This window comes from Brachyhypopomus gauderio, chromosome 14 (genome assembly GCF_052324685.1).
Source record: "Brachyhypopomus gauderio isolate BG-103 chromosome 14, BGAUD_0.2, whole genome shotgun sequence".
In the NCBI taxonomy this organism is placed as follows: domain Eukaryota; kingdom Metazoa; phylum Chordata; class Actinopteri; order Gymnotiformes; family Hypopomidae; genus Brachyhypopomus; species Brachyhypopomus gauderio.
In genome coordinates, this window is record NC_135224.1 from 16560598 (window position 1) to 16693242 (window position 132645).

The 132645-nt window shown below is 40.5% G+C and overlaps 4 protein-coding genes across 16 annotated transcripts in view; 1 reads left to right on the forward strand and 3 right to left on the reverse strand.

Moving 5' to 3' along the window:
- Nucleotides 1-24664, reverse strand: part of camk2d1 (calcium/calmodulin-dependent protein kinase (CaM kinase) II delta 1) — a 51082-nt gene extending 26418 nt beyond the window's left edge. For 4 of the 11 annotated variants that reach the window (XM_076973564.1, XM_076973558.1, XM_076973559.1 and 1 more), the window contains exons 1-4: nucleotides 24316-24663; nucleotides 23032-23126; nucleotides 2512-2571; nucleotides 1048-1102 (exon numbers count right to left, since the gene is read on the reverse strand). In XM_076973564.1, coding sequence (XP_076829679.1) covers nucleotides 1048-1102; nucleotides 2512-2571; nucleotides 23032-23126; nucleotides 24316-24377 — 272 coding nt within the window. In that variant the 5' untranslated portion in view covers nucleotides 24378-24663. Of the gene's footprint in view, nucleotides 1-1047; nucleotides 1103-2511; nucleotides 2572-23031; nucleotides 23127-24315 lie in introns of all 11 variants that reach the window. The other 7 variants (XM_076973563.1, XM_076973562.1, XM_076973561.1 and 4 more) reach the window with 3 other exon arrangements.
- Nucleotides 24665-32826: 8162 nt separating this feature from the next.
- On the reverse strand, nucleotides 32827-42759 carry arsj (arylsulfatase family, member J). The gene is made up of 2 exons (XM_076973268.1): nucleotides 41778-42759; nucleotides 32827-34801 (listed from the first exon to the last, which is right to left on the reverse strand). Exons 1-2 carry the CDS (start codon nucleotides 42080-42082, stop codon nucleotides 33418-33420), a joined length of 1689 nt encoding a protein of 562 aa, XP_076829383.1. The 5' UTR covers nucleotides 42083-42759; the 3' UTR covers nucleotides 32827-33417.
- Nucleotides 42760-59097: 16338 nt separating this feature from the next.
- mad2l1 (MAD2 mitotic arrest deficient-like 1 (yeast)) lies at nucleotides 59098-61717 on the forward strand. The gene is made up of 5 exons (XM_076972776.1): nucleotides 59098-59288; nucleotides 59963-60109; nucleotides 60342-60462; nucleotides 60675-60778; nucleotides 61416-61717. The coding sequence occupies exons 1-5, from the start codon at nucleotides 59225-59227 to the stop codon at nucleotides 61586-61588; spliced, it is 609 nt and encodes a 202-aa protein (XP_076828891.1). The 5' UTR covers nucleotides 59098-59224; the 3' UTR covers nucleotides 61589-61717.
- A 4441-nt stretch (nucleotides 61718-66158) lies between these two features.
- pde5ab (phosphodiesterase 5A, cGMP-specific, b) lies at nucleotides 66159-113783 on the reverse strand. 3 transcript variants are annotated; one of them, XM_076973051.1, is made up of 21 exons: nucleotides 88901-89159; nucleotides 85588-86227; nucleotides 84325-84414; nucleotides 84138-84209; nucleotides 83840-83929; nucleotides 83612-83749; nucleotides 80847-80914; nucleotides 78751-78859; nucleotides 78320-78395; nucleotides 77526-77701; nucleotides 76822-76872; nucleotides 75799-75945; nucleotides 74225-74350; nucleotides 70585-70679; nucleotides 70308-70395; nucleotides 69568-69668; nucleotides 69181-69258; nucleotides 68965-69028; nucleotides 67852-67926; nucleotides 67679-67762; nucleotides 66159-67457 (listed from the first exon to the last, which is right to left on the reverse strand). In XM_076973051.1, exons 1-21 carry the CDS (start codon nucleotides 88993-88995, stop codon nucleotides 67335-67337), a joined length of 2586 nt encoding a protein of 861 aa, XP_076829166.1. In that variant the 5' UTR covers nucleotides 88996-89159; the 3' UTR covers nucleotides 66159-67334. The 3 variants fall into 3 exon arrangements, with proteins under 3 accessions (XP_076829166.1, XP_076829165.1, XP_076829167.1); XM_076973050.1 differs by having other exon boundaries at nucleotides 76813-76872; XM_076973052.1 differs by lacking the exon at nucleotides 88901-89159 and adding an exon at nucleotides 113577-113783 and having other exon boundaries at nucleotides 66160-67457; nucleotides 76813-76872.
- Between the last annotated feature and the right edge of the window lie 18862 nt (nucleotides 113784-132645).

Here is a 132645-nt window from a genome sequence, read left to right on the forward strand (position 1 = left end):
GCATAGTTATATTAGACAGGCACTGCAAAAAAAAACCTAATGATTTTTTTTTTTATTGCACTTGAGTGCAAGTCCACGAGGGAGCGTTTGTTGAAGTCCCAACACGCTCATCACTCCTGAGACGATGTGAGATTTCAAACAGAGGGAGCCCATATGCCTGCTCTACCTGGACTCTCTTCTGGAGACACGCAAAGGGTAGAGGATGCACACTACTTAAATGAGGCCAGGAAGCACCTCATTCAGGACAGTAAGGACCCATAATGAGGCCGGAGCACATTGGCTCTAGGGGGCTGATCTGGCTGATGAATTTCTACCTCAACAAAACATACTTTGGAGCATAAATGTTTAGCATACATTGTTCATGCATACAAAAAATATTTGGCTCTACAAAGTTGGTCAGTGTGCAGGTTACAAGGATACTGATTTTGGCTCCTGGGTACAATTAGATGACTATTTAACTACACAAGCTGACAACCAAGTTGACCAGGCATAGAACACACAGTATTCAGGAATGTGGTGTAACACAGATACAGACACGTAACACAGTAGTGAACGGAACAGCATACAATGATTTGTTTGAAGACTCTTTTCTTCTACATTAACCAGAAACAGGCGAAAGCGATACAAATAGGCAGCATGACTAAGTGAGGGACCATGTGACTGCTGGCAGCACTGTGAGGGGTTCACAGTTTGGGTTTTAATGGGCAAGCAGACGGGGCTTCACGGAGGAGCAGCACTCTACTACAAACACACAAAGTCCTTTCAGGTGAAGCGGTGCTGGAAAAGGATTCGACTAACACAGGCTAATTATCTCAGTTTCCAACCCAGGAAGGAAGCGTGCATGCATGCACACACACGCCCGCCCGCGCACAGACGTGCAGCCAATTAGTGTGGGTTCACCAGGGCAGTGCACATTAGCAAACTGCTGGTACTGTAATTTTGGTTATATTTGGTCAGGGGAGGGGCTGAGCAGGGGACGCATGACTGTGCTTTGTGTGTTCGGCTGTAAGAGTCACTGAGACATGCATGAGCCCTCAGATTACTTACAAATCGAAGACAAGGTAGTGGAATCCCTCCTCAGATATGCTGTCATGGAGCCTAACTGTGGGGGAAAGGGAGACAGAGACAGCAAAAGGTGGTGTTAGACTGCATATGTATGTGTACGAGAAACGCATGTTAATTCATTTAGTCTCCCATGTATTTGTAAGTTCCAAATGCAGATGTCTACAAAAAGGACCAATTTCAGCTTCCACAGAATGTCCTCATCCTTCTGGTTTCACTTTAAGGCTAAATAAATATCACATGAATTTGTCTGACAGATAAATTAATACACATGTTTACACACTGTACATTTTCCTCACAAGTAATATTACCTCAAACTGTAAATGTCACCCCATAAATGCTTTCAAGGGCTTTCAGATTTTCTTTCAATCCCTGCATTAAAATGACGGTCGTGGCTTAGAAAACAAAAGACGTCCCTTTAACGTTCCAGACTATGTTTATGTTCAACTACAGATCAACAAGGGTCTCTGCCCCCCTTACAGAACGACAGAGTGAGTCATCATAACTGAGCTGGAGGGATCACTACAGACATGATGAAGTGTGTATGTGAGGAAAAAAAACCTGCCTAAATAAATCAGAGGAATGAGATGGCTTGACTTTTTTGTCTGCAAGACCACATTAAGGGTGGAATAACCCGATAAGGGAGTGAGGAATCGAGGAATGAGGAATCCCCTTTGCATCCGCATCTCAGACATCTTCTCTCAATAGTGGTTCACCATGTCTCCCCTCTTGTTTCCATAGCAACCACAGGAGACAGGCTTTCCCAGCAATGGTTGCCAAGGGGATAAAAAATAAATAAAAATTAAAAAAAAGGGAGCACCTGCTACATTTCGGGAGACTCCGTGCAAATAGAGACACTTGCCATAATGAATTTGCATCTACTTTCTCAAGTACATCAATAATCGTGCAATAATAAGATAACCAAAGTCATCTGCTGTTCCACAATAAATCCAAACCTAAAATCACCTCACAAAATCCTATTCTCTCCAAAGCATCATGTCAGCCATATTCTCCATAACAGCTGCATGTCTACCGTAATTACTATGACAACAGACATCAAACGAAACCACTAATCAGTTCCACCTCCACACTCATTTGCTTGTATGACACAGGTCTAAAAACGCAGCAGCCTGCTTGGGAGCTTGGAGGGAAGCCAGAGGCTGGGTGACCTCGGCCGCTCCCGAGACCCTGGACCACGTTTCACGGCTGACACTCTGCCAAGGTAGCTCTTCACCCCTTTGATTCTACAGCAACATCCACATGTCCCAATTAAGCGATGGTTTATTACAGAGCTTCTTACTAACGAGAAGCACCGGAGGACAAACAGCGATTCAACGGGTCACAAATCCACTGAGGTCTCACGAAACTGTCAATTAGCGGTGAGGAAAAGGTAAACGTATGATGGAGTCTGTTTAGGTCTAGAAGCCGACTGCGTGTCTGGTTGCTCACCGATGTTGGAGTGCTTCAGGAGACGGCAGATGCGGGCCTCTCGCTCCAGCTTTTGGTGATCTGCAGAGACAGAAATTGGGACATTACAATAACATCCAGAAGCCAAAGGCAGCTATCAACCACGTTTTGATACATGCGTTGGTTCTAAAAACGCCGCCTTTACCACAGGTGCCACGGTGCACTGATCTCAGCTGTGCCCTGTGGCAGGAAAGGTCAGACATTGTGTCAGAGGCCTACAGGAGCTCACCACAGCTTCATCTGGGGTTGATCCCTAGTACATTACAGTTTCTGAAACTGGACCATCCATTCTGCATACCTGCACCAATGCACTATATTTCCCAGTGCGCACCTGGGGGTCCTCGTGCTCATCACATACGTTTTTCTGAATCCCATACATGGCACAAGTACTCAATACTTCATCAAGTTTTTAATTAAGCTGGCTGAGGTGTTGTCGATGGCTGAAGAAAAACAAACAATGTGCGGGGACCTCACGAGTGAGCCTGGGAATTGCACTGCTGAATCAATGTATAATGTAAAGCCAGAGCATTGCAGTTAAAAACAGGTCCACAAGCTTTACATGTATTTGTACTGTAAATGTACCAGAGTACAGCCACTTTCCAGTGCTTGGAGGCAGGCGTAGAATCAGTATTACTGCTTTCCAAATTAACTAAGTGGGCTGCTATTCGGTCCTCTGGTGATGCAATCTGGTACTGTTTAATAACTGTAATCAGTGTATTAGACATGCTTTGAGGTGACCCACATATTGGCTGGCAGTGACCAGAGGCAGAGGAAAAGGGCAGTGATGGAGAAAATGGCTTTGTGCCTCCACAGAGAGATTCTGTACAAAGTAAGCATAGCTATTCATTTGAATACGGCCTCAAGAACTGCTTAAAACTAGCGTGTCACTGCACATTAACTTGCCAAGTGCAATATAAACAAAGCACAGGAATTGCAAACTTTACTTTAAAAACAGATTTATAGCCTAAGCAGTCAAGATCCAGCCACAAGCACAGCTGAAAACATTGAACACCAAAACTCATGTCAGACATTTATTCAAAACAGTAATCTAACATGCAAGTGTAAAAGATTTACTGCAGATTTGTGAAAAAAGTTCAGAATACAGAATCAGACACCTACTGTTAAACTGTAGGGTAATATAACGGGAAAACACAAGTGGAATATTATCACCACTAAGGAGCAACAAGTTCCCTGCATTATTTTTTTCGACATCTGTGGACCAGACAGATATACTGTCCTTCAGGGGATTCCTGGCCATTGTAGTCAAAGTCAGCTCAGAGGGACCAATCACAGGATTACAACTTTGTTAATGAAATTTTTGAGACTAATTAGAAACATGCTTTTATAGGTGTGCCCTAAGCAGTCATCTGCTTCACTCTGGGTAATCTGAGAATAGGTAATCTGAGGCACCTGCATTACTGTACTACACATTCCTGAATTCCTGTCATTACACAGTACCATTAGAGCAGGCAATATGTCAACCCTTGGACACACAGAAAGAGAGATACAGAGAGACAGTAAAATGTCCCAGTGAAGGGGACATAGATCATCATTAGAAGGTGATCTGTTCTGCTACTGTTTTGATATGAAAGAAAATATCTTTGTCTCAACTGGCACACCTCCTGATACTATTAAAGTTTTGAAATGTCAATGCTTTAAGTAGTCGTTCTTGATGCCGAGAGCGTCACTCAATCTTAGATCTAGATCTTCCATGTATTAAAAGTGCTGGTTTGACCCAGTTCACCAACATCCCAAAGGATAGACTGGAATGCGGGAAATTGGGGTGTCTATTTTCAATGAAGTGCAAGACACAGGTGCCCATACCAAGTTTCAAGCTACAAACTAAAAACATCCATTGTAAACAAATAATTGTTTTTATAAAGTGTTAACAGGAAAAACAAAACACTCTTGGACTAAGAATATGCCTCTCTTCTGAAGTGCTCAGGATACAATTCAAAATGCCAAAAAACATGTTACTTCCTGTTTTGATTAAAGAAAGAGTGTTCAAGCGTCTTTTCACCACTAAAAAAAGACACTCTGGCAAATCCTGGACTAGCAAGCTATATCAGCAGCATTACCAAAGAAAAAAAAAAAGCTACAAAGTCACCCGCCATAATTTGCGGTCATTTCATCCTAATAGTGTCATGACACATCGTAATGTCTACAAAAAAACGGTCACTTGATAAATGTGTCAATATTTCAAGTTGACAAGTTTGACAGTTTATGCTTATTGAAACAAGTCTTTGTAAATACTTATGAACATTTTAATCATTTGTAGGAATCAGATCACGGAGCCTTTTAATTGAGTCCTTCAGTAGTGTCACCAATATTTTGACTTTTAGTATATATATATATATATATATATATATATATATATATATATATATATATATATATATATATACACACACATATATATATATATATATACACATACACACACACATATATATATATATTATATTTAGTAAGGTGTGCATAATTCTGCAATTGGGAAATTATATTGATGTTGATGCATCTTACAGTCCAACAACAGACATTTTTACAGATAAGACCTCTATGTGCTCATTAATAGAGTGTGAAGCATATAACTAAGATGGACTTCCTTTTCAGCTGTAACTGAACTGAAACAAAGGCAATCACCAGTGCTGACAGTCAAGATGAAGAAGTCGTCTCAAATCCAAGGGTCCATGGCTCCAGACATCACTACTCAAATGTAGTGATAAAACAGGGAGCTCACCAGCTGGTTCAAGATTTATCTTTAAATGTGACATTATAGATATGACGGAGAAAGCTACGAACATCTGTCACCAGACCCTCAACCTCACCGTAAAAGAGATGTGTGGACAATACATTAACTTTGATCACATGGGTAATGATACAAAGGTTAAAAAAGACCGAGCTGGGAGAAACGAATAAATAAAATGTAATAAAATGTTTATTGGTGACAACAAGAGAGCTGATGACTATTTGTTCCTCGGAGACTCAAACATGGCAACTACCTTGTGAAGCGGTACTACCGTATCTTTGGCAATGCAGGGTACCAGGCTTCCCCAATAGACTATTTCTGCATTTGAAATAAGTACCAATGTACAACAACAATAGCTATCCATCTCGCACCTTACCTCCAGCCTGGGTACTAAGGACTGCATTGTGTTGCGTCTGCGAGATAAACAAATTTAAATTACTTTGGGATATTTTTCCCTTGCATGCAGTTTAAAGCGTTCAAGCAAATTAGAAGCCCACCAGTTGGAAGCAGCAGACTCTACACGCTTTTGGCAATTTCCCCAGACCAAAAACACCTGATTCGCCTAATTGCTCCATTTTCTAGGAGCTGGTTCAGGTGTGCCTGTCTAAGGTGGAGAAGCTCCCAGATACGCATAGCATGAGGACTGAAAGAAATGCGATTCTCTTTCAACTTTAGCCTTGCGGTTTAACTGCTAGATGGTGTTACACATTATTAATTACAGAAGGCCAAATTAAATGCTGAGATGTGTTCTTATGAATGTGTGAATTATGAATATGAATGTAATTTTCTTTAATTTAGATAACTAAATATTTCCATGTTTACGTGTCACTCATCATTCTAAGCTCAATTGATCATAGGGAGAGTGTGTGTGTGTGTGTGTGTGTGTGTGTGTGTGTGTGTGTGTGTGTGTGTGTGTGTATAAACGCAACAGCTGTACAAACATTTATGCGGTTTACTCATTTACAATATAACTACACAGAGCAAATCACAAAACTGAAAAAGCCATACTGTGTTTATATATAGATTTAATTGGAATTTTTTGTAGCAAGACTGTCACAGAAAACCATTCACACAGATTGCAAGATTTGTCTGCATTCAGAGAACACAGGGGCTTGAGTGCAGTGCTGTATGCATTCGTAAGAAAAGCTTGTGAGTCACCCCTCAGGTTGGTGAAATAATTGTTAGACATACAGACAGCACTCAACTTCAGCCAGATTCAGTGGTAAGCTGGGAGCTTTAAATGCCATTCAAGAAGGCCCACACACCAGCACAATGCACAGAAGACCATCCTGTTTTCATCTATGACACAAAATGCTCTTGACATAATGCAAGATCATTCATTTATTCAAATGTAATGGTAATACAAGGCATAAATGCAAATTTTGAGAGGCTTCTAGCAGTAATAAGACAGGTGTACACATTTGCATGGCAAATCAGTGGAAAAGAGGAAAGAAGAAAGGAAAAATTGTTTAAAATGTTAAGAGAATGAGTGCGGAAGAAATATGAGAACCATGTTTCTATTTATAGAATCATGTGGCATAGATGTGTATGCATGTGTTAGATCGGCAAAACCCTGCAATGTGAATCTAATGTGTAACTGACTTTTTCAAAGTCTAAGAAGCTATCTGGTGTCAAAGCGCGCGCGCACACACACACACAGGCGCGCACACACACTGCGTAAGCAGTGACTAATGTAGTGTGTTGCCTTGGCACCCGCAGGCGAAAGAGGTAGCGAGCGTCTAAACCTCAAGGCCGGTCCAACAAATGCGGAATGTCGGCGGCGACACGCAGACGGCTGGGCGCGCTGACCAGGAGAGCATCACGCAGACAGGGCGGGCGCGGAGGGCGTGGGAACGCCAGAGCGGGAGGGCGGCAGGAAAGCGCAGCGCCTGCGAACGCGATACGAGCTGAAAATAGCTCCATTCAGAAGGCGAGCTTGCTGGAGCATGAGCAGAAGGGAGGAAGAGGGAGTGAGAGGGTAATTATTAACAGATCAGAAAACACAACGTCCAGAGCTGAGGTATAGCTGGTGCAGAGAACGCACAGCAGATATCGGAATTACTAAATCCTTATCACACACACACACACACACACACACACACACACACACACACACACACCACACTTAGCGAATATATAAACACACACCACGATCAAAAACAGCAACACCAGACAAGTGTTCAAAAACAAGGGTAAAATTAGCTCCCGTATACAGGCACATGCATATAAAAGGCACATGCACTGGTTTATACCTTCCTACAGTCGCCACACTACAGTGAACATGCAGTTGCAGCTCACAGACATGCACATGACATGTTTTGCTAAATGGAATCTTGTTGCACAGCTGTACAACAGAAAAAATATTCTTACACAATGTGATTTGAATATCCCCACTCAGATTAAACATTTATGTATTGTTTATGTGCTTATGAAGCAATATATTTATGTACAAACAAACTTTTCCACTGTGACACATCTGATAGAATTCACAGACAAATTAACTATGTCTAGAATTATCCAAACTAGAAGCAGAAATAGTTTCAAAATTGACACTGTACATGGTGTAATAGCAAAATGACTGCAGGCTATAATTAGGCCACATAAAACAGAAAAGAGGTGATGAAAATACCCATTTTCCCCTCACAGGCCTGATCATACTGGAATGAACTGCAGTGGCCAGGCATTTGTATAGTGCCGTTAAATTATTTAGGCCTTACAACACTACGACCTCTGCATTATGAAGTAACTGTGAAGCACGCCACTGATTCGTGTGATGAGTAACTGTTACAGTGTTAAGGATCAAAGCGCCGCCATTCAACACGCCACTGCACACATGCGTACACTGGTCTTATTTCAAACATTGACTGTCCAACTTTACTATCTTACATGCAGTACCAGCGGTGCGAGGTGATGGATGGTAGGCGTCTGCTTCAAATAAAGTTTTATTGAAATCTGGTGTCTTGCGACGTTCCTATTTTTCACCTGTCTTTTTTTACCCATCTGATTTTGCCTTTGTGTCTTTTGTATGTCCCTCTGGGTAGTATTGATCTGTCTCTGCTGCCGTTTGCATATCTATCGCTTTGCCGATCTCTTTTCTCATCTTTTTACCTCTCTGTCTGGTTGTGTTCCAGGGGCTCGAACAGGGTCTCTGAAGTACTGTTATTCCATGAGCAAAGCTTCTGACTCCTATTTACGGTTGTATAGAGTATTTTGTTTCTTTGTTTGTCTATTTGTTTTCCTCCTCCAATTGTGGCTACCGCCCCCGCATCTCAATATGCAAATGTGCATCTGATAACACTGGTGCTATTCAAATGAGCACGAGGCACAGACAGCGGATTGTTTTTTGCCACAAGCAAGCAAGTTCACCTGAGAAGCAGCATGACGAGTTGTGGTTTGTGCTGAACTCAAAGAGGTGATAGGAGATAGGAGGAAAGAGAGGAAGTGAAAAAAAAAATGAAAGAGGAGGATGGGGGAGGGGAAGGGGAATGATAGAGATAGAGAGAGAGATAGAGATAGATAGAGAGAGAGAGAGAGAGACTTGAGCAAGACTTGTGCAGTCTTGCCCTTCGAAGCCATATGGTTTGACAGATGCTTTGATAAAATAAATAAAATAAAACATGTTGAGTGAATATCTGATATGTAGCCATGATCCCTGACAGCTGTGCAACTCCATGCATCACATGTTTAGAGAGCTGTAATGGTGAGTGCCCTTTTAAAACAAATTGTTTTTTAAACAGCAAAAATGTCATGATCAGATGAAGTTCCATCTCCTATACTTCACTAGACAAGTCTATACATTTTGTTCCCCCTCTCTTCCTCTCTCTGGGTGAAAGGACCGTCTGGCAGACAAACAAGATAAATGAGAGGGCACAAGTTGAATATGATGCAATATTATTCCAGAACAGTTAAATGTTTGCATCTTATAATGATAGAGATGCTTACGTAAACAATTATGCTGTATTTCTTTTATTAAAATTACATAAATTAAATGGATGGAAATTAAATGGAACATGCATCAAGTTAGTCACACATGCTGTTGTCACCTTACAGTATGAAATTTTTTGATCATATCAAAGTTATGATATCCATCTGCCCTGAGGCATCTCTCTAAAATATCTTTTAACATTAGCATTTTTATTTTAGCGTGTTTTATTTTAAGTGTCATTTCAAAACACATCTGTACAGATCTTTGTATTTAACAGAAAAGCAAATGAAAAGGTAGGGCACAAGCTGTGCACATAAACTGTGCTAGTCAGCCAGTCTCGTGGTACCCTTCACATTACAGTGACTGTACGTGCTCAGCGAAAGCAGAGTCATGAAGTGCCACACTCCAGCACATATAGACGGGCAAGTCAAGAACTCCATGCTGTGATCAGACTAGTGTGTGTGTGTGTGTGTGTGTGTGTGTGTGTGTATGGTGTCATGCATGTCAGGTATGTCTGTGAGTGTTGGGTGATGAAAAACTGCGATTACGTAATGTAACCCACCATAGGGACACTCAGCTGTCTCCATAGCAACATATCCTCTTGGATATTCCGGACTACCATCTCCCACGGTCCACTTTCAAAGCTCTTCCTCTCGCTGCACACACCTGCATGTCCATGTGGCTGCGTGTGTGTGCGCAGCTGGAGTGGATGGGGGCGTGTGTCCTGTGGGGCAGGTGAGAGTTCAAACACTACCCTCAGGCTTTGGAATGGGTGAAGCAACTGCTCGGCTTGGAACGAGCTTAGATGAGTCTGGAGGACGGTGCTGCACGCATGAAGGAGATGACAGCGTGTCAGAAACGTAGCATCCAAAAATAGATGACAGGTGCCATATTTGATTGTAAAAGGAACCTGATCCATGGTAATGTTATTGTATTAACCACATTAAACCAATTTGCTCCCACAACGGGACCGAGTGCTTCAATACAAGTTTTAAGACAGCCTATAAAACAATACTACAGCTGGAGGTCGCCCAAGCCATGAGCTGAAGAAAAACAGCAGAGTGCAGAGGCCGCACAGCTGTTTCTCCTTCACCCGTAATAAACATCAGCAGGCAAATGTGCAGTAAAAGGTCAGGAACCCAGAAAGGGTTGGACCTGGGCCCAGAACCAACAGGACCTGGGCCCAGACCCTACAGGTCCTTGCTTTAAACTAACTCGTCATGTACGATGGCCCATTTCTGCAAGGTTTGTGATGTAGAGGGACAGGTTAATGACGTGAGCACCTTGGTTCCACACAAGCCTACACCTGCCCTTGACGCAGTCTGGTATGCACACGGGAGAAGATGATGGGAAGGGAGCTTAAGTGCGTGGCTCTTTAAGGCTCCCACACGCTGGGTCCGTCAACCCAACCAGAAAAGACAAGAAAAGAAACAAAACAAAATGGATGAGAAGAACCCACAAGTGCACCGATGTGATCCAGCAAACATCACTGCTTATACTGCCATCATTACAACCATCACATGGCAGTCTGCATTACAGCTTAGGTCAGAGAAATCCGTGTTTAACTCAGCTGCTGACCACCAGAGAAATGGTGGGTTTCCTTTTGAATGTAATCCAAACTTCCAAACAAAGGACAGTTTCCAAACCAGTTTTCCAATACTCCTCCACCCCCTTTATGTTTCTTTGGTATCCAACATTCTGGAGCAGAATGTCTGTTTCTCCTGTGTATTGCTGTGGGGATCTCATTAGATGTTTCTTATTTTTCCATGCAGATGAAGTGTGAGACCTCTTGACACGAACAAGGCATTTATTAAGATCACTTAGAATCTCACTTAGCAAACACTGTTTCCCTTGGGAACCATATTGCTCACTCTCTCTCTCTCTGTGCGTTTGTACATACATGTGCACACAGAAAATAAATGACAAACGTGTAATCAATGCAGGAGATTGTGAGTGTGTGCAGGGCCACAGAGTGGTCATAAAGGATCTCCCAGGAGGCAGAAGTGTACGGTGTGAGTGTGTGTCTGTATGAAGAAAGGACACAGAGGGGATAGAAGTGCATATGCCTGCTTCTGTGTGGGTCTGTCTACCCAGAGGGGAAGCTCAAAAGGGCAGATGCATGTGTGTGTGTGTGTGTGTGTGTGTGCGTGTGTGTGTGTGTGTCACAAAGAGCAAAAGCTGGCAAGATCTGAAGAATGTACTGAAAGGGAAGGCTGGTGGGGGTTGCTTTGTAGGGCAGTCTCAGAGTGCGCATATGTGCGCATTTGCGTTGGCAGTCTGACTCATAAATACCATGGAGTCGTGTTTGTTCTATTAGTCAAGCTGTTCATATTCCTGTGCTGAACACAGCAGGAGCATTGACGATTCGACTCAAACCACTCTACAAGTAGATCCAGCCAGCGGCAGAATGTGTGGGAGTGTGTGCGAGAACCGTTGTTAGACCAGAAGCACATCTGAGGCACTCTTGGTGCGGTCAGCTTGGTGTATGATACTATGCAGTGTGTCACAACCACTGAATTAGCATGGGACCACATTATGAGGTAGGATCTCATTATATCCAGTACTTGGATGGAATTCCTTACACACACACACACACACACACACACACACACAAAGTGATCAAATTCAGATTAAAAAGAAAGGAAAAACGACAAAAATTTGCCTTTTCCTCTCCACTGAGGATGAGCAGGAACAAGGGAATACTATATGTAGCAGATAGGATAGAAAAGCAGGTAGGCCCAAAATAAAGGTTTTGCAGCCAAAGCAGTTCAGTAGAGGTTGAAAAGTTGTATGGACACATTAGTCTAGTACTAATCACATTAAACTTTTTACTACTAACAGCTGGACACACAGGTGGCGTTTCAGAGATGGCAGCAAAGTAAAGGGCTCACCTGGGCTGTATGATGCCCTGATGATAGAGGTCCCCGTCTCGCTGACCTGATCTCACCAACCTTTGGAGTACTTTGATGTTTATGTGTAGTAAATGCAATGTCAAGACACGGTGCCGCTTTGGAAAAGCTTTGAAAGGTTCTGGAGGACACTCTGGCTCTTAGGACCTCTTAGGGAGCGGATACACCGTCCTCCTTCACTACAAACATGGTGATTTGTTGACCAGACACACACAAGTAATTGAAGCTGCAACACAGTACATCTACAGATGTAAAAGGACAACAATTTCTACACTTTCTTCTACAGCTGTTAAAATACACTTCAGAGTGTTTTACTCTGCAAATAGAATGAGTTAATTGAACTAATTAATCTGTGACTGGTGAAGACCATGAAATCAATGAAGAGTTTTGTTATGCACCTCACCTTCCCCAGGTGATTATAACCCAAATAATTATATTAATAAATGGAATTTACAAATACATCCAATGAAAGAATTTGCATGAACATGCAAATTTGTGAGACAAACATTGAAATCTTCCAGAGGTAGAGTTCTATACATGAACACAAACACTTTTGTTGCCTCCTACCATAAAAACCTCAGGAATTCATCAAGTCATACTGAAACTAGAGCTGCTTCACTTCAGTCATGTGGTGTGGTTTGAACAGTTTGAATCAACCCTGGTTAGAAGTTCCACTTTTACTGTGAAATGGACCTGCTGTTGTTTGACAATCTGCTGTTGGGCATGAAGCCAATTATTAAAGAGCCAATCTGAGTCATTAAAGAACTATAACACAGAATGCTGGACTAGTTTGTCATACCAAGATTAAGATTATATTGTACTTTCAATTTCTAATGTTTACTCAACCATCTTTTTAGTCTATGCTACTTTGAGTTTCTCAGATTCAGTTTCTTTGCTTTTGAATGCTAAAGGACCCATAGGCTAATTGTCATTCACTTTTGGTGACTGAGCTCTGTTTTTGTAAATGAAATCTTATAGCACATGCTATGCTAAGGATCCTTACGCTAAGGATTTGCTTTCTCAAAATAACTTTCTTTTTCTCAAGGAGTGAAACATCTTTAAAGAATACTGGCCAGCAATATTCCTTTGGTCTCTATATTCAAAGTTTAGATTTCCATTTATGTAAAACATCTTAAACCAAATTTAAATAAGCAATTTGCATATAGGACAAGGTGCTGATTTAATGTGATAAGCATAAATAATCTGACCTTTTTCAATGTCACAAAATAATGGTTGACTTTAAAAAGTCAGTGTCCAGTGATGCAGACTTCAAAGTGCTTCTGTGTCCCAGTCTGTCCCAAAGCCTAGTGAGCCGTCTACATAGACAGCGTTTGACGTCATAGTGTGTGGACTCCTGATACACAGGCAATTCATAGGTGCCTTAAATATGCTGCCTACTGAGATACCTTAATCTGGTTTAATTAAGTCATCATCCAATGGGTTGCTCAGCTGATAAGGTAACCCCATGTTTCACGGCAAACTCCTGGCAAAGTCATTTTCAAATGTGCTATGTTGTTTCTAGAATTTTCAAGAAACATTCAAAAAATATATTAATATAAAACCATATAGCCTTTATTTTACCTTTTAAGTTAGTTTGTGTCCAAAGCTACTGTAGTGAATAGCCAGCTTGTTAGCCAACAAACGTCTTGGCACAACAAGTAGCTTATCAATTGCGATAAATAAAATTGTGATAAAAATGGGAAGAGAAGAATCAATCATGTTAAAACACAGAGGCAATGCTAGAAACTGAGGTAAATACAAACATGGTTGCAAACATTGGGCGAGAACAAGCAGTGATGAAATTACTCTCCAACTGAAGCATCTCAATAACCCACCTAACGAGGATAGATGTCGGTTAGAATGCTACCTACTTAAACAGCTGTCTACGTAATCAGTGAATACTTAGGCAGTTCTCTAGGCTTTGGGAAAGACCCATAGACTATATCGCATAAAAATATATCAATATTTCTTAAAAAACAATCACCCATTCAGAGTCCATCGTGAACTAATCCACAAGTGAAAACCTCAGTATCAAGGTACATGGAGTCACCATGAAGAAAAATATGTACATTATGGAAAAAATATGTTGAACACAGATGAGTGAGATGCTCCGAATGAGATGCTCCAGCCTCATCTTAATGCAATTTGAAATGTAAAATGTGCAGCCTATCAAAAACAACTCCAACATTTCCAGACATACGAGAAACACTCCCAATATACTTGGGGCCACCTGCATTAAACTTAGAATCACGAACAATACAATCAATCGGGTTGATGGAATAAATAGCTGGCTTCATAATTTTTGGTGAAGAGTTTATACAATGTCAAGCTCCGGTTGCCATCTGCCTCCCCCCATTGTACCAGGTCTCTAGTCCCTTTGACTTTAATTAGCCCCAGCAAAGTGGAAAGAAAATTTGAAGCAGTACACTGAGCCAAAAACAGGGACAGTGAAGATTTCATGATGGGTTCTTCTGTTCTGGCCAACATAAAATATCTTTAGCATGAACAACATATTTTCTGAACTCTAAAAAAGGACACTAGTTTGTAAACCTAATTGCGCTCTTTTGGCTAAAAGGCCCACTGACTGCTAAGAAGACAGTTCCATCTCAACAAGTAGGCTAGGGAATTATTCTGTTCAGCATCACGCAAATTTGACAAATACTGGTCCCATCAACCATCTGTGATTCTTTTATTCATTTAGCATTCAATATGTAAACTACATATCAGTGATTTGAGAATAAATTAAATACCAAAACCCACCTGCTACATCATAGCCATGTAGCCAAGTGTTCAGAGAGTACAAACACTCCAACTATCCAACTTGACTTTTCAGCCCAAGCCAGCAAGCAGAGTGGTTCAGTTAAACCACCCACGGATATAAAAGCATAACTTACTTTTTGGGCCTGGATTTTTACACTTCTGTACCAAAACACTCCCACTACCACTGTGACATTTTATTTAGTCTTTAAATACTTCTGTAGAATAGTATTCGATACGAATGTCACCAAAGCATAAAAAAAAACCAAACAAAAAAAAGATACTGTAGTTTAATGTTTGCCATTTCTCCTCATACAGAGTTCATTGTAACATATACAACTGTTCAAGAATAGCGCGAATGAACAGTTTTAGAATGCTAAGCTCATTAAGAAAAAAAAGAGATCAATACAAAAAGTGCTTACACACATGCACACACTGCTAGGAACTAATGAATGTCAGTAAGGCAGACCTGGGCAAACTATGGCCCGCGGGCCACATCCGGCCCATTGTGCGTCCCTGTCCGGCCCGCGAGAGGCCAATCATAAATTTAACAAATATCAATGTCGTGCGTGCAATACAACTGTGACACTTTTATTTTGAAAGCTACGTTTTTGTTAATTCCGTGTGGATGTACGTGCTTGTGTGTGAGCTACGCAAGAAACACTGTAGGTGATCAGCGACAAGTTAAGGCAAAATTTATACTTTCGCGAGTGAACGTAGCATGCGACTCCGCACCCCTCGCATGAACCTCCGCGAATGGCGGAACATTTACGTGACAAATTATAATTGTGAATTGTGTTCCAGGTTTGAAAAGTGCTGGAATGTTGGCTAAAGTACTTGAAAATGCTTGAAATTGTAAGTGTATTTCGATTCACAACAAATAGCTGACTGAACAGGGGGTATTCCAGAAAGCGGATTCAGTGATTAAACCGGGTAAGTAAACTCAGAGTTAACAAAAACTCAGGGTTTTCCATTCCAGAAACCGAGCTTAGAGAGAACCTGAGTCAGCTGGGAAATATTGAAATGGACCTTGAAAGTGCCGTAGAAGTGCTTTAAAGCTAGGTTTAAGCCGACGCGGCGCGAAGATCGCGGGGGTCCGCATGGCGAAAATGATGTAATCGCGGTGGCTCTGCCCGTGCGCGAGGGCCTCGCGCGCTGTTGATTCGCGAGGTCGTGCACCTCTCAAATTTTGTAACTTTGTGCGCACGCCGTGCCTCAACGCGATGGACAAAGTCATGTTTGCAGGGTTCATACACCTTTACAAGGTGGAATTAAAGCATTTGTACGTCACTTTCTAGGTCCATTTCAATATTTCCCAGCACGTTAAACTTAATTAAGGTAAATATTTATACATATACTCGAAATTATTCAAAATAATTCGCTTTTTTGTCACATTATTCAATGGTTGTTTAAAGTCTTCACATTCTCCCATGTTTCGTCCTGGAATTACAAGAGGCTCGTATTTGTTAATGTAATACAAGAAAACTGTTCATTCAGATGGCTATTTGTTGTGAAACGAAGTAGTTACAATTTCAAACATTTTCAAGTATTTAGCCTAAATTCCAGCACTTTTCAAATCTGAAACAAAAAGCAACATTAAAATTGGTCAGGTAAATGTTCCTTCCATTGTTTTTGAGGGGTGTTTCTTTATACTAACACACATTGTTTCGGAGAACACTACACAGAATGTGAAGCGGCAAGTATAAACGCCTCCACCGTTTGCAGAAGTTCGTGCGAGGTGGGCGGGGCCACCGTAATGACGTCATTTTTATTTGTGTGGCCCTCTGACACAATTCAGGTTTCTCATGTGGCCCCTTGTAAAAATTAATTGCCCACCCCTGCAGTAAGGTGAGGGCCTTCATCCATGCGTATACGTGAGGTCATTGACACCACAGCTTGTAAAACTAAGCCATCAGGGGAGATACAGACACACATACACACTCAACCCACAAGTCAGAATGTGCCAGATCCCCAAAGATTCATTTTCTATTTGCTTTGTCCCCATTGATTTACAGTCTTGCCCATTATTTTGGTTCCATTCCCTTCAACAAAAAAATCAACAGTTTACTATAGTACACAACAAAAGAGTCATTTCAAAACATTTTGTTGTAATGTGCTTTAATCTTTTGGCATTTGCATCAATTATGCCTGACAGCTTCATTTCTAGGTCTAGACTAAATTAACTGAAGTCTAGAGGGTTACTAAGAAAGGTAAGTGGGTCTGTACTATTTAATCATTATGCACAGTATAGACCCGACCAATGGGCCATAACAGTCAAAGAATGTGGTGCAAAGGATAATTAAGATCTAAAATGTAATTTTTGCTGTTTTAAGACAACCAGAACATATAAAAACATTGAAAAAGCACATTTGATTGACTGAAACCACAAATACAGACATACCACATGCCACTGTCAGCTAGCAGGTCCCACACAGGTATTTTCTGTGGGTTGTGATATGGGTGATTGCTAATGTCAGTATTAGAAAATAACAAAAGAGGTAACAGCTCTATAGGCCAAATTCAAGAAAAAAAAATCAAAGGCAACAATCACAAGCCTTATAAGTCATTTTACTGACCTGATTCTTAAAGCCAATCCTCATCAAATCACAGGACACAAACACTATAACTAGCAAACTGAGAAAAATGTTCCATTGCTGGGTACAAAAGAAAAAAAAAATCAAACATACTGTCTGCTAAAATGGATGTAAAAGAAAAGTAGGAAGATGAAGAAAAAGCAAGACTTAAACCAGATTGAAAGATTGCATAGAGGGGAGGAAGTGGAAAGACTAAATAAGTCGAGAAGTTGACCCCTTGCCTCTAGATCTGGTCATACACCATCTAATGTTACAGCCATCTAATGGCCGTTATTAACATAATAGCCCAAGACGCATGTCCCAGAGACTTGAGATCCAAGACAAAGTTTCTTTGTTGTAAAAGACATTGGCTGAAAGTTTGGGATTAAGGAAGCAATACAGTCTTGGCCATTTTACTTCAAATGGCTGGTTAAACTCATGGCACATGATAATGAATCTGCCTAAAATGTTTAGGTCCCCCCACCACAATGAAGAGAGTGATGCATGTCAACACACCTGGATGGCATGGCTTAACCTTTAAACATTACCTTCGCTAATATCTTGCTAAGGAGCAGAAACCCACTGTGGAAGAGCACTGCTGGTTTTCCATAGATGGATGCGCTCTCAGAGACAAAGAGGCCCTAATTAATTGAAGCTAAACTGTCCTACAAGCCACTGGCCTACTTGGGTAAATTAGGATGTTGACTGAAGACTCCCGAGGCCAATCCACATTTCCCCTCTCCTATTTGAAATTGAAATAAACTGATCAGGAAAAATAGAACTCAATTGTGCATGAGTGGATGGAGGGGATGGTTATATCAAGCCACAACCATCTGAAAAGTCTTACTTTGAGACATTTAAAGTCTTGTTTATGCCATCCAGGCAGTTCACCTGACATACATCCTGTTGATCTATCCGGTCTGAAAACATGGGAACCCATTGGAATTGTAGGCTGCAAGAAATCATTCATGAAGTGTCCATTAGCATGGGTGCAGGCACATGTCATTGTTAGGGGAAAAAGGGCTGCAATGTGATGTTAAAGTAATGAGGACACCTGATACAGCATTTGTGACGCTGTTTGGTTTTGTTAATTTGGTAGTTCCCCAGCCCTTCCCAGATCCGTATGTTCCACAGCCAGCATTACATCTGCACTGCAGTTACACACTAGTTAGATGTTGGACTCGGCACATGGCCGCATTTTACCCTCTTAGTAACAGACAAGTGAAAGAGAGAGATAAGAAAAAGAGCAATTAGCTGACTGATTTCTGGCAAGGTATGACAGGACTCCTGCAATCAAAGCACTGGTCATGTCTAGTAGTTTGTCAAAAGAGGAACTTCCTTGTCACATAATATCAGTGCATGCTATTCTAATCCTCTCTATGACAATATTTTTGTCTTCACAAATATATTTAATCTCAACATAAACTAAATGTTAAATTGCAGAAGTTGATTTTTTCATTCAGTAGGAACAATAGCCAAGTGAAGCAGAAACTGCATTTGTCCGTAGAAAGCTGAGAACATGTTCTGGTTCATGTGCTGGTTCTGTGAATGGGAGAGATCTCTGATTATATAACACACTTCTATCCAACTGCCTCTCGTATGGCAGACCGTGAAAGGCACACTCCATGGACTCGGCCACCACAAATAGAAAACAGAAAAATCTAAATGTTCTCCACTACACCTAATCATCAATTTATGAAATCATGAAGAAAGTAAGAAAAATTTTAAAAGTGAAAATTCTAGAGTGCACATGACAGTGAAACATTTTTTGTCTTTACTTTCCATCTCAAATATCTAAATATTCAATTTCCAGGAAATTCTTTAAGATGAGATTTACAGAACACAAAGGCACGTTTGAGAGGAAGCTTGCCATACAGCTGTCCCTGTTCCAGGGGCCTCTTATCACCACAGATTAATCAGTCGCTCCGACAGATCGGATCTGGGGCTGATGACAGCAGCAGGAGCCTGAGTGACTCTAATGAGTGAATGAAGGATTCCTTACCAAGACATTCCTGACAGATGCAGGGCTCTGCATGAGAGACTTTCCTTCCCCCCACCCCACTCCACTCCAGTCACTCGCATGCACGTACACACGCACTCTCCATCCTCAAACAAGCTATTTTTAGCAAGCCCATGCAGCGCACAGTCAGGGGGCCCTTAAGGTGGCTCGAACGTCTGTAAACTCGCAATGTTTTACCAACGACACCCAAGCGGTCCAGGGATGCTGCAACTAGCGGCATCAACCTAGCACCACAGCACAAGGACACCCTTGGTGCTGCGCTCCACGTGATTCTTCTCTGATGGGTTAATCAAAGGCTAAGTGGAGTATTACCTATGGGTGTAAGGGTGGGTGTCTAACTGAGCAGTGGGTGCGTATGCTTTTGTTTGTCTTCAGACTGCAACAGAGATGTGTTTTCATTATATTTTTCACGTGTGACTGTTCATGTGGATCATGATGCATTAAATCACAGTCTGGTTTTGTACATATGTGCTTTAGTGTATGTGCAAGACAAAGACATGGAGGTTTATACTGGTCTTCTTACAATGCTAACAAGCCCTGAAAGGCTCTCAAAAGTCCCAACATGCAATCTGAAAAACAAAGACCTGAATGCAATTGAGACAACCAGTACATGCACATTTGACAGCAAGCATTAAACTGCCTTCATTTGTGTTTGGTTTGGGTGAAATAAATTGTGATAAAGCAAGGACAAAGAACCTTGCTGCCCGTGACCCACATTACCCTTTACCCCAAGCATTGCTGCCAGTAGGTCACTATGCCTAGATACATGCATTTGGGTATCGAACACACAACAGTTGAAATGCAGAAATGCATTTAAAGTTTTAAGCTTTAAAAAATAAAAAAAATAAAAAAACACAGGCAGTCGTTACAGGATTTTGTTGACCTCAGACAGGCACAATGGCTCTGCTGGTTGACCCAAGTTCACAAAGTGTGTTTCGTGATTTCAGAAAATATGTTCAGTTTTAGAGAACCTGAAAGAGAAACTGAGAGACAGGAGAAATAAGACACTGAAAAAGTGCGGACATAAAAAAGCTGGGTCTGTCCATCTGTTTAGATGTGCTCAGTCTTGATTCCAGAAGTCATAAGCTCCAAGAGGCCATCTGGAAATAAGGCAATCTGGCCCTAAAGCAGAGCACAAACTGACATGAGAATCCAGTTCAGGGTGACTTAACTGATGGGAGCATTTCCACCATTTGCTGGGACACAACAATGGGGATTTGAAATGGGCTTCTCCTCCCTGGAAGCCAAACCAGGGCATCATAAATTTTGACAAGCAAAATTTATACATAGCATTGTATACATACACAAGTACTATTCAACCATGCATGCACACTACTTCCCATCTACTGTACTTGGAGGCTAAGGTTCCTATGGCTGCCATGCTAGATGGAGGGGCCAAAGTAGTCAAACACCACCTTGGTAAGTTTGAATCCAACTGCACAACATCTACAGGATAAAGTAATTAAGTAAATGCTGCCCCATTACATGTTTAAATTATTTTATTGTTTTGGAATCCATGCTAACTTTAAGCTCCATCCATATTCCATTATAGGAAATACGAACCCCTGAAGATTGAAGTTAAACCAGACATTCAAGTTCTATATTTTGTAACACATTTTTTAAGTGACCTCACTGTTCATTTTAGGTCAGAGTTTCCCTTAGAGGTCTTAGATTTGCCCTGACTTAATTTCCCCAGAGTCACAAATACTCACATTTCCAGTCTAGATAAACCTAAAGAAGCTCCGTGGAATCACTACTTGCTTACCGATCTGAACCTCACTAATCTTGATGGTCAGAGTGCAGAGAAGAAAGTGATGTGGTTCCGAAGTTACACCAGAGAACCCAAAAGGAGTCCAGGTTAGCAATTCTGCTTAGCCTGAAGGCTAACACAAATGATTACAGCTGCTCTCAATTCAAGTCACCATTCTCAGGTGATGACCCAAATTGAGGTCCCTGAGGACAAAAGAAATGTCCTTGAATTCCAATGTTTCATAACTGTTTAGAACTTTTAGAAGTGTTGAAGACATAAAATATAATGAGGAAACTTTATATAGACCTATCTGTAACTTGATGTGTTCCTAATATAAAAAATATTAAGATCACTTTAAATATCAATAAAGATTCTTAACAGAATCCAAGTTGTTTTGTCTTTAAAGCAGATCTTTTCAACATCTATTAAGACAAACAGGCCTTGTAAAAAACATGGTGTCACTTTCTTAAATTCTTCTTGGGTAAGGAGGGCACTGAAATTCAAATATTCATTTGAGGATGGAAGGCTGCTTTCAAGTGAGCTGCCAATTTAAATGAGCTATTAGATATTTTTACTGTCTATTATCCTCTTAAATTATATCCGTTAATAAATTCCAAACATTACAATTTTGATTAAAATGATGGTTCAAATCACAATTTTATTAATCTAATCAAAGTGTTCCAAAAATAAACTACTCTTAACTAAACTAAGTTTCTCAAACACACGGGATGCATTTCTATGTAGAACACATAGAAAATTAGTTGATCAACCAAGGGAATCCCTGGTCAGAGGACCTTGAATTGGCGACAGGATTTTACTTCTTATGCCCCTTATACACACACCTTTCTGAAGTGTTCTAGTCCCAGTAGAACTGACTAATACATCATATAAATCCATAAAATCAACAAATCAATAAAGCACACTTGCAGGCTCTTCGCTGGTTGTTTGCACACCGAGCTGCTCACCCCCCTCCCCAGTGACCAGTGATACTCCTCCCCATCCTTCTCCACCTCTCACCCGCCACTCTCTCTCTCGCCCGTCTCCACCTTTCGCACTCTCTTCACCTCTCACCGGTCCATTATGGATTCACCGTTAGTCAATACTGAGCCACCGAAGCCATTCCGCACTCCCACTTAGCAAACAGCTGCCAATGAAAGCCCAGCTAGACATGACAGGACGTGCCAATTCGGTCCCATTCTATCCATTTTCCTACTGACAGAATGAACCTAGGTGGTGAGGCTAAGCAACCACATGGACACAAGACATATTTTGGGCTATGGCCCAGTACCTAGCAGAAAGATTTACATCCACGTTTATTGAGATCTTTGAATGCTCTCCATCTTGAAATGGAGAATGTTTGTACTATAGGCTGCCTTGATTATCATCAGGCCTCAACTGTATCATAAGCATGAGTGGTTTGAGGTTCACTTCACACAGTAAACAGAATGCCAAGCCACTGCACTCAGATGTGCTCAAATGTTTCCTTGTGTATAAAGAAGCAGAACTGATTATTTTCAGCGCTTGTGTGCGAATATTAGAAGACATGGAGATGCCCAGTGAAATTAGCAAGAACTGTTAGCAACTGTGTAATTCAGTGCTCTACTAGAGCATGCTGGGCCAATCTCTAATAAGTTTTTTTAGATTGTCATATATTGGTTAGGCTTTGTAAGAGTGAAAGAAACTCACCACCAGGTACTAAACTCTGGTTAGTACCCTGCTTAACTGTGTGCTACACCAGTTATACAAAAAGCTCAGAAACACAGATAATATTGCACCATTTTATGATGTGTTCCAGCAGCCATCAGATGTGAGTGCTTACCCCTGGCAGAGAGCTTCTTGGTGTTGATAATTTTGGCAGCATACTCTTGTCCCGTGGAAATTTTCATGCATCTTCTCACCACTGAGAAGGCCCCTCTGAAAGATAAAGTGTCAATCTTGCTTATTGCTATCGTCTTTTCTCATGGGAAAATAGTTATTTAAAAGGAACACCATAACCATTTTTTTTAAGTTATATAAAAGGGTACTCCTTGTGACAAGGTACTCTGAGGAGTTCAACCAGCATTCATCACATCCCTGTTGATTCAACTCGGATGACCAAGGGTTACGATAAAGTCACCAAACTCATATAGCAGTACAGCTTACTCAGGCTTCAGAATGAGGAACCACATGGGGCCTGCAGACAAAGCTAATGGCTATACCAGCTGAGTAGTTATGAAAAAGTTCTGAAAATGTTCTTAACTAAAATAGTCATGAAAAAAAACTAGTTATTGTGAAAATATCCAGTAGCCTACTATCTGCCAAGTCACACTGTAAAATAACAGAACTTTCTGTATATTTCCACTGCAAACACAGTGTCCAGGTCTGTAGTGGAGTGCAATGGAATAGGCTCATTTGGGGGTAAAAAGATATTTGGAAACCTTAAATGGGAACAATAAATTTGAAAACAGACAAACAATAACTATGTTTTAAAAGCTAACCCTTGCATATTCTATAAGAGTTTGTCATTCATCAACAGCTCACTCTGAGTAGTGCATTTTTCCTCTCAGCACCGTTTTGTTTATCCGACAAAGGAACAAGCGTCTGTGTCAAATGCCAGTTTCATCTCTGGTGTCAAAACCCCACAGTTTAAAAATGTAACACTGGATATTTCTAGAAACAGACCTTTGTCAAGTCCTAAGAACATTTCCAAGTAGCTTATAAGCTTTAAAACGCGGACAACGAAGAACCAACGAAGGTAATTCGCCGGTGTTTGGAATTCACCCCACAAATACCCCTAATACAAATCTACAGCCAGTCTACTCAGGTTTGACTGATTAACCTTAGGGGAATCCCACAGTTTCTGACTAATGCACTGCCAGGTTTATAGTCCAGTAGTTGTTTAGCGTATCACAAGAGAAAGCAAAGTGCGAACTTGCAGGTGCAAAGTACCGTAAGCTAAGTGGTTCATTAGATGTTGAAAGTAGTACGGCTGCAGAACAGGTAAAAGGTGATAGGCAAAACAGTGGGCAATATATTTACTACTAGACAAGGGGTCTGTAGCGCTTCAGAGTAGCCTAATATACAATGCTGCCTTCACTGTGTTCAGGGTGTGCGCATAACTTACTTTCCCAGTTCTTCATAAAGCTGATATTCGTCGGTAAACCTTGTACAGGTTGCTGAAGTCATGGTGAGGGAAACGGGAAGGAAAATCTGAGCAAAAGTCAAGTCTTCTGCTGCAACCTCTTCCTCACCCGTGCGTCAGTATCTTCAAACACAAAATAAAATGTTTAAATTGTCAGAAGAAAGGAAAAGTCCACTCTATCAGCTACAAATCCACGTCCCTTGTCAGGTGGTGGCTCTAATAGTGTTCGGACACTGAACGTTGGTACGAGAAGTTAAGACCATCAACACCGCGCCTGTTCTGCAGCCTCGGTTTAGATGCGACCTCCTTTCACTGCTTCCTGCTTGTGAAGCCACGGTTGATTTTACCGCTATACAACGCTTCCCCCTGGTGATCGAGAAGAACAGTGTCGCTATAATTGTGTAGTGTTTTCTTATTTGAATTCAGTTTGAAAACATCCACCAGGGACATTCACGCATTTAGCCATCAGTTTCGATTTAGAAAACAATAATAATCTGGCTTTATAAAAAGTAAGTTTACATAATATTCTGGAAATTTAAAAATTCCTTCTGGCAAAACCTCTGGCAATGGCTGAATCCCAAATTGCACCTACAGTAATCTACTGAGACAATAATGTATAATTTGTCATGTACGGACCAAATAATTGGACCTTCTACAGAAGACACAAAGTGGTGGCTTTCCTGCCAATTTACATATTGTCACACGTGAACGTGATCTTTGATCTTCTGGCTTAGATCTTCTGACCGTGCACTCTCACGTCACATAGCCTATATCTAGTTGCCAGCTTGGGTTCGGTAGATCAGCAGTTCTCATGTTAAGGAGATTAACGACACCATTTAAATGTACATTTAATGTCACAAGAAAGCAATCGAATTTCTTTGAAAAGTAAAAAGTGGGAGATGATAGAAAGCACCACACGGTGACAACGTTACATGTGTGAAAACTGTCAGCGGTCTGGCTGACGACCTGTCTCAATGTGCACTCGTAAAAAAATTATACATTTGAGAACACAAATGTTGTTTATTCGGCTGGGTCAAAACCTGGTCTGTTGGTTTCACAGTGAAGAATCGACCTCTTTAGCTTTTCGTAATGAGTAATAACAGGCAATATAATTATTATGAAGCCTGAATAAAGGATTTTGCCAAACATGTGCAAAGACCCATTTACAAATCTATACCTGTTCATCGATATCAAATATATAAAAAAATATTTCCTGCAATTGGTGATGAGTTCTAAAATACGAGCACCCCTTCATGTTTGTACGTAGCCTACTGTAAGTCTGCGGTTTGTGTCGAAATGCCCTCTCCTGGTTACACTGTTTATTGCATGCTCAGGCCATATGCTTAGTTCAGTAGCTAAATGGAAATCAAAACATGATACTGTACAACTGATGTACAGCATCATTTATAAAGAACTGCTCAAACATATATGAGTTAACATATAAAGATCTAATGATCAGTTATGGATGTTTTCAGTTATGTATTACCCAGTCCTAAATAAAGTTCAAATGCCTAACCATTTCATTGCCTAATGTTATTGCATAAAAATATATATAAAGAATCATGGAACATAGTCCTATGCCAATTCTGAGCAATTATTCATAAAACAAGTAAATACACTGATGGAAAAATAACAAATTTTGTCTTGACAATATACCAAAGAATATACCAAAGAATAAATGTATTTATTTTTATTCATTTTTGTAACATACCATTTTAGGAGCTATATGTACATTGCAATGTGTAATTTATATATATATAGTTTTTTTTTCATCTTGCTTCAGAGGCACATTTGGGCTTTACATAATGCACATGAAACTCCTCCATCTGTTTCGGTGAGCATGCTGATGGTAGTCCCAGAGGGCTCAGAAGGGAGTGAGCATTTAAAGGTTTTCTCATTCTGTTGAAAAGAGACTGGTGAAATGAAGGTTCAATCGCAGACGGAGAAGAAAGGTGTCTTATCAATAGTGTCAGCCAACATGCTGCTCTTTTTAAACAATGAGTGTATTGGAAGTATCGATCAAAAAGCAGAGAGCTGGCGCACCCATGAAATGACTGTAAGGAGGGTCAAGAGGAAAGGGTTGTGTGTTCTCTACTTGTGCTGCCTGTGCTGTTAATGTCTTTGGAAAGATGCCACTCCTACACTCTCTTCTCTGGGAGTTTCAGCTGGAGGAAACTCAGCATGCCAAAAGCAACAGTGTCATACTGGAGGCCATTTCTGAGTGGTGCTCATTCTTAACGGAGGAGGTACCGAAGAGGTGGTCTGTTCTCTTCTCTTTTCTCTTCTGTCCTATTCTCCCTTCTCTTCTTCCTGCCTGCCTTAAGTCAACTGTTACACATTCTTCCTTATATTCATAATGAACCATATTGATTTATTGACTTAATGCTAATGTCATTAATATGTGCCTGAAACATACATAAATTGATGACAGTTATAAACAAGGTCAGTTTGAGGTTGTGCCATCTTTTCCTATACTTCTGAAAAACCACTGTGCTGATGTAGCATTATTTCTTTTAATATTTTTTGTATGCTGCAAAGTACATTCTGTCATCATAAACCACACATTTGAAATGTCACCATAAGCAACAAATGTTTTGATTTAGTTCCACTTATCATACAATAAAGCTGGAACAGCTGACAAGAGACCACAAAAGTCCCTGAAATCTGACCTTCTATAAGGATGTCGTCATCCCACAAGATACCCAGTGTCTCCTGACAACCTTTCACAGTATTGTTGATGAATGTGATTTAACCACAAAAATCAACAGCAGGGCAGATCCTCTCCTTTGGTCTGAATCATGTTTTCCATTAAACATTTCCCACACTAAGGGAGGTAGACGTAAGTATGACTGGTTTATTCAGACATACACCTAACAATTAACACCCAATAGTCATTGGGCCAGTTCACCAGACCCAGATTAAACTAAAGCCTACAATTCATGTTCATCTTCATCAGTGCACATTGCAGTGCCCATTAAAATTGAATATTTTTTTATGGCCAGTAATTTAGAACAGAGCAAATCTTAACCCTTGTCTGTGATACTGATCTCATATGTCTCTATGTATATGTATATTGTGTATATGGCATGGAATTTGTCTCACCCTTCAAAACTTTCACTCATCCTTCTGAATTCATCACTGCATCTGGCACACATGGTATGTCGGAAGAGATCAGCTTTCTTTGCCTAATCAACAGAAAATTCTGCATGCTGCATAAAACAGAACACTCAACTCTATCCTTGGCTAGCAAGAATTGAAGTTACAAGCTCATGCACATGAACATATACTATGTAATTCATTTAGCTTGAATTGGTTGAGAAAAGATGTTTGGCACATGATGGCTACGGATATGTGAAAACGGTCTCAGATGTAGGGAGGGAGAAAGAACGTCAGTGCTGAGGCAGCTTAGGGGATGTGCCAAGAGGTTCACTGTGGAAGAGTGAATGTGTGTGTTGGGAAGGGGTGGGGGCAGGGGGTGAATCCAGCAATCTGGCACGCTCGGGTGGTGAGAGTTTCAGCTGGGCGCAGATCTACCGTTCCTCACAGTGGGGAGAGAGTGAGATGGAAACAGGGTGGAAGAAGAGAGGGAGAGAGAAGGAGGAGAGGAGTGTAGTGGGAGAGGGGAGAGTGCCAGTTTAGAGGAGGAGAGTGAGAGAGGAACAAAAGTGAGAGAGAAATGAGAGAGAGAGAGAGAGAGAGAGAGACGGAGGGAGAGACAGAATGAGACAGGAATGAGACAGAAAATTAAAAGTGAAAAGGAGGGAAGAGCAAGATGAAAAGAGAACAAGGGAGAATGAGCAATACATCATGAGAAAAGGGAGAAAGGGAAAGAGGGAAGAAAAAAAAGAAAAAATGGACATTACCAAGATGGGTTACACTTGAGTTTGGGTGAAATTGCACAACATGGGATCTCCCCATGTCTTAGTGTCCTTGGAGCAGGAACATGGGTAAACTAGTGAAATGACTGCATATCAATTTGGCTCTGCGTGAATGAGCAACCTGTTCCCTCCCTTACGCAAGTGCAGAGAGAAGTGAGCACAGGCACACAATCATGCATACACACAAACAACTCTTGCATACCTTTTCAGTGGAGACCGTAGCACTTGTTACTGATTTTGTTGTCCTAAATGGTGCTACACTGTGGGAGGTGTAATCGTAACATTCCTGCTAATGTTTCATCCACAAGTGTATGTGAAAAATATGACATTTGCACTGCAGCCAAGTAGCAACAGACGTCTCACTAGATGTAACATCCTGGATCCATCAATCACTAACCCCCAGGGCAACCTCGTATGCTGAACATCCAATGACAACACAGACATGCGTGAAGTGAGCAATTACCATGTAAAGTCTGCCATGCTACCTCATACCTAAGGAATGCAGTGACGTTATCAAGAGATCAAGGACTACAGAAAGCCCAGAGGCACATTCACATACATAGCCAATAGTGTGCCAATTAGCACGATTTCATACATTAAATCTGAGAAGCTGCACATACCAGCTTTGCTTCACATTAAAGCTTATGTGTTAGATACACCTGTGGTGGATTACAGAGAAATGCTCACGTTGCAGATTCCACACATTTAGACATATGCAAAAACACATATAAAGGTATACATCATAATAAAGGTATACATGATAATGGAGGTATGCGTCATAATGGCAGTATGCATCATAATGAGGACGGCCAATAGCATGTAAACAAGTAATGATCCTGAAGATTTGTGCACAGGCACACTGTACCTTTCTTCATGAAGAAAACCCCCATATTTCTGAGTAATAAAGGAGGTTCAATGATCAGGTGACAGAAGAGGCTATGAAATGCATTTCTATTCATCATACTGATAGTGAAACCATTCTACAAATAGCAGTGCATTACAGGGGCATTATCATCTTGGAACACAACAACATAAGGACTTTAAAGAGAACTCTGTTAACAGCCAAGTGTGCACCGGGTACTTGTAAAATGGCTTAATATTCCTTGGCTGCATAAGCCCATGCAGAGCAATCACTGAATGCCCACATGGTTGTTTGTTTCGTCATCCAATTGGCAACAAACATAATTGGTCAAAAGTATCCAGTGATTTCTTAAAATGTAAACACATTTATGAAGGGAAAAGGAAAGAATATCATACTTTTCTCCTTTGCTCAAGGATCCAAGGTTTTTACTTTGTCCCAAGGTAAGTGCTTTCAGAACAGCATCCCTGCTGGACATTCCAGCTTTGTGAAGCACAGGACAGATGTTTTTAGGCTGGGCCACAGAGGTGCTGATAACTATGAATAGAGTCATTTTTAAGGCTGTAGTGTTGTGCAGCAACTAGCCACTTTCTTGACTTGCAGCTACAATTGTTTTTTTTTGTGACACATTTTGTCTTTATTTGGCCTTTTTTGTGTGTGAGTTTTTAGATGGCTTTCCCTAACACAATGACACAGTAGGTTTTCTTTTTTTGAAAGAATGTAAGTGGTAATAGTCAGAACCCTTGTAGGTGACATACACCCACTGGTCACTTTATTAGGTACACCTTGCTAGTACCGGGTTGGAGCCCCCTTTGGCTTCAGAACTGCCTTAATCCTTTGTGGCATAGATCCAACAAGGTACTGGAAACATTCCTCAGAGAGTCTGGTCCATGATCCATGAGTATGTTGACATGATCTCATCACACAGTTGCTGCAGATTTGTTGGCTGCACATCCATGATGTGAATCTCTCATACCACCACATCCCATAGGTGCTTTATTGGATTGAGAACTGATGAATGTGGAGGCCATTCAAGTACAGTGTCTCGTTGTCGTGTTCAAGAAACCAGCCTTTATGACATGGCGCGTTATTCTGCTGGAAGGAGCCATCAAAAGATGGGTTCACTGTGGTTATACAGGGATGGACAGCAACAATATTCAGGTAGGCTGTGACGTTGACACGATGCTCAATAGGTACTAATTGGCCCAAAGTGTGCCAGGAAAATATCCCCCACACCACTGCACCACCACCACCACAAGCCTGAATCGTTGACACAAGGCAAGAAGGATCCATGCTTTCATATTGTTGACACCAAATTCTGACTCTACAAGAATTGTCGCAGCAGCATTCGAGACTCATCGGACCAGGCAACGTTTCTTCTATTGTCCAATTTTGGTGAGCCTGTTTCCTGTTCTTAGCTGACAGGAGTGGTACACAGTATGGTCTTTTGCTGCTGTAGCCCGTATGCCTCGAGGTTCGATGTGTTGTGCATTCAGAGATGCTCTTCTGCATGCCTCAGTTGCAATGAGTAATGAGTAATGTAATGACAAATATAAATAATGCTATTTGAGATACTGTTGCCGTTCTATCAGCTCATACCAGCCTGGCCATTCTCCTCTGACCTCTGGCATCAACAAGGCATTTGTGCCCACAGAACTGCCACTCATTGGATATTTTCTCTTTTTCAGACCAATCTCTGTAAACCCTAGAGATGGTTGTGCATGAAAATCCCAGTAGATCATCAGTTTCTGAAATACACAGACCAGCCCATCTGGCACCACCAACCACGCCATGTTCACTTAAATCACCTTTCTTCCCCATTCTGATGCTTGGTTAGAACTGCACCAGATCGTCTTGGCCATGTCTACATTCCTAAATGCATTGAATTGCTACCATGTGATTAGCTGATTCTACATTTGCATTAATGAGCAGTTGGACATGTGTACCAAATAAGGTGGCTGGTGAGTGTATATTGCTAATTGTTCAACCTGAAATTACTTACCTTATAGATGGGTGTGTGAAATATGTGGTTACTTACAGTGTGATATTTTTGATATTTGTGTACACTTTATCTACATTTTCTGCATGAAACAGGGATATGAGCGAATAAAAACTTTATTATTGAATATAAAATAGCTTTTTTTAAAGAAAAAAAATCCTTTTCTTTTTGGCTATGTTTTATTTGTATTCGAATCCTGTCTGTGCTTTCAAACAGACATGTTTTAAGGGTATGATTAAAGCAATTTATTAAATCTAGGCTGTTTTCATTGTGTGGAGGCTTCAGGGAGGGGTCATTTTGGAGTGGGGTACAGTAATATTTATGACTTGGACGTCAATGTTAATAAGACATTTTAACTATGTCTATGAGTGTTCTATGGGGCCTATATTCCTCTGCCCTCTTTAAAGCCTTTACAATATTATTAAATGTATTTAAAACATGATGATGGGATTTTATGTTAAAATGCCAATATTTTGTGCATCCCTGATAAAACAACCCAATAAAACAACCTCCTTTTAATGTAAAACTTGGGCATACTGTGTCTTAGTAATCAAGATAATAATTCTAATATGGTGGAGTGGGCACATTATTCCAAAACATTCCATCATAAAAATGTATTCTAAAAGCATTCAATAGACAGGAATATTACCACATTTCTCTTTGTGTATTCTGCAGCCAACACCCACATATGTAACGTCATGATGATTTTCGCTCTGAAAGTTTGACTTCACCTCCCATGCAATGGGTGATTTATGTGGTACCCCAGGGATCCTGATGGGCTTAACCCAAGAGGTTTTATAGCTTCTTTTCCCACTTGAATGGAACATCCTAAGGACTAACTCACCAATAGCTGCTACAAGACAGAAATGTGACTGCATGCCAGCAGACTTCATTTGTGTTTATTTACAGGCAGGAGAACTATGTGGCAAAGAAATCTGTCACAAGGTCAATGTACATGAACAATGATTCAACAAAGCACTGGGAATCACAAACCTAGCAGGACTATTTCCTGCACAGCAAAACTACAAGGCTAGACATGCTATCTATAGGCTAATAAGCTCATTTACATATCCCAGGATTTATACATAATCTTGTAATTTGTCTTAAGTATGATAATTCAGTGAGTATTTTGTGCAGAATAGACAGAATGGCTATTCTGCATAAATACATCAATTATTGTATTTAGGAAACTATGCTAATTTACAAAATCTGCCAAATTATTACATTGAAGTGTCTCATGTACTTTTATTGTGGACTACTAGATTGGGAACTTTTAGGTTTGTCATCTCTATCATGGAATCTGGGAGAAAAGATGGGAAAGAATCAGTCCTGAATAAATTTTTTTTTAATTCTAACGAAATTATCAGTGTTGCGAAATCGAATAGACGGAATATCTGATCGTTCACGGAGAAACTTACACTAGCTGTTGTAATGTTGGGCTGCAATCAAACTACTATAAAACAGTCATTGTTATGAAAGAAACTTCATGGTTCATTTCAGAGAACAGACAAGCTTTTTGTTCGCATCTGTTGCGCAAGGGAAGTCCTCTAAATCTCTATTTGACTTTGAGAAGCACTTATCGTGCATTGCTCTGTTAAATGTTTAAGTTGTAAACTTCCACATGCCGGCTTCATATAAGCAGGAAGTTGAACCAGATGGTGTAGCCTGAAGGAAGGGAATGAGCTTATGAAGCAGTGATCAAGGGCAGAAAGCAAGATAGATGAAAGAGGTCAAGAGTTCACATTTATGTTTTATTTGTTTACATTCAAGTCTAACTGGTACTGGACCACACAAAGCAAAATTAAAATTACAAAAGACAAATGTCAAAATATCTAAAATCTGTCATGTCATGAAAACTAAACAAATCGTATTCCACTGACATTTGCTTGAAATTGGTGTTTTATTTAATGTTTATTCTATATTTGTAACTAAATTTCTTATGAATATACAATTTTCAATTTAGTAGACACTTTAACTTCTATAAAATGCTTTTATTACCCATCATTAAAATTCAAAACCCATGTGAAAACAAAAAGGTTACACATGCAATAAAGTGTACAAAAATAAATATACTTTTCAGCTCTGACCAAACACTGTTCAGAGTCTTAGCTTAGCACAGCAGTGTTTAAAGTGGGTTACTTCCTAAGAACAAAATGCACAATGGCAATCTGCTGGTTCCTTTTCATTTATACATAACATATCCATCTAGAGGTAAAACTAAATATAAAACTCTATCAGTGATAATGACCATGCGAACAGATCGAGTCTGCCTGTCAGTCCCTGAGTTGGTGGGTCTTTAAAGGTGTAAAACTAAAGACAAAAAAAAACACATGAACAACAAAGAAACCTTAGGCCTTTCTTTTAAACTTCCCTTTCCGTTTCACATTCTTCTTGCGTTTCATCTTCCCTAAATGATTGAAAAGAACGTTGTCACTTTCATTCTCCTCTTTGTCATCATCTGAGTGCCACGGTCCCCAGACTCCACCGTTGTATTGAGGATTCGAGCGGTAGTCCTTGGGCGGGTAGCGGCATGGCACAGCCGTCTTGTTGTACTGCAGAAGTCGGAGGAGCATTCGTTTCACTACGTGTGGGTACCGCCTCGACAGGTCCACGCGTTCAAAAGGGTCTGCTGTTATGTTGAAGAGCCATACAGACTTCCCTCTGTCCCAGCGCACACGCTCATTGTGCCACCGGTTAGGTAGCTGGAGCTTAGAGAACGTCTGGGGTGGGACCCAGTCGCTGTAGCCTGGAACACCTGTTAGGAGCTTCCAGTCACCAACGCGAAGGGCAGCCTGGATAGCTGTGTTCCAGATGCCATAACCTGCTTTCCAGGAGCCATTCTTGGCTTTGGCATAGATGGGGTCGATGTTGTGGAGAATATCCTGCCTTGGTGAGGGAAGTCCTTCACTGATGGACTCCCAGACGTCGTAGCCATCCAGGCTCTGGTCCTCGTTCAGTGTACCTTCCCCAAGTGTCACGAGCGTTGGGTACCAGTCAGTGATGTGGATCAAGGCCCGGCAGCGAGTTCCCCTGTTTGTCAGCAAGGGACTGTGCACAAACCCCACTGCCCGTATTCCTCCCTCCCAGTAGGTCCCTTTGATACCCCTCAGCGGCCAGTTGCTGCCCCCTGCCAGAGGCTGGCCCCCGTTGTCTGAAGAGTACACCATGATCATGTTGTCGTAGTAGCCGTAGCGCTTGAGGGCGAGGGTTAAGTTGCGCATGGCCTCATCCAAGCAGCTGACCATGGCAGCGTACTTGCGGCGGTGCTGGTTTGGAATGGACTTGTACCGCTCCAGATAGCGGGCAGGGACCTGCAGGGGGGAATGTACCGCCTGGAATGCCAGGTATAGGAATATGGGCCGTTTGGGGTCGTGAGAGGCGAGGACACTCACCGCCTTCTGAGTGTACATGTGGGTGGAGTACATGCCTTGGTCTTGCTCCCAGGCTGCCTCCTCACCTTCATGCAGGTCATAGCCACACATGCCAGGACTGTCGCATTTATAATGGCTGTAGTAGTCGCCACTGCCGAGCAGAGAGCCGAAGAAGGTGTCAAAGCCGCGTTGTGTGGGCATGCAACTGCGTTTGTAGAAGCCAAGGTGCCACTTGCCCACCATGTGAGTGGCGTAGCCTGCACTCTTCAGCTTTTGGGGTAGGGTGATGTTCTCCACAGGGAGGCAGTTGGGTTGGGTGGGCCGGATGATGGAGTGCTGGAGTCCAGTGTGGATCTGGTACCTGTGGAGCAACCAAATACATTTACATAATTGGAAAAACAAATGCCATCAATCTAGTCCGAAAATGACTCATGCATGCAGTGTTTATGTGCTTCCTTATAACTTTAATAGAAAGTGAACACCACAGACATGGTGCATGTATGTCTGAATCATAAGTGGTTTTTGCTTTCGAGCTATTTGAATTTGCTTTGATTAAGCTCTCCCCTTTGAAGCTCATACCAAAACAATTTTGTTTTGTCTGGTAGACATTGTATTGTTTACACTGTGAACTGGCTGATTAATCTCATTGCAGATCCCAGCAGACAAAACATGGAGATATAAATCATACCTTATTCCTCTGCAGGTGTTATCCCTAACCCATTCTTACTTTCAAGTTAATACATACAACCTAAAACTAGGCATTTTATGGATTAAGGTCATTCCTATATAAAAATGAATACATCACTGGACAACACAAGGTGCTCTCAAAATAACCTGACATAATTCTGATTCAATGGTCTGCAGTGGGAGCCCAGTCATCTTACATTCAGAACTAGGGATGCACCGAAATGAAAATTCCTAGCCGAAACCGAAAACCGAAAATGAGGAAACCAAGGCCGAAAGCCGAAAACCGAAACACCAAAATACATTATGCCAATTATTAGTAACATTGGATTTATGGCTAACCTCACTAAAATCAAGGCATTGCTATTCAAAGAATAAATCAACTACAAAATTTGATTTGAAAATATTTATTTAGCACTGACATTACAGTAATGCATATTATAAAATAAAATTTGTGGTGGGCCGTTAACGGCGATACCGCTGACAACGGCCGACCACTAATTAAATTTAACTCGCTTGCAGACCGTTTTTATCTGAGAGGATAAATATATGTATTTTATACGAGTTAAATTTAATTATAACTGACTGGCCTGAAAGATAAATATAAATTCTCTCATAAAAACGTGACGTGAGTTGCAACAACATTAAACAGCTCAGGTAAACACACTTCTGAGAAATGTCGTCTGCTCGGCAAAACATAACGGGGCTCAATGTGCTCTATTAGCCTACGAAATCCCTACGACAGAGAACGGCTGATCGTCTAAGGCAACGAGTTCCATAATTTTTGGTGTAATGTCCTTTGCCTCGGCGCCATCACTGGAAAACTTTTTTGCTAGCTTTATCCAAATAAGCGCGTGCAGGTGGCGATTTTTGCTTGCGTCATCACAGCACATTGTTTCGGCCGTGTTGTTTCGGTGATGAAAGTATTTCGGCCGAAAACCGAAAATGCAAATTTAAGCCATGTCGGCCGAAAATTTTCGGTGGCCGAATTTTCGGTGCATCCCTATTCAGAACGTCAACAAAATGGTAAAGATGTGCTAGCGGTGATGATTAAGCAGACTGCTAGGTCCAGGTCACCAAAAACATGAAGGTAGGCTCTTCCTGAAGACTGGCATAACTTCTGACATAGTGGATCTTTGAATTAATGTAACTTAACACGAGACTATAATTATTTTCAGTCAGTATGCATGATAACAATTCTCTCTCTAGCAAATTGTTTTCTCACCAGGAAAGCAAGAGCAGTCTTTTTAGTCTGCTGGTACCTGATGCTGACAACAGAACCAGCCTCAAAATTACCACACCAATTTTATTGCTTTCTTCTGGAACAAACTGAGAAAAGGTATTGGTGCCACTGACTTCATAGCTGACTGGCTCACCGAGTGCCCAGACAGCCAGACTCCCCTCATCCCTCTCTTAGTCTCCCTCCTTTTCCACTCCTTTTTTACCCCTCCTCTCTTGGGAGCCCAAGCGCACAGGCTGCCCCTCATCAGGCCAGCAGAGAAATGAGAGCTTCATTTGTTCTTGGAGAAATTGCAAGTTGCAGCATAGCATGTACAGATAAACATGTTCCTTCAATGTTCTACTGTCCATGCAGGTGCACATGGGTTAGCACACACACACACACACACACACACACACAAACTATTTAACCCACCCACAAGCAAATATGCTGTTTTGCCATCTTTTACCACAGCATTAAGAGCAGCGGGGTGTTCTCACACTCTGCAAACATTACTTTCGCTGTGCTCACACCAAGACATACATGCACACTCACACACACATACACACACACACACACACACACACACACACACACACAGCATGCAAAATGAAGCAGCGGTATTGGCAAACATCTTACTATGCTGGTAATTTGTAAGTTCCCCGAGTCTTGGCCCCTGAGCAGAACATGTGGGCACCGCATTGCGAAGCTGTGTCTCTAAACTGTAACATCTGACTTTAGAGAACAAGCACTTGATTATTGCAAACACAGAGTATTTGTAAAGCAGTTTCAAAGATTTCTTATTAAAATGATTTTCTGATTTAGGTCATAGACATCAGCTTTATGGCTTTCACAAAAGACATGACCTAAGACAAGATATTATGACAGAGAATATGTCCATGCTTGTATGTCTAATGGCTGGCAGAGTTTTCTTGGAACTATGCAGCTGAGGCATATGTGACTAAACTTTGGTTGCTACAACAATTCTGATAATACAGTGGGCTGATGTGCTACAAATTGCTACAAGACTGTAAATACATACAAGCTTTATTGTAAATACATACAAAGACAACCTCAAAACAAACTACCAAATGCGTTTGGTAAATAATGTTTGAACACTGACTTTAAATTACCTGGACTGATTTCCATAAATGAGAAATTTCACAGCACACCTACATGACATGGTGAAGCAGTGGAATCATGACATAGGATGACCTTTCACATTCACTGTGGTTCTGCACTGGTGGTCTCTGCAACAAACCTTCCAGAGATAGTGACTGCATTGTTGAACTGACTCCCCCACAACAGATTGATTGCATACAGGAAACTGTGAATCACATGCTTTTATCCTCTGTGGTGGCTCAGCCCATGCTTGAATGTATACTGTCCATTAACAACACAAAAATCAAATGAAGTCCCATGTTGCCATTTTCATGAGTTATTTAAGCTTTAGTTTAATCTTACCAAACTATGTTTGGACATAAATATTGTTTCCAGAGCCTGCCTCAGCCTTTAATCCATTAACAATTTTTTTTTTGGCAAACTTGTGACAGTTTGTGTAGGCTATATTCCTGCACAGATTGTTCTTTTTTACTTAATAGCTTATTAGCTTATTTTCACAGTTCCCATGAATCACTATAGTGCTCGGTAATAAATACTTGCCAATATGTACATACTTAAAAATTATGTACGAGTTTAATCTTTTTGTACAACTTAATATGGCCACATCTTATTTCCAAGACTAGCTGGTCTCTACATTTCCCTTAACGCACGTCTTCTAAGAGGCACGTAATAGGCCTAGAGATCCTGCACAAATACATCATCCATACAAGGATCTCAACAATGCATGGCATGTGCATGTACATGTGGAATTCTACAACATCCTGGAATTTCTGTACAAGTGAATGACTGTACAAAGTTAGGGGCTGCAACGATGAAGGGCTTAGAAAAAAATTATCTCCTTATGGAACTAACTGAAATAATTAACACCACAGCAATGTACAGAATCTTAGGATGATATGCTTTGATTTGCTCAGTATTTAAAACATATAGCTGTAGCAAAAATAAATATTTTCCAAAATGTGTTAAATGTGCCATATTTGTCAATTGTGATTTTCACCCCAATCGAAATTTGTCAGTCACTGCAAACTTGTTAGGCATAGTAAGAAAAAGATCTGGCAAATGTCACTTAAGTGAACAAATTTAATAGCATAAGAGGAAAACAAATATACCAAAGCAAACATGGATATATTTTACCACTGTCGTAGCTGTTAAAGCACATTTTTCTAAATTAAATTTTACAAGATCTGATGCTGAAAGATGATTTCAGAGTCCCACATTCATCTCCAATCATGTTACGTAGTTTGGCTTACATAATTACATAATGCAGCATATCTCCAGATCATCACACACATAATTAACATAAATCCCTGCCTGTATGCAGTATGAATATACCACAAAACATATGTTTTTGGCCATTAAAACCACTGGTATCTGCCAAACCCACACCAATCTCTGCTGAAAGCCCAGCCAACTTACATACTAATCATTTACTTCAATGTCCCTCCTACATCTGGTCTGCATAAACGCATTTCACTCCACTTTACGGCTAATGACATTCAGACCCCACAACATTAAAACATGTTGCTTCAGTCTTTCCCTCTATCCTATTCAAGCTTCAGACCACAGCTAGAGGATTCCCTCTCATGAGATCTGTCTATCTCATTCCTCTTACTAATGCCAAAACTGGAACAATTGCAATTTGTGAATTTTTTGTGAAATAAGCTACAATATCATGCATGTACTGATTTGGCCCCAAATCATTATACTGTCTGCAGTATGCAACCAACGTTCATTTTTTCAGTTTGGAAAAGAAATCCAGATGATATACTACTCTGGCCAAATGTTCCAGTACATGACCAGTGCTATCTTCATGTTGTTTTCATGCCATCATGCAATAGTGGTGGAAAATCTTTCAGATGTGGGTGGTACCTTCATACATTCGTAAGACTCTGTATTATGGTTTGCCACATTTGTCACATTCTGCACACTATGCTTTAAACCATTACAGAGTATGCACCAAGTGCAGTAGGCAGTATTGACAACATAGTACCTACATTATTGCAAACACAGCCATTCAGTGACATCAGCATGACTTTCTGTGCCTGGCATAATTAAATGAAATATGAAAAATGGGAAGGAGCAGACATCTTTTTTTGCTATTTAAAGGTCATATAATACCAGAAGTAAATTATTTTTCCAGGTCAACAGAAGTTGATATTAGACATAAATGTGCATGAAATTGTTTGATATGGCTTTTGAATTGATTCTGTAAATAAAATATGTGTTTTACAGATGAAAGAAGGCTGCACTGAGCCTATCCATCATATCTATGCATGTGATCTACATTTTAAGGAATGAAGCATATACATGTGGGAATTTATTGTTGTTTCCAAGTTTCAGTTTGGCCAAGATTCACTTGGATTTGGATTTATCTTGTTTGGCAGTTTGTCAAGTGGCCCAAGAAGAAAAACCCTCAGGAGATAGCCAGATAAGGCTGTCTAATTTGCTCTGACATTTGCACAAACTGGACACAACAAGTCTTGATGAAATATTTTATTGATGTAGAGAGAGAAACCCAGCCCTCTTATCAGGTTACAGGTCAGTCACTTTAAACATCACACCCACAGATGACAAAGGAATTCAGTGTCTGTCTGGGCAGGTTTAAAGTGACTGTTTCTGGTCTATCATCAGCTGATTCTCAACACCCTCTACCTTGCACCCTCCAGCACTTTTACAAACAAAGAAGGCAAAAAACGTCTGACCAATTCAGTGGCATTTTGCTGACATATTCCACATTACTTCAGTGCTTGTGTGTGAAGTCCCCTTATACCCTTTATTATGGAGCTTCTCCCCCTGCTGGAGATGATTCGAAAAATTCTCCAGTATAAGTCTGCCTGTTGAGGTCATTCAGGGGCCATTCTGTGTAAATCTGCGAGGTTTATGCAGTTGAACTCTGTGGCCGTGTTAACAAAACCCCACCAAGTTTTGTACTTACTGGCCCTAGAACAATATTTCATTTTCTAATTCCAGGAACTTACAAATCCAATTCCAGCCCTATCAAAATCTAAGTACTTTGCTGACTAAACCAACTAGGAGACAAAAACGATCATTCTTCTGGCACTTGGCAACAAGAAGGCTTAACTATTGAGACATGCCTCAGATTTCTACTCTAGTCAGAGAGGAACTGTCAACACTTAGATGTGGAAACATTTTATGAGCATTTATGCTCTGCACATAGGCCCATTTTCTTACAGGCACAGACTGAAAAGACCAACTATTCTATTGAGAAAGTTACAGAAGTGTGGGCAATTCCTCTCTTTTAATATGTAGTGTCAAAGTCCAGGTGGACTTGCCCTTTCAAATCAGAGGGTACAAACAGACCCTCTGGTTAATTTAACACAGGTGATTTGGATGGTCATCTTGGATCCCCAGAGTCAGACCATTCATGGGAACTATGTGGTTAATTCTGAGGTGAATTCAAATCCAAGGGCTTTTCTAAAATGTCAAAACAGCTAACTAAACAATCACTCTACACCAGCTCCTTAAATGCAAATAGCCTTCAACCGTCTTCAAACCATTTGGTTTAGCTACCATGCTAGGATATTCTCTTCAAATACTCATGATGGGTATTTAGGTACATAGGTACTTAAGTGTGTTCTACTTTTAAAAATGATCCTTGTCCCAAGCCATACCTGACCATTCCATTGTGACATGCCATGTATAAAGGAGCTGGAAAAGTTATTTGGACTCTGACAAACTTTCTGTTTGGGTGTTACCATTTATTTTGTTGTTCTTTAAGGTGGTGATAATAGGGCCATTTTTTTATTATTACTTTCAAAGCAGGCAGTCAAAGAAAGGTGGACGGTAAGCTTCCAGCATCCTGAGGGGTGGACCAGATGTTTCACCACAGGATAAGCCAGTGGAGAGCTTTAAAGAATTCAACTCAGCTATGTTGTTTTGCTATTTTAAATAAACACATTGCTCAAATTGAAAAATGTTAGTATACTTAGACACATCGATGTCATATATTACATATGTGGTCAAATATTTAGTTTAACACGATTACACAATGACATATTGGTTAAAATGTCACTGACAGTCACCATGAAGTCATCAGTGATCTGTCAGCAGAGTTAATCAAATTCTCATCACTGCGGGTAGAATTGGCTGTGTTTTAGCAACATGAAAGTCATTAATGTTGCACAAGCAACTCGCTCTTTTACCGTGCCTGCCCCGTACTACTAAACACGTGCACAATAACCCAGCGTATAATAACCCGTATGTGCCCTGGCCCATTATTTTTAACACATTTGAGTGCAGAAAAATGCATGGTAGAGGAAAACAGCGTCTACAGACAATGAATAAATCTCACCTGCCGGTCATAAGCTGACTCCGGGAAGGACTGCACAGGGGCTGCACATAGTAGTTTTCCAGTTTGACTCCTGTTGCAGCGAGCCAATCCAGTGTCGGCGTCTTGATTTCGGACCCGTGATATCCCACGTCTCGAAAGCCTTGGTCATCGACCATGATAAAAATTATATGCGGCTGGGAAGAGGGTTTGTCCACTTCATTCGCGCGATTTGGTGAATTCGCATAGACGCTATTTAACCATCTACTGTTGGTAGTGGTTGCTATGCTGCAGAGACAAAATCCAGTAAAAACCCCGAGAATAAACATCGTCGCCTCAGAGCTAGTGCTTCAGCAGTCAGACCATTCGCTTTACTCGTTTGCTAAACTATCGAGAAAATCAAAGTTGGTACTGAAACTGCACACTGTTGCTTCTTTTACGGCTCGGTGGTACATTGTGTCTGCATGTCATGGTCAGACCGTGTGCTCTCAGTCCGAGGCGGTGCAGGCGAGCGGGTGTAGCAGAAGCGCTTGGAAATTGGGTTCACATTGTCTTCATTACCATCATTAGAGGAGCTGCAGCTTTGGGACAGTCTTGGAAAATATATGTACGAAGTACAGCAGAAAACGGTATTTTCAAGTCTTTTTCGATGCTTTAGCTCTAGAAGAGGATAAAACTAAAATGTCCTAATCTCTCCCTGATATCTAGATTAATATCTAGACCGCTCCTTTCGTGGAACAGCCAACGTTTACCCAATATTCTCATTCATACCGGGCACTTCTGTTTGACCGCAAATCTTACATAAAAACAGACCAAGTATACATTATTTTCTTCACGATGTTCAGAGGGTTAACGTACGAAGGCTCTACCCTCTCTTTCACTTGGTCTTCAGTTTGTCTTCGTATGCTTTTACGTCTCTGCACCGCTACTTTATATAGACTGACACGACCCATATGCCTTGGGTTCGTCTGTACAGTGGCAAATGTAGAACCGTCACGGTCCTCCCAAGACTCCTCCCTGCTTCAAGCAGATAGCGCTCTACAACTAAATGGCCAGATCGGTTAATGGATTGTTTCTTTTGTCCATCAGTGGACACAAGTGCCATTTTAATCTGTTAGTCTAAAAAAGATTATGTTAACATAATCTTACATAAGTGGCATACGCTCTCGTTTGAGGACTATTATTAAGTAACAAATTAATTAAATAACTTAAGGAAAAACTATCCGTTATCGATTTCCTTAGGAACAACTTTTAGCTTCACCTTCCACGTGTTTTCTAGCTCTTTCTTTCAGCCATTGAGATTTCTCAAACTTTTCGTGTTACTTCAGGAACAAATATCACAAAAAAAGTAATGTAATGAAACACAGAAGGTTTACAGAGACTCTGGAGGTTTTGGACAGACGCTGAATGTTACAGGACTAGTTATTTGAGTCTGAATGGTAATTTTTCACTCAGGACAGACAGATGCTGAAGGTTACAGTACCAGTTATTTGAATCTGAATGGTAATTTTTCACTCAATTAAATTACACGATGAACATGTCTCAGGATGATGATTTGTATTGTCTGTAGCAGACTAGTGGAAGACCCTTAAAATGGTTTTGGACTGTGTGTCATCCTGGAGGATTCTGAAGTGTTTTAAGTATGATAATATTAACCACTGTTTTATAGGATGGGGAGTCAGCACCAAAGAAGTTCTTGTTGCCTTAACAGTAAATTGATGCAGCCACATCCCAGTGTGCATCAAGATTTTGATCACTTGGTATTTAAAGTCCGTGGATCCAAACGATTCCCAGGGCACTTGAAGGAAGAGCAACCTTACAACTTCACGGATCCATTCAGGAGTTCATTTTTGTGGTTTGGCAACAGGAGAGTTGGCATGGAGTTGGCATTTAATTGGAATTTTCAAGACCAGGTGACATTTATCCAGCTCTGTGTTCTCAAACTACTGTCCTCACTATTATTTTTTGAGGCAAATTGATCCCTTTGTTGTTTTAGTCTTCTTAATTTCACTAATAGTAGAGGTCAAGTATATTTCCTGATTTATGAACTTAAAACCTCATTTCAGTCGTGTTTCATTTGAGTTGTTTATTACTTGATCTTTCCCAAATGGCTAAATAAGTAAAGGCATCTATCTTGTGTTTCACCTCATATTTCAATCTCCAGTGAAACGGAAACCTATGGGTGGCTTCTAAAAAGTCTTAAAAGACTCAGGTCTCCAAAGTGCTGAAGTACTAACGTGCTAAAGGGAGCACTATGAAGGCAGACTCCAACTGTTATGAAAATCTAAAGGATATAATGCCTTTCATATACCCCAGTCTGATTTTGGCTCTCAACCTGAGTTATATGACCTACTATGTAGCCTATTTAAATGTAGGCTCAGGTACAAAGCAAAATCACTGAGGGTGCCCCGCTAATAAATGTGTCCACACTTTGACATACCATGTTTTTCAAACAGGCAAACAAACACATAAAAACATAGTTTACCCCTCCTGAAACACACACACACACACACACACCTTTTCCCTCCAAAGAGGTGAATATAAGCTAGTTCTGGCATTTTCTTTTTATAAATAACTTTACCAACAAGGTGATCAGCCTGCTCATTATAATGCAAGCGGTGAGGAAAATAGGAAATCCATAAATGATTAAATAAGGCAGTGTGGTTTAACAAGGCAAGCAGGGAGGCACACACGCACACTAGGCAGTTGTGTTGCTTATGCCAGTGACTGCAGGAGAGTTTTCAGAGATAACACAAATGCTTGGGGCATTCCAGATGCATGCTGTGCAGTTTAATTAGTCCTCATCCCGCACTTACTACTTTACTGAATCAGCACCTTATTTTGCAGAGACCTGGGCCTGCTTAAAGAATTTATTTGATAGAAGCTGAAATCAGTTGGAATAATTTTTTAATTTTTGGAGTGTTATCTATCAATGTCTTTCTTTGACACTAGTGACAGGTCATTAGTCATTCTGTACCTAGCCCTGACACAATCTTTCTCTGACAGCAAAACGGGTCCACACCTATTTCTAGTTTAGTTCCCTTGTTAGTCTTGTGCTTACATACACTGAGTTTGTGTTATTAGGTATTGGATATTGTTGATTTTGGAATGCTATGCTGATCTTGGTTGTTGTGTTTCGTGTTTTTCCTGCTGGTTCTCATTTTTGGTATTTGGTCTTTTCTAGTCATGGTTATTGTTCTCATCTTATATCAGAGTTTCATTTAATCTTTAGTTTTGTTTGTACTACGCTTGTCTAGTTATGTCTGGCCCTAGTTTACACATCAGCTATGTTTCTGTTTCGGACTGCTCTACCGTTATGACTCTGAGCCGTTCGTATGACTTGGATTTGCCCGTAATAAACCTCACTCCTCTCAGCAAACACCTCATTTTTGCTCCACGCCCAGGGTGTTCCAGTGAGAACAGGTAACATAGATCTGCTTATTTTAACCTTTCTCAGGATACCCTAGAAGTAACAGAAGCTTGACATTTAGCATACAGACAGCTAAAAGTGAGCTAAAAACAGGATTAAGGTATTAAAAAGGTGTTGCCACACGGTATAGTGGTATCAGACTACCGTGATTAGTAAATGAAACCCTTGACATTAAGACCAGATTTTTTTTAAGCTTTATCAACTGGATCCAGGTTTCTCACTCCTGTAGAGACAATGCCTTTGTCTTTTAAAAGCATTTTTTTCAAAGCCTAATTTTAAAGATTCACATGTATATTACACATAAAGTGCTTTATTGGGTCATTGATTTAACCCAAATACTGACCAATACAGTATCTCTTTTGTAGATCCCACTAAACTGTGCAGATACCACAGAGCCATCAACACTAAAACAACAAAATTCCTTAAGGCCTCACCTGTCTCCCTCTTCCATCCACCTATGACATAATGAGACTTCTGCATGGCCAATTGAACACATTTCTCATTTGTGCATTGGCCACCATCCAGGTTTCCCCATATCTGCCATCTCTGTAATCTGCACTTGATGTGAAGGAAAGTGTCACACTGAGCTACACTCACTGCAACTTGCTTTATAAGCAATCATTTCTACCTCTATTCCTAGACTCAGATTGTAACCTGCAATTTGCCAGAGGAATACTGAGTGCACTCTTGCAGGGCAATTCTGCTGCTCCAAAGTGCTTGAGATGAGCAATACTGAACGTGTTTCACCAGCACAGCATCACCCTGAGTGGTGCTTCACCACAGACCTCTCACAACAATGACACTTAGTACCCACACTTAAAAGTCAAGTACGGGCTCTATAGCTGTGAGTAAACCTTCTGCAGACACTGGTTGTTTTATTTTGTGAGAATGATTTATCTGGAACTTCGCTTATTTGAGGATTTATATATACATGTGACCAAATGCCTGTGTATGTTTCCTTCTTTGTTGAAGCTTCAGAAAGGTCTAGATATGCAAAAGAATTTGAAGTCAGTTTAAACATCCCCAACTAGCAATAGCTTGCAACAATTTCTTTATACCACATTTTTACATTCGCTTTAATATAGATGATCCGTGACATTGCAGTCTATTCTCATGCAGTCTTTTCCTTGTAGCAGATGAGATGTGCATGTCCAACATGCCTGGACATGATGCACTTTTTCCTTAGAAGCTTAACAAAATGTTTTGTTTGCATGTACTCAAAAGGCGTCTGACATGCAGTTCCTTGATAGAATCTTTGTGTCAGACCTTACAATGTTGTTAAATATGCCAGTTAAGGAATCTGAATGTGAGCATATGTATGTGTAATAAAATTTTTGCCTGAAATGTTCCAGCATAGAGTTAGTTTTAAAGAAGTTTTACAATATTTAAAATGGGCCCCACAGTGGTATTATGTTGGATACTATCAGACTCCTAATCTCCCTTTATGCATGTTCACTAAGCAGCAAAATGGTGCAAGGCAGGTGATATCTTGAACAAGACAATGTGTGCAATTCACAAAGGTATATATATTTTATTGTTACATAAACATTCATATTTTCTGTGAATAGCATTTGACTGAACAGCTTTTCAGCTGACTCTACAGGTTTAATCTGCCAGTTCATTGACTATCATCTACTAGAACAGGGATGTCAAAGTCAAATACACCGAGGGCCAAAAAAACAAATTTGCTACAAGCCGAGGGCCGGACTGGTTCAATGTTTATTAAAACATATTAAAATGATTGCACATAACCTATTGAACCAAGACCTAACACAGTGTATATTATTTAATGCTTAAATGAATAAAGCAATATTTTCTTATTTTCAAGTGAAAATATTTTTCAACAAGCAAACATGAATAAAGTAAAGGTTTGAAAAGTGCTGGAATTTAAGCTAAAGTACTTGAAAATGCTTGAAATTGTAACTACTTCGTTTCACAACAAATAACTATCTGACTGAACAGTTCTCTTGTATCTTGTAATTCCAGGACGAAACATGAGAGAACGTTAAGACGTTAATATTGGGCGTTTTGAAAATAAACAACCATTAAATAATGTGAATAAAAAGCGAATTATTTCGAATCATTTCGAATATATGTATAAATATTTAACTTAATTACGTTTAACGTGCTGGGAAATATTGAAATGAACCTTGAAAGTGACGTACAAGTGCTTTAATTCCACCTTATAAAGATGTATGAACCCTGCAAACATGACTGTTCATTGCGCTGAGGCGCGGCGCGCGCAAAGTACAAAATTCGAGAGACGCACGACCTCGCGAATCGACAGCGCGCGAGACGCTCGCGAGACGCTCGCGAGACGCTCGCGCACGAGCTGAGCCACTGCGATTACGTTATTTTTGCCGCGCTGACCTTCGCCGCTTGTGCGCGCTGCAGTGACTTCGCGGGCTACCGTTGCATTGTGGGGAATGTAGTGTTTGTGCATGCAAAACACCAGCGGGCGGCTGTGGCCTGCGGGCCGGTTCTAATAGTAATTAAATGTCATCCAGGGGGCCATAGATAATCAATTCGCGGGCCGGATCTGGCCCTCGGGCCTTGACTTTGACATATGTGTACTAGAACATCTCAGGGGATATAATCTAACATAATTTGAAAGATAAGTGCATAATGATATGAAGATAATGTGAAAAATGACTGGATACATCTGTTTCTACCACACAGATAGATCACCTATATCCCCCGAGGACTCATTTCACTCATGCTATGCAAAATCAACTAGGGTTTGTTCACATTTTTCACTGTGGTTTTGTGAAAGTCAAGTGCACATCTGGACGAGACTCTCTCTCGACCTGGTACACTACAGCTGCTTTAATGCTTTCTCCAGTTGGCCTGAATGACTTGATTAAACAACAGTGTGTTTTTGTTGCATGACCCCTTAATTAACGGAGACCCCTAGCATAACCATTTATCTGAGAAGGCAGCAAGTTGATGCAGAGTTCCATAGACAGTTTTTGAGATGATGTGTGTTGGTTATAGTCAGCAGTTTTGTTCCAGAAATATGAGGAGATCACCAGAGTGACCATAAAGTAATCTAAAGTGACAACATGGGACTAGAGTCCAGGATTATAACTGGATTCACCAAGCAACCTTCTCAACTTGTCTCAACTTGTAGATATTTACACATATTTACTTTTACATCATTTGCCAGATGCTCAAAGTGACTTCTAGAAGTGCGTGCTATCTCCGTGGAAAACTTATCTAACTAGAACAAATAGGCTAGAATTTAACGACTCTACTATAGTGAGAAAAACTGCGGAGACTGAATATACGACATGCAGCTGCATTCTGGATTAGTTGCCAAGATCGAATTACACATACAGGGAACACCAGCCAGGAACTTGTTGCGGTAGTCCAGTCTCGACATGACCAGACCAGTGGCCTCCCAGGAGAGAAATGGAGGACTTCTCATGACATTGCAGTGGGCTGCCATCCATGCTGGGATGCTTGCCAAGCATGCCAGGACAAAGAATAAGACCAAGTATTGAGCTCTTTAGAACAACGGTGGAAAATTTACATGGAGCTTATGTGTACCCTCTCCATGTCACGTGATATGAACTGCCATCATGCTGAGCCAATGAGGGCACACAAGACAAGAGAATGGTGTGGTCGTTATTGTTGAGAGTTCACAGACCTCTATGATGATCATGACTGGCAGTTCAATGTTTAATTGCATGAAGCTTCTCAGTGATCAATCACGAGAGATCTTTCTGTGGTGTGACTGTTTTGCAGCCAGACTGGTTGAGATCCTGGAGTCCATTGGGGGTGAGAAGGAGAGAAAGTATTCTAGGTAGAGAAAGTATTAGTTACTAAATTTATTACATTTCAGTGCAGAATTAACCATGATCCTAGTTTACAAATGTAGTACTGGTCTTTAAAATCTTAAATGGCTTAGCGGCGCCAGTGCTAGACGAATGTGTGCATAGAGCCACAAATAGGTCGACAAGGTGTAGCACAAGAGGTGACTGCTATTCCATTAAGGAAAAGTGTTTTTGGTCAGACTGTTTTTACTTTTCGTGCTTCACATGACTGGAATTCTCTCCAACCTGAGATAAAAGGGTTAACAGCTGTTGGTCTGTTTTACAGACGACTGAAAGTCTGGTTATTGAGTACACAGACGTGTAAGCATAAAGGTTGATTTGTTTTATGCTGTATTTTTGTATAATTTTTTTTTCACTTCTTTTTTAATTATTAATACTGTGTATTGTGTAAGACAATGTTGTGTAAGTCTCCTTCAGAACATCAACCTGCCCAGGGACAGCAGATGAAAATTAGCCATTTGGCTAAATCTGGCGCATTTACATCATGAAATAATGATGTTGATTAGTGTGTATTGCCCCTGTTTAAATAAAATAAATACAAATACAAATACAATGATAGACAAACTACAACAAACAAAAGCATAGTACACAATTGTGAGGTATGCCTATTATAACTATGCCTACCATAACAATACCATAATATGCTATTACATTCCACTATACAGCCACTATGTTTTTGCGTATTCATATTCATTTTGCATATTCATATGACACACATTAAGGCCTAAAAATAATAAAATATTTGAATACAGCAAAATACATTTCATTTTATGATATAGTTATTGTAAATAAAATACATTAACAACTTTTTTATGTATTTTGTATGTCATTTCCTGTGTGAGGTCATTATTTAATGTGTTGCATAAAAAGATGCAGAAACATCTTGCTTAAGGGTTAAACATGCAAAAGTGATTATATGGATGGAAAGTATCATATATCATCATGACATGACAGCCTTTTGTTCTTTCTCATTCACATCATTGTTTTTTTTTCTTTATTTTAATTAGTATAGCTACTAGTATCACAGTATTCTGTCATAGCATCTCCTGCAATATAATTATTCTAAAATTGCTATAATTTACCATTAGTGTTGTTCTGACATGTGAACCATTATTCTCAATAGAGTAAAAAATCCATCAGAATAATAACACTATAGGCTCTGGAATAATGTAAGGTTTTGGCTGTGTAAGGTTTCGGTGTGCACACCCCGTTCTCATTCAGCCAGTGTGACTTTGAGAATGACCAAACCCATCAAGAAGAAATCCTTTTCTCCCTTTCACTCCTTTAAACATTTTCCATTCCAGCTACACAGAAAATCTACCGTGTTCTTAAAAAAAAAGAAAATGAAGAAGAAAAAAAAAAACGAAAATTGGAGCTGATGGGCTGATGTGATTGTGGGTACACGAGGGTGCAACAAGAAACTAAAGTCCAGAGCTCGATTACAGCCGAGTCTTTAGGGAACCATGTACATTTCCATGTCTTGTCGTTTAGCATGATGACTGACACATTTCAATGACGTAAAGAACTGTGTAGTAACTGTGCTCTAACCTGGCACATGGCCTGTCAGAGACAGGTCCTCATTTCCAATCAGCTCCCCGCTGGTTGTAGGTGCATGCACAGACAAAGTCAACTTAGTTATGTATGTGCTATTTATAGTGCTGGGTCATGGCTAGCATTGGCCCACTGAGTAAGCTCAGTAATCAGTGGGCCTTGGCCATACACCTCTGACATCAGATGAATGAACAGCATTTAAGCTGCACACTACCACTCTTTCACCATACATAAGGTTAGTGAAAAGATCCTTTACTCCTGTCTCACCACTCGTTGAACGCTGGATTATAGACTCTATGAAAGGCCTGGTTTGAAAGTGTGACTGAAGACTATAATCATTCTAGAGAGAATGGGAGAGAAAAGATATATGGGATAAATATATTGTCATGGAGATGATTATGGGTGGAACTTCCATAAAATATAGAGACCTGTCTTTTAGACTATGGCTCAGATAAGCTCAAAAATCATTTGGTTTGGAACAGAAGATAATAGCTTGTATATGTGCTGCTTTTTCTCAAGCCCTTTTTCCTACAACATTGCTATGGACATTAGAGACATTTCTAGAGCTGTTCCATTGCATCTTTCAAAACAGTCAAATCTTTCCAAATATTCAAACACTTCTACAGCTTTCACACTAAATTCTAATCTTTATAGCTTGTGCTTGTTTTGGGTGTTGATAAGTGTCCCTGCTGAAGAGAGACAGCTGAAAACTATTATTTCCCTTTCATTATAAAGGGATTGAAGGGCCCAGATGGCATAGATGAGGAAAAAATCCCCTGAGGAACCCTTCGTTTCTATCTCAAGAGCACAGCAGATGTGTATTGTAAAAACCATTAGTATTTTATTACATCGTCTTTCAGCTCCTATGAGGAGTAATAGAAAGCCATAAAGCAGGATTCTGACTTCTGACGTTCCAATTTTCTAATGATAGTGTGTACGCAACATACACTGTGTACATTGATTCAGATTGTGTGCTTCCCTCTTGCTTTGTATGCAGTTAGTAATAAAATCACTGGAATAGTAATAAACAAAAGCAAACGTCAGGTTTTCCAATAGTATCTGTAATGTCTGTAATTCAAAGAAACTTTATAGTAGGTCTGTTGTGGCTACTTTTAGGCTATAGGCTGTAGAAAAGTAGCCTGCTGCAAAAACTGAACCAAAGCTAAAATGTGCATGTGTGAGTTATAGTGGCACCATCCAGATGCACATCAACTTGACTTTAATGATAATACAGCTGTGTGGCCGTGACAGTCAAGGTCGATACTGAGAGCAGCCAGATGACGTGGAACCTTTGGGCTCCAGATGAACGGGGTCGTGTTTCAGGGGGGAGTTTAAGCGGGAGCATGTGCATCCTGCTATAAGTGTGATGCAATGAGTACTGGGTGGTAAGGCGCTATGTTTGAAATGGCCTACTACATACTGTATACTGCATACTGCACTCAGTATATAATGGATACTGCATACTTGTCCTCGTAGTAATATGCAGTACAGTATCCAGTATGCAACAAAAGCAGACCATACTACGGGGTCACGCGAACACCAAAGATTCTTTTGAAATCCCAAAATATCAGACTGTTTATCAGTTTTGAAAAGAAACGAGGAGAGAAGGTGGAGAAGAAATGCTGAAAGGCCGTTCAGAACAGCGACAGTTATGGCTTTCATTTTGGAATAGAAAGTTTAATGAGATTTTAAAGATTTTTAGAGATTTAAAGGTGTGCAGAGCTACAAGGGAGAGCGACTGAGAGAGTGTTCTTGGGTAAAAAGCAAAGATCTTAATAATATTATCATTAGATCTTGATAATTCAACAGAAAACTTATTTAAAAACTTGTATTTAAAAGAAACAACTATTGCCCACAATAGCCTGGCTATGACAAATGTGCACATCCACACAAAATAATAAAAGGTGATCCTTACCATCAGTGGTCAATACAAATTAAAAGGTCATGTCTAAGCAATTACATTAAAATAAACTCATATGTGAAACAAATGCCAATGGCTGACACATGATGTAACATATGCAGGAATGAGTAGACAAACATAGAACAGTAAACACTTTAATGGGCAACCGGGAGACTGGTTGGTATACACAGATAGAATACAATAAACATACCAAACCCGAGAATCAAACTCTAACAAAAAAGATCGAGATCAGAAAGGCTAGAGAACAATATACCACTCTATATGCTACTAGATAGAGTCAGCAATACCTTGCAAAAAGGGAATAAAAGACACAGCCTTAAATATGCAATAATCAATCACTCATAGGTGAGAATGATTAGTACTCAGTACTGAGTGTCGTAATGAACAGAACATGATTGGGAATCAATGTGTATGTCAGAGGCATCCTGGGAGTTGGAGTGCTTGTGCAAGTTGGATGGAGTCAGCACTACACGTGGACTTGGTTATGATTAAGGTAAATATTAAAGTAAAATATTAAAGTAAAAAGCATTTTCCATGATGATCTGTATCTAAAATGAATTATTCTACAAATATTTTTGGCAAATGCTCATCTGACCCCAATGTTATAACTAATACTTCAAAGCTTGCTATATACTTTATATTCAACATTACTTTGTATAATTACTGCAATCATGTTGGAATTATTGTGAAGCTCGAACAGCCACAGTGTTGTACATTTCAGTGTGTGGTATTATAGGGTTTTCACTTTTAAAGAATTAAAAACATGAAAACTAAAGCTTTAAATGCATTGTGCGCTACATGGGTTAGGGTTACCTTGCCCACTCGATCAGTCCCTAAAGCCTGTTCAGGTATGATATGTTTAAATAGCAAAGCAGATCAAAAATTATGTAACTTGCCCAGCTTGCATTTCAGTGAGGGTGTGATGCAAATTTTGTCAGACAAAGAAATGTAAGAAATCTGAGTCATGCATATCTGTGCAGGTTCACTGACAAGTCGCCATTCCTAAAACACTGGGAGATGAAACATGGCCTTATACAGTTACACAAAGAATGTGCAGTACCAACAACGGGTTTGATGAGGAGGAAATTAAAGTGACATTGTCACGGTACAGTGGTCCCCTACCGGACGCCTCCGTCCACAGCAACAGTTGTCGTTGTTGTTGTTGTTGTGGTGTTCGTCCCTCAGGTGGGCGGAGCCTGCGATCCGTCTCACCTGAGGGTCGTTTGTTTGTATTGTCTTTGTACCAGTTGACCGCTGGTTATTATATCCTTCAATTGGATCATGTCATGGGTTTTTGGTTTGCACACTTTTCTATTAAACCTTCCATTTTCCCTGAAACTTGGTGTGATCGCTTCCATTTATTTCGCTCACCCTGCCCGTCACACTGAGAATAAAGTCAGAATTGTGAGAAAAAAGTCAGAATTCTGACTTTAATCTCAGAATTCTGGCTGCCCTTTTTCCCCCAATGCCCCATTTTTTATATACAGGTCCTTCTAAAAAAATTAGCATATTGTGATAAAGTTCATTATTTTCCATAATGTAATGATAAAAATTAAACTTTCATATATTTTAGATTCATTGTACACCAACTGAAATATTTCAGGTCTTTTATTGTTTTAATACTGATGATTTTGGCATACAGCTCGTGAAAATTAGCATATCATGAAAAGGTTCTCTAAATGAGCTAATAACCTAATCATCTGAATCAACAAATTAACGCTAAACACCTAAACAAGATTCCTGAGGCTTTTAAAAACTCCCAGCCTGGTTCATTACTCAAAACCGCAACCATGGGTAAGACTGCCGACCTGACCGCTGTCCAGAAGGCCATCACTGACACCCTCAAGCAAGAGGGTCATACAGAAAGAAATTTCTGAACGAATAGACTGTTCCCAGAGTGCTGCATCAAGGCACCTCAGTGGGAAGTCTGTGGGAAGGAAAACGTGTGGCAGAAAATGCTGCACAATGAGAAGAGGTGAGCGGACCCTGAGGAAGATTCTGGAGTAGAAACAGCCAGAGCCACCGTGCACAGACGTGTGCAGGAAATGGGCTACAGGTGCCGCGTTCCCCAGGTCAAGCCACTTTTGAACCAGAAACAACGGCAGAATTGCCCGACCTGGGCTACAGAGAAGCAGCACTGCAAATTTTGCATGTCATTGGGAAATCAAGGTGCCAGAGTCTGGAGGAAGACTGGGGAGAAGAAAATGCCAAAATGCCTGAAGTCCAGTGTCAGCTATCAGGAGATTTTGGAGCACTTCATGCTTCCATGCTTCATGCTATGGAGATGAAGGCTCTGTTCGAAATAGCCTACTACATACTACTGGCGTACTGATCGAGCCCAAAATCAGTATGCCATATGCAGTATGTGACCAAAATGAAAATTTCCAGTACGCGAAACATACCTGGATGACCTACTACTTCCGCAAAATAGTCCAGTATGCGAACAGAGCTATCTTCGTGGTGTACTGCATCCCATCATGCAACGTGGCCAGTTTTGAGTGCACCCAAAGTCCGTAAAAAAAAAAAACATGGCGGACGATGCGGAGTGATAGTGCGAGCATAAATGTATGTTTATTTTTCATAAAAATCTGCTAGATAATACATTTTGTACTCCTCACTGTTTTAAAATAAGAAAATGCACTAAACAACCGCTAGCTAATAATCAGTCCTTTTTTAGCTAGCTAATTAGTTTTATCTTAGCAGCCTCTAAATATAGGCTAGCTTTGAAACCTGTTAACTAAATTCCCTACAAGACGCTTTTGTAAAAATTTATCTGTATTCATTTCTGTAATCATTTTACATTTTAAACACATGAATTGTGTATTACTGCAGTAAATTAAGTTATCTGCTATTGCGTATTGGTAGGGACAGACCATGACACAGAAGCCCTTATAGCCTGGCGAGCTTCTAACGAGCCTTTGTTTACTGGGCGACGCAACGTTGCCCAAAAAGCATTCGAGTAAGTTAATGCAAGCTTTTTTTGCTTTACATCTGAATCGCAAATACAAATCTCATTTGTATTTTTCCAATACTGAAACAAACTACATGCACTATATAAGCAATGTGTTCATTAGTTTCATTAATCTTTTTTTCAGAGAGTTTGTTAGAATTCACTGGCTGCAAGGCAAAATAGACCCAATTAAAGTTAAAAGAAAATGGGAAAATCTTAAGCAAAAAATACAAGGTAAGATTACTGTCATTGTATATTTATTATATTTAGGGTTACAGTGTTTCAAAATGAGTTTTCCACTGATTTCATGTTTTGAATATGGTGTCAGCGACACATACTGATGTGTTCACTTTGGATACGTGTAAGTACTTACAGAATAGTTGCCTATATTACACTTACATTTCCCACTAACTTATATTTTAAAAAATTATAGGTGTAAAAATCCATCTATGCTTAGATGTGCATTATTATTTTTAATTTCATTTTGGATTACTGTGTTACCTGTAGGAGTTGAAGGCCCCAAAGACAGGGGTTAGCACAGAGGGAGGGGAGACCACTGCCGCATCCTGGAGGTGGTATTCCTTAATGGACGAGGCCCTAGGGCAGAGGCCTTCCATACATCCTCCTGTCCTAGTGGACTCATCTGCCCAGGATGTGGCAGTGGCCTCTTCCTCCTCTGTGTTGCCCACAGACCCACCACCATCCACACCACTGAAGAGGAAGCGAGAGCCGGACTGGCTCTCTGTCCTCAGAATTATGCAGGAGAAAGAGGAGGAGAAGGACAGAATGTTTACTGAGCGAGAGGAAAGACGAGAGAGGGAGGCACTGGAGAGAGAGGAGAGGAAGGAAAGAGAGCGGAGAGAATGGGAAGAAAGGCAAATAAGGGAAAACAGAGAGGGAGGAGAAGAGGGAAAAGGAGATGAGGGAGTGGCAGGAGAGGATGGAGAATTTAAGTCGGGCAAGGGAGGACAAGTTGTTGGAGTTTTTAAAGCATTTTATAGAAAAAAAATTGTTAAAACATAAGTTTCTTGTGTCATTAATATTATAAAGTGTCATATAATATTATATAAGGTTAAGCAGGTTTGGCTTTAAGTGTTAAGTACTGGTCTTTATACAAGGATGAATGGTGATAAAATTGTATTTTCTGTTGATGAAGTAAATTGCTGGATTGACAATCTAAAAAGTAATGAGTCAAACCTATTCAGTTCAAAATTGTTTATTGGTATACTGTTATTCAAAAAATATTTCAAGTGTACCTAAAGTAACAGTGATGAGGAAAACTTCCTTTTAGAATGCCAGGGACCCTAATCTAGGATGGTAGAAAGCAGTGAACCTATAAGAAGGAATAACATTATTAGTACATTAATAAGAAGATTAACAAGGCAGGACTAATAATAGAAAACCTTGTATTTAGTTTGAATTGGTCTCTCCATGAGGAGAAGATATATTGTAAGGTCAAAAAGGGTTGAAACAGTAAAAGGATAACAGGGCCAGTCCTCACCACTTTAATAATCATGCTCTCTTAATGCTGCAATGGCAGCTTCAGGAGCAGATAGAGCAGCAGCCAGTCGGTGGCGGAGATTGTCTCCTGCTGTAGCTGCTGCTTCTGGCTGATCTTCATCTCTGTCTTCATCTTCCGGCTCATCCACTGCAGGCTCCATGAGGTCATTGTTTGTGAGGCACAAGTTGTGCAAGAATGCACAACAAGCAATCACCACTGGTGCAAATGTTGAATGGCCCTGAGAGTAAGATATGATTTTATATTACATTACTGACAGATAATATTTTGTAACTTTTAGTGCTTGAACTATGATTTACTGTAAAGGACCTTTTATATCCCCTCTTTTACCTCAAGAGCCTTTAAAAAGATTGATCGCCATCGGGTTTTCATCATCCCAAATGCCCTCTCCACCACAGACCTGGCCTTGGACAGGTGTCTGTTGTACCTGGCCTGCACTGCATTTTGTACTGGCTCTCTAAATGGAGTCATGATGCAGATGGGTGAAGCCAGGCAGGGATAACCTCCATCTCCAGTGATGCTCCAGCCTTGTGGTGGGTAGAGCTGCTGCACGTAGACTGAGCTCCACTTTAGGACCCTGCAGTCAATACTGCCAGCCACATGAGAGAAAGCAGGCGAACCAGCCAGACGGCAGAAGCCTGCACCGATGTCCTCCAGTTCAGCAGGTGATGGAAAATGGACCACTCTCTGGAAAATGGCCATAATCCCTTCAGCGGTGCGGTGGACAGCATCATGCACGGTTGTTCGGGGAACATCAAATGCCTCAGACACCACGCGATAGGAAGTTGCACTGGCGAGCCAATTCCCCAGCCATGATGGTACTCCCCCTCAAGAGCATGGACAAGGGAGTTTACAGTAGCTCGTGACAGGCGAAAGTCTGTTTTCAGCTCTGCACCACTGAAATACAGACAAAGGACAGGTATACTGACATTAAGATGACAGTAATGTCCTCTCCTGTCAACCTGCATGAAGGGGTTAAACAATAGGAATTTGTTATATGTTTAGAATGTGTATCTTCAATAAATTACTGTTTTAAATTGTTACTTGAATTCATTATTGTCTCTCAAATAAGCTTTATTTTATTCTTGTTTTTAAAAGTTACTAGATTCCCATATGTGTAGCAAATTGCAAAAATGTTTAATTTCAATATTGGACAAGAGCGAGTTGATGGCAAAATACTGTAGGCTACTGGTATTTAGCCCTGTGGATACCGGTAGTGATAAATGTGTGGTAGGCTATTCTTATCTGTCTGAGTTAGTAGATATTTTGTACTCAAGTTAAACTCCTCCAAAATGAATGCCATAAAGGTAGCTGTTAAAATCTTTCTTCTCCGCCTTCTCTCGTGGTATCTTCTAAAAATCGACAAATAGTCCGCCAGTATGCTTTGATTTTGTTGCATACTGGAAACTGTACTGCATACTACTACAAGGACCAGTATGCAGTATCTAGTATATACTGAGTCCAGTATGCAGTATCCAGTATGTAGTAGGCTATTTCGAACAGAGTCGAAGATTTCATTTTTCAGCACGACCTGGCACCTGCTCACAGTGCCAAAACCACTGGTAAATGGTTTACTGACCATGGTATTACTGTGCTCAATTGGCCTGCCAACTCTCCTGACCTGAACCCCATAGAGAATCTGTGGGATATTGTGAAGAGAAAGTTGAGAGACGCAAGACCCAACACTCTGGATGAGCTTAAGGCCGCTATCAAAGCATCCTGGTCCTCCATAACACCTCAGCAGTGCCACAGGCTGATTGCCTCCATGCCACGCCGCATTGAAGCAGTCATTTCTGCAAAAGGATTCCCTAACAAGTATTGAGTGCATAACTGAACATAATTATTTGAAGGATGACTTTTTTGTATTAAAAACACTTTTCTTTTATTAGTCGGATGAAATATGCTAATTGTTTGAGATTTTTGTTTTTTCTTTACTTTTTGCCAAAATCATCAATATTAAACCAATAAAAGGCTTGAACTACTTCAGTTGTGTGTAATGAATCTAAAATATATAGGAAAGTCTAATGTTTATCAATACATTACATAAAGTATTTAACTTTATCACAATATGCAATTTTTTAAGAAGGACCTGTAGTGGCCCTAATCCTCTTCCGTAGACAAAGACGTCATTTAGTGCCGCTTGTTCGGAGCTTGCGCATGCGCAACTCTTCAAACGCGGTCTGAATTCAAACTGGTCGGCGGGTAAAAAGAAAACAAGTGAGTCGCAGGTCTAAATACACACAGAAGAACAAGAGAAAGAGAAAATGTCTAAGACTTTGCAGGGAATCACACTGAAGGGAAGTGCTGAACTTGTTGCAGAATTCTTTTGTAAGTAAGCAATTCGTTTTGGGGTATGGTTGTTATGCGTCTTAAATTGCCCCGATATCTGAAATGTTTAGTTTAGTTAGCGGCATTGAGCCGTACGCATTTCGTACACATAAACGTACAGTTAGTTAGCTAGATAATCTAGCTAGTTCGAGCTTTCAAATAAAAACATGGTTCCAGTTTGTACATTATGGTTGTATATAAACGTTAAAAACCGAAGTGTAAGTAGCCATGGTCGGTAACTACCTCGTTAGCCATTTAGCCTCTTGCAGTCATGCATGCGTGTTTGCAAAGGGGTTTCCCAGATTTGTATGCTAACATTAGCAAGCTAGCTAGCTTTTTAGAACAGTGTGTTTTTAAGACAGTTGGAGTGACGCTTTTAAACACCTTCAAAATATGTCTACAACATCAACATTATGGCCAACTACATAATGAATCCGATGAATTGGTGGTGTTGTGGTGAAGTAGGCCGTGCGTGAATTTAGCGCTAGCTTGACTAAGTTTCTCCTCTGTAGAGCTGGCGATTCCTAGCTATTTTAACGCCAAGCTAAATGGGCATATGTTTTGTTTTCTTTAGAATTGTGCCACTGTACTTTGTCTCTTCAAAGAGGTGAATGCATGTCACAGGTGTTTAACACTCTGTAATTTCAAATTAGACTGTCTTTGTCGTTTTGCAGCGTTCGGCATCAACAGTATTTTATACCAACGAGGAATTTATCCTGCAGAGACTTTCACAAGAGTCACTCAATATGATATGAGTCTTCAGGTTACCACAGACCCCAAACTAAAGAACTACCTTACCAATGTTGTGACACAACTCAAAGGTAGGACTGTTTTACACATGTTGCCAGAAACGTATGATGCGTTTTAAAGTCAAACTCATTAGTAAATGTCAGTCGTTAAAGTCAAACTTAAGTGATTTTTTTCTTTTGTTTGGTGTTCTCATTATTTATAACTACAGTTTTGCCAAACATTTCTATATTTGCTGGAATGCTAACATTTGTTAAAACTACTGACTTCTCCTGGCTTATTAACTATTGGACAATTTCCCCACAGAGTGGCTGTTTGAATGCACAGTACAGAAATTGGTGGTGGTGATCACTTGCCTTGAGACAAACGAGGTTCTGGAGCGGTGGCAGTTTGACATAGAGTGCGACAAGACAGCCAAGGAGACCAGGTATTTTAATATTTGTAGAACAATTATTCTGTAGCTGTTTCAAATATGAATCCTTGCAATGTCAATGAACTGTTGGGTTATAATAACAAAAATTGCCCTGTGGGTAGGGGTGCATAAAATGGTATTCACAGCATTGTTTTCTCAGCATCTCCATTTATCTTATGGTAACTTGTTTATTTCCTTCTTTGATGTCATTTTATTGAATATTGCAGTGCTCCCAGGGAGAAGTCTTTGAAAGCTATTCAGGAAGAAATCCGCTCTGTTATCAGACAAGTCACAGCCACTGTCACATTTTTACCATTACTGGAAACTGCCTGTAAGTAGTTCAATTTTTGTAGACTCACTAGTGTATTCACTAATAGAGTTAAAGTTTAGTAGCATGCTTTTAAATTACTTAGTTATCGTTTGTATAATTTCTAATCTGAAAAGGGTTCTCTATTAATGAAAACATTACTAATAATTGGCTTTAAATGTTGAAATAAACTCATCCATTTCGTTGGATGAAATGTTGTAATGGTTATTTTTTCCCCATTTTTCCTCTTATTTTAACCACATGATTTGTGATATTTAAGCTTGTGATGATAATTATCGGTTATCTAATGTTCTAAAATTCTGTTTGCATGAGAATTCTGTTTAAATAGCAAATTAAGAATTTGAGTGTGATCAAAATAAGATTAACCGGATGGATTTAGCTGTACAAAATCAATATCTGCATAATTAGATATTAATTTGTTTTTAAACATGAAGGTGAGAGGTGTGACATTATAGTACTGTAGTTTGCTTAGGCCCTTGGTTGTTCGTTGATTCCTCTATGTGCAAGGTAATATTTGGGATGACGGAGGAAATTCAGAAGGAATAAAAGTAAAACATTCATCCTCCATTCTGCCTATACATTGACTACCTTTGACCTTCAGTGTCACTGCTCACAATCTTAATCCTCTGATGTGCTGCAGGTGCATTCGACCTCCTGATCTACACAGACAAGGATCTAGAGGTTCCTGAGCAGTGGGAGGAGTCTGGGCCTCAGCTTATTGACAACTCTGAGGAGGTCCGGCTTCGTTCCTTCACCACATCAATCCATAAGGTCAACAGTATGGTCGCTTACAAAAGGACAAACTCTGTCTAACCAGTGTATCTGTCCCACTTTGACTGTTTTCTGTACATAGCTTTGAAACCTCTGTGTTAGTCTCTCTTTTGGTGAGGCATTTTATTACTGTATGCCTGAAAAAAAATTAAACATACTGCTTTGACACAGGCACAAAGTCCTTTGTAGTTTTCTTATTCAGTTATACTTTTGTAATGACAGTAGATGGTCTATAGGTGGCAACAGCGTCACAATACTAAAATAGTGCAAACCTTCCAACACATTCTCACTAATGCACTGTATATGAAACAGTAAAATGTATAGTGTATTATAGTAATTAGGATGTATAATCTAGAACAGAGGTCACTAACAGGCGGACCGTGGTCCGGATCTGGACCCGAACGCAGTCCTGTCCGGACCCAATCTCATTCCTGATGAACTCTGCAAATTTCTATTTCCGTGGTCCGCAACCAATGGACCTCGGTCCGGATATGGACCCAAATGCCATCCCATCTGGATCCAGAATAAATTGTTAATAATTTTAAACCAGAGCATTTATTTCAGGGCTATTGAAAAAACCAGGGTTCGTACGGTCATGAAAAACCTGGAAAAGTTATGGAATTTGAAAATAGCAATTTCCAGGCCTGGATAAGTTTTGGAAAAACTAAAAATACTCAAATGTTTTGGAAAAGTCATGGAAATTTGCTTGACACAATAAATATATGTCGTTCCAATAACCGGAAGAAAAAATAAACATATATAATATAGCCATGTTTTTTCTTTGTGCGGACCACTAACGTAACTTCACAGGTTAGTTCGCTGCGTTAGCGTTGGACTCCAAGCGGAGCTGTAGATTGTACTTTGATGACGTGTAAATCAGCGTAATGCTGGTAAATGCCGATTCAACTATGGCTGCTTCAGTTGGACAAATACAAGCTATGGCTTGAGAAAGACAAGGACACGGGGCATGCAAAATGTGCACTGTGTGGTTAACCAACTGGTTAACGTTGGGGTTAGAGACTGAAAAGTCAGACGCAAAGCAGTTTTCGTCGTTAAGCGCGAACCTAGATTTAGACACGCCTTGATCGTAAACACAGAATAGAAAAAAACTAACAATGTTCTCGTGCGTACAGCGTGAGAAAGAGCGACCGCGTTGCCGAGATGGGCTGCGGTGGAGGCTGCGCTGCTTCAGCTTATCGTACACAACACTACACAACACAACACTCCACTACACTCCACAGAGCTGCCACTGCACCTCCACGCACCGCGCGAAATTAAGAAAAGTCGGTCGTAACTCCGTCCGTCGTTAACCAGACCCGTCGGTAAAAGGGAACTCACCGGCTTTTAGCCCGGATACGGCTTATAGCTACAACATTTTCCATTAAAAAAAACTTAGATGCGGCTTATATTGATATTGAAAATACGGTAAATGTTTATTTTTTCAATTAAACCATGTGTCTTTTCATTAATTGATGATATACTGTGGAATTTTAGCCTGGATTTTTTCTTATTTTTCGTGTCTACACATATGTTTAGAGAATGTACAGTCATTGAAATTTGTCTGAAAGTCATGGAAAAGTCATGGAAATTAGTTGTCAAAAAAGTGTATGAACCCTGAAAAACACTCCGTCACGAGTGTTACGTCCCCCCCAGAACCACAGGTCAGAGCTATCTGCCAAATTAGGCCTGCAGAAAAATATAGTTAATTAGCCCTGATCTAGAAGATTACGACCTAGGCCAGATGAAGTGCCTTTGTTGCCTTTAGTAGTAGATTAGAACAGTGGTTCCCAAACTTTTTCTGCCGTGCCCCCCTTTAGTAGATGAGAATATTTTTGCGCCCCCCCCTACACCCCACCCCCCATATTGACTAGGGATGTGTTGAAAACTTACAAAAACAATAGGTTCACAACTTTGGTCAAACATGAAAAAAATAAACTGCAAGAAACCTTTTAAATGGTTCAAGAATTCTAAATATAATTTAGAATAAATAAAGAGATGAAATAAGAGAAACAGCAATACATATGCGGCTAGTTTGCAAGCGCAGACATCACGCAGAGCACAAAGCATGTAACGGCCAAAAATATGTGTACTGTCTCTTTAACCCTCCTGTCGTGTTCGGGTCAAATCTGACAACTTAAACCACTCATAAATATTGTGTTTTACATCTGATTGCTGCAAGGCCTTATGCCATCCTCCACACTATGCACTGGAACATATAAAAGTGATGATCATCTTTTTCATTGAATTTTGAGTGTTTTAAACCAACGTTTTACATCTGTGTTGTTGCCGGTCAAGCGTGACCATCACAGGAAATGAATGGGTATTCAGAATATATTCATCTATCAGACAGAAAACATCCCCATACACACTCACACACACACACACATACCTATACACAGCTACACACACCTACACACACACACTCACACACACACACACCTACACACACAGACACACCTACACACACACCACACACACACACACTCGCTCTCTCTCACACACACACACACACCTAAACACACACACACACACACCTACACACACAGACACTCACTCGCTCACTCACTCACTCGCTCACACACACACACCTACACACACACATACAGACACACCTACACACACAGACACACACACACATGTTGTGCCTATGTTTGCAAGGCCCCTCTGATCTGAGTGTGACATGCCACTCATGTGCATGAATTCACACACACACACACACTCACTCACACACCTACACACACCTAAACACACACAGACACACACACACACACACGTTGTGCCTATGTTTGCAAGGCCCCTCTGATCTGAGTGTGACATGCCACTCGTGCATGAATTCACACACACACACACACACTCACTCACACACCTACACACACACCTAAACACACACACCTACACACACAGACACACACACACACACCTACAGACACATGTTATGCCTATGTTTGCAAGGCACACTCTGATCTGAGTGTGACATGCCACTCGTGTGCATGAATTTACATGCGCGCGTGCACACACACACACACACACACACTCACTCATTCACACACACACCTACACACACACACCTAAACACACACACTCACTCACTCATTCACACACACACCTAAACACACACAGACACTCACACACACACACAGACACACCTACAGACACAGACACACACACGTTATGCCGGTGTTTGCAAGGTGGTGTTTGCAAGGGTTTTTTGTGTGTTAAAACAGACCGGTCTCTGAAGACCGGGAACACTAAAGTAAAAAACGTGAGGTCAACAAAACCGAAGGGTTAAGGGAGCGAGTTGAGCGCGCGTATGGAATATTGTTTTTTTAGCTTTCTGCCGTAGACCGAGTCAGACCACTGCTCTTTAATTTATTTCTGTAAGTAACGCATTAAATGAGCTTTGGACAACTCACCAGTTCATGTATGAACAGTCAAGTAGTGCTGGAGCCCAGGTTTATTTTGGTCAACCAGCAAATAAACGGACTAAGTGGAATACCACCAGCGCGGGTATTAAGGTTGAACTAACTCCGAAAAGCAAGCAATACAAGCATAGAATTAGACTGAATAGATCCGTTTTTATGGATCGGTCACATTGTCACCGATACCCGATCTAGATTTTTTTCAGATATTAATATCGGAATCGGTGCATCCCTAATATTGACACGTGCACGTTTTACTTTCAAGCTCCGTGCCCCACCCACTTTGGGAACCACTGGATTAGAAGGATGTATAATTTAGTAATGTACAGTTATGATGCTTTAACTATGATCAAATGTAATATTTTTTATTTTAAAATCTTTGACATATAGGTGGAATATTACTTTTTGAACTTGCCATTGTATAAGCATCAAAGACTCCTTGATGGTCCAATTGAAAAGCAAACACGAGAGACACCTGCTGGGTGATTGCTTCCTGTACTCTGTAGCCTCAGGCTTCCTGAATAATGTTTATGAAAAAGACATTAGTTTTAAAGTAAGATTATAGTAGATTGGAGTTGTAAATTAACATAGTTCCTAAACCTATCGGATGGAGGTGAGATACTTTGAGCTGAGAGTTTGAAATTGTTAAGAAATGTTTCTACCTCTTCTAGCTTAACTAAACATTATTCAAATTCTGCAACATTTGGTTTAGCACATCTTTAAATCTTTGTTTTTGAAAAATGTATACTACAGAGCTGGATTAATTAAAGTCTTAGAGTTTCGTCCCTTCGCATAACTTCCTCCAAAGCATAAATTTATATATCATTATTTATGGCTTAATGTGACTTGAGGGGAATGTTAAGGCTACAAATTATTTTCAACCATAAACACTTGTCTGGTGTCATTTTATAGTCCCTTAACATCAGCTGCCCCATGCAGTCAGATATTGTTTCTGTAAAACTGACAGCTTGATGGTAACATTCACCAACCTTTCGATCGATTGACCAACAAAATATAGTGTCTAATAGGTTATACTATCACAAATAGAAAAGCAACTTGGGAACAGGAAACCTTGTCGGCGAGTTTGTTTGTGACAATGTCAGAAGGCAAGACTTTCACCTGTGGTAAACTGCAAAAAAAAAAGTGTTTAATTGTTTAATAAAAAGGCTAAGCATAATGCATACAGAGATACCCCTTTAGAAAACAAATGCAGGCATTTTGCTTGCAGATATGAGACACTTTTTTTTTCAATAAAACTGCTAGGTTTTATTTATTGTAAACATTTACAATATATACTACTGCTCAGTAGTAGATATGTATATGTTTGCTATGCTGTATGTATTTTTGCAAAATCAGTAGAAAGAACACTAGGAAACAATGTCTTGACTAATTAAATATATAGATATATTTTATCTTCAACTTTAAAGTCAAAAGTAGCAAAATTCTCACAACATGAAACACTTAATATAGTCAATAAATATACAAAAGATGTGAAAACAAAAATGTGAAAAGTAAACAATTTCTTCTGTATATCTGAAGTGTATGTGTTCCTTTGTAGCTGTGTATGTTAGCTTACTTCTGTGGTGCTCTGTAATGAGAAATATTTTTTGTGCGTATCTACCTCTTTAATTCAATGAGTAAGCTACAAAAAAATCCCAATGATGGGACAAAAACAAACAGCTCAGAATTATTGCCCTTGCATATACACTATGCAGGGTTTGTAGTGAGTCAATACAAAGACCCCCAATCTTTATATTCCATCTTTCAATAGCTCCCTTAATATCAGCACTAATTTATATATCACCTGGAAAAGCCGAGGCAACTAACAGGTGCTCTGCTCTTACTTTCACAGTCCTTTAGTGATTCATGCTTGCAAGGAAGCCGTCACCTTATTGATTTCATTGCTAACCCCCAAGCCATCACCTTATTGTTTTCATTGCTAACTAACCCCCAAGCCATCACCTTACTGTTTTCATTGTTAACTAACCCCCACCCCATTCCCTGAAATCAGTGACTAGATAGGTGGAAACAATAGATTTTAAGGGCTGGTTACCAAGCATCACTTCACCTAGGTAAGCCTTGCCCTGAAGTGAGGGAATTTCATTTTAATGAATCACAAACACACACAGGTGACTCAGTTTAACTGGTTGCTTTAAACATATTGCTTTAGTGCTATGCTCCTTCCCCCGTTACCACCCTCAAGCTAGATGCAACCAATGTGATTCAGGCCTCAAAGGTCAAATTGAATTCAGTCCCGGGGTTGTAGTGGAACTCGTGACCGGAGGAATGAAGCAATCACTCAGGACCCTTAGTGTCGGGACGTGAAGCAAAGGCCTGGAGGAGAGGCTGGCATGGCTCTGACCCCAAATTTACAGTCCTCCATTCAGTAAGCCTGCCTCCTCCACCTGCTCAGCTAGCAGCTTCCAGTTCTGCCTGTTGTCCCTACAGCCCTCCAGCAGGGGGGAGAAGGAATCCGACATACTGGTCAGCGTCTGGGACAGATACAGATGGGGAAAAATGGGGCCAATAGATAATATTTTAGATGAGAGTAATCAGAAATAAGACAACAAATTGTACGCACATACAGCCTCTCAAGTGCTCACTGCTTTGTTACAGGCCAAACGCACAGCATATTCATCACAATGCAGTAAATGCAGTAAAGGAGTGGGCCCTCGAGATGAGAGGACTTCTGATAGGCTTTTGTCCGTCTTACCTCATATAACTGTATGCAGATAGCATCGATGAAAGAAACCTGCATGCTAGGAATCCTATCACGCTTCTCTCTGTTCATCAGATCCTAAGGAAAAGAAAAGTGGATAAATGGTGGTGATGTCTTGGCATGACGTGTTCTAATATAATGATGTAACGTGCAAAACGTGAACATACAATAGGTTCAATATTCAGTTCCTGTCTTTCTTTGTCCCCCTGCTCGAAGAACTCGGTGGCCACAAGCTCTGCTACCTGAGGAAACGATCAGACAAAAGGAGATGAGGCCTTAGGACAGATGGGACATGTTTCTATTAATTCTTTACACCTCTTCATTTCTCTGCTTTCACTAACTGACTCTGAGTAATGCTGCACACATTTGTCAGCTCTGCACTTCCCACAATTGTGGATGGCTTTTATCACCACCATCATTCACCATGAGAGGGTCATGATTTTACTGAATAAATAATCGCAGAATACATTTTTTTATTTGATGAATCAGTCATATCAAATTATTTTGCATCAATTGTAAATCTTAACTTCAGAGTAGTGATGAACTACAGTGTGTGTATGTGGGCACTAGGCCAGTGCTGGCCCAGTGTGGACACTGAGGGGTTTCATCTGAGGAGCTCTTGCTGAATGCTGATAGTTGTGGTATGAATATGGCATGTGTCAATGCCTCATAATGTTTCAGACTGCTTAACCTAAGCCTGTAGTTTCTTGGACCTTTGGGTTAAATTCAGGCCATCAAATCTAAGCTAGCTGAGGCAATCTTACTTGCCTGCTGCAACAATAACATAAATATTTCTGAATATTCACAAATGTTAACACTAAATCCTTTTGTGCTTGCATTCTGACAGGTCATTGCATTTCCACAGCAAAGCATGGAATTATAATTGGTTGTTTTGATAAGTGATAACATTGATTAGAATTGGTGTCAAATTTAATATTTTTTGTATTACAATTATTTTATTTAAATAAGCAGTTGTTGGACCACTGTTGGATCATCATTGTTTATTTTTTAAACAGCTCAGGTACAGCTTTCACTGTACCTGAAATCAGTTCTAACCCTGGAGTTGCACGGGTTATATCAGACATGCCTTATTAAACCACCAACTATTTATGTGAGAAAGAACTACAGTGGGCAAAAAGTTATTAGTTTTTTTCTTTTGTAAATTCATTCCCCAGACACATTAGAACTGAAAAAACACTGAAAACGGTTTCCAAATCAGTATAACAAATATAGTATAACAAAACAAGTATAACAAAAACTTTTTTTTTTTTTACTCTTACCCTCTTTTGTACAGGCCAAGGCTTTGTAATAGCAGAGATATCACATGCAGTCATCAGCATGGATCTGTAGAGTAGAAATGTTACCACAGGACCAGGTATTTAAAAGCAACCTCTGTATTTTGACACTTGCAATTCTTATAAATTATTTTATTCTTGAAAATAAAGCATTGCTTATTTGTTCAAAATCATACGGAAGTCCATCTCTATCCTACTCACCTCAGTAAGTCTTTGTGTTGGTCATTCTCCCAAAGAAACTGACTGTTTTTTGCAAGTTCAAAGAACTCTGTTCTTTTGCTATATTAATATGGAAAAAAAAAGTCAGTTACTATCGCAGCCATAGACAGCCTATATAATCATAGAAAACAGCTAACCAAAAAGTAGAATGACTTGCGAGTTTTATAAGCAAAACCAGAAACTAGTTACAGCTAAAATAAATAAATAAAGGTTGGATCTTGGTAGTACACCAAATACAACACTTTCATCACAGCTACAATCCTTAAAACATCAGAACACACTGTACTGACATAAACAATGCTTTGTATTGTAAACCAAATCTAAGCAGCTAAATTATAACTGCTACTGTGACCAATACCTGGTACCTACTTCATGTACAAAGCCAGATCGGTTGCCAGAATAGCCTTCTCAATCATCTTCAGAGTAGTTTTGTACTCATCTAGGGAAAGGCCACTTAGAATCTGATTGCCCTGAGCAAATGGAATTGGCAAAATATTACTTCATATAAGAAATAAACAGGAGTATTATTTATATCATGCTCTTAAAACATAAAGACCACCAGAAATCCACTAAATATTTAAAAAGAGGGGCATGTGTAACAAATTGCGTCTTGATCCCAGTCTGAGCCCAAGTCTTGAACTCGGTAAAATATCCTTTCAATATCCATTCAAATCGAAATGAAATTACAGACACAAATCAGGAAGTCACAATAATTTCTGAGAGCCAAAAATGTCATTAGGTATACAGAGATCCCTGGAGACAGTTGAGAATGCAGGGAGGGGTCAGGTTACAAGAAAGCACTTGGGTAGGAATACTTCGTGACAACTACAACCATAAAAAAGTCCTCAACGGAATTTATTGAATCTGAATAGTTCAATAAATTACTTGTGTGTGTGTGTGATTTCAGGTTTAGTGTCAGTTGATCTTATCTTTGGATGAACCAATGAGCTGAAATAACTCACAGAGTAGACATTGAGTGAGTTTGCATTCCCCCACACCTCTCCCTTTTCTTTTATCAGATCTTCATGTGAAGCTCTTCCCCATATGAAACTACAGCAGTTTTACCCTGTCACATTTGGATCACTAGGGTGGATATGGGATATACTTACTGGGCTATTCAGGATCATGAGGCACTGGTCGAAGTGATGGTGTTCCATAATAGAGTGGCAGTAGAGTTGGGCCAGAGGGTGTTCACTCCTATTTACAAAATGAAAATGTAGAAATTTTAGTTCTATTCATCCATTCCTCATGGGCTTTTTAAAAATGTGAATGCTTCCTTTATATTTCCCCAAGACAGCAGCTTTTTAATCAGTTTTTATCTGGTTTATCTGTCTGTTGCTTTTTTTGTCAAACTGGACCTCACCCAACACAATATTGCAAACAGACCTCTTGATATATGAGTTGTTGACACCTCTGTGGTCCAAATCATGACACAGTGTTGCAATCATCAGGGCCAAAACCTCCAGATCACTTAGATCATTCTGTTGATGAAAACACGATAAAGACTTTTTAATAATTTTCATACATTTACAGATAACAAGTTACATGGCAACTGTCATTAATGTAGTAGCAGATAATGAAAACTTCTATAGCAGTATTCTTCTATAGCAAGGCCAAAAAGGCTATAATCGTATATATTACAAAGTCATGCTACTTCTATTCCTGTATATATCAATGCACATGTTGTTTAGCAGCACTTTTGCCTGCAGTACCCAAATTTAGATGAGTGTTTTCCTCCCATAAACAATGTAATTTAAAGTAATACAAAAACATTGGCCCAAAAATAACTAATATCTGACATCCCTTTCTTTAACAGACAAGCTTTTGCTTGTTGTTAGCGGTTTCAAAGTTCATCTAATGAAGTGCATGCTTTATGGAATGTGAGTTTAGAGACTGATCCAGTCCACAGCTTTTCACTTTATGCCCTTTTTAAAAACTTAATCTCAGATTGTCTCTAATTTATGCTGGCAGTATGCTCTGGCTCCTAGAGCTTGCTTGGTCTCCTCATAGCTCTGGTGATTGTTTTTGATTCACAAGTGCAGCTGGGCTTACTGCCTGGCAAGCATACTGTCTTCATTTTGTAATCATATAATTGTTGGTGCTTTGCTTCGTTATGGCTTGGACTGAATTCATTCCTAACATTCTAATTGCATATTTTTAAAAACAGACAATTTCATGCTCTTCTTCATGATCGTTTTAAGTCAAAATAAGGAGCTGAATACAAAAGTGCTGTTTTGAAATAGTCATAAACACAAGCTCTGAATGGTCCCTACATGGCCCTCTCGAAGCCAATGTACACTATATTGCCAAAAGTATTCGCTCACCCATCCAAATGATCAGAATCGGGTGTACTGATCACTTCCATGGCCACAGGTGAATTAAAATTAAGCACCTAGGCATGCAGGTTGTTTTTATAAACATTTATGAAAGATTGGATTGCTCTCAGGAGCTCAGTGAATTCCAGCGTGGAACTGTGATAGGATGCCACCTGTGCAACAAATCCAGTCATGAAATTTTGTTGCTCTTAAATATTCCACAGTGGACTGTAAGCTGTATTATAAGAAGAGAGAACTGTTTGGGATCGATTCCAACTCAGCGATGAAGTGGTAGGCCACGTAAACTGACAGAGGGGGCCAGCGGATGTTGAATCGCAAAGAGCGAAGAGGTCGCCAACTTTCTGAGCTTCATGGAATGGGTTTCCATGTTCGAGCAGCAGTATCCAAGCCATACATCACCTGTGCAATGCAAAGCGTCGGATGCAGTGGTATAAAGCACACCACCACTGGACTCTAGAGCAGCGGGGGCACGTTCTCTGGAGTGATGAATCGTGCTTCTCCATCTGGCAATCTAGTGGACGAGTCTGGGTTTGACACTTGCCAGGAGAACGGTACTTGTCTGACTGCATTGTGCCAAATGTAAAGTTTGGTGGAGGGGGATTATGGTGTAGGGTTGTTTTCATGAGCTGGGCTTGGCCCCTTAGTTCCAGTGAAAGGAACTCTGAATGCTTGAGCATACCAAGACATTTTGGACAATTCCATGCTTCCAACTTTGTGGGAACAGCTTTTAGCTTGCCCCTTCCTCTTCCAACATGACTGTGCACCAGTGCACAAAGCAAGGTCCATAAAGACATGTAAGGTAGAGTCTGGCATGGATGAACTTGACTGGCCTGCACAGAGTCCTGACCTCAACCCAGTAGAACACCTTTGGGATGAATTAGAGTCGAGACTGCGAGTCGGGCCTTCTTGTTCAACATCAGTACGTGACCTCACAAATGCACTTCTGGAAGAATAGTCAAAATTTACCATAAACAACCTTGTGGACAGCCTACCCAGAAGAGTTGAAGTTGTTCTAGCTGCAAAGGGTGGACCAACGTAATATTGAACCCTATGGATTAGGAATGGGATGTCAATTAAGCTCATATGTGAGTCAAGGAAGGTGAGCAAATACTTTTGACAATATAGTGTATATAAAAAGAGACTCAAATGACAGAACTGCAGAGGAAAAATTAACCATTACTTGGTAATAGGAGAAATTAGCTTTTGGGGCAACCAAAGTTAATAGGACAGTTGGCCATCCACTTTTATAGCCTAGTTCAAAAAAGTGTAGTGTAGTGGCAAAAAGAAGTGTAAACGCTAGTAAAATAGGCCATCATAAACTAGAATATCAGAATCCATCATTCAAAGACAGCCAAAACATGAACAGTGTCCAAACCAACAGGAACCAACTTTACTTAACAATGCAGTGGTGGTAATAATAAACAACCTGACAGACCTCAGTAAAGTATCACAATGAAAGTACAAGGTACATTTTCAATCATGATGAAAATCTGTTGAGCAGGTTAAGAATACTCTGCAGGATATGGGTATAGCTGTTCCAAAGAGGATCACAAAGAGGGGGATTTGCAGATTCATCGCAAGATAAAAAAATACCCGAAAGCCCCAAGAAAAACATGAAGTTACAGTTTTATAAAATGCACATAAAAGAATGTTAATGTTACTAAGCCAAAATAACTTCTTCTTGATCCAGTGTATACCAGTAAAATAAGTATGGCTGCCAAGGGGAACTGGCTTGGTTACTTTGATTGACACTGTGATAAATTCTAATGGACACAGAAGCATCTTAAGTGCTTAGATTCAACCAACTACTATAAAACTGACTGGATGGCCATTCAATTTGCAGTAGGAAAATTACATGTAACATACTGCTAAAACAACTATGAGTGTTTTGTAGGACTTAAATGTGGAATATCAGTCACTTCACCTGAACCCCATTGAGCATTTCACTCACTGAATTTTAACAGAATTATCCAAATGTTTAATTTTCTTCAAGAAATGGTTGTTCACAACTGCAGACATAAAACGTTTAGTGATATCACTTCAAGTTATTTTGCAAATAAAATGTTTTTTAATGTACTTGCTCAAAAATGTAACTATACATTGCTATTTATTTATTAGCTTGAAGGCTAATAGCATGGAAGGTACTAATAAGTTAATGGGCATAAAGAGTGTGTGTGTGTAACATCCAGTGCTCGTCTTTGTTAGAGTCTGACACCTGCGTGGGTTTATGTTAATGTGCACTATCTGCGCTCACACTCAATAAATGTCAGTCTTTTTGATCTTGCAGTACATTTAGTGATTTGAGTCTTAGACACTGCTGGCTTTCTCCTGGACGCCACACCAACTAATTTATTGAAACAGGTGTACATTGCCCTGTCTAATGGCATGTGCCTGTCTTCTCAAGAAGAAAGAGGATACAGAATTCAGTGGCCTAGCATGTGCAAACATGAGAGCACATATTACATAATTCCTTAAAGAGCTGCACAAGATACGTCTGTCATTCATAATCAATTTTAGTCACAATAAAGGCATGTACCTTCAATGGACTTTATATCAGCTGATAACAACACACTGGTAATGCTAGCTAACCAGCTAATGAGTATAATTAGTAATAATTAGATGTTGGACTGAAATTCTGGAGCTGATTTTGACATGACCAGCACTCTCCTGCATCTGTTAGTTGCACTGACCTGCAGTCTCCCGGCTTTTAGGATGGCAAACATGCACTGGGATGTGTTGAAGGCATGCCGCCAATTGTGGTAGGCCACGTTCTTCCTGTAGTTCTTCTTCACGCTCAAGACCCATTGGCACAGGCTCTGAAAACAGTCAAAAATAGCAGTCAAGAACTGGTCAGAAACATGCGGAAGGCCAGAGAAGCAGAGAGATCCCAGAAAGAGTGCAAGACCTGAAATGGTGATAACAACTCTTTAGTCATGTAGACATCTTATCATGGAAAAAAAGTATATTAAATTTGGTGGCTTTTAGAATTCAATTGCAAACCAGGAAAATTACTAATCAAATTACTTTACTTTATCAATTGTCAATTCTTTTTATCTCTGCAGTATGATAAGAATATACTAACCAAAATAATACCAATGTACAAAAAGCATGTTCGTGGATACTGTACAGAATAAAATGAGTCAGGCATCACCTCATAATTAGTATTTACATTAAGTATGAATTAGGCAGCAGTCAAATCCAAACACAATTTAAGAATTAAGAATGACAAATTAAGCAATATCACTGTCACACTACAATCCTTGGCCCCTCCCTATACATGTCCACGTGTTTACGTTTGTATACGGTCGCTTCCGTGTATGTCTTGGTGTGTTCGTCTGTGTCATTAGTCTCACCTGTCTCTTGTGTGCATTATGTGTTACACTTGTGTCTAAATGTGAGTGTATTTAGTTTGTGTCAGTGGTGTGTTTGTTGCTCGTCTTTGTTTGCATGTTCACAATGGTGTTGCACACATTTGAAAAATACAAACCATGTCTCTGTTCTTTAAGTCTTTAAAAAATGCAAATATTGGTAGATGTATATGCCATAAATATATGAAAATGCAATCAATAGAGACAAAACATTTTTATTTATTCACAATTAACAGGAATTAATCTGAAAAAACTGTACTATATCACAAGCGTACTATATCATAATTTCTATAAACACGTTTACTGGTTTACTATATACAGTACAACATTAACAAAAGTGTAGTGTATAGAGAATAAAAAACAAACTGAACAAACCAGGCCCAAACATGGCTATGCTACAGATACATGTGCAACAAGATAAAGTCGAATGGCATGGCTTGCCAGTTCCCCCCACCGCCCCACCACTTCCAGGTTAGTTGGCGTGTTTACGCCGAACGGCAGCTCTGGCCCATCGAAGGTGGTCACTCATTGGTGGCAGTGCTGCCCTGTGATTGATCTGGACCTGACACCACCCGGGGTGGTTGAGGAGTGCCTGCATTCACTCACAAGGTCCCGGGCCGCATTGGCTGCCTGGCGATTTCAATAAAAAAACCTGTCTTTGTTCCACGTCTGTGACCTTTCTCCCATGGCACCAAGGGCCATAAAAGGATCTTTGTTCACAACAGCCAGGCGTGATGAGTGCCCATCGATTTTATTTATGTATTTATCTACAGTAAGGACAGGAGAACACTTCTTTTGAGCTATACTACAGTTCAGTGCCTCCCCACCTGCAGAATCTATTCATTAGTATATTTTTCTGTACGAGTGATCATAAACATACAAAAGTGAAGATGTACCTTGTACTTCATTTGAAAGTTCTGGACGAGCTTTAGATCCACAAACATGCGGATAGTGGCATGGGTGGTTTCCACATCTGACAGGTCAAAGTCACTGAAGCTGAAGTCCATTAGTCTCAGAGACTGGGCAGAGGGAACAGTGGCTGCCTTTTGACAAAGAAAGCACACAGACAACCATCAACGAACAACCATAATTTTAGAAATCAAAGCACATTAAACCTCACATTTATTTTCTGATGCCAAAACAAAAGCCGATAAATAAAACACGCATAAACACCACACATACACACACACACACACACACACAGTCTATGTAAACAGACTATTACCCTCCGACTCCAGAGATCTCTGTCAGGCATTAATAATCAATGAGCAGTGATCAGCATATTTTGAAGCACACAGGATGAGCGTTTAGCTGTGCTCGGCTTGTCTCTCTAACTGAGAGTGGTGCCTTTCATGGCAACAAATGCTATTTGTGCTGCACTCAGCCACCTTCTTCTCTCATCTTGCTTTCATCCCCAAGAGAAATGGTCTTAAAACTACACAGGATGCACAAAAGCAGGATTAGGCCACTTTCAGCTGCTATTTTACGCTGGTTTGGAACAAATTTTGGGTTATATACATACTATGTATATGTATTCACCACAAAATAATAATGCATTCTAACAAGTTTTTTTTTTACTGTTAATTTACATGGCAGAGGACAATTGAATGTTTAAAAAGTCATAAACAAGTAGCACAAAGACCATGGAATTGTTACAAAATAAAAGCAACTGAAATTTTTCATTATATATAAGCCACAATATTCCTACCCTACTGCCCAACAAACCTACACAGGTCAGTTTTCCAAAATTCATAACATAACTGGCCTCGCACATATTGGAGAACTCCCATCTCTAACCCCTGGCTAACGCCGCCGGTCTTATTACCATCAGTAAACTGATGACGTTTGCAGAGTGTGCAATGCCGAGGTTTACGAAGCAAGAGGTAATAAATGAATAAAGTGCAATTTACCGCAGTTACCTGCAGCGCCCGCGTCTCCTCCTCCCCAGCGGAGGCATGGTAAGAGAGAACCTGAAGGACACATGCATAGAGGCACATACATACACAGGCATGGTGGTGAGCAGGAAATGCACACTTCTTCTTACACATGACAGTGGCACATTGAGTTCATCGAAGCCTTGATGTTTAGATGTTTACTTAAATCAGGTTAACACTTGAATTTGAGTTTAACCACGCCCTTTTATCTTCAGTTCACATTGCTGCTGCCACTGTCTGAGGGGTCGTTAGTGAGAGAGAATAAAACTGACAGGCTGGGCGTTAAGTGAAGGATCGGGAGGACAGGGTCTGGTGGGGAGTGGTGTGGGGTTGGGGTTGGGTAGGGGAGTGGGCCACCATGCTGTCAGCTGATGGGAAGTGCCCCCCCCCCCCCAGCAGACAGATCAGAGGAAGATTGAGTTGGGAAAAAAGAGAAGTGGTGGGTGCAGGCAGGAGAGGGTGGTGCATGACTGGGAGTCTGGGAGGAGCATGCGGCTGGGGGGGCGTCGTCACCTCCATCCAAAAGGAATGCTTTGTTTTTAAGAGACCCACCTACACAAACCCTATTTAGGTGACAGCAGCAGATCATTATCTTTCATCTTTAATCCTTGTGAGCACCGCCCCGTGGGTTTAATTAGAATATTTTTTCTTGTTTTGTTGTCTGCTAATAAATGAATGAGTTCACTGACCTCGAGTGCGACTTCCTGCTTAGCCATGGCCCTCTCCACAGTCTCGTACATCTGTGTGTTCTGGATACCTAGCCCACAGAAGATGGCGAAGGCCTCTAGAAATTGCTCATCGTTGCGATTAAAGGCCTTCACCTCACCTGTGCTTTCATCCATCTTGTTGACCAGCTGGCACACACCTTCACAGGGGAGAAAACAACCTGTGACAATCCTCATGGGCAAAGTGCCATGTAACGTCTTGTTGCCAGGCCTCTTCTTGGTTTACACATGTTGAACAATGTTAGAAGTCTGACCAGGTATGCCATAAACAATCAGTCCTCCAGGAAATGCAATATCAATTTCTTAGTAACATTTATTGTTTATAGCCTTTACTTTTACACACATTCTGTGTCAACAAATGTTGGTCTGTTGACTATTTTGTTTGTTATATATACCAAGCAATATAAGACTGTACTTGTAAAAGCAGATAATGACATAAGCTTGATATAAAAGAAGTTCATCTGGGTCTTTGTAACGAACGAACTGGAATTTCCAAGCAAATGGAAATAAGGAAATTTCATTTGAGTAGCAGGATGGCACATTCTGTCTAGCCGGATAATGAAATTATTTGAGAATGCATAAGGATGTCTACTGTAGGTTACTGACAACCGCAGTGATTTATCCCCTATTGTGGAGTTTAGGCTTGGGTCATTGGGATGATGATGCGTGTATTTTCTAATTTGAAGTAAAATTTGAGGATTTAAGAGTTGGCAATTACCCTTATACACACACACACACACACACACAGGTTGTCTTACCTATTACTTTATCTTTCTTCCCATTCCTGATTGGTGTACACAACAAACTCTTGACATGGTAATTTGGGCTCTCACACTGGGAAGAGTGATAATATATAGAAGAGTGATAATATATATATGTAGATATGTAGATTCAGGAAGAGTCAAGGCCTTATGTAAGTATGAGATTATGAGATCAACATCTGGCATAGAAAATATATATTTTTACCAAGGGTGTAGACAATACAAAGGCAAAAATATCTATGAAAACTTTGTGAGAATTCTCAGTGCCAGGAATGAATGAATGTTCAATTTATATAGCACCTTTCAAGATACCCAAGGTCGCTTTACAATTTTTAACACAGGTACAACCAACAGGTACACAACCAATCACACACTAGAAGGAATTCCCCTTTGGGATAAAGGATTCCAGTGCAATGCTCATTACTCACGGTCCATGGAAATAGCTGGTCCTTTGTGATGTCAGGAATATTCAGAGCCTCCATAGTGTTCTTCACATACTGGGCATACATGTAGTTAATCTTATTCACATCACCATCCCTGTAATGAAACAATTTTATGTGGTCTATGGTTTGAATAACAGTATCTGTAACACATCCTCTCAAAGCATCAAATCATCAGTTTTTTCATAAGAATTTATGGGCTTAAACCCATAATCATCATAAGATGGTTCCACAGTTCTACTGAAAAAGAATTAAAGGCAACCTCTGGTAACACTGAAAATCTAATCTAATGCATTTATGTTCCCACTTAATTCACTAATTCTATTTTAGATATTTATTTTTTGCTTCATAAAATACGTTGTGATTCGGTTCTCTAGCCCACCGTGCATTAGAGATCTAAAGCACAAATATTTCATGAGAGTAATCCTCTAAAGGGCAACATCTTCAAAACAAATATTCAGTACAAAGATTAATCTAACAAACCATTTTGCATCATTTCATTAAGGTAAAATGCTTCAAGATATGACCTTCTGTCATCCAAAGGAATGTCATCAGTAAACATCAGACTTTGTGAACTATTGGAGAATAGTGAACTAATTTTTGTGAATTTTGTGAACTATTGTAGAATAGTGAACTATTGTTGCATGCACACAAATTAAGACATTTGGCCTGTGCTAGTATGCAAGCACCAAAAAATGTGTCTGTATTTCAGAGCCAGTGAAATGAGGAATGATAGAGAATGAGGAGAAAATAATATGCTTCCCAAGCAAAGCTCATGCTCTCTCTCTTACTCTCATATTGTACAGTGCCTTGCAAAAGTGTTCATAGTTTTCATGTTTGCAGTGTCCCCTACATGGCTTGTTGCAAACTGCAAACGGCACTTCTTATGACTTACTATCAGAAATAGTTTTCTTCTTGCCACTCTTCCATAAAGGCCAGATCTGTGGGACAGATTCTCCCACCAGAACTGTGGTTCTCTGCCATACACCTTCCATTTTCAGATGATGGATTGAGATGCTCATTGCTTGGGATATTTTTTATAACCTAACCTTGCTTAACACATCTCCACACCTTTATCCCTGACCTGTCGGGTATGTTTCTTGCTTTTCATGATGCTGCTTGATCACTAATGTTCTCTAACAAACTTCTGAGGCTTTCACAGAACAGCTGTAATTATTCTGCAAATAAATTACACACAGGTGGACCTAATAAGGTGACTGGGCTTTATTTAGGGGTGTCAGAGTGCAGGGAGCTGAATACAAACGCATGTCACACTTTTCAAATTTTTTATTTATTAACAAGTTTGAACACTATGTATAATTTTTTTCACTTCATAATTAATTGCTACTTTGTGTTGGTCCATTACATAAAATCCCAATAAAATACACTAAAGTTTGTGGGTGTAACATGAAAAAATGTGAAAACATTCAAAGGGAATTAATACTTTTGCAAAGCACTGAAAGTTCCTGCATTTTAGCTACCTTCAATAAAAAACAACAATTATGATGAAAGCCATATTTTCTTAGAAAAGAATATTATTTTTTATGTAGGACAGTGCCTGTGATACACTACATGATCCTTACTCTGTTTTTCCACATAGTCGATTACCAGCCGCATGTGTGAGTAATAGAACTGTCAGAAAGAGCTTGTGGTTTTAATGGAGCTCCCACATTAAAAAACAGGCATGTACGTGCAGTTTGGGGAGTGAGTTCCATGCCTCTCTGAAAATCCTCGGATGGATTCCAAAAGAAAGAAAATCGCTCTGTGGACACAGGTTAGCCTAAACAGATTATGATTAAGCACCTGTCAAAGCCACTATGGATGAGGCCATTGTTGAAGCCAAAGTGTGCTCTAACAAGGGTATAAGCTTCTGTCTTGATGCTGTTCTGGCTAAAGAGCTTTACAAAGAAATCTACAAAGCCTTGCAATGGTTTGTTCATTGTCCATTTGTGATCACACGTCATTGAGAAACTCACTTGAACATCATTCATCTGGATCACTTGTGACCTTGACTTTAAACACAGATATGTGGTTTGTAATTGCAATATGCACAAACTCATGCCTCTCTGAACTCAGATTCTTACCTGTTTGGATACTCGCCAGACCCAGTGAGCTCCTCATACTCCATATGGAATACACTTGAGAAAGCGTTCTGTGACACAAACAGAACAGTCATAAGCTAAATGGCCGCACTATGCACAGAGGTAAACTCAGGCAAGCTTTCACGTAAGGGGAGCCAGTGGTTTCTGGGTCCTTTTAATGCTGTTAGTGTCTAGTGACTGACTGGGTAAACGTGACCCGGAATCCCGGCGGCTGCATGGTTTAATGTGCTTGTGTTTGTCTGTTTCTAGACGGGTTAGAATTTCCCGCCTGCAACAATTAAAATCGTTTTGGATGCTGGTGGTGGCCAAATGGCATTATTCAAGCAGGCGACTCGGAAGAACCTGTAAACGATCTCTACAATAAACAGAGAGGAAATTTAATATACTATTCATCAGCTCTGCCAGAAGCTGAGTTTATCTCAGCATTCCTACACACACGGTTACCTCCTTATAGGGACTTGTCTGCAAACCTGGGCTTGCCTAATAAAAACTGCATTTTCCAAATTGTAAGAGACCATGAAAACAGGATAGGATGAACCAGGGTGCCATCCAGATTAATTTTAAGAGGAAAGAATATTAGAAAACTAGTTGTTTGTAATTTGCTTGCTTCAACCAACTAACACCAAGTGTAACTCTTGGTTAAAGAAGAATATGTTCACCAGGTAAACATTAGCTAGGCTCTCCTTTTTTGAAGACATACAGTAGTGCTGTATCAACAGTCAACAAAATTTCTGTCAAGCTGACAAACCCCAGATCTCTCACTGGAGCCCATATAGCTCAGTGTGATTGGACTAAGTGGATTTCTTCTGAGCGCTCGGCCTCCTGGACCATTAAGACATGTCTCTCTTAGCAAGTGGCTGGAGACTGCAGGAGACCACAGTAGGGCAAAGCAGACCTCCCACAGAGAAAGGCCAACATCAACATTCATAAGATATTACCCCGCATACAGCCCACCATGCAATTTTTGACTTTAATGGTTTCATAAACTTTGAGACATTTCCTTGTAAAGAAAATAAGAACAAAAAAACATCCTTTAGTATAAACACCTGTTTAATATAAGATAAGCCCTCTTCAGCCTCCCAAAATTGCTCTCAGGGGAGTCTTTGCAGTATAAAGATATAAAAACATCTAAACCCACACAGCTTAAGCAACCTGACCACCATCATTACCAGGTCTAGAAAGATCTTTCTTGTCTTCATTGCAACCTGCTAGAGAATTTGGTTTTAGCTTTTGGCTCCAACTGCAGTCCCCCTCAGAGATGATCTGCATCAGGATTATAAGTTAAATCATTCTTTGGCAGTACCTAATACCTCTCCAACACCTCAGCAACACCTCTTAGTCTATGGGAGTGTTAGTGTTATGACCTTGTTTGGCAAACACGGGATATTCATAAAACACAAGCAGTACGTGAACTTGGAGAAGTGTGCTTGTCCTGGTTGCACTGGGAAAAGAAAATCTGTGACAATGTAACAGATTGAATTAGGGGCTTTGACCCCAATTTTCTACAGTGACTCACCTGCCCCATGTGATACCTTAGAATCCTTGGCTGCACTTGACATCAGACACTTACTATAAATAACCATACTAGAGAGTTCCCCTGGCCTGCTTCATATATATATATATATATAAAATTCTATGTGTCTATGTTTATGTTTCATGGGATTTTAAGTGACTATAACTGTGTGACTGTGTGTGTGTGTGTGTGTGTGTGTGTGTGTGTGTGTGTGTGTGTGTGTGTGTGTGTGTGTGTGTGTGTGTCTGGTAATTGCTTCTTTGCCAGTTTAGAATAAGGCAGCAATTCAGGCAATATTCTGCTTGTGGTTCTGCTGTAAAGGAAACCAGTGTTGCCTACTGATTGGCCTGCCACTCACCCATTCAGCTCGGCACACCAAAATACCCAGTACTGGTTCTCCTCACAAAAATGGTGACTAGGTTTGGTCTAAACTTTATATCACACGTAATATATGTCAATTTTTTAAAGTTCTGTTCTTCAAATCATAATCATAACATTTTTAGATTTTTACAATGTATAAAAGTGACATTTAATAAAAGTGACAATAAAATTACATTTGGAAAAGTCACTTTTAGCACTTGGAATGACATCCACTCTTAAATAGAAACCACTGTCATAATCAGGGGTGAAAGGTTACATGAATGTGTGTTTCTCTGAGCTTCACATTACTTACACTGTGCTTTTAAAGTCTACAATGATAAATGATCTACTGTAACAATAGCCATATACAGATATTCCTTCATCCAGTCTGCAATAAGCATTTTCTCTTTTTATGGCCAGTCAATGTTTTTTTCTATAGCTCCAACAGACTTTACTGCTGCAGTGATTCCTGATTAGTGTTTTGAGGTTCTATGAGCTCATCAGCAAACATAATTTTGGTCCATCAAGTGAATACTCTTACCCTCAAACAGGTGCTCTTTAGTACAGCATAAACTGCTTATTCCTTTGCAATATCCTTCTCTCTATCTCTCCTGTAACACTCAATTGCATTTAATGTTTTTTTTATTTTTTTTATGACAATGAGCTGTGTTTACAATGCAGCCAAAAAGCAGGTATTTTTGCTCATGGCTGAAAACATACAAAACAATATATATTTCCAAAGAAGATGCTGTTGATGCCGAAACTTCCCCCAGTGTCTAAAATATGGTAGTATTTGTAATGATTATCTTACACTTGTATCAAGACCCTTTAATTATTCAATGAAAAGTCAAATGTTAAAGTGTTCTTAACTCACCGATGTTTCACCATCTGCAATAAACACAGTGCATTCCTGAGCCTGCATGAAAGACAAGATGGTGGCGGCAATCTTCCTTAATAGAACCTCCAGAGACTGCTGCTCTTCAAAGATCAGACTGGCCAGATCCAACAAAACCTAAACCAGAAGATTAATTGGACAGGTAAGAACACAAGACCCAAGCTCTTGCTTTACGTTTTCTAATCAAGATTGAGAAGGACAGGATACCTGATTCCTCCTGTTCTCGAGCTGTGAGGTCTCATAGAGCTGTGCGTTGTGTAGGACAATACCCGAGAAAGCCAAATAGGAAGAAAAGTCCTGTACACAAAACCCAGCAACATTTAGTATCAATCTACAATCAATCAAATCTACAAAAAAACCAGCAACTTAAGAATCCTAGTCCTAGTTTTTGAGTCAAAACTCAAAAAAATTTTATGTTTGAAAATTGAAAATTAAAAAGAAGACAAAAAGCAATCTTTACTAAGCAAGACAAACCTATAAAAGAAAGCTGCAAAATAGCCTTCACCTTCTCGTCTTGCTCTGTGAAGGTACTGTTTTCCCCACACCTCTTGTTGATTGCTTGAGCCACACCAACAACCTTTAAGATGATGATAAAGAAACACACATGCTGTGTTATTTGTTGTTTAGGCAGTAATAAAATCCCCCCCAAATCTTCAAATTCTACTACATTATTTTTGCTCCTTGTCTCATACCTCATCTCTATGGTTTTTTATTGGCATACATAAGATGCTCTGTGTTTTGTACCCCGTGATTTGGTCCACCTCTGCATTGAATCGAGGATCCTACAGATATAACATAAGTTTTACATTTAACATTTTTGTTACAATCAGAGCTACAATTATAATTTTAATCAATATAAAGTTCAATGTATTTAGTAAACCAGACCTAAAAACAGTTATCTGATATTTCTCACAAGCAGACCTACAAATAAATCTCCATAATGTATTTTTCAATGTGCCTAACACACTATATTTAGGACAGCTACAGTTTCTTTGCTACTATCACTACTATTATTATGGACTTTACTTGTGTTTTGACCCTGACATCTATGCAGCAAATACACCACATTGCATAACCACAATATCTTAGGTATGTCCTATAATGCCCTGGTTTATCTCCTGTTCTCATATCAGTCCACAATATTATATTGTCCCAGGAAGCCTTGCATGGATGTAAATATCTTTGAGACAAAACACAATTAATATAAATTAAGCATGGCTAAAAGTATCCACTACCTTAATTTGAACTGTTGGCTAGCAACTGAACTGCACAACAACCAATGCATAATGTAAACAAGACAGATAATGTAAATATTATAATTTCTGGACTGTATGATATATGTTATAATACTGTTATACATTGTTTTTTATTTTAGATCCTACAATTAGTGTTCTTTAACTCTGAATTCTGACTTTGACTACTGACTACTGAATATTGACTTTGCTGCCACTCTTGGGGAACCTAATGTGACCTCAGTAGAATACTTAGCAATGCATGTGAATCATTTCAGCTATTGAGACCTCCATAGGTTAATGCACAGCAGGTGGTCATATAACCCAAATGTCAACAAAGTGTGTCAACAGATACTATGCACAGCTATCGGGAAAACAAGTGACACTCATTGACCCACAGTACATCAAATTAAATACAGCCTTGACCTGTGTTCTGCACTGCCAAATCCGACACCCTTATAACCACTATGACATCAGATTTTCCAAGCACTTCAATTCCAAGCTAATAATTTAATAATGATAACACTACCAAAATCAACATTTAAGTAATTAATGGCTTTAAGTGTTTAAATGTCTGCATTCTCTCACAGAACAAAATATCACCTTCAACATTAGGCGCATCATTTTTTATTGTCATTGTCTTCATTTTGTTTTTAGTGTGTAGTCTAATGAAGAGGACAGAGCCATGTCCACAGAACAGCAACTTAGAAATGAAAACCTCACCTCATACGCATTCTTGATGTTGAGAGGCCGGCCTGTTGCTGCCACATGACCAACTATACCTTTGTTCCACTCCAGGCGGATGCCACTGTTGGACGCCTCCTCCAGAGTGGTTCCCTCTGCGACGTCAAAAAGTCGGCTAACCAGGAACTTCTTGTTGGAGCTGTCTTCGCACACCAGGAACAGCGAGTAGCGGTCTGCCGCGATCAGCTCATGGGTGTGTAAAAATATCCGGTGGCAGAGGGAGGTGAGATCCAGGTGACTCGAGACGTCCCTGACGAGCTCCAGCAGGCGAGTGCACCGGTCACCTCCGTGCTGGTGGTCCCCTTGACCCCCATCCTCGTCTGGCCCTCCTCCTGGGCCAGTTTTTAGGGCAGGTGGGGGTGGCATCTGCACCCGTTCTGTGTCGCTGAGAAAGGTGAGTGAACCCTCAGCGTCCTTCACCACAATGGGCCGCAGGGGACGGTCAAACTCTGACGCGGAGATCTTGCGGGTGGGGGTGGACGGAGCTGGGCTGGCCGATGGGGCCTCACTGGGGCCCAGAGAAGGAAGTGCACTGAGGGGTTCGGGAAGAGCTTTGGACCCCTCTCTGGAGGGCTGGATAGAGTGAACCCGCTCAGCAAACCAGGCGTTGACCATTTCCCTTAAAAATGACAAACAGCCAATAAGAGCGCTGGAGATATTTAAAAAGCTATTCAGAAGGACAGATGGGCAGGCTACAGTTAGAGATTGCATGTAGACACTTAACTAATGCAGATTACACTGAGGATAAAAAAAAGCTCAGAAATCTTTTGGAACTACCTTGATTTTTGTATGAATTGATCCGCAAAGGTAAACTGATCTAATGATAACAAATGGTATATAATATAATAAATAATGAACAGGTAAAAACAGAATTTTTTTGTACTATACCTTTATCAAATGCATTGCTTAAACAAACAAGGAAAAAACGTATGAACATATTTAGTAACTAGTGGAACATAATTTATATAGTATGAGGTCAAATGGCTAAAATATGAGCTATATAGTATGAGGTCAAATGGCTAAAATATGAGCTTAAATATATAGCTGCTTGCTACTCAGTCCTGAGCAGTGGTTTGAAGGTCATTCTTGGCCAATCCTCAATGATGTTTCAGTTCATATACATCTGTGGGATGTCTTGCTTGAATGATCAAAAACTCAGGCCTGCAGTGTTATGTTCCCGCCAACATGCTTCATATTTTGGATGAGATTTTGGTATTGGTATGTTATGCTTTTGTTTTCTCAAAACATAAGGCCGGGTACAGTTACCAAAGTTTGAACTTTCATCTAATCTGCCCACAAAATAAGCACTGTTCTTCAAAGATGCATGCTTCTACAACAAGAGTAACAAGAGTAACTGAATTTCTTTCATTTGTAAACCATCTGTGTGACTGTGAACTGATGTCTTTAGAAATCCTTTTGGCACCCTTTCCAGCTACATTTTTTTTTCTCTGAGGTCCCTCTGCAGTCTTTGATCAAACCAATTCTTGCTGCTTAGGCCTTACTGGTCTATACTGCAGTAGACAACTTTGCTTTGAAGACCATTAAAGCATTACTGCAGAAAGTCTAAGCCCATTCCAAAGTTTACTAACCTTTCCTTTCAACTATGTATTTATGCAGCTAGTAAAAATGTGAAAATGTGAACACTGTATCTTTATTTGACAATTATCTTTCTACACTTTCTTCGATTGGCATGCAGATCTAAACATTTCATATTGGTTCCAGAATGACCAGTCACAAACTTACCTCTTAGTCCTACTCCAGCTGGGAGGTGAACAGCACACAGATTAATGCGTTATTCACAGCTTGCTGCAGGACTAATCAGCAAAGCTTTAACAGACTGGTGTACTCAAATGACAATGGAAAAACTGTACAGCAGAGCACCAAACACACATTTAAATGTTCAAAGTCCAAAGTCTAAGCCACTTGGCCTTTATATGATATTGAATTGAAAACTTCAGTTCAGCAACTCAAGTGGAAAACCCCAGAGGTTATAAAACTTGTGGCTGTGAAATTCACTGTCAGATCGTCTTCTAATTCTGGCAAAATGAACTATTTCTTCTGTCAGCCTCAAAATGACTAAATGAGCAGAATCTATGACAATGACTGTCACAGGAGTTCCTCAGAGAGAACCCAAACCTCAGTGAAATCTCTCGGGACTCCAACTGAAATGTTCTTTGCTTGTATGGTTAAATCAATAGCACTTACTTTGAAGAGTCCCCACTCACTGGTCACCATTTCTACATAAAAATCTCAGTCCACTATGGCTAACCTACCATACATGCATTCTTGGTGTTAGGCCAAAATTTCAAAGGATAAGGAAAAGAAGGATAAAAGAAAGGATAAATCAGAAAGGATAAGCATAATCCAGATATTTTCTGAACTTAACTAAATTCAGTACTGCTTATCTAGAGAGAGGAGATGGTGGTTTGAGCTGAATTTAGAGCCAATCCATTCATTATAAAGAACACCTTGCATGGAAGTGGAGGAAACACCATCAAAACACCAAAGCTAAATTATAGTGTGCACAGGAAAATAGTATAGGCTATATGGTCCATCGAGAACCTATTTAACCTTGCATTGATTTAACAGTGGTACTTTTACTGTGGCTTGCACTCTTTATTTACTATTTTTAAAGCAGTTATATTATTTAACTATACAGTAAGCCATAGCAGATGCACAGCAAAATAGGCTACCTCCTACAATTTGCAGATAACTTGCAGTTTCCATGCGTGTTCACCTGCACTTTAAATGGAGCAGGTGTCAGTTCAACAATGGGGGTTTTTCTGTGTGGCGCGGTCAAGTTGTACGGGCAATACCAGTCTGCATACGCCTGTGCTTGCAGCAGAAGACTACAGGTCTCATGCAGGTACAGGGGAAACAGAAGATGTAGAAGCGTAATACGAAGAGTCAAGTCTACACTATGTTGTTGACAATGGGTTGCCACCACGCAGCAACGCACGACCAGCAAGCTGTTTGAGTCGTTGTATAGGCAACACCTAAACAGAACTATAAGAACTATACCAACAAAATAAACGAAACAACGAAATAAAATGTCAACATATATCTTGAACATCACAAATTAAAGCTGTCAGAGCGGCATGATTATCAGAAAATATTAAAGGATTTTATTTTATCCGCGAGGCGTCTTTTACTGCACCACACACGGTTGTTTGTAAAGACACGTCCCGCCACTAAGCGACATATTCAATTCTCGACTCTTTTCTCTACGATATTCCGAATTAACACATTAGTCAAAGCTGGTTGCACATGCCTACTTCCTTAGATAACTTACCGGGTGGCTTTTCGAACAAAGTATGAGTGAGCGAAGTCCTGATTGTCGTCAAGCCAAGCCTCCATCCTTTCGCTTTCTGAAGGAAAACCCTCCATATCGCGATAAGAATTTAGCCCCCCAGAATCATTTGCACTACTCTTCAGAGTAAAAAGTCGGTAAGATATTAAATCTGATTGGTGTACTCTCTTAGAAAGGTAAAGAGAAGCTCTTGTCACTTGTCAACATCGCGTGCGCACGCCCGCCAGCAGTATGAGGAAAGGATACTGACACCTATGTCTCTCTCTCTCTGTCTGTCTCTCTATCTCTCTCTCTATCTCTCTCTCTCTCTCTCTCTCTCTCTCTCTCTCTCTCTCTCTCTCTCTCGCTATAGTTTGCATTATATATGATCTATTATTTGGTCAAGCATTCAACTAAATTAATTAATCTATTACTAATAATCTATGCTTTTCCCTCGAAGTTGTTGCTGCGTATGTAATTTGTGAAACAAAATATTGGGCACATTTACTACGCTGCATACAGGACTACTGCCTATTTAGTAATTGATATGGACAGCATAAATTTTCTCCTCAATTATTATGTTAAAAATTCAGATTTCATAATTAAAAGATTGCCTCCCAATAGATCCCAATGAGTCTTTCACTGTTCGATAATATCAGGCTCAACCCCCCTACCCACATCCCTGCTGCTAGTGTCCATCATACACAATGGTGTAGCCTTACCAGCAGATGGTCCCTCTTTTTCTCCAGAGAAAATGGGACAATTTAGAGACATATGTGCTCTCAAGGGCACCAATGTGACTCAACCTATACTTGATTGGAGTAAGATAACGATACCCTTTGGGCATATAGTCACTCAGACAGTATGCAATTATATTTGTTTGGTGGAATAAAACTCAGTAAGACATACTATATATATATATATATATATATATATATATATATATATATATATATATATATATATATATATATATATATATATATATATACTGTCCTTTACATGCTATTGTTGAAGATGGATGGATCTCTCCTCTTCCTTCTCTTCCTCCCTCTACTTCTGTCCGTCTGCTGCCCTCCTTCCATTCATTTTCCATCTTGCCACCAGAGTTGATGGCCACGATAGTCAAGCAACATCCGTCAAGGTGTCACCTGATACATTTCCATGTATCCATGAGAGCACACAAAGACATGGCTCTATACAAGAACACTGTCCAGATGGAGTCAGTCATTTTACCCAAAGCTAAACTCCCCCCACTTGCCATTTAGTCACAAGTCAAACAACACTCTATTCCACTGTATAATTCTCCAGACTACATTAAACAATTCAAACACTATTGTAAACCCTGTCCCTAGTCATAGCCTTGGAAGATAGCCTCAAAAGAGTGAAGAAGTCCTTATACACAATCCCACAATGGAAAAAATCTTAAGAACTCAGCACGTAGCAGTGGCCATTATTAACAAGGTTCTCCAAGTGGAGAAACAATTAGGGCAACCCAGATTAGACTGGGGGGAAAAGACTGAACACAGTGGGCTTGCACATGGTGAAACTGTCATAAGCTGCTACACACATGATTGCAGTGTTCAGAAACATTGACAAAGAAACATGATTCTCCAAACTAGGCAGCTGTTCCACTCTACATGGCCACTGGCAAACGGTGCTCTGGCAGTGAACGGTGCTCAGTGTGGACCAAACTCTACCTTCACAATACGCCCTCGTTCAGACTCTCTGCCCCCCGGCCCTTTTCCAAATGGAGCCCTTCAGTGAACACGCAAGGCTGAGAGGGAGATTTACTATTTTTAAAACGCTTGGAAGACCTTCTCAGGAACTACACATAATATGATCTTGATGGTTATTTACACTACATTTGTAATGGTGAATGAAATAGATATTAGATAAACAATGTCCTTTTGGAATGTCTTCATAAAACATGTACACTAAAGCCAGTGATGAGGGATATGCAATGTAGTCTTTAGAGTAAACAGGAAGGCTTTGTGTTATCTCAGCACTCTTATTATTTCAATAACATATGTACATTATGGATTAGCTTCATGCACAGTTACCATGCACTACTCCACATGCATGCACTGTTTGCAAGTTTTTGCATTTCAGCTGTCATGACATGCACACCCCATCCTTATGCATGCTGTCCAGGCACAGTTACCTCCAGCAGACCCCACAGTCTGCTTGGCATCATAACTCCTCTAGAATGATGATAAGAGGCTATGAGAAGCTGGCTATCCAGGGGCAAAGCTGGCACAATGGAAACTGTCCCGAGCAATCAGCTCTGAGCGCTGTGGTATTTGGATGGAGGAGTACAGGAGGAGGTATGGATGGTGGTGGTGTGTGGTGGGGGTAATAAACACTTCTGTGCTCTCACCCCTTGACCCGCTCTCTCACTCTCCAACTCTTGCTCTGTCGTTTTCTTTTTGTGTCTTTCTCCACGAGCTTGAGAAAAAACAGAGCCGTTCCTGCAGAGCATCAGAAGGTCCAGCAGGACTTGAAGTAAATAAATATTGAAAGCAGGGAAAGGGCCGTGAAATAGTGGCTGCAGGAAACATGCTTTGAGCCAGAATGGAGGCTTTCTTGGCTGGTGTCATAGGGCCCCTGAGGCAACGTCATAAACCTGCCTTGAGTGCAGAGTACTTTGTGTACATTGTAAGGCCTAAAGGTTACAATGGATAGGCAGGTGGAAGTGTAGGGACTGACCTATTTGAAGTCATAATAAAGCACTGTAAACTTACCATATAACTTTTAGCAACTTTCTTAATTGTTAGTACTGAGCACAATTATGCATCTGACAGTTAGACAGGGGCAGGTCTCATTTGTTTTATGTGTTTTCTCATTTTCATTTCCCAGGGCAGTAGCTTTGGAACAATGGGCAGGCACACATACAATGGAGAACTCATTGGAATGCATTTACACTAATATGGCAATTAGTACTTAAAAATATGCAAATGATCAAGCAATTGAATTCATTTAATGCAATCATGAAGTTGTGGAGATCTGAATTTCTCTTCATACCTGTGACACAGAGAAAACAATTTTCTTCTTCTGCTCTTTGTATGTGTTACGGTGACAGCTCCGGACCCTTCCCTGTGGGTGTGCCGTTACGTTGTCTGCGTGTCGTTGTGTCCATATATGTACTTCCGTGGGTGTGGGTTGTCTGTGAGCGTGTTCGTAGTCTCACCTGTGCCTTGTCTCGAGATCACGAGGGTCTGTGTTAATCACCTATTTAATGTGCGTTCGCGCAGTGTCTTGTGCTCGTCTTTGTCTAAAGTTCGTGCTTGAGTGAGCTACATGTGTTTGTGTGCTTGCGCTATTGCGCCGGACTTCACGTTGTCAACACAGAATAAATCACCGAGTCAGCACTAAAACCGTCGTCGTGCCTGTCTCCATCCGTCATCACAGTATGATTTAGTCATAATATTTTCACCAGGACAGTTTTACTCAGACAGCTAGGGCGGCTTTGCAAGAGGAATTGGACATGTAGGCTGACATTTCTAATGTACATCATCTCTGGCACAATGCACAGGGGGTAGGTATCCAACTCACATTAAAGGGACTTCACAGACTCATATGGAAAGACTGGAGTTATTTATAGTGTTTGGGAGGAGGTGTGACTGCAAGCAGGTGAAAGGTGGAGGGTGGAAGAACAGGAATAGCAGGTGGAATAGCAGAAGAGGTGGAGCTATATGAGGGGTGGGGGAGAAGTCCTGAAAACCTTTGAAAAGCAAGTTAAAAAGAACAGCAAAAGGCACAGAAATGAATCAGTCAGGATCTTTCATATATTATACACAATTTACAAGTAACTTCTTTAATGTGAAAATCCTGTAAAACAGCTTTAATACTGTCTCAATAAACTACTTGAATATTACTGAATAAATATCGTGACACTGTTCTATCTGCGATACTTAAAATCAGCTTCCAATTACTATGAATTGTCAGACATTCCTTCCACAGTATAATATATAAGTAAGTACAGAATATTAGTAGTTACAGAATTCTTCCAAATTGCAATATTTGCTTATTTTAATAATACACGGACATCACAGGCCAAAGATGTGTTGCATGCATTTTGTAATGTAGTCTTATTCAAATGTGTTCGTTTCATGAATGCTAAGTAACTGTTTGAAAATGGAAGCAATACAAGCATAAATCATAGATCAGCCCTCTTTGTACACATTACATAAGTCCTGTTTTTCTTAATGGTCAGTCATGAGCAAAAGTCAAGTGGACTTTGTTTCCATGTTACAGTGTCTCTGGGAATGAGATGCTCTTACCCATATTATATGAAAGATGATTGTCAGTCTCACAGTAACCTAAAGAATGTATAGCTATCTCAGCAAGTATAACAAAGGTGTAATTCAGGGCAAAAAAAACAAGCTTATGTTAACAGTGAACATTCATCTGGAACTTATCTGTCAGCCAAAGGTAATAACTTGAGCTATTTCCAGTCTTTTAGCTGAATGTGTATTTATCAGTTACCTGAGCTTGAACCCCATTCTTTTTATCCAGTGAATACAAAATGGCTAATAAATAATTCATTATGTATAATGGAAAGTTTCCATCATTGATCTGAAGTTGAGTTAGTGCTGCTTCATGGGGCATTTTAGATGTACACTCACTGACCACTTTATTAGAATCACCTCAGGGCCGGCGCCACGGGGGGGCGAAAGGGAGCGTCGCCCCCTCAGGCGAGGTGTCCTGCCCCTTCAATGTAAATAATAAGACCCATTTATTTTACACGGCGCCCCCTCACCTGCTCAACAATCGTCACACGCCGTCATCCCCTAACCCCCCCCCCCCCCCCCCCCCCGTCAACAAATTACATACGCCACCCCAAAATTTTCTGACACCCCACCACTGTATATGTCCTGGCGCCGGCCCTGAATCACCTCCTTATAAGCGTACAACTACAGAGTATGGTATATCTCATACCATAACACAACAAATCATCAGTTGTGTGTTTGTGTCAAAATTATTACTTTAGTTATTTAAATGGTTTAGCAGACCATTTTCAAGTGGAGCTGGAATTTTACATGTCACTGTCATTGCTGGGATGAGAGAGCGCCACCATTTACAAACACACAGCCAACAGCAGCAATCTGGCCAAAACCTGAGCCTTAATTAAGAACAGCACCCAACCTATGATTTCCCACAGACTGCCTGTGGTCTCCACCTGTGCATGTACAGTAGCTGGCTGTAGAACACCTGTACGCCGGCTCATTCATGTAATTACCCAACCAATCGTGTGGCAGTAGTTCAATGCATAAAATCATGCAGATATGTGCGGTGGGTGAGCATTTAGTGCTCAAATTGAACATAATAATGGGGGGGAGTGAGATCTGAGTAATTGATGATGCAATGGCTTCCAGTGTATGTTAGGGGCAGTTCGAGAGGTTAATGAGAGATGTTACAGTGGGCTGAGAGGTTTAAATTGACTGGACAGCCCCATTACCTTGAATGACCATTCTTTACAATCACCGTTTAGCTGTTTAGTGACACAAACAGGATTCTGAAACTACAACACACACAGACTCACTAAAACTGGACAGCAAATAGTTCACAAAGTGACAGGACTCAAACATGTTATAAAGTTTGCACCACCAATCAGCATGTGGTAGTGATATCTTTATATTTATTTCATAGTACATTTTTACTAATTCATTGGTGTGTTGATAATGAATATGTGTTAAGTATTATGAAAAGGTCATGCTTTGGCTGTGTGTATGTGAGAGAGCATTTGTTGCAGGCTTCTGGTGTTCATTCTGGTGTTGTCTGCCTGACCTTCACTGCACTGCAACAGAGATAATGGAAGGACTGATTGCCCCTGAAGGAAGCAGCAAACCACCCGTTTGTAACTGGGCAGAAATGTAAATGGAGTATTATATGTCTCTTTTTGTGACCTGTCTTTTTTTGTCTCTGATGACCAAGGAAGGGTGACTGCCTTATCAATAATATAAAATACAAACATCTATAAACAACTGATTTAAAACAGAAGATAGGATGGATACAATAAAGATAGTGAAGTAAAACAAAGCCACATGGTTCTATGACCATGGAAACCTTGATGCCAGTGGGGGAAACCATAAAAACAGCTGAAGACTGTAAAAAACATTGCCTGGTTTGATGAATCTTGATTTCTGCTGTGGTGGTGTGATGGTATGTGGAATGTTTTCTGGCTCACGTTAGGCCCCCAAATACCAAAGGAACATGGTTTGAATGCCAAAGCCTATTTGAGTCTTCTTCCAGGCCATGCACATATCCTTGTGATGACAATTTCACATCCTTTAATGACTCTTCTCAACACAAGTCATTTCAAACTGCTTCCATGACCATGACAGTAAGTTTGATGTATGTCAGTGGCATATCCAGACACAAGATCTGAATCCAATAAAGCACCTCTGGGACGTGGAAGAATGGGAGAAGTGCAGGATTAACATGCATCAAATCTGCAGTAATTACGTCATGTCGTCACAGTGCCTTGAGAAATTCATGACATATCAGAAGCAGAATCAGTTTTATTGGCCAAGTATATGTACATACACAAAGAATTTGACTCCGGGTAGTTGTTGGCTCTCTAAGCAATAAATGAGCAATACAAATGAGGCTGCTGTGAGAACAGCTGGAAGTCCTAGCCAGCATTAGTGTGGTGTTCCTATTAAAGTGGTAACAGAGAGTCATTGATTTTGGCACACATTTTTCCTCATTTCCAGACAAACAATTAGTAAAACTTAAAGAACAAATGAGAATGTGACCAAGGGGTTAACAAAATGTCGTTTTCATGTTCTTAGTGAGTTTTGAAAAGCAGAAACTGTGCAACTATCCTTTGTTGCCAAGCAACACCTCCTACTGATTGTTTGAAAAACAATAGAGGTAATGTAGCTATTACATTGCAGGACGTCCAAGTGACCTCAGAGCCACATGGATCTGAGTTCATCAGCGTTGTGTTTGTATTTGCATTGTAGTTGTATCTATCCAATACACTACAACTCTTTATATGGGTGCATAATAAAGCAAAGTAATAAAGCTTGACTTTATATAAGATATGAGTTCAATGAGTTACAGTGCATTGTAAAATTATTCATACCTCTTGATAAAGTAGCAAGAATTTGTGAAGTGCAAAGAAAATTAGGCATGGTATTCAAAATGTTCTACAAATAAAAATCTGGGTAGTGTGGTGTGCATTTGTATTCAGGTCCCTGAGTAAATATTTTGTAGGACCAATTTTCACTGCAATTACAGCTATACTGTCACGGTGACAGCTCCAGACCCCTCCTTGTGGGCGTGTCGTTATGTTGTCTGCGTCTAGTTATGTCCATGTTTGTAGTTCTGTGGGTGTGGGTTGTTTGTGAGTGTGTTCGTTAGTCTCACCTGTGCCTTGTCTCGTGATCATGAGGGTATGTGTTCTACACTTATTTAATGTGCATTCGCGCAATGTCTCGTGCTCGTCCTTGTCTAAAGTTCGTGCCGTTGTGAGTGTTCTATGTTGAGTCCTTGCGCTATCCACGCCGCACTTTATGCGTTGTGCACCAAATAAACATTGTATGTCTGAAGTTACCCGCTCTTCGTGTCTGCCTCCTTCTACCGTAACATATACGTCTTTTGGGTTATGTCTCAAAAGTTTTGTCTCCAGTTTTGCACATCTGGAGGCTGACATTTTTGCCCATTTTTATTTGCAAAATAGTCAATTGCAAAATTCAGATTGGATGGACAGCGTTGGTGAACAGCAATTTTCAAGGACTGTCCTGTATTTAGCTCCATCCATCTTCCCATCAACTCTGACCAGCTTCCCTGTCCCTGTCCCTTAATTTCCCTGTGTCATTTATTGTTGTTTTGAGTTTTGTTTCAGTTTTGTTTTGTTACATTCTTATATTGTCTGCTCACTATTCTTGCACTATATCCCATTGATCACATAAGACCTGTGTGTCTAAGCCAGGCTTATGTGTTGGGTGTGTGTGGATCATCATTGGAATGATTTGATTTAACATTTATATTTATGTAAAAAATGGCAGACTCCCTTATACAGAGCGACTTACATTTTTATCTCATTTTTATACAAGTGAGCAATTGAGGGTTAGGTGCCTTGCTCAGGGGCACCTCAGTCATGGCCTCAGGTCTAGGGCTGCGAATCTTTGGGAATCCCACGATTCGATTCAGAATCGATTCTTGGGGTCACGATTCGATTTTTTCCCGATTCTTTCAGATCCCAATGATTTGATTCAAAAACGATTATTTTCCGATTAAAAAACGATTCTCAATTCAAAACGAGCTACTTCGGTCTGCTGGCATGAAAGCAGAGTACATTTATAAAGATATTATAATTGTAAAGGTTTTATCAACATATTGCAATAATGTAAACACACAAAGGTAAATCCAAGACAACTGTTTGAGGCTGACACTTAGAACACTACAACTAATAAAACTGTTAGTTCTAAATTAAATAAAATTGGTAGGCTTAGGCTAGCTTCCAGAACTGGCCACTACACTAAATTACACGTTTTTCCTTAACAAATCACAAATATAAAAAATATATGAAAGTGCTTCCAAAAATAAAAGTGCTGTTATATTAATAAAATGGGTAGGCTTACGTTAGCTGCCAGAACTTCCACTTCACAGATGAAAAAAAAATTACCAGGAGTTATAATCACTGTAACTCCTGAATATCATCTGTAGCGTCTTTATGCGTGTGCAAACAATCAAGCCCATTCTAACCCGGGCCGGGTTGACGGTACAATCTAAAGTGTTTCCAAATGGTTGCTTTCAAAGACCGCGGAGCCGTTTGGACTTCATACTTTAGCGCGCAACAACAAATACCGTACACTACACAACCCGCTGTAGCGTTACTAGCATGCCTGTACAGAGTCAAAGCCGTTTCCTTGTTTTGCCTAGCACTACGGTGGCTGAGAAGGCACACACGCACCCGAAAAAAAAATCGATAAAAAAAAATGAGAATCGATTCTGAATCGTTCAACGTTAGAAGCAAGATTCGAGCTCGAATCGATTTTTTCCTGCACCCCTACTCAGGTCTGGGAATCGAACCTGCGACCCTCCGGTCACAAGACCAGTTCCCTAACCACTAGGCCAGGGGTCGGCAACCCGCGGCTCTAGAGCCGCATGCGGCTCTTTGGCGCTGCCCTAGCGGCTCCCTGGAGCTTTTTCAAAAATGTTTGAAAATGTAAAAAGATGGGGGAGAGAAATATATTTTTTGTTTTAATATAGTTTTTGTAGGATACAAACATGACACCAACATTCCAAACGTTTTCCAATGCTGTAAGAATGTGTAGAATAAATGAAACTAAATTTCAACATTTATGTCAACGAAGATTTGCGTCGTAGCCTGCGACACACGTTTCTATTAGCAGGGCAGGATGAGGCAGGTGGCTGTTGGAAACAAACCGGCGGCGAGCTTGAAGACGTCACTCGTCACAGAAAGCTCAACTTGGCCAAAGCCACAAATGGAGCGAAATTGAAAGCCTCCCAACACCCGAGAAACTTGTCTATGACACATGAATGCTCTTCCTGACAATTATTGGAACATGAAGACATGCATTTGGAGTATTATCCATCTTTGGATCAACATACCTGTGCGAACAGATATTTTCAAACATGAACTACATCAAATCAAAATATCGCACCCGCCTCACAGACGAGAGTTTGCAGTCCTGCGTCAAGATTAAAGTTACATCTTACATGCCCGATGTTGAGAAGCTGACCAGTGATGTCCGAAAACAGAAGTCACATTAAACGGGTTGTTTAGTGCCCAAATAAGGGGCATGTTATGCACGTTCCATTTTGTTGTTTTGTCGAATCGTAAAAATAAAAATGACATCAAAAATCAAATTTATTTATAAGGGTTGCCAACTCTCACGTATTGAGCGTGAGACACACGCATTTGACTGTCTTCACACGCTCACACGCCACACATCCGATTTCTCACGCCGAAAAAAATCTAGTTTATTTACCTCTGATCCACATATATGATTCAATGAGTTACTAGTTCGCTCTGGCGCCAACCACTGGATATCGACCGATCGCGATATACTTAATTTATGTCCATTATACACCCCGCCCGGTAACAATTTACGTTCGCCACCCCCTCCAGGTTCAAATCTCACTCCAAGTGATCTTTAAAAGTTGGCAACCCTGATTTATTAAATTTCTTTAATTTCATCAATTCAATGAAACATAATTCATTAATATTGTAATGAAGTTAAACTTGAGGCGGCATCCTACAACAGAGCAGTCACGTGGTGCGTTGTTCTCTACAGAACACACTGCAGGGAGAATAAACATTTAATCATGAATGCTCATTACGTATTTGTAGCTAACTTAGTCATTTTGATGGTAGGCTAATATAGATACATACAGCATGTGTTGCCTTCATTATAAGGCTTATATAAGGCTTTTAATTTTTTGCGGCTCCAAACATATTTGTTTTTTGTTTTTTTGGTCCAATATGGCTCTTTCAACATTTTGGGTTGCCGACCCCTGCACTAGGCCATGACTGCCTGTGTATCTGTTACCTGCCCCTCTGTTAACTCAGTTGCAGCCAATACACCTAAAATCTCTTCGCAATTGTGTCTGCCTCCTCCAAGTATAACGTTACAGCTGTGTTTCTAGTTACTTCTGATATCTTACCTGTTATCCAGTTTCCCTGCCTGCCTTCTGGTTTTTGTCTCTGTCTAGTCCTTTTTGTACCTCGGATTTTTGTATCTGTTGTTGATCGAGATCTCCTTGTTTTAATATGTATATGAATCCTCATTCTCATTCTGAGTACATATCGTTACAGAATATTTCAACATCATCGGATCCACTAGGTTATAAGGACATCCAGACCTCCCTGATGTCACAAGGAAATCTCATGGGGGTTTCACGACCAACACCTGCAACACCTAACATGAGTCTTGCAAAGTATGGCCCAGTCCATCACCAGTCCAAACACAACCCCTCCAGTCAATACCACACACAGAATCCATACCTACAACATCTGAGATAGGCAGTTCTCGATAAGTATGATGGTTCCCAGGTTGTGTAGGGGATTCGTCCTGATGTGCTCTCTGCAGGGTTGCCAACTCTCACGCATTGAGTGTGAGACACACGCATTTGACCGTTTTCACACGCTCTCACGCCACACTTCCGATATCTCACGCCGAAAAAAAATATCCAGTTTATTTACCTCAGATCCACATATATGATTCAATACGTTACTAGTTCGCTAGCTCTGGCGCCATCCACCGGCGATATAACACTGAATCTGTGTCCATTTTACGTTCGCCACCCCCCCCCCCCCCCCGCTCAACAACTTTCGTTCGCCCCCCCCCGCTCAAAAAAATACACTCGCCACCGGCTCCAGGTTAAAATCTCACTCCAAGCGAACGTCAAAAGTTGGCAACCCTGTCTCTGTATTTTAGCCTCATGGACAACGCTTTCCCTACTGATATCATTTAAGTAGCTTTAGCCATTACTCTCCTCACGGCCAAGGCATTGCATTGCCACAGACCTCTGGATATCCGACTCCCCAATCAAATATTCCTATACTAGTTTTGAATGTAATTTTAAGGAGGTATTTAACCATGTGGTTACTGGAGAAGACCCAGGTGAACCATTATTGCAGCTCGGACAAGGGCAAGCAACCAGCTGCAGAACATTCAGTGCCACTGTCACCCTTGGCTTGCTCACTGGGGGCTTGGACTCGGACACTTGTAAAGATGCTTTGTGACAAAAAAAGCTATATAAATAAATTTTAATTGATTGAGTTCTGTACACTAGTCGCTTCAGTCCAAAACATGGAGGTTAGGTAAATTGGATGTTCCTACAAAACAGTTTTTCTCTCCATGTCTAATACAAAGTTGTTGTCTGAGTGTGTGTGAATGAATGTGTGTCTGTATGCCCATATGTGCTCTGTCCTGAGTGTTGTCCTCTTTCCCCTTCCTGTACTGAACTGAGTCCCCCAGGAGGCTTCCAGTGGATGCTATGCTATGTGCAACTATGCTTTTCACCGGTGTGTGATAGGTTGTACCTGTGCCAATTGTAAAGTGACCTTGGGTAACTTGAAACGTGCTATATAAATATAAGATTAATTCATTCCTTTTTTAGTTAGAATTTTTCCTGATCATTATACTGGGTTGCACAACGCTGGCAAAACATCATCTGTTTCTGTCATGGTTTACAGGTGAGCTAGTAAAATGGAGCCCCTACTGCCTCCACCTGTTATTCTATTAATATTGAAAGACCAGAAGTACTCACTACCAGTGATGTCAGTAACACGTTACTTAGTAACGCGTTACTCTAATCTTACCACTTTTTTCGGTAACGAGTAATATAACGCGCTACTATTTCCAGTCCAGTAATCAGATTAAAGTTACTTATCCAAATAACTGTGCGTTACTATTTTTATTTTCCTTAGTAAAAATATATATTTTTGCTTTTTTCTTGGCTCAGTTCTACTTTTGCGTCTGACCGTAGCGCTCGACTCCGCACGCTGCGCGCGACCCTGTGAGAGCGCGAGCACGTTTTACAAGTCATTTTTTGCAGTGTCTCCCTATGTTATGTGGTAGTATATGTGGTAGTATAAAGAAATACCCCTCAAAAACAGGGGAAGGAACATTTACCTGATGAATTTTAATGTTGCTTTGTGTTCCACGTTTGAAAAGTGCTGGAATTTTGACTAACGTTGCCTACTTTAAAATGCTTGAAATTGTAATGGTATTTCGTTTCACAAGCTGTTTGACTGAACAGTTCGCTTGTATTACGTTTACAAATAAATTTACAAATAATACCGCGCAGCTACACAAACGTAATGTCAGGAGATACTGTAGCGACTACTACTCCTCACGGCGAGTCTTGCCCTTTAAGTGACCCTGGGGGGGCGGCGACGGCGCGCGCCAGGGTTGCGTTATCAATAAAGTTTCCCTCCTCGGGATTTTTGGATTAAGCAGTTTCTGCCTCCGTTACCGAACCTGCTTCGATACATTGTTACTGTTAAAAATGCACTTCCAATAAAGTGAGTATTGGAAAAATTTATTTTGCTGCTGAATGTAACTATTAAAGTAACTTGTAATCTAACGTAGTTACTTTTAAAATCAAGTAATCAGTAACGTAACTAAGTTACTTTTAAAAGGAGTAATCTGTAATCAGTAATCGGATTACTTTTTCAAGGTAACTTAGCCATCACTGCTCACTACAATACGCATTCTTGATGTAACGGGGTGTCAAGCCCCGTTTTGTGGGGGTAGTAGCAGCAACCTCACCTTGGACGACGGGAGAGCGGAAGGATCTGGGTCCCCACCCTCCCGTACAATTAGCCTCAGTGCTTATTTGTTTAAGTATGGGTAGCCTGCCCTGTTCTACACTATGGCTTCTAACTTCCCCAATAAATAGATGTAAGGTGAGCCACTGCCTGAAATGGTGAGGTGGGCTTCGGTAGACCCTGACACGGTGGCGGCCCGAAGGATTGGTGTTAACCACACTGTGAATGGCTACAGGTTTGTTAACCCCCCTTTCCCCCTCCCTAGATCAGGACAGGACAGGTGAGACGCCCCCACTCCAAGGTAGGTATATCAGTAACACAGTAAATACCCTGTTGGGCATCCAACACATACACACAATATAACTCAAACAGTGACTATACTTAAACAACTATAATTTGAACAATTATTAACATAGTTTATTCATTTAAAACATATATAAATCTGGGTGTTCCTCTGGAATTAAATGAAACAAATGACAACAACAGCAGTAAATAATCCACAATATTATTTCTGCACTCCCACTCTGGGTGTATTTGGCAGTCCACAGTTTGAGAGAAAGAGTCTACGAACGGTCACGTGGATCTCAGTCTCTGATCACAGTCTCTGATCACGAGACAAAATACTCTTTCTTAACGTAGCCTCATAAATAAAATACCCAGGAAAGACAAACAAATACAAAATAAATCACTTCCCTTCAACTGAGGAGGCGAACTGCTGAGAGGATGTCGTCTGGATGGCAGGGTACACGGCAACAGTCTGACACGGAGAAACAGTCTCTGAAGACCAGGAACACGCTGAGTCTCTGTGTGGCGCTTCCCCACTGCCGCCGGACGGCAGACGCGGCCGCAATCCCTCGCGTTGTGCGTGAACACGGCTCCCACTCAACCTGCAGCTAACGCCAGCCCAAACGCGCGCACACGGACACGCAGGAAAGTGCACAAAAAACAAACCAGCAGCCTTCCCCCGCGGCAACGCCGTATCCTCCGCCACATGCACGTTGCAGAAAAGGCCTCACGCACTCTTCTTGCTACACAAAGGTGGGCACGTCCGCCATTTCGTGCGCTACGCAACAGCTGAATTTTCCCCGAGACCAGTCCTGACTCAATACGCACCGGAGTCTAGTTTAAAGAGCCCTCAGACCTGCTCGTCTCACTCTGAACGCTGGTGCTCACAAATACAGACTTTCTCTCGTTTGAAAACACATAAATACTCGTTTGTTCTCTCTATATGGCTGGAGAGCACGCATACACGTTTACTGCTCTTAACCCACCGTTCGCTTTCGATTTCCTTGACCCGCCCCCAAAGCGATACTGGGACCTCACATTCATCTTCGGACAATACTTTTAACCCTTGCATGCCCCGGTACACACAGTACATTGTTGGAGATTGCAGAAAAGTAACTAAAGCATCATAAATATTTGTGTACTCCACATTCCCCCCTGCTAAACCCTGCCATACCAGTGACCATCCTCCAGCAGGCCTCATCTCTGAAATACAAACAAAACAGATAGATGTGAACAATAGTTACACTTCAGGTGTGGAAGCCATAACTTCAAACATTTTTTTTTTTTTTACATTCAAACAACAAACTCGTTTTCTTCAACCAAGGATATCGTACATTTAACATCATTTATTTCAAAACATAATCGTTCCTGTACCTCCAAGGAAGCATGCCCCTGCCCTGCCTGTCTGAGCGCCTCAACGTGCCAACATGGTCACTCCCTGTATCTGACTCATCAGCATCTTCAGATCCCCCTTCTGTCCCTGTATCTGCATCTACATCCCCAGCTGAATGGTGTCCCTCTAGTGCTACTCCCTGATCCCTTTCTGCGTAAGTGTCAGGTGTTTGCCTAGTTCCTGGTATGTAAATAACATTGGCGTGATCTGAATCGGAATGTTCAGAATCCCTATGCTTATGGTCAGGTAGGGTTCTCTTAGTGGGAGACTGGAATGTGCAGTGCCTGAGTTGATCCCTATGAACGACTTTAGTGGGCCCTCCCTTTTCAGGCTGTATGGTAAACACTGGTGTATCTGTGTGATTTTGCTTCAAGACAATGTATGGCTGTGCTTCCCATTTATCCTGTATCTTATTTCTGCCCCTAGGTTTGTGGTTCCTCAGGAGCACCCGGTCACCGGGTCTAACAAGGGCACCATAAGACCTACGATCGTAGGCTCTCTTTCGCCTTTTAGAGGCTCCCTGTGTGGCCGCTCTTGCAACCTCTACAGCAGTCCTCATCCGCTCATGGTGATCCTTTACCCAGTCATCCAGATTGTCAATGTCACTATTTTCTAAATCCTTTCCTCCAAGCACATCCAAGGGCAACCTTGCATCTCTGCCAAACATGAGGTAGAAAGGCGAATAACCCGTGGAGGAATGGACATGACTGTTATATGCCATTACTAATTCGGGAAGATGTTCTTTCCAATCCCTCTTCTTTTCCGGAGGCAAGGTCCGTAACATGTCGTGCATCGTCCGGTTGAATCTCTCGCACTGAGAGTTCCCTTGTGGATGATACGGGCTTGTACGGCTCTTCGCTATACCATAAACGCCACAAATTTCCTTGATTACGCTGGACTCAAAATTCCGTCCCTGGTCTGAGTGTAATCGAGCAGGGCAGCCATAATGAACAAACCAGTGCTTCAGGAGGGCTTTAGCTGTTGTGTGGGCTGTTTGGTTCTTGGTTGGTACTGCAATGGTAAATCTGGTGAACATATCTGTGAGCACCAACACATTCTCATAACCACCTTTGGATCTCTCCAGCAGGGTGTAATCCATTGCAAGCACTTCCAGTGGAACACTGACTTTACTACACGTCATGGGTGCACGAATCCTTGGAAATACGTCCTTCGCCAGTGCACATCTCCTGCACTGTGTGATCCAGCTCTGGACGTCCGAAGTCATGGTTGGCCAGTAGTAACTCTGTCTCATCATTTGCAGGGTACTCCTCTCACCGAAGTGCCCGCCATGTTCGTGATGACTTTCGTAAACCCTTCTTTGCAATGACTCTGGTACAATCAATTGCCATACATCCTCTCCATCTCTTGGGTGGCATATACAACGAAACAACACCCCTTGGCGCAGTCTCAACCTGTCAAACTGTCTACACAGTTTCTTCTGTTTCAAGCTCATAGCGCGTTGTTCAGTAGGGCTAGGCTTCTTCTCACTCAGCACAGCACCATAGATTAGTTGGATGACAGGGTCTTCTCTTTGCAGTTCTTCGATCTCACTCCAGCTATATCCACAGGCCCCCCTCTTAACTGAAGCTTTAACGGCAGCCTGTACAGCGGACTCATTCCTCATCCCCTCTGTGGCAGGCCATAAACATGCACGCACTTCCTCTGTCTTAATCTGTATGAAGTCTTTGTCCACATCAGTCACTTCAGGCTCTTCTTGGGAAGGAATCCTTGACAGGGCATCGGCGTTGGTGTTTTGTCTCCCTGGTTTATAGTGAACATCAAAATCATACTCTGCCAACTGAGCTACCCATCTCTGCTCGACAGCCCCCAAATTGGCCGTCCCCAAATATCGTAGTGGATTGTGATCTGTGACGACAGTGAACTTTGTGAACATCAGGTAGTCCCTGAACTTCTCCGTTATGGCCCACTTAAGTGCTAGCAACTCTAATTTGAATGCACTATAGTTTTTGTCATTCTTTTCTGACCCCCGTAGGCCCCGGCTTGCGTAGGCTATTACCCGCTCTGTCCCCCCCTGCTTTTGGCTAAGCACAGCCCCTATGCCCTGTAGACTCCCATCAGTGGTAAGTGTGAAAGGTAGTGTTAAGTCTGGGTAGGCAAGCACTGGTGGAGACATTAGGCACTGCTTGAGACTATCAAATGCTCTCTGGCATTCCCCACTCCAGGTGATTGGTCCAGGAGCTCTCTCCCTGGCCTTCACTCCTCCCAACAAGTCATACAATGGCCTGGCTAAATGTGAAAAATTGGGTACGAAGCGTCTATAATAGCCCATGAACCCTAGCACCTGTCTCACTTCCTTCACTGTCCTTGGAGTAGGCCATGTGTGCAGGGCCCTGACCTTTTCATCATCTACTTGGACTCCTTCGGCAGAAATCACATGCCCCAGGAACTTCACTTCTGAGCGGAAGAGGAAGCACTTGCTAGGTTTCAGCTTCAACCCATGGTGCCTTAGACGAGTGAGTACAAGTTCTAGTCGCTCACAGTGACTTTCAAAGTCCTTTGAAAAAATGATGATGTCATCAAGGTACACCAGCAATGTGTCAAAAGCAAGGTCACCCAGCACCACCCCCATAAGTCGTTGGAAAGTGGCTGGGGCATTGCAGAGGCCAAACGGCATACGACACCACTCAAAGAGCCCAAATGGTGTTGTAACAGCAGTCTTCTCTCTGTCTTCCTCACAAACTGCCACCTGGAAATATCCTGCTGTCAGATCCAGTGTCGAGAACAGCTGAGCATTTCCTAGGGCGTCGAGTGACTCCTCCACTCGTGGAAGGGGGTATGCGTCTTTACATGTGACCAAATTCAGCCTTCTATAATCACAACAGAATCGTACTGTCCCGTCCTTTTTGACAACTATAACTGCGGGGGATGCCCATGGACTGGAACTCTCTCTCAGGACCCCCTGGTCAACAAGGCTTTGCACATGTTTCTTAAATTCCTGGAACACGTGAGGTGGGACCCGCCGGTGCCTCTGTTTAACGGGTGGGGCATCACCTGTGGGAATACTATGCGTCACAGCCGTAGTATAACCGTAGTCGTGGTCACCTTTCGAGAACACATCCTTGTACTTCTCAAGCAAGTTTAAAAGTTCCTTATACTGCAATGGAGTAAGGGCATCGGAGTTCACCTGGACTGGAATAGGCATGTGATTTGCATCACACTCCTGGGGGTGACTGTCACCCTGTTCAACCACCTTTACATGTACAGCCCCGTTGCTCTCCTCAAGCTCCACCATTCGTCTTGGTAGCACCTCCTGTGGTTTATGTACTGATGCCACCATGGCCCTGGGTTTTAATCTTATGGGCCTCTCACTCGAGTTCAACACTCTCACAGGCACTCTGCCCCCTTCTGTCTTGGCTAACACGTTTGCGACCATAAGCCCCTTCGGAATACCTGCTCTAGGTGTAGGCTCCACCAATACTTGGCACTTTACCTTGGGTGGCACTCTGCAGCGGCCTTCTAGTACCTTCTCACTAAAGGGTGGAATAGTAACTGCACCTCTTCCAGCCACTCTAACAAAGCCAATCTTGCCACCAGGGCCAATAATCTGCGATTCTTTCTCAACTCTGGCGAGCACATGTCGTACACTCGCCTCCCCCGTGTGTCGGCTGTGCTTATCCATCGGCTTTAATCCACCTCCTGTAATGAAAAGGTCTCGAAGTCCACTTATCACATTCATTCCAATGATGCCAGAGAGCCCCTTCATGTCTGCTACATCTGGACTGGTGTCTGTTAGCACAAACACACACTTCCCATAAAGCGTCCTCCCCATGCACTCAATGTCTGCCTCCAGGCATCCAAGAACAGGTATGTCTAACCCATTTGCGGCGGTAAGCTTTACCCAGCTAGCTGATGACAGCATCAGTTCCTCTCCTTCAAAATATCGTTTGAAGTGAGACTCTGTTATTGTAGTAACCTCTGATCCAGTGTCTAAGAGGCAGTTTGTCTTCACACCAGCTATCTTAACTTCAATGGTTAAGCAGTCCCCAAATGCATTTTCCCTAAGCGTGCTAGGCACTTTCTGTGAGACTGTCTTACCTGTCCTACTCCAGACTACTGAAGAGTCTTGACTGTTCTGTCTAACTTGCGGGCTCCTGACCGCAGCTTCACCTGTTGCTTCCCCCTGTTTAGGTTGGGCAGCATGATTTTTTACTTCTTCGCTACGGGGGCAGTAACGACTGGTATGGCCTGGCTCTCTGCATGTATAGCAAACATACCTTCCTTCGCTATCTTTCAGAGGCAGCTTCCTTGGCCTCTTTTGCTGAAGCTTTGCTTTCTCTTGGCTGTGAACAACTTCGTACAACTCTTCCTGACGTGCAGCTATCTTTTCTATAGCCTCATGTAGCATCTCAAGAGTTAGTGTTGGGGAAGCACCTGCAGTTGCAGCAGCAGCATTCACAACGCCTCTAGAACGGGAGCTACTCCTTGTGCCACTTGATGCTGGCACCTCCTCCTCCTCAGACCAGGTAATAGCGGCTTGCATCAGTTGGGCAAAAGTTAAATCTTCCTCGTCCTTTACCCTCCTTTTCATCTCACGCCTCAAGAAGTCATCCCTTAAGCCCAGTACCAGTTGTTCTTTGAGCACAGCATCAGCATCAGGTACACGCTTGGAATCCCTACTGAGGACTCGACTAAGCTTCTCTTGCAGATCGTATGCGTAAGAGCGGATAGTCTCACCAGGCATCTGTATCCGATCATAGAACTCCTTCAGTCTTGTGCCTATAGGCACCTTGTCCCCATAAGCTCTCAAAAGGGTGGAGAATATTTCATCAACACTCTCCTCCTCTCCTTTCAGCATAAACTTCACTGTCATTTTGGCTTCATCCTTTAATTGCTGCCTGACTAGTTCAATACAATCCTCATCTGTAACCTTCATGACTTTAAATGCAGACTTCATCGCTGCCACCCATTCCTCAATGCTCATGTCACCTGGCTTTGTCAAGCTCCCACTAAACTCTGGCAGCTTGCGATCCCGAGGGATATACACAGCAGTTGGACTCCTCTGGGCAGCAGCTTGCTGATCTATAACAGCCTTGGCCAGGGAGAGTGCCTCTCTCTGCTCCTCTCTAGCTTGCTGCAAAGCTCCAGACTGCTCAGCCAGCCTTCGCTGCATCTCCTCAAACTCTCTCTTTAACTGTTCAAGCTCAGCCATCTTAAGATTGACAGATCTGTAACCAACAGCTGCAGCCTACTTGAAATGCACCTACTGACTATCCTGTTCGTGACGCCAATTGTAACGGGGTGTCAAGCCCCGTTTTGTGGGGGTAGTAGCAGCAACCTCACCTTGGACGACGGGAGAGCGGAAGGATCTGGGTCCCCACCCTCCCGTACAATTAGCCTCAGTGCTTATTTGTTTAAGTATGGGTAGCCTGCCCTGTTCTACACTATGGCTTCTAACTTCCCCAATAAATAGATGTAAGGTGAGCCACTGCCTGAAATGGTGAGGTGGGCTTCGGTAGACCCTGACACGGTGGCGGCCCGAAGGATTGGTGTTAACCACACTGTGAATGGCTACAGGTTTGTTAACCCCCCTTTCCCCCTCCCTAGATCAGGACAGGACAGGTGAGACGCCCCCACTCCAAGGTAGGTATATCAGTAACACAGTAAATACCCTGTTGGGCATCCAACACATACACACAATATAACTCAAACAGTGACTATACTTAAACAACTATAATTTGAACAATTATTAACATAGTTTATTCATTTAAAACATATATAAATCTGGGTGTTCCTCTGGAATTAAATGAAACAAATGACAACAACAGCAGTAAATAATCCACAATATTATTTCTGCACTCCCACTCTGGGTGTATTTGGCAGTCCACAGTTTGAGAGAAAGAGTCTACGAACGGTCACGTGGATCTCAGTCTCTGATCACAGTCTCTGATCACGAGACAAAATACTCTTTCTTAACGTAGCCTCATAAATAAAATACCCAGGAAAGACAAACAAATACAAAATAAATCACTTCCCTTCAACTGAGGAGGCGAACTGCTGAGAGGATGTCGTCTGGATGGCAGGGTACACGGCAACAGTCTGACACGGAGAAACAGTCTCTGAAGACCAGGAACACGCTGAGTCTCTGTGTGGCGCTTCCCCACTGCCGCCGGACGGCAGACGCGGCCGCAATCCCTCGCGTTGTGCGTGAACACGGCTCCCACTCAACCTGCAGCTAACGCCAGCCCAAACGCGCGCACACGGACACGCAGGAAAGTGCACAAAAAACAAACCAGCAGCCTTCCCCCGCGGCAACGCCGTATCCTCCGCCACATGCACGTTGCAGAAAAGGCCTCACGCACTCTTCTTGCTACACAAAGGTGGGCACGTCCGCCATTTCGTGCGCTACGCAACAGCTGAATTTTCCCCGAGACCAGTCCTGACTCAATACGCACCGGAGTCTAGTTTAAAGAGCCCTCAGACCTGCTCGTCTCACTCTGAACGCTGGTGCTCACAAATACAGACTTTCTCTCGTTTGAAAACACATAAATACTCGTTTGTTCTCTCTATATGGCTGGAGAGCACGCATACACGTTTACTGCTCTTAACCCACCGTTCGCTTTCGATTTCCTTGACCCGCCCCCAAAGCGATACTGGGACCTCACATTCATCTTCGGACAATACTTTTAACCCTTGCATGCCCCGGTACACACAGTACATTGTTGGAGATTGCAGAAAAGTAACTAAAGCATCATAAATATTTGTGTACTCCACATTGAGTAATGTGCCGAATTCCCAAATGTTTTCAACAAATCGCTATCCTCTTGAATGCCATCCCATCAGCCCCGGGATTGCACATGAGTTGCTACCAGGCAGGGTACATATAAAAATGCACCCATTCACAAATGCACAATCCGTCCAGGGACTTTAACACACATCGTCAAAGTGCTGTTCAGTAGCGAGCTAAAAAATATGCCCTAATTTTTTCTATGCCAGTCTGCCATACATAAAGCCAGATCAATAATCATGAAATTGAAAACGACATAGCTAATATGTCAGCCATTGGAAAAATGGTATGAATAATTTCTGTTGTCACAGGATGTCAAAAACACATATGGTCCACTCAGAGTATGAAGAGACAGAGGCCACCTGTTGGTCCAGATTGTGATTACAGCTTGAAGAGGCTGGCTTTGCTCCAGCTCGGGCAATGAAGGGGATCTCCTGTAGCATGGGTTTCTTTCAATGTTGTGTTGCTAATGTTGCAGGGTGAAGCAGATCAACCTCTCAACATCTTCAACAAATTGCTCACTATAAGTAAAGCCAACAGAACTTTGAAGAAGTAAAGGTCCTTGTCTGGCAGATCAACACCAGGTAACATGGGGGGAGCTTTCTCAGGGCCATGTCAAAGGGCACCCTTCAAAATATTTGGATTTCACGAATGGCTCTTAAAAGGGATTTATTTTAAAATGTTTTATTTATGTGTGCCAGCCCTGTTATGTATATATCCATTACCAATTGTGTTAAATTGATTGATTGCAAACACCTTGTATACAGTAAGTCCTTTGGATGCCAAATACGATGTGGTAGTCAATCCCGTAACATGCACACTGTGATAACTGTCATGCAGATTTTCCTCTGGCTTTAGTTTTGAATAAGTATATTACATACAGTACAGATTTTCTCTTTCAAATCAAACTTGTCTGCTTCAATTCTAGTAATTGTTTACCTCACTCACTACAAATATCAATCACCTGCATATGATTAGATCATACCGCAGTAATATTACAATCATGTAAAGCAGAAAGGCAGATAAGTACTGACAGTATCCATGCTGCATACAGAGAGAACTGAAGATAAATATTTGGATCCTTGAAATTTGGACATTTCCAGTAATTTTTTTTTCTTTACACATTGATTTAACCCTGTTATTTTTAGAAACGAGTTGGAATAGCCCACATCCCAAAATGGAAACTGAAGATCAACATGTTGGGAACTTGGCCATGTAGCTGTTTCCCCCTGAGGGAATTAATGACTCACAAAACCTGGGAGAAAAGATTGAAAACCGCATGTGTCCATAATTATTACAACAATACCTCTAGATACTAATAGAGGAAAGCTCCAGACCCTCTCGAGATCTGAGAAATACATCATCTGGATGACTGACTCTCTCTGATGATGAAAAGCATATGACTTTTCCATTTGTTTGGCAAAAGCTTCAAATTCTGTCATGAGGACACAAACCAAATTGCAACCAAATGCAAGCTACATTTCATTGCCTTGTAGTTGGACTGAGCAATGACAATCAAGTTGAATCTATCCATTAAACAAATCAGGTTTCTGATTCTAGCACTCAATACAGCTGAAATATACATCCAAATATATCTGGGCATACATACAAAATCTCTGTTTTGGTTTGTTATTACCTATAACTAAACAAATGTGAAATTGCATCTGGTTTGCGTCTTAAAGCCAATAATGCTCTTGTTCTCAAATTTGCATAAGCATTGTGGAAGTAATCCACAATACCTTTCAAGCATTCACACTACCATATTTATGGATGTGTAAAAGTAGCCCAGACTAACATTGAGCCACATTCACAGATAAAATCATGGAGGATCTCCCTTCCTCATACCTTTCTAATACAACCTGTTATGACCTCTAAGATATTCATGACTTCATGACAACATTTACTGCATTTGTCACCTTTACTCTGTACTTAGCAAGGAAGTGAAAAGTCCACCATCACTGATGTTGATATGACAGCTCAGCCTAGCAGCCAAGACTTTTAGCTCCCTGTGTAAAGTCCATACCAGAGCAGACTCTGAAGCAGGCACTTAGGCTATGAAATATTTTGAGGGCAACGGAAAGCCAAGATGTTTTAAGGGCCTGGGAAAAGTCACAAAGCAACATAAATAAACATATAAGACTGCAACATGGAGAGTGGTGACTGAAGCCTCACACACAATTACAAATGGCATATTTACATAGGTATAGCAAGGCTGTATGAATATTAATAATGATTGAGCACATATTTCCTACACTAATTTATTACTGCTTTTGTCTATTTCTCCTCAAGAAAGTAATCTTGACAAGAAAGTCTTGACCAGTCAATAATGGACAGATATTCCCCCCTATTTCATGGCAATTCAGAACTCTGTGATATGCAGCGAAGTTTGTTGTTAGTTAGTGTGAATCAAACAAGTCTAACAAAGTTATGCATAACATATGTTCCTTTGAGCCAAACATAAACACTCCCATGACCTCGACCTCCCTATGCTGATGGCAATAACAGGAGCCTGGTATATGTCTTTATTTTAATTACTGCAATAAGTAACAAATGCTTCTATGTTGGCACTGACACAACTTGGTTTAAAGGTTGATGGTTGTCAACCATCAGACCATTGTGGAGACAGAGCAGGAAAAGCAGCATGTATCAGTGTAAACCAAAGAAAACCTGCTGTGGTATAACTATAACCTACACAAACATTTGTTTTCACGCATTCTACCAAATATCTTACGTCAGGATCATAAAATGTTAACTCGGTTTGTTCTGATGGAAGGCCTTGCTCTCACTGGCATAATCTCACACACAGAGACATGCAAACAAGCGCATGCTCACACACACGCGCGCACACACACACACACACACACACACACACACACACACACACACACACACACACACACACACACACACACACACAAATGCAAACACTTCTCAAATGTCATGAAGTAATTTGTAGATATGGAACACAATTCTTTAACAGTTAAACTTTTTTCCAACTTACCCCATAGTGAAAAATCATATCAGCACCACAACTTTAAATAACACAGTGTCTCCAATAAAAACAGGGACTCCTTTGTTTCTCTGTCTGTCTTTCTGTCTCTCTCCTCTTTAAACGTTCTTGTTCTGACAGAGGCTCCTGCTAGCCAGGCTTTTATTTATATCCTTTTTTGGGACTGTAGGAGATGGAGGGTTTGCAGAATTACTCTCCAGCCATTACAGAGAAGAAAACTCCCCCAGTGTAAGCCTACTGGGAGGGCCTTTGAACTGTCTCTCTCCTGAGGCATCATGTGTGCTTGTGTGTGTGTGTGTGTGTGTGTGTGTGTGTGTGTCTGTGTGTGTGCGTGCGTGTGTATGTATGTGTGTGTGTGTGTATGTATGTGTGCGTGCGTGTATGTGTGTGTGTGTGTGTGTGTGTGTGCGCATGCACGTGTGTGTGTGTGTATGTATGTGTGTGTGCGTGTATGTGTGTGTGTGTCTGTGTGTTTGCGTGGATGCCTGTGTGTTTCCATGTGGATTTATAAACACAGATGATGCATTCGCTTTACCTATTCTTCTTGTTCTTTCTTGATTGTTTGTGGGGACTTGAGTGCTCAGAATCTCATCTCCAACATGCATACACACAATTCTGACTAAAAGAAACTCAGGAGCAGGTGATAAACACTGCTGCTAGCCTCTGCAGCAGTTCAGGGTAACTAGCCTCCGGGGTCCAGCACAGGTAATCATGCAGGGGAAAAACAGTTAGGCCTGAAACCCTGGAGAGTTGGAACCCCATCAGGATTAGTTAGCTTCAGCACAAGCAAAACAAAGCCCTGGGTGGATCAAATGAGTGGGTGAGATTAGTAATGGAAAAATGCCCATTTTTAGCTAGAATGAATTTTAGCTAGTTGCCACAACAGTAGGCATTCTGCCCATTTGCCCAAATCCAGCATGTAAGGTTATACGCCAAAGGAGACCACCATGCTCAAAGCTTGCTAGGCAGAGGAGACTAATCTTTGGATTATGGATACCCAATATGGTTAATGCATCACTCTGTGACATGTGCGGGAAGAGTACTGCAAAAGTGACATCTAAACTAACAGAGACATGTAACAAACAGCATGTGTCATATTCTTTGTAAATGTGAACAGGAGAAACAGTGCCACAGTTTAGAGTGAATTGGCCCCATGAAAATATGATCCTGCAAACATGCCATTAATGTACATCAGTGTCCACAGAGAAGTGTTTGATACAAGATAAGAGGAATGAAAGGGCAGGCAGTTTACTGAGACAAGTCTACAGTGAGTAGGCTGTGATGAAGCCTTTCCTGCACACTGCATGCAAACTGCAAGGGTTTCGCTTGACTTGGACCCTTGAGGCCGCACACTCAGCCCAGAGCCAAAGAAAACAGTGGTATGAGCCAGGGGAACAAAGTTATTTTGAAAATAAACAGGTGGAAATAAAATAAATAGAAAGAAATAAAAATGAAACAGGAAACAGAAGGAACAGGAAGAAGAGAATTATAATTAGAGCACAACTGGGTGTGTGTGTGTGTGTGTGTGTGTGTGTGTGTGTGTGTGTGTGTGTGTGTGTGTGTGTGTGTGTGTGTGTGTGTGTGTGTTGCATTTGTTTGAGCTCTTTGTAAATTGGCTACTGTCTGAGATACCTGTTCAGTCTTAATCCTTTCATCTCCTCTTGTGCCCCTGATGCCCTAACCCCCTTTCTTCCTCCCTCTTTCTCTCTCCTTCTTGTATTGGTGTGGCAGGATTTAGGGACTCCACATTGCATTCACTCAGAGAGCTGGACAAGAATTGGTGTCCTGCTCCAGGTAATCTTTCAATCTCTCCTCTCATTTCCCTATTCATGAGGAGATGAAAACAGCTTCATCTGTCCAACATTTAAAGTGCAATTCAGCTTAGTTTGGACACTAATGGCCTCTTTATTCTCTCTCTCTCTTTCTCCTGTTGCCAAGAATCCAGGTGACTAGATCTCTACCCCTTTATACAGAATAACCTCTATAACAGCACCCAAATGTGTTTGTTCACTGCCTTTTCTACACAAGAATGCCAGTATGTGATGAACATGATGGATTTTATGACCACAACACCCAGTTGAGCAGGAAAAAATAAAAATAAAAATTACATGAAAATGAAAAATGTTATAAACTGACACTTTGTCCATAGTGCAATACCCTGCCACACTAAGTATTAGGGCAAATGTCATTCATAAAACATCAGTATGCTAAAGGTCAGTCCTGGGCCTAGACATTTGCATTAATATGATATAGAATGCTCTCTTATACATTCTGGTATTGAGAGAGTGGGGCGGTCATTCTGAAAAACAACAAAGTCCTAACTAGCTATGGCAACATTTAGGTGCTGACCTTAGTAGTTTGGGGAGCTTTTCCCCCTACGTCTCCAATTATGAAACTAACAACAAATGTTCTGTTAATGTTATGGTGGGGTGTAGCCTACATTGTGTAAAAAGCTTGTGCCCCAAGATTACCCATTTGGTAGTGGCACAGCTGATTCTCAGCTGACCACAGAGAGCTGCTAGCTGCAGACATAGTTTGATTGTTTTGATGACTAATAATTGAATTAAGTGAATATGAATATATGTGTTTTTCTTATTATTAGATTATTATTATTATATAAGACAAAAACAAACGTTGAAGACTTTAAATGTTGTTTTTATTCCTTAATCATTTTTTTCTTTTCCTTTCCTTTATTTTTTTATATTTTTGATTTAACCACAGAAAGGCATCATGTGTGGAGAGATACAGAGAGGTAGGCTACATAACCCACAGGTAAATGGATATAAACTAAAATAAGAAACTAACAATAAAGCCTGTGACGTGTAACGTATACACTTAGTGTAGGTTTCTGCATGTACTACCAATTGAAATACTACATAAATCTAAAGATAAATAAGAGTTATTGGTAATTACACAGTTAATAAAAAAATAAAATGAAACATATTCTGGGATCACATTTCTACAGTATCAGTACTCAAGATTAGTTTTTTTCTGGCTACGGCCTTTTGCAATAATGAAACATTAATGAATTACACATAATAATGGTGCACCAGTATTTTTAAAGGCAAAGCTCATTACCATATTTTGCAGAATGCTTACCGAATCTGTGACTAGAAAGTGTTTCCAGTTATTCCTGCAAAGTAGTGTATTTGTCTTTGTATTTAGGGCGTACTCACACTAGGCACGGTTTGCTCGTTCCGTGCTGGGGCCCGGTTATCCCCCCTCCCCACTCCCCCTCTGGCCTGCACTCACACCCGCTTCAGCAACCCGGCCCGAGCACGGTTACGTCATCACAACGCCGCTTTATTTGGAAAAAAAGCGCGCTCGCACAACACTATGGAGTTCACGATTCTCTTTTTATTGTATTTTTGGAGTCATTTTGGGAGTGCAGAAACACGGTGCAAGCACAGATTTATCGATAATTTAACACAACGATTGTCTGCTATTCGCTTTGCCGCTATGACTGTTTAACGTGAGCGTCGAATCACTGACGTCATGTTTGAGTTCCAGCGAAATGAACCAATCACACGAGGCACCAAGCGGGCCCGGGCACGGATAGCGCTCACACTAGAAGCGAACCGTGCCCGAGTCCACATGAATCGTGCCCTGGCCCACCTCTTCAAGCGGGCCCGAGCACAGTTAATTGATCCGGGCCCGGGCACGGTTGGAGCGCTCACACTAGCCAAACGAACCGTGCTTCGGCAGGCAACCGTGGCCGGGCCCGGATCACAGAGCCTAGTGTGAGTACGCCCTAAGTTTCTTCCTTTGCATTGGAAAATAGGAAGTATGTGATGCTGTTTTCTCCATGCACAAGGGAAACCATGAGGACAGAGAAGCCATGGGGACATAGAAGCACATTTCTTAGTTTAACACACCATCTGCTGGTTCACACTGTGAACCATCTAACCTTTAGGAACGATTAAACCTTTTATAAGAATATAAATAAAATAAATGCATTAATTTATAAATGAATAAATATTTGTGCTGATTAGCATCTTCTAATTGAACTATACTTCAAAGTGACATGCAATAAAACATTCAGTTTTTAAGTTTATTTTTTAAAGATGTGAATAGTGATCTCAGTGATGTTGAACTAAGTTTCATGTTTCATTTTACAAAAATCAAATGTAAACTAACCACATATAAAACAAAATACAATCACACTGCAATATATAACCACATCACCTTAAATAAGCGGATGCACTGAAATCCATAGAAATAAATTGTTTTTTATTTTTCTCAACAAATACACTGTCATACTGACCCCTTGTGGAGGATAAAGTAATAACACAAGCCCAAACACAAATGACGTCACCTTTAATTCGAGAAGGGTATTACTGCAGGCTGGAAAACCTCCAAATGGGAGTGGCATAACTCCAAATGGGCGTGGCATAACTCCAAATGGGAGGGACAACTCTCTAGAAGGCAGGGCGGAACTCTGAGAACTTTGAGAAGTTTGGTGGGTTTTCCGGGACATAGGAATGTGTAAACATGCTGTATTAACGAAACCACAGTTATCCTGATGATACAATAAAACTATTGTTCACTTTTATATTGAGTTAATTCAACACATAGCCCTGCTTTACAGATCGCGATGTCCATTTTACTTACTAAACGCGTCTAATAGTTCGTGGGTTATATCCTGGTTTAATCCGCATCGTAATCAGTACTCTGTTTAGATTTCACGTTAACTGTTTACATGTTTAGTTTTCGACTAAACTTTAAATTTAATTCCTCATCAAATCCGTCAGCACCGCCGGCGGTGGGGGCCGTCTTCGGGAGGAAGGCAGAATACTAATTTTAAATTCATTTTAATTAATTCAGCTCGTGATCAATGGGTATGCATCAGAAACCAATGATTTATATCATTTATGGACATTAGTCAACAAACGCATTGTCATCAACTTTTTGTATAACAAAATCATTTTATTGAGAAATGGTTCTTTATGCCACCCTACCTCTTTCTTCATTGTGCAGACTAGAGACGGTTGTGCCATGCAAGGAGGGACCTATTCTGCAAGGCTGTGTAGTCATTCCCTCTGGAATGTTCTCTCCCATCTCTTTTCATAAATGAACATTTATGGTTTGCATTTAATTTGAATGCAAGGTCCCATTAAGTTTTTGGTTTTACACAAGAACGAACAATTACTATGTGCATGTAGGCATTCTGCATTTGCTGTGCATAACACTATTACTTACATTTAAAATCAAACATTTCATAGCATCAAGAAAATAGGTACACCATTTAAATGTATTTATATTTAATAGTATTGTACGGTTCGCTAAAGCAAAAACATAGGTTTTTTTTCTAAATGCTATCCTGATTTAAGTAACTAACTATAGCACAAAAAAAAATGAACAACTGATCTAAGAGAAGGCCACGCCCATTTGGAGTTAAGGTCGACCTGTTTGGAGTTTAGTCCCTCCTATTTGGAGCTGATCCAGCCTGCAGCAATACGTACTTGTTTAATTCTAACGTTTCTGACTTTGTATAAAGAGGGGATTTATAGCACAACTGATGCGAAGAGGGGAAATTATGATTTTTAATTTACCTGACATTGACACATTTTGTCTGTTTCTAGGTCATGCTACTTATCAAATATATGGGAAAGTGGTGAATTTTACAGAACATTTTTAACACTACATGTAACATTGGTCACAAACATTGTTGATAACCAAGCAGAATGTAAAACACAATGCTTTTTGGACTGACTCATACCACCTCCTGTCGTCTTACAACTCCATATGGGACACAGGTGTTCACCAGTGTTAATTTCGTTGACAAATAATTTTCGTCATAGTTTTCGTCAACGAACCTTTCTTTTTCATGACGAAAACGAGACGATAACTAAATAAAAAACTATGTGAAGGGATAACAACGATGACAAAATTAATGGACATTTTCGTCAACGAATAAAAGCGAGACGAAAATATTGGCCAGCGACAACATCTAATCAGACCTGATTTAGTTTAGTGAAAGGTAGAGATAAGTTAAGAAGAGATCCAACCGTAACTACTTTAGCATACACGGATAGGCGGGACAAACCGGGTAACCGTCCAATCAGAACTAACGTCTTCACATCGCACAGAACCCGGGAAGACCATACCAGCCTGTGAACTGTGGTCACTCATGAAATTCAAGTCAGCAGTGGAGAAAGGGAGAAAGATGAGCAGCGAAATATGGACACATTTCTCCTTTCACTTTGAGAAAAAGAATACGGTGTGTAAACCATGTGGGACGATGATGTCGGGAAAAATACGACAAATGAAACGACATCAGCGGTCTATGGCATTGTTGTTTTTACGGCACCCAGTTTTATATACAATGTAATATGCATTGTTCATAAACTACATATGCTTTTCAGGTAGATCGGACCTACTGGTCATCAATGGTTTATTATTGTTATGCTCAATAACTATAAGTTCAGGTCAAAAAAGTTGTTTGGAAATTTGTTTTTGTATATATTGCAAATACAAACAATAATATTCTGTAACTGGTTAATAAATGTTTCATTTTGTGCAAGAGTATATAATGACTATTACACCATATATATTTTAGTCGACTAAATTATTTGAATAATTAGTCGACTAAATTCTAATGATAATTAGTTGACTAAAACTATACTAAGACTAAAACAAATCCAAAGACTAAATTATGACAAAAACTAAATGACATTTTAGTCAAAAGACTAAGACTAAAACTAAATCAAAAATTGCTGTCAAAATTAACACTGGTGTTCACTCTGGTCTTCTTTGGTACGGTTCATTCTGTTACAGGGAGTCCAGTCCATGTTCCACTCCAGGAATCCCTGATGTCCCTGGGAACATGAAGTCTCTGCCCTCGGCTTCCTGGCATAAAAGGAGGAAACAGGAGGATCCCCGGTTGCGATTCAGCCTTCCCAACCTTGTTAGATTTTGTGAAACTTAAGATATTGATATACTGTGGATTTGTATTTTGGTGTGTGTTTTTTTTATGAAAGTCTGTGATGGTCCAGAGACCCTGCCACACTCGTCTGTTGTCGCGGTCTCCCAGATGAACCTCTACTTTGTCTCTGTATCTCCCTTTTGCAGCCTTAACCACTTTCCTCACTTTATATGACTCCGCTTTATACAGAGTCATATCCCCAGTGCTCAGTCCAGTGTTGTATGCATTAGTATGAGCTTTAATGGCCTTACAAATTGTTCTATCTACCCATGGTTTCTGATTAGGAAAGATCTTAACAGTCACCATATATCATCAGTCACTTTGGCTACAAAGCTTGTAACTACCTCCGTAAACTCGTCAACATCATCAGAGCTCGCCTGAGACATGTTCTATTTGTAAGAAGAGAGTTGGGAAAAATCAACTACTTTCTCTAGAATTTTGGAAATGAACGACAGATTAGAGATTTGCCTACAGTTGGACAATTACTTGGGATTAAGACCAGGTTTTTAAATTAGTGGCTTGATGATTTGGGGATGTAGGGGTGAAGCCCTGTGTTTGTAGCCAGCATTGCAGATGTCATGCATGCACCTTGCTGCTGTTCTGCACATGAAGACCTTTGAGAGCATGTAGAATTATACATTCACTAAGAAAAACACTGGTAGTTTGCCACAGCTAATATAATCCTTGAAAGATTACATTTCTCTGATTACAAAAACCACAAATTGCTCACAAATTAAAAGAAGTTAAAAGGTCAATTTCAGATAGGCTATCTGTTTTATTATCAGTGTTGACCTCATTTGACACCAATGCAACTTTTACATTCAGCAAGCACATTTAACCTTGTTTTTCCAGCTCTCAACAGCAAGGGGGAGATAGACAATCAGCATCTAAGCAAACAATCTTTAATGCCACAGAAGATTGTCAGTATTATGCCAACTGCTGACCTATTGACCCTACAATTAATTTGCATTAGCAAATACCTATTTTAAAATTTAAAAACTAGTTGGATATACCATTGTGTAGGAGTAAAAGAACAGTGAAAATGACAGACTGCAGACTGCAATTAATATATACTAACTGTTTATATTAACAGTAAACATACAACTGCATACTGTTAAACTAATTAAATATATTAAACATTTATGATGACAGTAATATATGAACCCACTTTTTTACTATAGCTGTATATTTGTTACATGTGTACTATATGTATTCATGTTGGTGTTCTATTTAAACCCCATAAAATAAAAAATAGATAAATTCCTTTATAGTTTAAGGAGGTTTCCTCAGTATAATATTCTATATTTTATATCTACTCACCAGTTTCTCATTGGAATGAGCCAAGTATCAGACAAAGCAAAGTCTATGTTACGGGTTAGCAGTACACTAACTAATGACTGCTGTGAACACCTATTCATCTATTCATCTTTGTTATGTTTCAGGGCTGCCAAGTTACATGTTGTAACCTTTTTCTGTCTGATTCTCTAGTCATCATCAATTTTGCTTTCTGCGTATTATGACATTTTGCATGCTGAATTTTATTATTTTTTTCAGGGTTTCTCAGAGTGAATATAAATATATGTTGTACTTATAATGTATAGGATATAGCAAATATATGCAAATATCCTACTTGCATTTAGGTTATAATGTCCTTGGTTGTATTTATGTTGTAAACAACATAACTGTCAGCAGTACCAAGTTGAGTATTTTTTTTTTGTCTTTGTGGAGGCGGAGGGTGTCTGGTGGGAACTGAGTTCTTGTGGTTTCATTAGTATGAGGTGTGTGAGTCCTGTGACAAGAAAATAATCACACCCACACACTCATCAGAAAATGATGGGTCACTCTATGACACCTCCTTATCAGCCAAGCTCCACTTGCATCTTCACCTTATAGGGGCATTTGTCATTTGATGAACAGCTTGTGGGTTTTGTTATTAATATATGTGTGCAAGACCTAAACCTTTGACACATTGGTATCACATTGGCTTCTACAGAAAAAAAAATCTAACATGTGAATTTCAGATCTTGCTTGTGCATTGTGGATGACGAGCGATATTTTTTATTGATCCAGCATGGGTTCTGTTTTGTAGAGGACAGATCCAGTAATTGTGAAGCATGTCCCTCTCTGTTTCCAGATATTCTGTATTCTAAACGATGAAAATAAATGTCCACATGTACAAGCAACAAATAATGTAGGGGAGACAGGGTATGGTTGTAACACTATTTGCTTCAGCACCTGTAACTCACTGAATTTTTGAGCTAGAGTTCTCAAACTTTTATACAAAATACACACATTTGTTTATCACAAATGGCACCAATTCAAAACTCAATGCTAATATCACAGCCCTCGTGAGTTGATGTCAAATACATGGTGTTCCGTTGTTACAACTTACCCCACTACTGGGGTAGGTTGTAACACATGCTGGGGTAAGTTGTAACAATTAGACAAAAGAAGCAAAAACAGAGGCCACACCATGCAATATGCTTCAAAAAGAGGTTTTTGGAATAAAATAATAAAATAACAATCCAGAAAAATGTCTCTCTCTGTGTGACTGACCATAACTCATATCCACTTTCTGTTTTTTTCAGGTGTGTGTGTGTGTGTGTGTAAATTAGTGTACTAGAACAAACTGATTTAACAATGCTTAATGAACACTAATACAATGTACCTCTGTAAATAACATGTAGGTCAAATAATAAACATTGTCAATGTGTGTGTGTGTGTGTTGGCAGATATCATATGCCTTCGCAACTGATCTGACTGACCTCAGATACTCTTTTAAAAAAACATTTGCAGCCACACCTCGGTCAGTCTTACTTTGCCACTGCATAGGCATTCTGTAAAATTATTAAAATCAAGAAAGTAAATCAAGAAAGTTTTCTTAGTTGTATGTAAGGTGATGGTTGTAAGCTGTGTTACAACCCACCTCACCCCTGTCAGCCATTGTTTAGCTAGCTGTTTTAACAAGGTGATCTGAAATTAACAGGGGAAAATGCATCACAATTTACCTGAGAAACTACAGTTTAATGTAATATAATTCATATGATTTTATCTGCAATAGTATAAGTACTAAACAAAATATAGTATTCAGAAATGTACTTTCTCACAAAATCAGTTTTTTCTCTATGGAATCTGCATGTGCCTGTTTACAGTCTTGATATTCACCATGTGGGATCAGGAAGGAATTGGGTAAATACTGGAATGATCATATGATTCCTATCTTATCCGTCATCGGTGGAATTGATGGTGTTACAACTCTCCCCATGTTACAACCATACCCGGTCTCCCCTATCTGTAATGTTTATCAGAAGCAGACTACACTACAACATAGGAGGCAGAGAGGGACTACACTAATTACAGAAGGGATAATATAGTTAGACAGGGATACGAGACAACTAAATAAAGACGACGGGTATGGGATCATAACAAACCAAACGTAAGACTAAAGGCTAAGGGAAGAACCATTAAACAACGAGGGGAGCAGCGACTAAAGGGAGAGAGAGAGACTAATAACTAAACAAGACTACGGAAGAATTAAACTAAAGAAGAGTTAAACACCAGTGATAGGGAAACTATTAACACAACACAAACCTTGAACAAGCCAGACAACGCAGAGCGAGGCAGAAGGGCAACGGGAGAAAACATATGACAACAACTGAAACTAGAGACAAGACTAAGAGCATGAACAGGCAAAACGATAAGCAGGGAATCAAGAAGGAGCATGAATTCAAGGAAGGACTCACGACAATGACCGACAAGGGTAGACAGGGCAGGGGAATCTACATACACAAAAGCCAGGGAAGTAAACGAGACACAGGTGGGACCACTGAGGACGGGGGCATGGCAGATAGAAGGGAAACCAAGGAAACAGGGAAACTAGGCGGGACAAGGGAGGAGGGCGGAGCTGGATTTGACAGTATCACAAGTCACAGTGACTTTAATGTAAGTTTATCACTGTCTGTTGTATCTTCTTCTTCTTGTTCTTCTTCTTCTTCTTCTTTCGGCTATTCCCATTTAGGGGTCGCCACAGTGGATCAAACTCCTCCATCTGGCCCTGTCCTGAGTGTCCTCCACTGACACACCAGCCACTCTCATATCCTCTGCCACTATCTGTTGTATCTTATTTATCTTAAATAATGGTTGCTACAGTGCATAGCAGCGCATACCAGGATACCGTTATGTTAATGCTTGTATTGCATTTGTTTTTGTGTATGTTTTTGCTTTTTTATGTTTTAAGACACAAATGCTTGATAAAATGCTTGAAAGAACTGGGATGACGATCCTGCATTATGAACCTATTGTGTAAAGGTTCTGCTGTATAGTCATTGAGTGAAAGATATCATTCCTGTGCAGGAAAAGTGTGTGTGTGTATGTCCCTGTTCATGGTACTGAAGTTCTGGCCCCGACAGTGTTGTGAATAATAAAATTAAAACACACTCTAATAAAAATAAAATTAACACACTCTGTTTCTTGTCCTCATAAAGTAATAGTTTGTTAATGTCTCTTTCATAGATCTGAAAGCTTTTATTTGTGACATAACTTAATTAATTAGTAATTATTGTAATCCACATCATATAGACTACTATTGTCATAAAGTATGTTCTTCCTTCCTTTTTTGCATCAAGCAATGTCATTTCATTATAGTCCAGTTGTGGTGTGAAAAAGTGTTTGCCCCCTTCCTGATTTTCAGATTTTTTCCATGTCACACATAAATGTTTTGGAACATCAAACCAATTTAAATATTAGTCAAAGACAACACGGGTATACACAAAATGGTATTTTTAAATGAAGGTGTTAATTATTAAGGGAGAAAAAAATCCAAACCTACATGGCCCTGTGTGAAAAAGTGATAATAATACCGTACTGAAATATTCTGTAATGAGTTCTCTACAGAGTAGATGTGTGATGTTCAGGGCTACATCTTCTCTTCTCAGGAACTCACACCTCTAGGCTCTCAGCCATCACCTACCTCTTTTACTTCAGATGACTGCAACCCACAGCCCCCACCCCCCTACCTCAGACTTGACACCCTCAGCTCTCAATCATCACCTTCCCCATTCACTTCAGTGGTCTCCATCTCACAGCCCCTCTCCTCTACCTCCATGTTGTCCTTTTCAATTCATCAAGTGAGGAATGAGCTCCATAAGATCAAGGTACGTAAGGCTGCAGGTCCAGATGGCATCAGCTCCAGGCTACGGAGGTGCTGTGCGAATCAACTCTGTGGCATTTTGGGTTACATGTTCAACCTGAGCCTGAAGCTGGGGACAGTACCACAACTGTGGAAGACCTCCTATGTGGTACTGGTACCAAAGACCAAGCACCCAAAGCATCTGAGCAGCTACAGGCCGGTAGCCCTGACATCACATCTAATAAAGACCCTTGAGTTGGCTTTCAAAAACACTAAAAGAAAAAAAAAACATTGTGGAAACAAAGTAAATGTTACTTTTATTGAGCAAGCACAGGGAAAAAATATGGAATCACTCAATTCTGAGGAAAAAAATGTGGAATCACGTTACAGCCCCAGACTCCTCCCTTTGGGGGTGTGTTTACGTAGTGTCGTGGAAATGTTCTGAAAATGGATGAGGACTCAGACATGGTTAAAATGACTAATTTATTAAAATATATTAAAACATTTAAAAAGGACAAAAGACAGACAAGCATGAGAGTCTCATCTAGAACAAGAACTCTGAAGGCAAGGTGGGCAGTCCCCCTTCCTTATATACAATCCTAAACACAATTCAGCAATTCTAGCAAGTAGGTTATATTTAACACAGCCTGTTCCAAAACATAGGCGCCCAGCAGGCTGTCTTAGGGAGTTTTTCCTCGCCACTGTCGCCCTTGGCTTGCTCATTAGGGTTCTGGACCCGTAGTATTGTTAACCTTTTAAATCCTGTAAGGCGCTTTGTGACAACATGTGTTGTGAAAAGCGCTATACAAATAAACTTTGATTGATTGATTGATTGATTGTTTTGTCTCACAAATGTAAATCTCCTAATATGGAGCTTCCCTAGGTTTAACGGGAGAAACTGATGTACCAGTTGAACGCAGAAACAGCTGAATGACCCAAGTATAATAGACTAGTGACAACCAGTTAACAAAGTGCCTTTACCCTTTGTACTCCCCCTGACCTGGGTCACAGTATAGCACACACACATGAACTGAACATGGTTACACTGAATCACACTACTTCATTATTGTAGACCTTCTGCTAAACAGAATGACATGTACTAAATCATAAAGTTCATAATGATCTCTTATAATCTAAATGACATGAGCAAGGATGAACTAATCAAGAATGACATAATTTCTGTCACAGTAGTCTGTGTATGTACATGTGGGAGTGTGGTTCTGTGTGTGTGTTCACCCGTGTCATTAGTCTAACATGTTTCATGCGGTGCTCGTTAGTTGAAATGTATAAAGTGTGTGTGTGTGTGTGTGTGTGTGTGTGTAACATCTTGTGCTCGTCTTTGTTTGAGTCATTCACATATATTGTGTTTGCTTCACCTGCGCTGTTTGCGCTTCACCCTTCGTTCTGTGCTGCTTCGTTCGTTGACACGCGTACTCAGCATCACAAAAACACAAGTATGCTAAGTACTTAACTATGCTCATGAATGACATGTATTTTAGTATGGTGACAAATATAACAAAAACAAACAAGCAGATTTCTTTTAAACACACAAAAAATAACAGTAACAACTCCACTGTTTTTAAAATTGTAAAAAATGTGAAAATCTAAATTTTAAATAATGCAGTGTATTGATGACAGGTGTGCATCTATAAATCTGAAAATGTCTGCTGGTTCGCTGCAGTTCAGCTCAGAGTTTCTCACTGTGCAGCTTCTTCCTGTGATGGCCACAATCTGACACCTCCTTGTCAGATATGATCATCTTACCCCATCACCTTATAGGGGCATCGGCTGCTGTCATTTGAACTATATATATATATATATATATATATATATATATATATATATATATATATATATATATATATATATATATATATATATATATATAATAATTAAGGGAACACTAAAATAACATTCTACATCTCAATGAATAAAATCATAAAATAATGAAAATCTTTATTTATTACCTTGTGGAATGTGTTAACATAAAAAATGATCAATGTAAATCAAAATTATTATCCCATGGAGGTCTGGATTTGGAATCATACTTGAAATCAAAGCTGATTCAACTTCAGTGGAAATTCCTCAAGACAAAAAATTAGTTCAAATGAGGCTAAATAGTGTGTGTGGCCTCCAAGTGCCTCTGCTGCTGGGTTGTTGCCCTCCTACTGCCCCCTCCATGTCTCCTGGTGTACTGGCCTGTCTCCTGGTATCTGCTCCATGCACAGACACAGCAAACCTTCTTGTCACAGCTCATATTGATGTGCCATCCTGGATGAGCTGCACTACCTGAACAATTTCTGTGGGTTGTAGATAGTGCCTCATGCTACCTCCATGGTGAGAGGCCTGACAAAATGCAAAAGTAACCAAAACATCAGCCAGAAAGGATGAGAACAGAGAAAAGGTCTGTGGTCACCACCTGCACTCTTTTATAAGGGTGTCTTCCTTATTGCCTCTCATTTCTAACTGGTGAAATAGATTCCCAATGAATGTTGCTTCCTAACTGAACAGGTTGGTTTCACGGAAGTGTGGTGGTTTATGTGTTCCCTTAATTTATATATATATATATATATATATATATATATATATATATATATATATATATATATATATATTATATATGTGTGTGTGTGTGTGCGTGTTAATTGTATAGAGAGAGAGAGAGAGAGAGAGAGAGAGAGAGAATTTGAGGATATATATATATTCTCAAAAATGTTTTTCAGGTTAAGGACTTCACTTTTCTAGATTTATTACATTAATTAGATAGATAGATGATCATATCTGAGAAGGAGGTGTCAGAATGTGGCCATCGAGTGAGAGACAGGAAGTTCAGTGCATAATGCGAAACTCACAGTGGGAAACTTTTTTACAATTTTTTTTTTGAATGTTCTAAAGTACTTACTTATTTCTTATTTGTTTTTAATTTCTTATATTTGTCTCCATAATAAGATACATGTAATTCATTAACATACTTAAAGTATATTTTAACTGTTTGTACTTTAAATTAACAGGGTTTCTATTTTGAGAGTATTTGAGAGTATACTGTGTATATATATATATATATATATATATATATATATATATATATATATATATGAACCTCAGACAAAGGTCTGACAAAAGGAAATAAAAGTGTAAAATGTAAATGCTATTTTTACATTAAACAATTACAAAATGTTACTCAAATATTCAAATATACCTGTGATTTTCATTGTTGTCCCTAAGACATACACTCCCCTGTGCCTTGTTTCTACAAAAAGAGTAAAAAGAAGTATAAACCAATGCATAATACTACAAACGTGCACTGTAAATTATGGTGCACTTAATATTTGTTTACTATGCATGGTGTCTGGTCCTCTGTTATTTTTTTAATTGTTTTATTGATTTACTTGAGCACATAGTTTTCAGTTGTTATTCTGCAAACAAGATGCAGCAGGAGCAAAAAGCCAGACTGGAGAAAGTGAACACAGGAAAATACCATACAATGAAGCAAGTCCATTTTTCACTGTTGTGGCAGTAGTGTGAGAAAGTGCTTACAAACCTATTGTGTAAATCCTATGTATATTCACTGAGATGATTATGGTAACCAGGTGTCACTCCTGTGCAGGAGAACATTGTGCATGTCCCTGCTCCATTCTACCTGTCCCTCATGCTGGAGGAAACACAGCTATTTTCTGTCACCCAGTTGTCAGTTAGGCCACTCTCCCTGTCAAACTGTATTGTCATAGGCTGCTGCTGTTTGACTCAGGAGCTCGTGGTTTGTGGTGTGGTGAAACTACTGAAGGCCTCAGGCGTTATCTGATTGTCAGTCTCCCACAGAAACACCTTCAAATACTATGAGAACTGAAGTGCTGATGCAAATTGCTTATGCTGATTTCTGAAAAAGGTTTGCTCTCAAAATGAGGAGACTGCCTTTGAACTGTGCTAATTGAGTGAGGTCAGATGACTTGGTGTCTCGGTAGGCCGGGCCAGCCCCGCAGGGAAGCCGTCCACTTCACATTCCACACATTAGTCAACACAGCCACTCCCACTTTTCAATTCACCCCATACGATAAAATAAGATAAGATAAGATTGATAAAATTAGTGTAAAAAATTGTCAAACTATCTCGGAGCCTGTCAACCTGCCAATGCACCTTGACAGCTGTCTTGTCTGCGCCCATGCTCTTTTGGAGTCCTTTTGCCCGACTGGTCATGAGGAGCTTATTTCATTGGTAGAATCTGCTAAGCCCTCCACATGCATACTAGATGCCGTACCAACCCATCTACTGAAAGAATTACTGCACAGCAATGTAGAACCTTACTATAATTAACTATTCTTTGAGCCTGGGTGTCACGTAGGGCTACGCCCCCTCTCGTAGCTGTCACTCTGGGTTCCCTCATGTCTGTATTCCCTGCTTGTTTATCCCGCCCTGCTCGTTTGTCTCCGTGATTCCTCGTTTGTTACCACGCCCCTGTCGTCATTGTTTGCACCTGATCCTTGACTAGTCCTGTGTATAAAAGTCCCTGTGTCTCCCATGTCCGTATCGGTCTTTTTGGTTATGCCTGTTCGTTGCCATTGCGTCGTGGAACTTTTGTGTTTCCCGTCCTCCGTGTGTTTTGCCTGTTCTCCCCTGGTTTACCTGTCTTGTTGTTTTCCTTGTTCGTATTATGCCCGTGTATATTTCGTGTATGGACTGCCCACCCGATATGACCTGCGCCCGGTATTGCTACTCTGCTTTTGGTATTTCCTTGAATAAATCTCGCTCTCCTCAGCGTTTGTGTCCACCTCCCTGTTCTGCCCCGCGCAGAACGTTACACTGGGCTACATTCCCAGTTTTAAACTTGCAGTCATCAAGCTCACATAATTGGCACGTGAGCTAATTTTGAAAATGTGGTCTTAATCCTCAGGAACTGTCCAACTATAGGACTCTAATCTAATCTCTAATCTGTCGTTCATATCCAAAATTTTAGAGAAAGTAGTTTCTTCGCAATTCTCTTCCTTCTTACAGACAGAACATGTCAGTTATTTCAGTATGGATTTAGACCCCATCACAGCACTGAAATGGCACTGACTAAAGTACTAAATGATCACTTAATATCCTTTGATAAAGGACACATATCTTTTCTTATGCTGCTAGACCTCAGTGCTGTTTTTGACACCATTGATCACAACATTCTACTAAATGGGCATAAGAGGTCAATCACTTTCCTGGTTCAGGTCCAACCTGACAGATTGTTACCAATTTGTACTAGTAAATAACAAATGTTCAGAACGTACAAAGGCTAAATATAGTGTCCCACAAGGATATGTACTGGGCCCCATATTATTCTCATTGTATGTGCTACTGCTGGGCACTATCATTCATAGGCATGGTATTAGCTTCCATTGCTACGAAGATGATACTCAGTTGTATATATCTTCTAATCCGGATGATATCATTACTACTCTCAAAATTGAGGACATAAAAAAACTGGATGGCATCTAATTTTCTTCAACTAAATTCTGATAAGACTGAGGTGCTGATTCTTCGGACCAAAGCTGCTAGAAGCAATTGGGCTGATATTCCCCTCACCCTAGATGGCTTTTCAATAACTCCTAATCCACCACAAAAAGCTTAGGTGTCACTATTGATTAAGATCTTTCATTTGCCAGTCATGGCCTGGTGGTTAGGGAACTGGTCTTGTGACCGGAGGGCCGTGGGTTTGATTCCCAGACCTGAGTCCATGACTGAGGTGCCCCTGAGCAAGGCCCTTAACCCTCAATTGCTCACTTGTATAAAAATGAGATAAAAAAAAATCATGTCGCTCTGGATAAGGGCATCTGCCAAATGCCATAAATGTAAATGTAAATGCTAGAGCCAGCAGATCATCTGCTCCACTCCTTTGTTCCTGGCGACTGGGTTGCAGAACCTGAAGCTTTCTGCAAGAATTACTGTTGCATGAAGATTATATTGAATGATTAAAATAATCAAAGGGGGAGAATGTGAAGGAAATACTGATTATATTCATGTGTGATTCATGTTAATCATGTCCATGCAGACACTATAGCACAGTCTGTGTGAAAAGTACTGCTTGCACTGCTTAGTAATTACCTATGACCATATTGATTGTTTTCTGTAAAACTGAAGTTTTCTGTGCAGAAGCAGAGTTAGAGATAATATTGCTTATCTGTTTCTATGCACCCAAGGTTGAATCCCAGGGAAACTGATAACTGCTCCTGGGAAGCAGGCATCCTTAGTTTTTTTTACACACACTTTTTGACTATAAAGAATCTGGGCTGAGAGAGACAGTTCAGAGTTACTGCATCATATTTTTATACTTTTATATTCTGTAACTCTCATGCTATCAAATAAATACTGATTAATATATTATAAGACCTTGACTTCTGTGCCATCAATTCCACCACACCTGACATCTGTTTAGCACGTGAGTTTGTTTAAATTCATGTAATTTCCTCTAACACGTGTGGCTGTTATTTTACCTCCCATGTTCTTTTGGAGATTTAGGATTAGTTCTGTTTTCAGAAGAAATTACAGTAATACAAATTCTGCAGTAGCACAGAAAAGACTGGCGAGCGAGCACACCTGTCTAAGTCCATGAAGGCCTTGATTACTTAACTAAGAGTAGTCAAAGTCAAATTTATTTATATAGTGCTTTTTACAACACATGTTGTCTCAAGGCAGCTTCACAATTGCATGGGTCCAGATCCCTAATGAGCAAGACAGAGGCGACATTGTCAAGGAAAAACTCCCTATGGGAGGACCTTGGGAGGACCAAGACTCAAAAGGGAACCCATCCTCCATTGGGCGGCCCGCTAGCAGAAGTCCATATTTATTAGGGGTGCAGGAAAAAATTGATTTGAGCTCGATTCGCGTTTCTAACATTGAACGATTCAGAATCGATTATTTTTTTTATCTATTTTTTTTTCGGGTGCGGGTGTGCCTTCTCAGCCACCGTAGTGCTAGGCAAAACAAGGAAACAGCTTTGAATATGTACAGGCATGCAATAGGCTACAGAGGGTTGTGTA

Coding starts and splice junctions, on each gene's coding strand:
- arsj (XM_076973268.1), bottom strand. CDS start 42,082: ATGTTTATTCTCGGGGTTTTTACTGGATTTTGTCTCTGCAGCATAGCA. Junction 34,802..41,777: donor AGTCAGCTTATGACCGGCAG/GTGAGATTTATT, acceptor GTTGCTCCACAG/GTACCAGATCCACACTGGAC.
- mad2l1 (XM_076972776.1), top strand. CDS start 59,225: ATGTCTAAGACTTTGCAGGGAATCACACTGAAGGGAAGTGCTGAACTT. Junction 60,110..60,341: donor TGTTGTGACACAACTCAAAG/GTAGGACTGTTT, acceptor ATTTCCCCACAG/AGTGGCTGTTTGAATGCACA. Junction 60,779..61,415: donor ACCATTACTGGAAACTGCCT/GTAAGTAGTTCA, acceptor GATGTGCTGCAG/GTGCATTCGACCTCCTGATC.
- pde5ab (XM_076973050.1), bottom strand. CDS start 88,995: ATGGAGGGTTTTCCTTCAGAAAGCGAAAGGATGGAGGCTTGGCTTGAC. Junction 77,702..78,319: donor GAAGAAAGATAAAGTAATAG/GTAAGACAACCT, acceptor TCCCCTGTGAAG/GTGTGTGCCAGCTGGTCAAC. Junction 69,029..69,180: donor CAACACAAAGACTTACTGAG/GTGAGTAGGATA, acceptor TCTACTCTACAG/ATCCATGCTGATGACTGCAT.